The sequence below is a fragment of the Ranitomeya variabilis genome, chromosome 5, assembly GCF_051348905.1.
Source record: "Ranitomeya variabilis isolate aRanVar5 chromosome 5, aRanVar5.hap1, whole genome shotgun sequence".
NCBI classification, from domain to species: domain Eukaryota; kingdom Metazoa; phylum Chordata; class Amphibia; order Anura; family Dendrobatidae; genus Ranitomeya; species Ranitomeya variabilis.
In genome coordinates, this window is record NC_135236.1 from 134,603,564 (window position 1) to 134,747,742 (window position 144,179).

Here is a 144,179-nt window from a genome sequence, read left to right on the forward strand (position 1 = left end):
GTGTCATGTTGCAAGGCTCGTTAAATTGTCATTGTCATATAAGCTAGTTACCTGCGAGATCATTTCTTTCGCTTTTTGAGAGACCTCATTTTACACCCATAAAAATATAAATCGGAAAGCTGAGAGATCAAATTCAAATGATGGTCTCCCCGATTTAATAATTTGGGGTAATGAAGTGACTGCTCCTCTTTAAAAACAGAAGTTTTATCTTTTGCAGTAACAGACAGGTATCTCATCAGTGATGTTTCTTAAAAATGATACGGTAGCCATGTGTTGTCTTCTAGTTTTTAATATACATTAATATTTGTACAAAAAGGTTTAACGTAGTTACAAAACATCCTGTCCGTAAAAGAAACAATGGTGCATGATGTACTAGATGGCAGCGAGGCTCTGGGAATATCCTACGCGCTCCGGTCATATCCACCTGGATAGAATTCCTCCGCACCAGAAGTTTAGTGCACAAACATGGCCCTGGTCCAAGTGTTACCGTCTCCCACAAGACGAGAGAAAACTATGAGAAACAGCTGGATACAGCCGCACATTGCGCTACCCTGGGATCCCGCCGACCTCCTTGCCGAAAGTGCAGCGCTATCGTCACCAGGAGCTGCAGGTCTCCCACACATGACGAGGTCGGAGTGAGGGCTGCTCACGTTTCTTGGGACGATGTTACTCTATTGCACAAAATAAGGCAATGTGCTGTAATATACATGCAGTACATTTACACATGGCAAATCCAGTCTCTCCGATGTACAGACTTGCAATCCAGCTCAGCTAGTGCAAAGAATAAATTACCGTCTTCAAAGCAGATCTGTCACTAGATTTAATGCATTCATTACTACATAGAAGTCTTAGACCTGATGAGACTGGTGTAATAACTTTGAAAACACAGAGAATGGCTGTTAAACGGGTAGTATCTGTGTGACTGCAGACTTATGAATTCCCCCAGGACATGCACTGCGGGGATTAGCCGGTGACCACGCTCCATACACTTGCACTAGACGGGGCGTGACCACGCTCCATACACTTGCACTAGACGGGGTGCGGCCACGATCCATACACTTGCACTAGACGGGGTGCGGCCACGATCCATACACTTGCACTAGAAGGGGCGCAGCCATGTTCCATACAAGTGTATGAAGCGATGCCGCGCCTACTGGCTGGGGGTATGGTCTTGGCTTAGAAACCAGCGAATCCCCGCAGCGTACAATGTGCCCAATGGGGAGATTCATAAGTCTGCAGTCACACAGAGTGACTGCAGACTTATCAATTTGGACCAACAACACCTTTAAATCCTGTTTGAAAGATTTGCTGCCTAACATCAGGATAAGTGCACAGTCTTTTTTTCAAGCCGATTTAGGCCACAATCACCTTGAAAAAGCGCCACAGAAGCTTCCTCTAAAAGGACCATAATGCACAGCTATGTGAAAACGACATTGCTGTGCACATGTTCCGTCTTACATCCCTTCTTTTAACCGCTTCAGGGTTCGGAAACTGCCCGTTGTCTACACTCCACAATATAGAGTAGAAGATGCCGGATCAGGCTGGGTTCACATTACGTTTACAGCAGCCCGTTCAACACATACGTTAACGGGCTGCTGTAAACGTAAGTGCCGGTATGGCAGCGTGCTAGCGCAGGTAGAGCTAGCAGATGCTCTATCTGCGCTAGCAGTGACGGACCCGGAAACGCTGCAGCCCGCGTCCCAAGGTCCGTCACTCAATGACGGCACATTCCCTAGCGCACGCCCATTGTGGGTGGGCGCTAGTGATTCGTCCGACATTGGAGTCAATGGCGGCATTAACGGACTACGTTACACCGCGTTATGCCGCTGTGTAACGTAGTCCGTCTAACGGACGCCCATAACGTAGTGTGAACCCAGCCTAACTGCACAACCAGCAGAAATGTGGATTCAGCAAAACTTTTATCCTAGCTTCTGTCTGCTAAATGGCCACTGTGTGAACGTGCACCTACACACTGCCCTTATGCCAACATGTGTTCCAGGTCATTTCTTTGGTTTTGTTTCAGTAAAACGGCCGCTGGGCTTTCCCTGAAATGGCTTCACCTGGGAAAACTTGGCAGCTTCATCTGTGTCTGAAAACTGCCATGTGCACATAATCAAGGGGTTGCATTATAAAGCCATTCTGACTAGGAATTCCAAAGTAAGTACACCAGCCTCATCAGACCTTAAAGATCTTATTTATTAATGTTCGAAGTTCTTTTGTGAAATCAGGTGACAGATCTGCCTTAAGTCTACAAGACAGCATTAGTAAAGGCCATTGCAGTAAAGGCAAATTGTCCTAAAACTACTGAGACTTAGACTATACCTGTCAGCCAATGATCGAGTGCTTTTCTTTCTACCGGAGATACAAGCGTCTCATGTCCAGGTCGGTATAGAGGACATTTTAGTGTCATCACTAAAAATAGCTGAGATGGTGAAATCTTTGGATGCTCTAATATCTGCAGCCACAGAGTGGTTTGACCACAACTCTTCCCTATGAACGGCCCTTGTTCTGTGCTTCATTCCCAGCAGGGCCAGGACACGTCCCTTGCATGCACCCCACGATCGGCAGGACATTTCGTTACCATGCTTCCTCTCTCCACAATGCACAGACTTCATTGAATATATCCTGATGAACGCTGGGAAGCTGCAGTGGGGCGCAAGGATTGTGGGCAAAACAGAGTCTAATTTTTTGGTTCTGCTACCTCCTCTTCCTCATGCAGGTCTCCAGTCTCCTCAGTTCATCAGCTGAGTGATAGAAAATGTCAAACTCTGCCGCCCCCCATCCCCTCCAGACAGACAGGATCCAGCCGAGAGCGTCACTCTGCAGGCAACAAACGACCGAGTCCCTGGATACAGCGGCGGCCTCCACACAGACCCTGAGAAGAGAACAACAGATGGATTACTGTGCAAAGTAACTAGCAAGGCTGCAAATCCATCAGCGCACTGCAGACCAGAGATAGTCAAGATGGAGATATTCCACCGCAAAAGTATAGCAAATTCCACAGCAAAGTCTGCATGCGATACACTCATCCTACAGCTACACTGGAAAATCCATGGAAAACATCTGCAACAAAACGAGCACAATGCAAACACGAAGAACCACCAGATGACACATTTTCCCATGGAAAAAGTGGGAGAAGTTTGTAAAAATCTCATCCATTTGCCTGCTACCATAGCGCATGTTATCTGAGTAAATCAGCAGCTATTCTGGTCCTTGTGGCATAACCCACAAAGGTTTTTGCGACCTAATCTGAAAGCAGCATAATATAGAGACAGAGATCCTGATTCCGGCGATGTGTCACTTACTGGGCTGCTTGCTGTAGTTTTAATAAAATCACTGTTTTATCAGCGGGAGATTATCACTAGAGAACTAGTAAACCTGCTGCCATGTAGTACTCCATATTCATGAGCTCTGTGTAACCCCTCCTCCACCACTAATTGGTAGCTTTCTGCCTATGCACAGTGTACATAGAAAGCTGCCTATCAGTGGTGTGAGTGGGGTTATACAAAGCTCAACATTCTGATAACTGGTAGCTCTGTAGCAGAGAACAGTAGCAAGCATTGCAGTAAATAATACATTGTTGGTATAAGGGACTCTGCCCCTACATCATGTTGCTCTCAGATGGGATAGCAAAAGCCTGGTAGCAAATTTCCTTTAAGGAAGTAGACTCATGAAAACTATGGTACTGAATTACAATGAATCATATCCATGAAAGCATATAATAAAATAAATCATCTATCAAAGCAGAAGAATACTCCCACATAGTGAGATGGTACTTCCCTTCAGGCCATGTGCACACGTTCAGTATTTTTCGCGTTTTTTCGCTATAAAAACGTGATAAAAACGCGAAAAAAAACGCTAACATATGCCTCCTATTATTTACAGTGTATTCTGCATTTTTTGTGCAAATGTTGCATTTTTTTCCGCAAAAAAATCGCATTGCGGAAAAAAAAGCAACATGTTCATTAAAAATGCGGAATTGCGGGGATTCCGCACACCTAGGAGTGCATTGATCTGCTTACTTCCCGCACGGGGCTGTGCACACCATGCGGGAAGTAAGCAGATTATATGCGGTTGGTACCCAGGGTGGAGGAGAGGAGACTCTCCTCCACGGACTGGGCACCATATAATTGGTAAAAAAAAAAAAGAATTAAAATAAAAAATAGTCATATACTCACCTTCGATGGCCCCCGGAGTGTTCCCGCCTCTCACCGCTGCATGCTGCCGCTTCGGTTCCTATACATGGTGTGGTTCAGGACCTGCGATGACATCACTGTCTTGTGATTGGTCGCGAGACCGGTCATGTGACCGCTCACGTGACCGCGACGTCATCGAAGGTCCTGAACCACACCATCTAGGAACGGACGCCGCTGAGGACATCGGCTGTCTGCAGGTGAGTATAACCATTTTTTTATTTTTTTTATTATTTTTAAACATTCTATCTTTTACTATAGATGCTGCATAAGCAGCATCTATAGTAAAAAGTTGGTCACACTTGTCAAACACTATGTTTGACAAGTGTGACCAACCTGTCAGTCAGTTTTCCAAGCGATGCTACAGATCGCTTGGAAAACTTAAGCATTCTGCAAGCTAATTACGCTTGCAAAATGCTAAAAAAGACGCGAAAAAACGGGAAAATAACGCAAAAAAAAAAAATGCGGATTTCTTGCAGAAAATTTCTGGTTTTCTTCAGGAAACTTCTGCAAGAAATCCTGACGTGTGCACATACCCTTAATTTGCCATTATTCCAACATGTTTCCTCCCTGGAATTGTTAAGGTTCATCTGTGGATTGTGAAGGTTGCACTCTCTCATACTGTTAAGAGTTGTGACGGAGCACAATGTTGCTGACTCCGTCACTTACCCCAGCAGGCCACAGGTATCATTAGAAATATTGGTCTTGCAGAAAATCTTCCTTTCCTCCATCCAGGGTAATAATAGTAATATATCCCATCTGGTTCATGGGGGTAGGGACAACATGGGGCTGTGTGATTTCAAATGCCAGGGCTGAATTTCAACCCCAGTCCGTACCTGCTGGCAACACACCAGTAGATTCCACTGGAGTAGTAGAACGGCGTGTGTAATTGATCTTTGAGCAATGAATTGGGACTGATTAACCTTATAGGAGTTTATAGCGCCTCACCTGATGATACAGTTACCTATCGGTTATGGGCAGTGTAAGGCTATGTGCACAGGTTGAATTTTCCGCACAAAATCCACATCTCCTGGCAGAAAACGCAGGTGCAGATTTGCAGCGGATTTTGTGCATTTTTTATGCAGATTTGATGCGGATTTTGTGCGTTTTTTACCCCTGCGGATTTCTATTATGGAAGGGGTCAGAAACACTGCAGTTCCGCACGAAAGAAGTAGCATGCTACTCCTTTTGATCCGCAGCAGATTTCATGCGGATTTTTCCGCACCATTAGCACAGCCTTTTTTTTTTTTTTCAATTGATTTACATTGTACTGTAAATCAAAGTGCGGAACAGCAGCGTTTCTGCACAGAAAAATCCGCTGCGGATCCGCACTAAATCTGCAGTGTGTGCACACAGCCTAGGGGCTCACTATTAGGCGTGCCCTGTGACATTTAGGACAGTAACACATCTTTTTCCATTTAGACTATAAATCGATCTGCATGCACCTTTCTAGGTCTTTGGTCACTAATTACCAGTCTTAGGACTCAATAGGGTTACCCATCGTTGAGTAGGGGAGCCACTCTCCGTGGACAGATAGTGATACACCTAGGATTCCCTAAGGACAGACAGATCTAGTGCCACCTATTATCCCTCTGAGTCCCTGTGGCTTTTTTATCTGATTCTTGCGTTTTGGTCTTAGTGCGGTTTTTAATGTATATCCAATAAGGTGATTTTTTTTTTAGTTTTTTTTTTATTCCTCTTTGTTTTGTACTCTATTCTTGATGACGAGTGAGCTTGAGCAAGATGCACCAAATTCTTCAAGAGTCTGGCGCATCACTGAGCTGCTGTACGATCTGCCGCTTTTGTGACACAAGTTACGATTAATTTGTTGGCTGCGGTCAGCCACGTCTTCTCCGGCCTATGATCCGCTCACTTCTCAAAAAGTTGTCAAAAAGTTTCTGCCAAAAACTGTTTGATGAATGACGGTCCTTGATCTTTTTGGAAGCCTACAAGATAGAGCTTTCTCTGTTCTTTGTAGATAAGGCAGCTAAGACTCTAAAAGAATCAATGATTACTTTTGTACCTGCGGGAAGTAAGAAAAAACTGGCTTATTTTAAAATGAACCCCTAATAATAGACCATCCGTCATGTCTGATTGTAATAATTTTAACTGTCAATCACTCTGACACCAAAAGTTCAAAATTAATTGGATCTTCATTATTGAATGTTTAGCCATTGAACTCTGTTTATCACGTTATCTGTCAAGTTAAAATGGAAATTAAAAGAAAAACTATAGGGATAAAGCTGATCCCCAGATCGAGCGTCAGGAAGCGGCCTTGAAAGCAAGTTACTACTTTTCTTTAAATGGGATACATCACTTAGATTTTTTTTTTTTTAATCCTTGATCGTAATCCTGCCTGTGATCAGATGACTGCCCTTCCAAGAAGGACATTTTTATACAACAGGAAATTTAAAAAGATTGGTTTACAAAAAAAACATTAAAAAAACCCAAGAAGTAAACCATGGGATCATTTTCTGCATACATGATAAGAAACGTACCCATCTTTTGTCAGTTCTCCAGATTGTAATACTGCGATGACGCGGCCTCTCTGTCCACCACACTCCTTCTCCAGTCCTATAATGATAATGTCGCCTCCAAGTCTGAAACAATGCAGAGCTAAACTTGTAGTAATTCTCTAAACTACCGTATATATATATACACACACACACACATATACACACAGTATATAGAACACATGATTACAAAAAGGCTCTTATCCCCAACACTAGAGAGACAGGTTCATATTTATAGGGAATCTGGCAGCGGGTTTTTACTATGTAATCTAAAGACCGCAGGAGATAGGGGTTAAAACACAGATTTCAGCCATCTCTCATCAAGCTCCCAATCATTGTTTTAGCACCAGGACCTTATTGTTGCTATAACTAGCTGGTGTGTGAGCCCTGGTCCTACACCCCCCCCTCCTGTGATAGGTAGCCTACTGTCTATAGACATTGTACATAGAGAGCACGGAGGAGGGCGGGGTTATCTTTCTCAGCTCTGCTTCATGCTAAAAGCTCTGATTGTGTGAGAACGGCTGCACCCAGTAATCTTAGAGATACATCGTTGGATTCAGTTTCTCTTTGGCTACATTATGCTGCTTTCAGATGAGGTAGCAAAAACCAGATGACGGATTCCCTTTAAGAGAGGCCATTCTGGTGATACTTTAGTTCTATAAACGAAAGATGTAGTAGACTGGACTGGATTTATACGCAGGCACAATAGGGGTAAGAGTAAAGGTAACCCTGGAGGAAATCAATTTGTTTGCACTTGCATGTCAAATATCAAAGCAACATGACTTAAGATGTAGCTTACTCTATGGGCCAAGTATAAGGTGGCAGACAATCCGTTCCTAGGTGAGGGGGCAAAGTCTAAAGAAGCAAAAGATCTGAGCCTCTGTGACAAGAGCTGAGGCGAAGGTGGCAGAAAATCCAAGTCTAAGTGATGGAAGCATTATGTCAGGTGGCAAAATATCCGTACCTATGTGAGGGAGCAGAATCTAAAGAGACAGAAAATTATCACCCAAGTGATGGGAGTCGAATCTGAGGCGCCAGACAATTCGTACCTTTAGGCTTCTAATTTATAAATCCAGGACTGATCAAAGACTTTTCAGAAACAGTTTGTTATTTTGATCAATCTACATTTGTGAATGCCCAAAAATGGTTGCAGTCATGAAGCTCTTGATTTTTTTCCTACCAACATACAGTACTCTTGAGCCACAGCAGGATGAGACACCCACTGAATCTGCAATCTCCTGTGCTAGACTCAAATTATGGCCATACATGGCAACTGGACTACATCATAAGGTTTCCCGTCCTTTAACGCTCTTTTTGGGTTATTGTTGGTCTGTGGTTTAGATTAGTCATACGGGTCAAGATGTGTCACGACCTTGTTATAGGATTTTCTGTTTATGTTGGGAGGATCTGCTAGTGTAAGTGTGCGTCTGGGTATATGAATGCGTAATTTAGATTCCATCAGACTGAATAAAAGTATTGATGCCGTTGTGAATATGGAAAAATTTGGCAGGAGAGATCGTACGAAAGCTGGTAATTGTCTTTATCATAACCTACAAAAATAAAACACAGTCAAGCAAATCTAGGTGCAGAAGTGTGCTAGTGGCGCCAACATTAAAAGCTGGTCAAATATCAAGACTTTCAAATGGACTGTTTCTGAATGACTTTCCATTGATGGTCAGACTTTGTCATTGACATTGTGGAAAAACCTTCAATCAGGACAAAGTGAGAAATAGATCTTTGCCACAATCTGCAGCCTCTTCTAGGCTTCCACTGATGAGATCCAGATCAGTCGTTTAGCATGAATTACTGATCAGCTACAGCTTCCAACAACGGACAAAAAATTCCAATAATGTGTTACACTCGTTGGTCGTTATGAAATCGTGCCGAAAAAGGGATAAAATTGATATAAATTGTTTTTTTTGGGCTGTCCAAATTCACTAGTGTAAGACAACTTTAATCTACACTTTCCGGAGGTCATTAATTTGCCAAGAAAAGACATGTTTTATTTCCAAATTGCTAGATAAAAGGCTAACCAATCACCCCATTCATATAAGAGGGCTCAGAGAAGCAGCTGAAGAGTCGTGCTTAAAGTTCATGGAGGGTACAAGCCCAACAGAGTAAAAGGCGCCACTTGGTCATGGTTCAGGGTCCTGGATCATAGATAGGGTTCCAAGGAGGGAGACCACCCTCTATGACGGTCTCAAATCTTTCAATTAATTCACTCGTATACATACTGTCACAAGTGTGTCATGTCAACCTGGGAGATTTAGGGGTAGAAGATCACTGCATATTGTGAATTGCAGATCTTCCATTTAGCCTGTGTACTTGGATCCCATATTAAATTAATTTGTATCCCATATTAAATTAATTTGGTTTCCTTTGGTGCTGGTCAGAAACATGCAGCTCCATTTCAGCTGCTTCTGATCTGCTCGTTAACTCTTAATATAAAACCTGGCCAGACCCTCCCTCTCCTGCTGGTGAAAGCTCTGCTTCGTTGCTCGTAGGAGACGCTGTGCTGAATGGGAGTTTGTTGTTGCTATTGGAGATTCGTCCTCCTGTGCTGTGAGCTAAAGCTAAGTAGTTGAAGTTTGTAGTTGTGGTGTTCTGTTGCGGTTGTACGTGTGTGTTTATCTCCTGGTCCCTTTTAGTTTATTCCTCCCTGTCCATATCCACCTCATTGTTAGTTAGTGCTTTTGTGTGATAGAGGCTTTCTGTTATCCGTTTTGTCTTTGTGTCTGGTTTACCTATCATTTCTGTCCCTTGCCTCATGGAGTGGGGGAGGGGAAAGATTAGGGTTTTTACAGGAGCATAGTAAGGTCGGAGACTCGGGCCTCTCTACCTTTAAGAGTACCCCGATGACAGGGATAGTTAGGGTCCCAGCTCCAGGGACAATTTGAAGCCCCTCTTCCTTACTTTAGACCGTCACAATATGACACATGCATACATACACAGTGGAATGTAAAAGTTAGAGATGACACATTTCCTTTGTATTTTAGGCAGAAAAAAATATATATGCTACATATATATTTTAATGTTTTACATTTAAAAAATCACAAAAAATGGTCCAATGCAAAATTTTGGGTACCCTGCATGGTTAATGCTTAGTAGCACCCCATTTTGCAAGTATCACAGCTTGAGTAAACCCTTTTTGTAGCCAGACAAGAGTCTTTCAATTCTTGTTTGAGAGATTTTCATCCATTCTTCCCTGGAAAATTCTTCCAGTTCTGTGAAATTTCTGTGTCGTGTTGAATGCACTGCTATCTTGAGGTCTAGAGACACATTTTCAATGATGATCAGATCAGGGGACTGTGAGGGCCATTGTAAAACCTTCAGCTTGCGCCTTTTCAGGTAATCTATTGTGTTTTGATCATTATCTATTTATAGAAGCCATCCTCTTTTCAACTTCAGCTTTTTACAGATGGTGTTAGGTTTGCATAAAGAATTTGTTGAAACTTCACTGAATCCATTCTTTCCTCTACCCGTGAAGTGTTCCCCGTGTCATTGGCTGCAACACAACTCTAAAGCATGATTGATACACCCCCATACTTAAGGGTTGGCAAGATTTTTTCTCCACACATACCTTTGATCATTGTGGCCAAAGAGTACTATTTTAACCTCATATCTCTTGTTTCCAAAATGCATAAGGCTTGTTTAAATGTTCTTTTGCATACTTCTGACTATGAATTTTATGATGAGGACGCAGGAGAGGTTTTCTTCTGATGACTCTTTCACGAAGGCCATATTTGTACAAGTGTCTCTGAACGGTAGAACAATGTACCACAACTCCAGAGTCTGCTAAATCTTTCTGAAGATCCTTTGCAGTCAAGCAGGGGCTCCAATTTGCCTCTCTAGCAATCCTACCAGAAGCTCGAACTGAAATGTTGCTTGGTGTTCCAGACCTTATCTTGACCTCCACTGTACCTGTTAACTGACATTTCTTAATTACATTTCGAACTGAGGAAAAACCAACTTGAAAACTTATCTTCTTACAGACTTCTCCTGCTTTGTGGACCTCCACCATTTTAATTTTCAGAGTGCTAGGCAGCTGCTTAGAAGAACCCATGGCTGTTGTTTTTTGGCACAAGGTTAGAGGGGGCTGGATTTTTATAAAGATGGGCAAAGTTGCATTATCTGGTCTTTCCTAACGATGATCGAGAACAAGCCGTATCCCTAACAGGCTAATTAAGGTCTGAAACCTTGGTCAATGTTATCTGAGCACACAAATCTCCACGGGTGCCCAAACTTTTGCATTGGCACATTTTCCCTTTTGTAATTTAAAAAAAAAAAAAAAAAAATGACAATACAAACAAAATGTGTCATCTTTAACTTTAGCCCTGTTAGAGATCATTTCATCTTCAACTTGCTTAGCTGTTCACAATAACAGTAATTTTGACCACCAAACCTTTACATGCCACTATAACACTAATCTAGGTACTAGGACATTTTTTGTGCCAATTATGATGACTTGCCCCCATGGTGAAATATTATTTAAGCTGGCTGTGCATTTTACTTGAAACGTATTCAATACCAGAATATCTCTAATCCTGAAAATTCTATAATCTAGTATTAGCCCAATTCTAAAATTATTGGATTAGACACATAACATATAGCAAGGTGTGATTGACGGACAATGTTATTAGCTGGAGATTTTACTAAATTACTTCAGCTGGTATGAAGCCAAATGATGGCTCGATACCCTGTGCGTTAATAGTAAAATAGCTGGGATCGCTAACAAGGTCTGTGGTAAGCTTCTCACTGGGTTAAAAAAATAAATAAAATGCAAGTTCAATTCCTTGACAACCTGTATTATATTCCAGATCAAAAATCATGGTACTGCTGAGTAACTGGAAACAGTCGACATGAGACACAATGACAGTATCTTGGCTGAATCCCTATTGTGCAGAGAATCAGTTTTTCCCACATCGGACTACTGAAAACAGCCTGGTATAAAGGCAACACGTCCCATATACTGCTCCAGCAGGGAGATTTCATCTCTGAAGCTTACAAAATAGTGAATACAGCTCTGGATTACTATGCAACGTATTTGCAACTATTTATGAAGATTTAAAGGGAATCTGTCAGTAGGATTAAGCCTCCTAAGCCGTCAACATGGGCTTGCAGGTCATAGAAAGTTGAATAAAATGATAGCTTATTCTACAGATATCCACTTTTTCTTAATATGTAAATTAACTATCGAGACATACATAACAGACACAGATCTCCATGAAAATCTGCCTCCAGAGATTATTTTAGATGAAAAGAGGCGTTACCTGTATGGAAGATTCTGATCCACAATGGAAGATCAGAATGCGGCATGCATGGAGTTTAACAGAATGGACACAAGGGGTCAGTGAAAAAAAACTGGTTTGAATAGTTGCATTAAATTGACTGATCAATATGAGCAATTTGATTCACCCTGCCCTAGTTTAGTGTCCAGTCGAATCCTCCATGGCACCCTGTCTTCACTTCTGCGCCTAACATATTCAGTCCGGTATCCTCGGTGCCTATGGTGCTTACCAAGCCCTGTGGCATCACAATGGTACATGAGGCTTCGCCAAAAGGATTCATGTGATGACTTGCGGTCTAGTAAGAAGAAAACCGACCTAGAATGTTGGGCCGTGGATGCCAGAGGAAGATTGGCTGTCAAGGAAGACCAGACTAGAAACTGAACCAGGGCAGCTTGAAATGATTTGCTTACCTCTAGTCACTGACAATACTGCTGTATAAATATACCCCAAGTCATAATTTCTATGAAATTCTATGAGGAGGACAGCAGCCCATGGTAAGCAATCAGGCTTTCATTTTCAATAATTTCTCTGAAAAACTAGAGCTTTATTCTGATGTAGAAGGCGAACTGCTCCACTTTTCGTTTGCACTACCCTTGATCTATCTGTTATACAGTAATTACACTGCAGTATGCCACCTCACCTTGGGATCCAAAGCAAGTCTTTAACGGCAAGGATCCGCACGGCCTGGAAGCGTAGTTTCTCCTCTTCGGATGGAGGGGCTTTGCTTCCCCAGCTCTCACTAGGCATCCTGGGCCTTTGTTCACGAGCCAGCTCGGATTCCTCACTGTCAGTGGAGAACAAGACACTATTGTAGCTGACCGGTGTACTGGGAAGGCTGGAGGAAGACTTTGCTGCTCCTTGAGGCACGGAGGAAGAAGAAACTGATGATACTGAGCAATAGTCTGTTAGAGAGTCCTGGTGATTGATGAGCTGTGTCCCCCTATCTTGGCAGTAGAGGATACCCATATTTGCCTGGCATTGACTGTCTCGATTCTCCCCTGGTAAGGAGATGGGGGCTAGCTCAGAATTCACCTTTACTGTGAACATATCTCTTAAAGGACTGCAGTCACCACAGAAGTATCGGGCACAGAACTGGTAACTAGCAGCATGATACATAACTAATGTGTTTGTCCTGTTGTCCAAACACCAAACCGTCTCCTCTCCATTGCAGTCTGAACTAGATACCATGGATATAACAGATGATGGAGCAGCGTAAGGTTCAAGCCGTTTAGTGATTTCCAACGACGTGCAATCCACTATCAGGATACCAGGCCCGTTGCTGTACCAGACCTCAGATCCTCCATTGGAGACCTCCATAGCTACTACTGGGTATGGATTCTGTCTGAGATCTTCATCTCCTATTTTGAACATGGTACGATTGGCTGTGCGAGAACAGATGTATGAGCAATCGGAGCTGGGAATGCCACCAGATACTGGAAATACGCAGATCAGGCTGTCTGCCAGGCCGGCAAATACTAAGGGGGAGCTCTGTCAAAGAAGAAAAAAAGATGTACAATAAACTGTGCTAAAACTGGCTACACGATGGATCGTTCAGATACATTCATGCTACAACCTGCCTGGTGTATTGTTCAGCCCATAGCTGTCTGTTTAGCCTTTGCTGGTTATTATTAGCATTTTTTGGGTGGTCCCCCATTTTAATAACCAGGAAAGGCTAAGTATACAGCTGTGAGCAGATATTATTAACCTGGGAATCTCCATGGGCATTACCCTCTTCCCACGCTATAAACATCAGCCCCCAGTCGTCGGCTGTCCCTCTGCTGGTTATGAAAATTACGCGGCAGCCCACGCCTTTTTTTTTTTTTTCAACAAAATAATCATTAATTACATACATGTACAGTAAGTTGCACACACTGTACTAATTATACATGTGACTGGCATCTTTCTATCTATTCTACGCGTATATATCTATTCTATTCTGACAGGTCACACTGATTTTACGGTATGTGTCAGATGAAATGCCGGGTTTTTCAAGGACATTGGTGTGTAAAAATCAGATGAAACTTGCATGGTCAGAGTGCTGTGTGATTTTTTTTCCCGCACCCATTGACTTGCATTGGTGAGTCTCATCCGATATACGAGGACAATTATACTCTGCAATATTTTTCTCAGTCCAAATTCAGTTGAGAAAAAAAAAAAAGAAAATCGCAGATGAGATGGGACACAGATTAACATTGGTCAGAGTACAATCCAATTTTTTATCAGATTGAGCTCATCCATTTTTCTCGCAGATGAGTATGAGGCCTAATAATCCCACATGCGTCACCACCGTCAGGTATCACGGTGAAAGCCGAGTTCTGACAGTTTGGTTACAGCCTATGTAGGTTCATTCTGTGAATGCAACTGCATAGGCTGCTGATAACGTGGGACATCGCTTTCACCCTTGGATTACCCTCTGACCTGGGGTGAGTGTATTGGGTTAATTTAAATGATTAAAAAATGTGTCTGTTTTATTTCAAATAAAGCGTTTTATTGCTGTGTGTGTGTTTAACTCTTTACATATGGGTTTAGTAATGAGAGTGTCTGGCTGACACCTCTTCATTACTAAACCTAGGGCTTGGAGTCAGGGATAGCTGCTGACAACAACCCCTAATCTCAATACCATGATGTGAGTTCACCAGGGCCTGGGCTAAGCGCCAGAATTGGCATGTCAAATATGAAGAGCCATTTCTGGGGCAGCTGAGGGCTGATCATTTTTCTTGTTAGAACAAGGAAATTATACCACAAAACTTTTTTTTTCCGTTTTTCAAACATCTTTATTTTGCTCCTAAAAGTATTCATTGCACATACCCCAAGGCTAAAAGTGTTATTTTTGCAAAGATACTTATGGCACCGGACATTTATAGCATTTTCATAGGATAAGTCAAAAAGTTCTGGCAGGGGTTCCCACATTTGGGACCTTCACCTGTCGGGATTAAAGGGGTCCCCTTATCAGCTGCCATCAATTACACACGGAAATGTCACGGAAAGGTGGTTGTACAGGCTCTTGGATCTCTTTAGTCAAATCTCTAGGAGGTCAAGAAAACATCAATGGCAGGATCTCATATTCTCTCTATACATGGGGGATCTCCACCTAGAAAACACTTATGGCATATCCTGTGAACATTCTACCAATGCCTTTAATGTGCAAATGACCTTAGAGAAGACCCAGTTTCTTCCTCTGCACCTGTTCCTCTCCAGTCTTTTCTGTTTTGACATGGTAATCAATTTTATAACATGGTGCTAATATATTTGTTCAGGCACCTACTTTTACCACGGAAAGTGTCAGGAAGCAGGTCACAATCGCTGGGGTGTCAACTTCTTTCAAGGGAGCACTTAGAGGACACATGCCCTGCAGACTGTAAATTGATATTTTTTGGTCCTGCAAAATAATAAAATAAATAAATGGAAATTTTGAACATTTTCCAAGACTGGCAGCATAAAAATAGATTTGCTTGTTTTGTGGGAGTCAACAAAAACAAATTGATATTTCCTTTAGCTAATTCAAAATGGTTTTGCGTTTAATGAGACACTTTTTCAAAAAATTTGGGAACTGGTCATATGACATCTGCGTTGCTGAGCGAGTTTGCACTTTTTAGTTTTTTTCCCCCACCTCAGTAGAAATCCACAAAGTATTCTGGATTTTCAGCTGACTGCACATCCTCAGGCCGGGGCAGCTCAGCCCCCGAACTTCCACCTGACCCTTCCCAATATCAACGACGGTGTAGTTCCTGCAGAAAAGAGACAGTTTTGCGCCTTAATGAGAAATATCGAGAAGCAGCACAAGAATTATCGTATTAAAAGAACTGTAGCGTAGACGCTTGTAGCACAATGAAGCCTGATGCTTGGCCAAACTTTCTCATCTCCTATGATTTAAATTATTACCTATTTTCAGATCTCTGTTTGCTTAAGACAGAGGCTGCACAACAATCAGCAGGTGGTTGACTCACCAATCATGAATTTTTATGGTGTTTAGCCATGTAATCTGTAACCTTTGGTATTCTGTCCTTTTCCCTCTTTGTTTGCGGTCACAGAATAGAAAGAAACATTCTTCAGGGCATGTTCAGAGAGCGAAAATCTAGCCAACCAAGACCTAAAGTTGGCCAAACACTGTTGTCCGAAAGGTCTCTCTCCCAACATTCCCCCATACTCCGCTGAGAATGCCCGTGTTCTCGGTGAGAGAGAAATAGCCAGACTCCTCTTCAAATTCAACAAGCCGGATTTCTTCTTTCCTGGACAACATCTATCAGAAGAGAGTCAGGAGGCCCCAATACACATTAGACGGAAGGTGATCCTGCCCAACTCCCACATGTTCCTTGCTGGTACCTTCATGTGTAAGGACGCTCAACTAGACATCAAGCGAAGTCGGCTCCACTTTATTTTGGCCCATTGTGCACTGTAGAGGACCCCCAAAACACTCCAGTCCTCTACATGAATAGCGTTTTCAGTATCTTGCAACAATTTTGTATGTCAGGACTTGTTTTCTTTATATTATCAATATATTTTTTTATTTGATTTTCTTATATTTTTTGCTATGACAGAAAAATTATTGTAACTTGAGTGACCAATATGTAGTAATTAACGGTATATATATATATATATATATATATATATATATATATATATATATATATATATATATATATATATATATATATATATATATATATATACAGTGGGGCAAAAAAGTATTTAGTCATTCAGCAATAGTGCAAGTTCCACCACTTAAAAAGATGAGAGGCGCCTCAACTATGGGAGACAAACTGAGAAAAAAAAAATCCAGAAAATCACATTGTCTGTTTTTTTATCATTTTATTTGCATATTATGGTGGAAAATAAGTATTTGGTCAGAAACAAAATTTCATCTCAATACTTTGTAATATATCCTTTGTTGTCAATGACAGAGGTCAAACGTTTTCTGTAAGTCTTCACAAGGTTGCCACACACTGTTGTTGGTATGTTGGCCCATTCCTCCATGCAGATCTCCTCTAGAGCAGTGATGTTTTTGGCTTTTCGCTTGGCAACACGGACTTTCAACTCCCTCCAAAGGTTTTCTATAGGGTTGAGATCTGGAGACTGGCTAGGCCACTCCAGGACCTTGAAATGCTTCTTACGAAGCCACTCCTTCGTTGCCCTGGCGGTGTGCTTTGGATCATTGTCATGTTGAAAGACCCAGCCACGTTTCATCTTCAATGCCCTTGCTGATGGAAGGAGGTTTGCACTCAAAATCTCACGATACATGGCCCCATTCATTCTTTCATGTACCCGGATCAGTCGTCCTGGCCCCTTTGCAGAGAAACAGCCCCAAAGCATGATGTTTCCACCACCATGCTTTACAGTAGGTATGGTGTTTGATGGATGCAACTCAGTATTCTTTTTCCTCCAAACACGAAAAGTTGTGTTTCTACCAAACAGTTCCAGTTTGGTTTCATCAGACCATAGGACATTCTCCCAAAACTCCTCTGGATCATCCAAATGCTCTCTAGCAAACTTCAGACGGGCCCGGACATGTACTGGCTTAAGCAGTGGGACACGTCTGGCACTGCAGGATCTGAGTCCATGGTGGCGTAGTGTGTTACTTATGGTAGGCCTTGTTACATTGGTCCCAGCTCTCTGCAGTTCATTCACTAGGTCCCCCCGCGTGGTTCTGGGATTTTTGCTCACCGTTCTTGTGATCATTCTGACCCCACGGGGTGGGATTTTGCGTGGAGCCCCAGATCGAGGGAGATTATCAGTGGTCTTGAATGTCTTCCATTTTCTAATTATTGCTCCCACTGTTGATTTCTTCACTCCAAGCTGGTTGGCTATTGCAGATTCAGTCTTCCCAGCCTGGTGCAGGGCTACAATTTTGTTTCTGGTGTCCTGTGACAGCTCTTTGGTCTTCACCATAGTGGAGTTTGGAGTCAGACTGTTTGAGGGTGTGCACAGGTGTCTTTTTATACTGATAACAAGTTTAAACAGGTGCCATTACTACAGGTAATGAGTGGAGGAAAGAGGAGACTCTTAAAGAAGAAGTTACAGGTCTGTGAGAGCCAGAAATCTTGATTGTTTGTTTCTGACCAAATACTTATTTTCCACCATAATATGCAAATAAAATGATAAAAAAACAGACAATGTGATTTTCTGGATTTTTATTTCTCAGTTTGTCTCCCATAGTTGAGGTCTACCTATGATGTAAATTACAGACGCCTCTCATCTTTTTAAGTGGTGGAACTTGCACTATTGCTGAATGACTAAATACTTTTTTGCCCCACTGTATATATATATATATATATATATATATATATATATATATATATATATATATATATATAATATATATATATTTATTATATTGTATTATTTTTGTGTTTTGCTTGTTTCACATTAAATTTGCAACACCAAGAAGGAAAGGTTTAGAAAACTGCCATTATTTTTATCTTTTGCATACCATCAACATGTCTGAAGATCTATCATGTGATTAGCATACATTTCACAACTTCTTCTTGGTGTTGCAATCTGAATGTTGAGAAGTGTGAGGTGATGTGGTATGATGTATATGCACACACACACGCGTGCATGTTGCATATACATATGCACACATGCATATAATGGATACACATATACACACATATTCCCTCAGCTCATTCAAGCTTTGAAGAGTAAGAATGGAAGTATTTTAGGAGCTGCAGCCTTGTCTGTGTGTGGTACCTGGCTTGCCCGCTTCCTGCCCACAACACGATGGTATTGTCTTGCTCTCTGGATGCACAGAACGTCTCCTGCATTCCACACAACACATGATACTTGAACACTGAGAAACTCGGATCATTCATTCGTCGCACCACTGATGCAGCAAGAGGACGCTAGAAACAGGAAACATCCAGGTCAGGTATAGAATCATTGGTAAATATAAAAAAACCTAGTTAGGTCTGGGCGTGAGATTAGCATTAAACTGTGCAGGATTAGAAGAAGACTATAGACATAGAAATCATTAAACTAGCTACACATGTGGCATATAAATGCTGAAAATAGATGTGCAAAAAAATGACACAGCCAAACTTCAGTTGTGGTCGCTTGGTCCTTTCTTTTTTTTTTTACATATTGTCAATGGTCAACATGTTAGTTTGCCTGGTGACTTATACTGTTCTTATAAAGTACAGATGAAATTACCAAAGGCTTGAAGGTGCCCACACACCTTATACAAGGGTCAGCCAAACACTTGTGCAGCTGGCATACATCTCTTGTGGCCGGGTGTGGGTATGGTGGGCTAATCTCCAGCAGATGGTGACAACGCAAAGTGCAACAGTCAGTGACTACTAACATACTAGAAGCTGTGCTATGAGGACATCACACATTACAATCCTTTCTAGGCTCATTACCCCAGAATTCGGAAAATAAGGCTTACAATATTGTCACTACACACATCTTAGGGAAGAGATCAACCTCAGCTTCTGTTAACCTCCCCTGATGTATAAGCTTACCTACACCAGCTACATTTATTTCCCAGAATTAGGTTTTTAAAGGAGCATTTGCACTGCCACGTCTGATACCGGCATTCAGATATACAAATGACACTTCCTCTCCGTCCCAGCAGATGTGGACTCACCTTCTCTGGTTTTGTGTCCCAGCACTCCATCATCAGCTCTTGCAGCCTAGAGAACTGAACTTCCTCTGGGCGCCCCAAGACAGGACGGATGCCCTTAGACAACTTTTTGGAAATCTGGAGTTGATGCTGACCCAAAGAAGGTCGCTGGCCAGAGAGCAGCTCATACAGAACCATCCCATAGGAGAACATGTCCACCTTAACATAAGAATAAAAGTGAAAAAATAATATATGCACCATATATAAAACACTAAAAATACAGCATTCAGTAATCCACAATACAACCTATTAAAGGGAGTGTGCACATGACGTCTTTTAGATGCGGGGTTCTTGCATCGTTTTAGAAGCAGAAGACGTCAGGAGACCACTGGCGGTGGTTTTCCTGAAGCTTCCTTATGAACACCTTTATGGACATCTTTTGTGTTAATTTTTTTTTCTGTGTCACTTCAAACATAAAATAGTGGCGGCTTCTAAGTGGAAGTTGACAGAAGAATAGTCAGGTCAAGTCTTCTATCCGCTTCATGGCTTTCAAAGCCTAGAATGGTTACAAAAAACAGAACATATGAACAGCAAGTGGTGTGTACGTTGCTGTGGATATGTTCATTCTTTTTAGGGGTGTTTAGCGCTTTTTCAGTAGGGTTCCAGGCGGAATCAGCCTAAATAAGACGTTGTGTGCACATACCCTAAGGATGGGGTTTATAATCAGAAGATTGGTCTATCTGTGGCCCCAGCTCAGGTAGCATCAATTCTAACCAATATTCCATCATATCGTACACTTACTTCTTACAGAATGTTTAACTTTATCCAATAGGTAAAGCAATATATCGTCCTCCGGGGAGAAAGCAAATTATTAGTTTAACATTTATTCGTTCATTACAAATCCAAATCAGTAAAATCCTACAATTCTCACATTTACAAGACCACTAGGCTGGCGGATGTACAGAACACTATGCGTCTCCATTGCACAGGGACACTTGGCAATGCTTCCACTGGGGCATACCTTTTCCCAGGAGCATTGCCAAGCCTATAATTCTCCTTGTACCAGTTTGGCGGAGTCACACAAGTAGACACAGTGCCCTTTTAGATCTATGACCTTCAATTAAAGCTGAGGATAACCTAATTTGATGGATGAAGACCTTTTGGTGGACTGCGGGCACCCGAGTCTTACTTTTATATGATGAGGTTGTGCTGCAGAACTACCGCTCTAACGTGAAGACCTTTCGGTTTTCATGATCATCATTAACATTTAGACTGCTGCTTTCTGGCAACATATGCAAAAAAATAAATTGCATTAACCCATTTAAAAGGCTCCAAACTTCTGGACATGAGTGGTAATGTATAAATGCAGACAATCGTTTGTCGGCTATACAACTGCCTTTTTCAGACGACTGCATTTTTCTTGCAAGTGAAAAAAAAAATCTGATTTTTGGCCTGTGTGCTAGTTTTTACCATCAGTGTTTTAGAAACATGAACATACCGTATATAAAACATGGATGTCTGATTGAGGCCTTAGCCTGGGTTCAGACAAGCACATGAAAAATTGCATGATTTTCATAAAAAAAAAAAATATTTTAAATAGGCGACACTAGTGCATGCTGCGGTTTCTTCACATGGACAGTCGGCCTATGTGAATAACGGTCCTCTAATTCTTGTCTAGTAACATTGGTCAGTGTGCCATTTTAACATGGACAGCATATATATTGCTTGCTGGAACAAACCTATACACTGATACATTGTAACAATCATCAGCTGTGTGAGCCAGAATAGGTCAGAATGGCTTTATAGATTCTGAAGAAAAATAATGAGATTGTTATGGAAAGCAAGCAGCGATCTTGAAAACAGTAATTAAAACCTAAGGCATAATAAAGTTGCATGACTATACATATTATACAATATTTCTACACCTAGACTTGTGTTTCCGAAATGGACTAACATTCACTTTTGTGTTTGTATCCAGAGAACTTTGAAATCCAGACTTGATGACACCGAGATGACTATTACTACTAAAAATAATGATTATATAATGATGAAAAAATAGTTTTCTAAGTTTTTGTTCCATTCGTTAACAAACGAGCACACGTGAGTATTTAGTCCATTCAAACACAAAGGCAAATGTATTTTCCATAAGGGCAGCTATTTAGTAGATACAAAGTAACTACTGTTCACTGGTCAGGGTGCATTAAATAAGCAGGTCCTAAATGTCGCTATGTATTAAAGATCTACAAAGGGAAAGTGCTGACGTTGGAATTCCCTTACATCAAATGTCCCGGAATGGAATCTAATTGAACGTTATTGGAATGTTTGGTGCTGGAGGAAGACAAAGGGAGGTGCAAGTGTGATAAAGTGGGGTAGACGCCTCTAATGAGACAATTAGGGACACAAAGTGCCAGATTATTCATTACATTACAGCCATGTCATCAGTGTCCATCATCATATCTAACAGCCAAGAAAATGGTTTTGCTTAAAGAGTATTTTTGGTTTTAAAGTATAACTATGCTTTCAAAAAAGTTTTCACATATTCTCAGCACTGCATAGTACTGCTGATTGGTGGGGGGGTCCGGGTTCTGAGACCCCCACTTATTGATCAAAACACCGCTCTGAAGTGTGCAGTTCCTCCATGATCTGCCCACATACAGCTATGTACAGTACAGACCAAAAGTTTGGACACATCTTCTCATTTAAAGATTTTTCTGTATTTTCATGACTATGAAAATTGTACATTCATACTGAAGGCATCAAAACTATGAATTAACACATGTGGAATTATATACTTAACAAAAAAGTGTGAACTGAAATTATGTCTTATATTCTAGGTTCTTCAAAGTAGCCACCTTTTGCTTTGATGACTGCTCTGCACACTCTTGGCATTCTCTTGATGAGCTTCAAGCGGTAGTCACCGGGAATGGTTTTCACTTCACAGGTGTGCCCTGTCAGGTTTAATAAGTGGGATTTCTTGCCTTATAAATGGGGTTGGGACCATCAGTTGTGTTAAGCAGAAGTCTGGTGGATACATAGCTGACAGTCCTACTGAATAGACTGTTAGAATTTGTATTATGGAAAGAAAAAAGCAGCTAAGCAAAGAAAAAAGAGTGGCCATCATTACTTCAAGAAATGAAAGTCAGTCAGTCCGAAACATTGGGAAAACTTTGAAAGTGTCCCCAAGTGCAGTGGCAAAAACCATCAAGCGTTATAAAGAAACTGGCTCACAAGAGGACTGCCTCAGGAAAGGAAGACCAAGAGTCACCTCTGCTTCTGAGGATAAGTTTATCCGAGTCACCAGCCTCAGGTCAATGCCACACAGAGTTCTAGCAGCAGACACATCTCTACAACAACTGTTAAGAGGAGACTTTGTGCAGCAGGCCTTCATGGTAAAATAGCTGCTAGGAAACCACTGCTAAGGACAGGCAACAAGCAGAAGAGACTTGTTTGGGCTAAAGAACACAAGGAATGGACATTAGACCAGTGGAAATCTGTGCTTTGGTCTGATGAGTTCAAATTTGAGATCTTTGGTTCCAACCACCGTGTCTTTGTGCAACGCAGAAAAGGTGAACGGATGGACTCTACATGCCTGGTTCCCACCGTGAAGCATGGAGGAGGAGGTGTGATGGTGTGGGGGTGCTTTGCTGGTGACACTGTTGGGGATTTATTCAAAATTGAAGACATACTGAACCAGCATGGCTACCACAGCATCTTGCAGCGGCATGCTATTCCGACCGGTTTGTGTTTAGTTGGACCATCATTTATTTTTCAACAGGACATTGACCCCAAACACACCTCCAGACTGTGTAAGGGCTATTTGACCAAGAAGGAGAGTGATGGGGTGCTACGCCAGATGACCTGGCCTCCACAGTCACTAGGCTTGAACCCAATCGAGATGGTTTGGGGTGAGCTGGACCGCAGAGTGAGGGCAAAAGAGCCAACAAGTGCTATGCATCTCTGGGAACTCCTTCAAGATTGTTGGAAGACCATTCCCGGTGACTACCTCTTGAAGCTCATCAAGAGAATGCCAAGAGTGTGCAAAGCAGTCATCAAAGCAAAAGGTGGCTACTTTGAAGAACCTAGAATATAAGACAATTTCAGTTGTTTCACACTTTTTTGTTAAGTATATAATTCCACATGTGTTAATTCATAGTTTTGATGCCTTCAGTGTGAATGTACAATTTTCATAGTCATGAAAATACAGAAAAATCTTTCAATGAGAAGCTGTGTCCAAACTTTTGGTCTGTACTGTATGAGCTCAGGGAGACTGATTGCATAGAACCATAGACTTACTATGTGAGCTGCTCATGCAGAACAGAAACTGAGCACTTCAGATCAGTGTTTTGATTGATCAGTGGAGGTCCCAGGATCCTGGACCCCACCCAACCGATAAGAAACACTATGCAGCGCTGGTATTATATATAAACAATTACATTTTAAAAGGAATCTGTCACCAGGTTTTTTGTAGCCCATCTGAGATAATGTAGGGCCAGAGACCCTGATTTTAGCGATGTTTCACTTACTGAGCAGATTGCAGTCATTTTGATAAAATCACTGTTTTATCTGCCGGAGATTAGCAGTGCTCTGCATGCGGAGCCGTGTATAACCCCGCCCACACCACTGATTGGCAGCTTTCTGCCCACACACTGTGTATAAAGAAAGCTGCCAATCAGTGGGGGGCGGGGTTAGAAAGAGCTCATGCAGCAGGTTTACTTGCCATCTAGTGATAAAAATCACTGTTTTATCGGCAGAAGATTCTATAAACTACATTAAGCAGCCCAGTAAGTGACACATCGTTGGAATCAGGGTCTCTGTCTCTACATTATGGTGATACAAAAAGTGGGAGAAGCCAGTGCTGCTTATGGTCAGAACGCAATACATTACATTACGGTGCTCTCAGATTACGTGTAAAACAAATATGGTGACAGAGTCCATTTAAATTCCTAATGTTACTTACTGGATAAAATAAAAAGTTCTACAACATTGTAATAGATGTGAGGTTTCAATTCCCCACCATTTGCAAGATATTTATTTGTGGTCAATGAATGAGAATGTTCTGCTCAGCTGGGAAGTGGGTACAATGGTAAAGACAAGGCAATGCTCTGAACAGTAGCACTCCTGTGTTCCCCGTATCTACCATAACTGGTGCGCATTTACTCAATTTCTTCATGACTTACAACCAACACGGAACACAGTAAATATATTATTTCCAGAATGTGTCTTAGCCTTTTAAAAAAAGAGCATGTGAATTACGCATAGAATATATGTAAATTATGTGATTTAGCACAGTCATAGGACTGACCTTTTCATCATAGACGACCCGAGGGCGGATTTCAGGCGCTTGGTATCCCGGTGTGCCCTCTACACCTAGGGCCCCTTCGTGGAATGAGAGACGCGAGATGCCATAGTCTGACAGTTTTATGTTCACAGTTTCTCGGACATCCAGGGACCAGACGAGGATGTTGTCCGATTTGAGGTCACAGAAAATGACGTTTTTCCTGTGTAGGTAGGAGAGACCGGAAGCGATCTGGTAGGACATGCGCTGTGTGAGCATGTGACCTAAAGGCATGAATGATCCTGGAACAATAGAATAGATTTTATGCATTACATTTCCAATACGGCACAATAGCGCCAGTGCTCGGTGCTATGCATATTGCCATGCATGAATCTACTCTCATTCTGAGAACACAAGCCCGTGCAGAGACTGTGACTGTCGTGGAGAGCCGAACGTATAGGCTGAAATGAAATCTGCCAAATTTTAATAATAACATATTATTTATAATTATTTTAATATTAATTACATCACTTAATATTGAACAGAATTGAAGTAAGCGGACATCCCCCTATATACCTTATGAGCCCACACAGCCCCCTATATACTGTAAGAGCCAACGCATGCCCTCCTTTATAAACAGTATGGTAAACTCCTGTATACAGTGTGAGCACCTGCATGGCCTTTCTATGTACAGTATGAGCCCCCACATAGCCTACCTTATACACTACCCTCATATAGGCCCCTATATACAAAATGAGCCCCCACATAGCCTCCTACATACGTGCAAACACCCCATACACATATAGGAAAACAAAACAAAAAAAAAAAACCACGCAACACATACTCCCCTCGCTCCCGTTCCCCCATAGCTCTGCACCTGTCTCTGATGCACTGATTGTCCGCACAGAAGACACGATGAAGTGGCGTCATCATGTCTGCTGGCTCAGTCACATGTGCTGATGGAGGATGGAGCTCCTTCTTCCACCAATGTATTCACCTCGGTCCGCATACCGAGAATGCAGACAGCGGTCACAGTGGGCAGCGGAGAATGGATAGTGGGTGAGACCATGGTGCGGTCCGTGGGCCACTGTTTGTGCCCTTCAGCTGGGTCGGTCCATGGACCAAAACTGGAACAGCCAGAGGGCAGGATGTGTCCCGCATGCTGCATTTTGCCCAGCTCTGTTCCAGTACAATACAATATAATTATCGATACCCAAAGATCCAAGGAGAATCTACTGGATGTTTCTCCAGTATCTTTCACCTCCAAAAACCCCTCCAAATGACGTATAAAATTTGTTTTACCTTTTCCATCATAACTGGCAAATGCCTATAGCCAAATAATGCACGCACTTACTGAATGTAACCCTACACACAGGCCTATTTCATTGGGACAGGATGAAAATCTAATATATATGGGGACAATTCCTTTCCGGATAGCAGATGTCAAGGGGAGGACGAGCATGTCAGATTGTAATATATTTTATCCATGGATCTTACAGGAGGCTTATTCCTAAATCTCCATTCTCATCATGATAAATAGTTAAACGTGCTTGTAGAAACAACCAACTTTGCTATTTACTTGTTATAAAAAATCCTCTCCATTTCTCAAGAATGAAGGGAAATTTAATTTGATAGTTTTCCACTCCGTGCCCAGATTACATCTACTTGTGCAGTCTAACAAATGTAAGAAGGTGGATCCAGGCAACTACCGTCCGGTAAGCCTGACATCAGTAGTGTGCAAAGTTTTTGAGGGCATATGACCAGAAGATATATTGCAGAGAATAATAAAACTGACAACCAGTATAGATTCATGTAGAATAAGTCCTGTCTAACTAACATGTTGGGTTTCTATGAGGAGGGGAGTGCAAACCTGGATATTGGTAATGCGGCTGTAGGGACCTGGACTTTGCAAAGGCATTTGATACTGTTCCACAACAGGGACTGGGGGAAACTATATGCAGATGGGTAAGGAATTGAATGAATGGCATGGTCTCTAAATGGGATATAGTCAGCAGTGGGGACAGCAGGGATCTGGGATAGGATTGGTTTATTTAACCTCTGTCTTTATTAATGACCTTGTGGATGGGATTGAGAGTAAAGTGTCAGTCTTTGCTGACAACACTAAACTATGTAGGATAATAAAATCTGACCTTGACTGAATAAGATGATTGAATGGGCAAACACTTGGCAAATGAGGTTTAATGTCGATAAATGTTGAGTAATACACCAAGGATGGAGTAATCCTATTGCTGCATATACGTTAAATAGGGACTATAGAACAAGAGAGGGACTTGGGTCTTCTGGTTAAAAGTAAGCTGAGCAGCAGTACTCAGTGTCAAGCAGCAGCCGCAAAAGCAAACAAGATTTTAGGATGTATAAAAAGAGATAAAATCCTGCTATCCCAGTGTATTATTACCCCTTTATAAATCACTGGTGAAGCCACATCTAGAATATGGGATCCAGTTTTGGGTTCCACATTGAAAAAAGGATTTTCAGAAATTAGAGTCAGTTCAAAGGCGGGCAACTAGATTATTACAAGGGATTGAAGGCCTCTCATATGATGATAGGTTGGAAAAGTTGGGGTTTTTTAGCTTAGAAAAAAAGTTGTCTCAGAGGAGATCTCATTTATATCTATAAATATGTGTGGCCAGTACAAAACACTGGCACATGACTTATTCCTTCCAAAGACCATACTAAGGACCAGGGGGCACTCATTACAAGTGGAAGAAAGGTGATTCCGACAGCTAAATAGGAAAGGGTTCTTTACAGTTAGAGCAAACAGAATATGGATTTCCCTACCACAAGAGGTAGTAATGACAGACACTATAGCAGCTTTTATACAAGGGCTGGATGATTTCTTCAATACACATAACATTGTGGGTTAAATTAGTGACAAAATGTACAATTGGTGGAGACAGGTTGAACTTGATAGACCTAGGTCTTTTTTCAACCTATGTAACAGAAGTGGACAGTTTCCTATGCAAGTAACAGTGTTTATAAGAGCTTTCCAATAGAGCTTGTATGCGCTGCTCTGAAGCTGGTTGGATCACTGCATCTGGCCAACTTCAGTGCCCATGCACCCCTCTGATTTTGCAGAGGGAGACTGCAGAGTTTGGACTAATAGAGCAACGCTGCAGCTAGCCCAAACTGTCAGTCAAGCAGGAGTGCACCCCCGCAATCAGGAAGCCGGGGGGTAAAGGGGCACTGAGCTCCTGAAGAATGACATTGAGAAAACCTGTTTAAAGTAATCATGGCCTGCTGTGCATGGTTATGTAGAAGAGGACTAGCTGTCAGTCAACCTTTCTCTGGAAGAAAAAGACTTGCAGACCGATATGCATCACATACCCTGTAGTAAAGGTCAGTTACTAGAGCGAAGGCTTTTCTGATACAATAACCTTATATTTACACTACAGATGTGTTACAATTCTGATGGAAGCGTAAAGTGGGACATTACCTTGGCTATTTCCGGTTAGGACCGTGTTCAGACTGCCCAATGGAGCCAGCTCCAGGGCAAAGCACAGCGGGTGGATGCTGATGCCAATCAGGGACACTATGCAGGGGTGCTGCAGGGAGTGAAGCATGCTGGCCTCCTGACGAAATTCGGAGAAGTTTCTCATAGCGTCCATAGCCTGCAAGTGCTTGAACATTGTATCTGTGTAAGAAGGTACAGAAGGTGAGCTGAATGCTGACGACCACATCAGTTCCTCATATTAGGAAAACACCACAAACAAATGTAGCCAAACTTATACAAGACAATTTTCACTCCTAGAAAAGAGCAGATTTGGGGAATTGATGTTTTAGGTATTAAGGGTTTATCAGAGTGGATATTATGTACCTCTGATGACCTCAGCGGATGTCCGAAGCTTCTTAATCTGAAACACCTTCAATGCCACGGGCTTGTGTTTGTATACGGCTCTGTAAATAATGGTCCCGCTTCCCCCTTGTCCCAGAATATTCGTGTTGTCTTCTGAGTACTCCAGACCCCCAATATCAAGAAACAGCCTAAAGGAGCACACAAACAGCACAAGCGTAAATGGCAGATATGCAAACACCTGATACAAGAAGGCAAAAGCGGCCTATGACGCCATTCGTAGTCTATGTAATGATGCAAACTTACATTTTGAAATGTGCAGTTTTACCTGGATGGAAAATCTGTCATAAAAATCTCAGGGACAAGTTCCTGCAGGGGAGCAGGGTCCTCGGGGTGATTGGGGCACTCGAGATAGTCCTTGTCTACAGCAGCCAGCACGCAGTCCTCCATGTTGAAGTAATAAGGCTCTTTCACATCTTGTTCATCTTCTTGATGATGCGGTAGAGAAGCGCAGGAGTTGCAGGGAACATACTGCTCCATCAAAAGGCTCCCATCACTTTCTGTAGCAGTCAGGGCTAAAAAGCACAAGGGGGCTGTCAGCCGATGAAATATAAAACCGAGTCGCATGCCACCATATGTTGGAGGTTTCCATCTGAAATATACCTCCAAAAGACGCAAGAAAGACTAAAGGCAAACAAAACCCTCCTACATTTATACCATAAATGTACATTATAAATACATTTTTTCATTACTCAAAAAGAAAAAGTACCTGGAAACCACTGATCAATCAAGGAGTTGACATGGTCTGTGATGAAGGCCATAGCGGAGAAATCTCTGACTTCTGACTGGCAAATAATCTTTATGCCTCCGCTCTTCTTCTTCTTCCAGTTCACATCAGAAGATTCAACGCTAAAGAGAATGGAAAACAGATATAGGAGACTGCTGGCACTATTAAAACGATTTGTAATAACCTTTCATCAGTACTGCTGACGGGATAAGTAATGATGCCTTCATTGTAGTTGTGGTTGCCCCCTACCTCAAGTAGCCACCCTCAAAAGTGACCATCAGCCCCTCCTGCCAGTAGATGGTCTGGTTCCGCTTGACCCGGAAGGTGCTGCACCGGTTTCGCTGGGTGCCAGTGAAGCTGTACACTGCTGACTTCCGGTTGCGTGGCCTTATGTTTTTTTTGTTCTCAAACAGCTGGTAAAAGAAAAGTAAATGAAAATGTAAAGTATTAGGAGCCAATGAGATGACTGGACACAATCACACATTTTACTTCCATCTCTCTGAAGAGGACCTTTCACTCTATTTTTTTTTAAATTTAAGAACAGTACCTCCATTGCTGCTGCTTCGCTGATTTTGGAGCAGCTTTTTTTCTACTGCAGCCCTCAGTTTCAATAGGAAATTTTCCCTTCAACCAACTGGGTGTATACCATAGAACTTATCTGTGGGTGCGGCCATGTTTTGATTGGCCAGCATCAGATGAGAAAATGCAAAATCCCAGAGAAGTTCTATGGTATACACCCAGTTGGTTGAAAGGGACATTTGCACCATTATTACGAGGGGGCTGTAATTATGTAACGGAGGGAAAAAGCAGAAAAACAACAGCTCTTTCACAGTCAGTGGAACAGCAGTAATTGGAGGAGACCATCAGATAAAATAAAAATCCAGAGTAAGGTCCTCTTTACATATTCTTTTCTAGCTAGGATCCAGTTTCTCCAGCTCTTATTAGGAATTAATACACCAGTTAACAGTAAAGGTTGAAAGCAACAACTATCTAAAAGATAGGAATACGCACTAATCGTGGGTCCATCACTTAGCTCCTGGGTGTGGTAAAAGGCACATAGCAACTCCATAATGAACAATCTATACATTTGGAGTCAAGGATCAGATCAAATCCTTAGGGCAGCACGGTGGCTCAGTGGCTAGCACTGCAGCCTTGCAGCGCTGGGGTCCTGGGCTCAAATCTCAAGGACAACATCTGCAATGAGTCTATATTAGCGATGAGCGAGTGTACACGTTGCTCTAGATTTCCCGAGCACTCTCGGGGGGGTCTCCGAGTATTTTTTAGTGCTCGGAGATTTAGTTTTTGTTGACGCAGCTGAATGATTTACATCTGTAAGGCAGCATAAGTACATGTGGGGGTTGCCTAGTCGCTAGGGAACCCTCACATGTAATTAAGCTGGCTAACAGATGTAAATCATTCAGCTGCGGCAATGAAAACTAAATCTCTGAGCACTAAAAAATACTCGGAGAACACCCGAGCGTGCTCGGGTAATCTTGAGTAACGAGTATACTCGCTCATCACTAGTCTGTATGTGTTGCCCTTGTTTGCGTGGGTTTCCTCCGGGTGCTCCAGTTTCCTCCCACACTCCAAAGACATACTGATAGGGAATCTAGATTGTGAGCCCCAATGGGGACAGTGATTATAATGTATGTAAAGCGCTGTGGAATTAATGGCGCTATATAAGTGAGTAAAAAAAAAATCTTGTTCTGTTAGCTCCAAGAAGCTTTCACAAACCTTGCCTAAAAAAAGCTTTTCTGATCCTTTATGAGTAAGTTCGGGTTAACATGAGCATATTTTCAGTCTGTGTGCAAAACGCGTATCACATGGACTAATATTTGTGAATGGGCAGATTCAGCTGAGTGTTTCTGTACGAGGACCAAGTGTCTGTCTGAAAAATAGCACAGCTATCTAAAGGCCCACATACATGTTAGACAAAAGTGAGCCGAACCCACCAAAAACAGGTATAGAGGTCTTCAGACTCAGCCCCCTAACAGATGATGTCGGGGAAGAGAGGGATCCCGGTTGATCAGTCTGGACCAGAGTATGGCAGCAGCTCTCCTATAGAACACAGTAGCGCTCGGCCGAGCTGAGTGTCCTGAGTATGGCAGAGAGAAATAGCTGCTGGATGAATGATTTTTCATCCGACAGCTTTCTATTTCGTATGCAGGACTTAATGTGTGCAGCCAGTTTAGGACATTGGAAAGTTAACAAGTTGTGGCTACTTTTCTAAACAGATAGCCTTACTCTGCAATGTGAAATTACAGTTAGAACTATGTTCACATATCCAGTAGTGATCTGATAGAACGGATCCAGCAGCAATCCTTTGGATCCAGTAAGCAATACAAATGAAAGAAAGACGGATGGCTGATTAATGGACCCGTTTTACATAGACTTCAATGTTAAAAAAACAGATGCAGCAGAGATTGGTTATTAAAAACGGACTAAAAAGGTTGTGTCTGCACAACTTTTTTTGCCAACGGATTGGCTGCTGGATCCGTTCTAATGGATCACAACTGGACATGTGAACATGTCCTAAGAAATGTCTGGTTGTTCATGGACTTTAGAAGACTGTATTCTTACCTGAAGATCCATCTCAGACAAACTGATCAACATTCGAGCAATGAATCTTTGCCAAAATCCTACGGGAACAAAACTCATCTTGAACACCCTCTGAACTGTGTTACCAGAGGGCTGCTGTAACGAATGGATGTCCAGGCCTGGCTTGGCCGGCAGGAGGTGAGGTAAGAGGTAACTGTAGGATACAAAAAACTCAGACTAGAACATACATACACATGTTCATCTAGAACGGATAGGTCGCAAGACAATCCTTAGGGAGAGTAAGTTACCAACAACTACTACTTGGATTAAGGAAATCATTTTATAAGTGCAGCCTGGTTTGTTCCAGTAAACCTAAGATTAGGTTCAGATGGCTTTATTTCCCGCTTCATATACAGACTGCAATGGCTGAACTGACCACAAGTCTTTTGACCTGAACTTACAGCCTCATACGTGTCTATGATGTTGCAAGTTCTGGTCAGGAGACCCACGGTCAGGCTCAGGCCGGGTATTGTAATACTTATATGGAGAACCCAGCAAGAGTACAGTGGGTATAACCGGCCTCTATTCCTTCCAGCAAGTACAATAGATTTCAACAATGTAAGGAATTAAATAAAATATACCTTTCAATTAGTACAATAAAAAAGGTAAGGCCAACATATATACATATAACAACCAAGACAATACGTAAAGTGCTAGTGCTCAAGGTAACCAGTGCTCGTATAGAAATTTGGTTTGATCTCACCAATGCAGCTTTCTTTCTGTGCTAGGTGCACAATACAGGAGCAGGGGAGTAACAGTGATAGCAGGGGGGAGGTTGAAGCTACTCCTTTCACCTAAAACTCCTTGTCGTGCTCCTGCATTGCTCCCACCCTTGCAAGGGCACTAGTCAATTATAGCCGGTTCACAAGTTGCCCATAGAGATTATGTAGCCACCCAACGCATTTCCCCCTCCGTTCGGGGGGTTCACAAGGGGGGGTTTAGTATATGTGGATTCAAATTGGACTCTTGCAGTGGCAACTAGTACCAAACATGAGTCTGACAAGTTGTGTCAGTGCCCCTACATGAGATTCAGTCCACTTACTCATCATGGCCATTGTTATATTTATATGCTCAATGAATCCACCTCCCACTACAGCGGCGTCTAATGCATTTCCGGACTATGTTACGCAAGTCCACCTGCCTGTAATGCACGCCACGATGGTAGTGTGGTTTCCGGACCGTGGGCGATCATGTGACCGCGAACGCTGTCCCTTCTGGTCTTCGACTCTTATGTTGAGACGCATACAGTTTTTTGCAGCGTCACTTTCGGTTTAAAGGTGGACCACATGACTGCGATAACTCCTCCACATCTACTTGATGTTTGCCATTCGGGAGGTACCTCAGACTTCCACGGGAGTTTCACCCTTTGAGCTACTGTATGGCAGGCATCCTCAGGGTCTGCTGGAAGTAGCCAAAGAGACGTGGGAGCAGGAACCTACACCCCATAAGAGTGTCAATGAGCATGTGGCCAACATGCAGGACCGAATTGCCGCAGTCACACCTATAGTAAAGGAGCATTTGGTGGATGCGCTTACACAGTGCAGGGAAGCGGACGCCGGGGGACGCGACAGACACTGGAATGTAAGTATGTAGTGTTTGTTTTTTTTTACATTTACACTGGTAACCAGGGTAAACATCGGGTTACTAAGCGCGGCCCTGCGCTTAGTAACCCGATGTTTACCCTGGTTACCCGGGGACTTCGGCATCGTTGGTCGCTGGAGAGCCGTCTGTGTGACAGCTCTCCAGCGACCACACAACGACGAAACGGCGACGTTGCAGCGATCGGCATCGTTGTCTATATCGCTGCAGCGTCGCTTAATGTGACGGTACCTTTAGACCCATAGTGACAAAATAAAATAGTCCCCTTTAAGTGGGATGATATCCAGGCCAACAATAACAAGTGATAGTGGCTTCTTCTGGAGGAGACCCAATGTGCATACTACTCCCAGAAGGCATTACCTGTAATATTTCCTGGATCGATTTCCGAGAGAACCCGTATCTTTCAAGAGTATAAACAGCAAAGTACAAATAAACAGCGAGAAGCCATTCTTAACCAGGAATCATTTTAATAAAGTCGTTCCTTAAGAACCTGTGAAGTTGTGAAATGTGACATGTGTCCTTTGTTATCATCTCCACTCTTTTCCAAATTCAATAAAAGTTACAGGCAACATCACAAAATGCAGTTGCTTTGAGACAGGGATTTATCTTTTCCAGAACATGAAATTTCCACTGTCCTTAAATGTCACTAATTTCAGTTGTAAATGAGTTCCAGACTCCATGATAAAAGCTGCAACCTGCATTTCATCCAGAAGTAAAAACATACAAATGATAGACTGCATTTAGAATAAGGGCAAATACCTCCTGCTGGACTCATCCTATTGTCTTCGCCCTTATAACCAGACGTCCTGCACAGATTTTCTTGTGGCAACTGATGATCGAGTTATATAAATTAAATAGGTCACCATGAAGTCGCCCAGTTTGTTTGCACTGCCCTTAAAATATGAGTGTAATATTCTCCATGTTACTAATGCTATGGGTTCAGGACGTCTTGTAAGCAAGTGTCCATAGCGCTAGAGCTGTATAAAAAGACATTTGTGACACCTTCATGGATACTAAGGACTCATATGGTGATACTGAAACCATACGAGTAACATATGGCAGTAACAGCTAATCTCTTTAGACCCGACATAAGAAGATCACAAAACCTAAATTTCATCTTTGCTGACAAGAAAAGTAATAGGTGTAGGATTTAGGGTCTTATCAAAAGTGGTGATGCTCGAGATTAAGTTCTAACCATGAACTGGAGATTGGCGTCTCTGACAATCTTCTTGCTATTAGGTCTTTAATTCCTTTTTTTGCCATAGGAAAAGGATATCATGTTGTGCACTGCCTGCCATAAAATCGCGTGACGATATATATGTAACGTATGCCACAATCACACAACTACAGGTCACAGTCTGAGCATGGACTGGCTGCAGGCCTCCTGTTCAAAACTTAGCCTCATAGACATATATGGGTCTGTCAAGTTTGGGGCCAGGTTATACATTTGTCAATTTCCGGACCCCCACAGCTTCTAAAATACAGCGTGAGAGTTTAATTGTGTATCCAGGGGAACGAAGTGTCCTGTTGAATCTTCGTTCAATCCCTTCACCGTTTGTTGAGGTGTACAGATAATTCATCATCTATTGTCTGCACCAAACCTCACAGCAGTGCCGAAAAACGGTGCATGGGCAAGTGTCTGCTCTCGTATGGCTAAAGTAATATTACAATATGTCGACTTCCCTATGTAACTGGCTTTATCATGCAAAAAAAAAAAAAAGAAGTCAGTGTGTTAAATAAAAAAATATTACTGTTATTTTGCTCCTCCAGCTCCTGTGCAGACGAGCAAAATGTACATTACTAAGAAGAAAAAAGTGTGACTTCCAAATCAGACTACACAGGTTGTTTGTAGTCTGTTACCATGGAGATACATAGATTTGTAAGAACTGCATACTCAGAATGTTAGGAGATCTTTAATCCAGACCATTGCAAAAGGTGCTTCATCTAAAATATAAGATGTATTGGGATAAGAAATCTGTGGTTGTGAACATATACATAGCCTTTACGGGTGAGCACCATAATGTCAGAAAAGAAAACTAACTATAATAATTACAATTTCACAGATGTCCTGGTTATTACTTTTTCACTTGCATGCAGAGTGCTCTAAAAAGACTATTTAGTCAATACAACAAAATTACCTATTGTTAGCTACTGGAAGGGCGATCTCAAACTTTGCCAGGAACTGGAAGTACTGTTCTTCTGACTGCTTGGTGAAGCCAGTGCCAACCAGCAGCATTCGCAGGTCCTCGGCTTTGATGACCCCATTTCTTGCCACAGATTTGGAACTTTTAATGTTGATGATCCTCTCCAGACATTCCGAGAGCCAGACAGGATCCAGAAAATACAGGTTCCGTAGCCCGTGGCTCGTGTCTGGAAAGTGAAGCAAGGTGCCAGTCTCTATAAGAAATCCGATTGCTGTAAGGAAAAGATGAAATGTGAGGCAGACGGCATAAAGTCCTTCCAGATCGTGATACCACTGAAATGTCTTACCTGCTTGCATGTCCTCATAGTCTCTGATGTCATTCCCAGGACTCTGCTCCATGATCTGCTCGATCTGCTCATCCGTCAGATACTGAACCTCATCCTCATGGACTCTTATCTGCTGTTCCCTCAACACTGCTTCCTGCAGGTTCAGGTAGCTTTTGGGAATCTACGGTGAGAAAATAAAAAACAAAAAGAAATTTTAGGTGATATACAGAGCACACAACCACGAGGATCATTCTACAATAATGTAACGTCCTAAACCGCTTCCCTGAGGCCAAATTCAGGGTTCTGTTTTTAATGTAGGAAGCTTATCAGTGTTTTTCATCAATAGACTATAGCGGATCTGTATGGTGTTCTATGGGGCTATTCCCTCATCCATGCTCTCTGTGGACAGAGTGTCTTCAACAATATAAACGAAAACGTCCATTTTATATCTATACAACGGATCAAACTCAGGTGCTAATACGGATTCCCCAACTTACCAGCCTCCCAACCAGTTTCTGGGACCCAATAGTGCTGCCCACGTCTTTCATATTGCAGGCAGCACAGAAAATAAGATGTCGTAAGCTTTCTAGGCCTTCCAGTGTCTTACAGGAAAGTTCCCTGGAAAAAAAAGAAAGAAAAGTTACAAAACATTAAATGCAGTGATCAGAGAGAACAATATAACCGATAAAACATATAATGGGGCCAGAAGCTTTTTTCTATATATAGATAACCATATTAATAAAATATACATCACACAAGAACATTGTGTGATGAACATTTACCTATAGGGATGATCCAATATTAGAAGCTCAGAAGAAGAAAATGCATTTTATGGGGTTTTGCAAGGTCAATCAGGAAAATGTCTACTAATACCAATTCATGAATATTTTATTCAGCCCTGTAAGCCTAAACTAATAAACTATTAAAGCAGTGCGGTCAATTATAGTCCCATCGGCTAAAAGATATAGATTAGAATCTAAACGAGCGGAGATCGAATTAGCAGGGTCCACCAAGGACACAGAACAAGAAGTAATGCTCACTGCAAGTGCTTGATGGTAATATCTGGGAATCCCGTGGCTCGAGACCCAGAAGGAGAGCGGCAAAGAGCCAAAACATAGGCGCGAAGAGTGGCGATTCTCTCTAAACGGAACTTGGTTTCAATGAAGTCCAAATGTGTCCCAACTACTAGAACGACAGCATTTGGGGCTTTCGCCTAAAGGAAAAAAAAGAAAACAGTATAATTTTATTCTCTTGCATGGATATGTGATTAAAATTAATAATATCCATCATAAAGTACAAAGATGGGCTGTAGTAGAACTACCATCATCCTACCCTTTACAATACTTACTCCTCACCTCAATGTTTAGCAACCAGAACTGAAGATTAGATACGGCTTCCTCCCCCAGAGCCAGGTTCCACACCACAATGTACAAGGCCTTGTCAGTAAAGAAGCATTGGTTCACTGCGGACATTGTAGAAGAACCTCCCATGTCCCAGACATGAAAGTGCACAGAATCAACCTACTTAAACAAGAAAAAGCCATAAAAGAAGGAATAAAGTAAATAGTACATCGCACCAGACTCTCCATCTGACACGTCATGAGAACTAGGTCAAACAACATATTCTTGGTCTAAAAACGTGGATATACAGGAATTCCCATTGATACATTTGTCAGCTATGTATATATTATGCGATAAATGGCTGATCGCTGGGATTACGATTGCTAGTGAAGTGGTAGTGTGCATGACTGAGGGAGCAATTATTGTCAGTCCCATAGAAGTGAATGCACTACAGCTCCATTAACACAGGAGACTTCTGGACTGTTGTTCACGGCACCGAATCCGAAGGGTGATTGATCATCTATACCGTGGACCAATGAGACATTTCCATAAATTCTATGACCCCCTGACGAAGGCAAAAAGCCAAAACGTGCATTGGGCAGGACGCCATCCAGTAGCCAGGGATCTACAGTCTCATTGTGAGTGACTTATCTTACTGCTACTATTATTATATGGTCACAGATCCTATCTGGTTGCACTCCTTCACTTATCCTAGGCAGGTATTTTTACTTTAAAGCACTTTTTAACTTGTATTCCAACATGTTTTTCACTTTAGCACAATGGCCAGTTTACTTGTCTTACTTGCAATGATATGTTTTTATTGAGTAATTACATTTTCTCACACTTCATACTCACGTTGATTATTTCAGTAGCATAACTTTCCATCTATGGATTTATGATCCCTATAGTTGTTATACTACTCTATACACTGCTGTGCTTTACTCGGTCTGATTTATATTATATTGCTCTCCTGAGTGTGCATCCTTGTTTTCTATATACAATTGGATTTGTACCATTTGGATTCTGGCATTGTGGCCTATAATTTTTTTACCTGTATTTATTTTCCCGCTTCATACTTTTTTATAGTAATTATATATTTGTAAAATAAAAAATATTTCATATTGGACTGCTTGGTCGGTTTGTGGTGCTTTTTTTCTGTTTATGGTTTAATTTCCGACTGTCCTTGCATTCTTATACCGCTCCGGATTCTTGGTAGTAGACACCATATATATTTATTTACTTAATATTCATTTGGTACTATTATTCCCTCACTACCACGTTAAGCACTCCTTGTTTTTATTATTGATCAAGAATTATAGTACAAAGATTTGGCAGATGTATGAAGAGGCTTGTGCAGCTGGTTTGAAGGATATTTCTTAGCGAGACCAAGGTAGAAATGACGGTGTTACATATACATCTGCTCCTCAAGATGAGCAGAACAGGTCGCACGAATTGTTTTAGGAATTCAAGAATCCTCATTAAAGAGTAATGACATGCAGCACTCTGTGCCGCCACAAAATGCTTTACTAGGGTCATAGACCCCCTTTTATCTGCACCTCCCTTTATACCAGTGTTACCCAAACTCCAGTCCTTACTCGCCCCCCAACAGATCATGTTTTCAGGATTTCTTAGCATTGCACAGGTGATAGAACCTATGGGAATTTCCGAGGCCGAGATAATTCCATCGCCTGTACAATACTAAGGAAATCCTGAGAACATGATCTGTTGAGGGGCCATGAGGACTGGAGTTGGGAAACACACCTTGATACCATCAATGGCACTTTTATTATACTGGATAAAGCCCCTCATACACAATAAGCAACAGGCTGGCTGACCACCATCTCTTCAGACTCCACAATACAGAGGGACGCTTCTGATGGACGCTCAGATGTTCCTCCATGATTGAACGAGAGGAGTCTGGCAACAGCTTAGTTCCAGTCAGGACAAAGAATGTACTAGATCCATCTCTCCCACATCATCATCAGTTAGGGGGAGAGTCTGGATGCCCCCTTACATACCAGACTATGGGCCAATCCAATGGATGGCTACAGGTTTGACCGGCCTTAAGAATAAGATAGTATTGGCCTATATGCCTCACTTTTCTTAACTTCTTTTGTCTTATATCAGCAATGAGAACAGGACAGTCATGAAAACCACCAGACAGGCAGAGATCCCACTGAGTAATGGATGTGGAATAGTAAAAACCAGACAGGAAAGTCTATAGGATTCATCATGAAAGTATGGAATTTCCCAAAGGGATGCCTAAGTTGTTATCCTGAAATTGTTATCATTAGCCGATGTGTAGACAGGATGGAAAATAGTACAGCAAAGCCAAAACAAGAGACAACAGCGGAGGTCAAGACAGGCACCAAAGAGATGTGATGTCAGGCAGGCTAAGCAGAAGAAAACATGTATTTACAGAAATGGGACCCAAAGGAACCATTCAGAGACAGGAAAGGGCCTATATAGACAGGAAAGCCCAGCCTCAGATCCAGCGATGTATGAAATCTCTGGGTCTCTCCTCTTAAGAAAAATGGTTACCTTTGCCTTAGTCCCCACAGGTTTCTGTAGCTCCCATCGGGTAGTACGTATAGTACTTTCTCCTTGCATCTGCTGGGACACTTTTCCAGTTTGTAGGACCTCAAAAAGGGTAGACTTTCCTTGGCGTGGTGGTCCAACAATGATCATCTTGACAAGGGGGCACCTCTCCGCTTTCCTCAGCTGAGCACGCAGATATGCCAAGATGGTCACCGGTCCTTCAAATAAACAAGATGTGTAAGCAGACATACAGCCATGCATTGATATGGGGGTTACTAGTGGGTAATAAGCCATTTACCCTCTTTCCTGATCTCTGCGGGTAGGTTTGTGATGTTCAGGTCTTCAAGGTCCAGCTGCCATAAAGATGCCAGCTGGCCAAGTTCTGGAGGAAGCTCCCGTATTCCCGGATTACTATATAACAAAATAATGAGCCATTGTGATGGAGAGATATAATCTTTGGAAACAACTACGGAAGTATTGCCCAGCAGCTAGTCACTTTGGTCATAGCACTAAGGCTGGATCACTCGGGGTGCTACACCTCCTCCATCACTTACTTCCCCAGGTAGAGTTCTGTAAGGCTCCTCAGATGGCACACCGATACTGGGAAGGCATCTAGTTGATTATCGTTGAGGTACAACACTTCTAGAGACTCTCTCAGACATGAAGGAAACTCCACAGAAAAACCTGGAGCGCAAGAGCTCAACATCAGCACTTAGCGTATTTTACATATCACTTTGATCTTACGATTATGTGTATACCTGAATCAGTCCCTGTTCGCGTTCTAGATCTGGTCGAGAAAAATGGCATCCGCCTTGTCCTGATCCCTTCCTCATTTCTGCAGAACCAGGGAATAAAGTTTCATATTACAAATATTACTGGCTATATAAAGTAGATTAGTGGCGTTAACGAGAGAAGCCATACAATGACATAAATACTGTATCAGAACAATTCAGACCCGACCAACCTTCCCAACTGATTCTTGGATAAATCCAGACACTTCAGATGCCTGCAGGTCCAGCTGTCAGGAGGTGGCAATGAACATAGTTGGTTTCCAGACAGCTTCAAGCACTGTAAAGCCTGGGGAATCAACCAGCAGAAACGCAGATAAACCTTTATGCAGGTTATAACTACTGTACAATTAGATAACCCCATCAGTTCTTTTTCAAAAGACATACATAATGAAAAGACCCTGCATAAATCAGGCTTTAAAGAGTAACCCTCGTTTGAGATTTTTGATAATGACTGATCAATTCTGGCAGAGAAAGAAGCGGACCTCTCTGATAAGATATATTGCAAAGTTGCTTATTTTCATGTGTACTATCGATTAATTAAAAAAAGATATGTAATCACGGTTACTCGAAGTTTCTTTTCCCAAACTATTGGCAAACTACATACTTAGATCACCCCCTTGTGGTCATAACAGTGTACTACAAATGAAAAAAAAAAACGACTACTGCATTATTATTACTGCATATTTTTCCTGAACTGCATTCTGATGAGCAATTCAGTAGCATAGATAGAATAGGCAGACATACTGGTGCTCAGTATTTAAGATAATTTAGAGCAAAATCTCAGTATTATGTGAAAAAACAATAGTGACCAAATTTTTACATGTAGTTTTAACAGAAAAAAAAAAATCTTTGATAAACTGCCACTAAATATTTTATGAATAGCTTCTGAAGCAACTACCATTTTACTCATGGTGCCCAATGAAATGCGCAATTTACCATTTGTCGATTGTTAAATAAGAAATTTGAATTTAATCAGTGGAAGGGGATCGGTTTACTATGGCATCAGGTGTAACTAATATCGCTTATTTGGAACTTGAGTCTTAGGGTATGTGTCCACGTTCAGGATTGCATCATGATTTGGTCAGGATTTTTCATCAATATTTGTAAGCCAAAACCAGGAGTGGGTGATAAATGCAAAAGTGGTGCATATGTTTCTATTATACTTTTCCTCTAATTGTTCCACTCCTGGTTTTGGCTTACAAATACTGATGAAAAATCCTGACCAAATCCTGATGCAATCCTGAACGTGGACACATACCCTTATTGTTTTAGCTTGCAATTGGTTTTGAAACTAGAGGGAAAGGTTTTCCATCTTTATTGTACCCTAGTCCTCATTGATTCTCTGCTTTGTCTATTTTGTTTGTTAAAATCTGATTATTTTGTGCTTATTTTCATTGTTTAAAATGTATAAAACTTAATAAAAATTACAGTTATAAAAGAAATTCACAATTTAAAGGTTCAACCCTACTAAGCTGTAGGGTTTATATGTAAATGAGCTGTTCAGATCTATGGGCCGAACACTGATCTGCATGAGAATCTGCTTTCAGGGCTTAACTTAAATAAATTGAAGAGTTACCAGTGTGAGACATGTAACTAACAGAACAGAAGAACTGAACTATTTCCTGCAGCTCTCACAGCTCTGCTGTGACCCTGGCTGCCTGCGAGATAGAAGCTGAGAGGAATCTGCAGATGTGTCAGGTATAATCACACACAGCTCTGCAGTGAGATCAGGAGAGCGGCCATCGCACAGCACACTGGTAAAAATCCTTATTTTTAAAATAATCTCTGGAGGCAGATTCTCAGGGAGATCAGTGTCCGGCCCATGGTCTTGAGCAGCTTATTTACAAATAAGAAAAACGTAGATTTCTCTGGAATAAGATATCGGATCATAGGTATCAAAGTATCATATTATTCAGCTTCCTCTGACCTTCATGCCCATATACATGACTTAGAGGGTTGATCCTACCAACAGATTCCCTTTAATAAATCCATATTAATTCACTTTTTGTATTATTAATTTTTTTTTTTACAACTGTAACAAACCGGTGTCAAAACAAATGGCATGACGTGTTACCTCCACCTGGAACAGGTCCTTGGGTACATCCCTCAGGGAATTGTCTGAAAAGTCTACTTCTAGTAAGTGATTCCTCCAAAAGATAGTCAGGTTCTCTGGGATCAGTTCAATACAATTTCTAGAAGCTTTACAATATTTCTGAAAGACAGAAGAATATGGAAAAGGAGATTTTTGTGTACTCACCGTAAAAATCTCTTTCTCTTAGCCTCTAATTGGGGGACACAGGACCATGGGTGTTATGCTGCTGTCCACTAGGAGGCGACACTATGCATAATCTGAAAAAGATTAACTGTGGCTCCTCCTATGCAGTATACACCCCTGGACGGCATCAGCCTTCTCCAGTTTTGTGCAAAAGCAGTAGGAGGAACGTAACATGAATAACATAATTATGCCTGTAAGAAGGCAACTATGTACGAGCTCAAGAAAACAATATGAAAACTCAGTTACAACGGCCCGGAAAGGGCAACAGGGTGGGAGCTGTGTCCCCCAATTAGAGGCTAAGAGAAAGAGATTTTACGGTGAGTACACAAAAATCTCCTTTACTCTGTCGCCTCATTGGGGGACACAGGACCATGGGGGGAAGCAATGGACGAATATTGTGCAGACATGCTCCTATACTTAGGGCACCGCCGCCTGCAGGACACATCTACCCAGGCTCGCGTCCGCTGAGGACTGGGTATGAACCCTGTAGTGTTTAGTAAACGTGTGTAAGCTAGTCCAAGTGGCCGCCTTACACACTTGTTGTGCCGAAGCCTGGTGCCGAATGGCCCAGGAGGCCCCTACCGCCCGTGTAGAGTGTGCCGTAATACCGGCTGGAAGGAGAATTCTTAAGGCGGTAGGCCTCTTGTATGGTGGATTTGATCCACCTGGCAAGGGTAGCTTTGGAAGCTGGCAGACCCTTGTGGCCGCCTTCCGGAAGGAGGAAAAGAGAATCAGACCTCCGGAAGGACGCAGTCCTAGACACGTATATATGCAATGCCCTGACAGGGTCAAGCGTATGCAGAGCCTTCTCCACTCTATGAACCGGAACCGGACAAAGGGATGGTAGTGAAATTTCCTCATTGACGTGGAAGTCGGACACAACCTTCGGAAGGAAGGATGGGACCGTACGAAGAACTACCTTGTCCTGGTGAAAAGCCAGGAAGGGCCATCTGCAGGGGAGTGCTGTCAGTTCAGACACCCTGCGTAGCGAGGTGATTGCCACCAGGAAAACCACCTTCTGGGAAAGAAGGGGGAGCGGGACCTCCTTAAGGGGTTCGAAGGGTGGTTCCTGCAATGCTGTCAGGACCAGGTTGAGGTCCCACGTTTCTAGTGGTCGTCTGTAGGGGGGAACCAATCGGGAAACCCCCTGAAGGAAAGTCCTTACTTGCGGCTTGGTAGCAATGCACCTTTGAAAAAGCACTGAGAGGGCTGACTCCTGGCTCTTAAGCGAGCCCAATGACAGCCTGGCCTCCAGACCCGATTGGAGAAAACCAAGTACTTTGGGTAGGGAATAAGGGAGTGGGATCTGGCCACGAGATTCGCACCAGGTAAAGAAAGCTTTCCAGGTACGGTAATAAATCTTGGCAGAGGCTGGTTTCCGTGCTCTGATCATGGTTCCAATGACGTCCGTCGAGAGCCCTGCCTGGGTTAGAACCCAGGTCTCAAGGGCCACGCCGTCAAATTGAGAGCCCCTGAGTTCTTGTGGTAGAACGGGCCTTGTGATAGAAGATCGTGGCGGTCGGGGAGACGTCAGGGGGCGTCTGCTGTGAGTTGTACGATGTCGGCGTACCATGTGCGTCTGGGCCAGTCCGGTGCAATTAGGATGGTTGGAAGTGAAGTCTATTTTGTATCCAGAAGACACTAGTTCCATGACCCACCTGTCTTCTGTAATAGGCAGCCAGACTTGATGAAAGAGCAAAAGTCGGCCGCCTACTGGTGTGGTGTCTTCCGGAGTCCGTGAGTCATGATGAGGAGAAAGTCTGAGATTTTCCTCCTCTGGGCTTAGGCTGGCCTGCTTTTGACTGCCAGGTCTTGTCCGACCTTTGCGTCGATCGTGAGTTGTCCCTGCGTGGGGAACGGTTACAATTTTGTGCTGGACGCGAGAAGGACCAGCCGGAGGAATTCCGAAAGGATCGGAATCGAGTTTGGTTACGCTTCTTGTAAGTGCGTTTAGGTTTCAGTTGGGGAAGAGAAGTACTCTTACCCCCGGTGGCGTTGGATATCATAGTGTCCAACTGTTCACCGAAAAGTCTCCCACTGAGGTAGGGGAGGTGCGTGAGGGACTTCTTTGAGGCTGCGTCCGCTTTCCATTCCCGCAGCCAGAGGATACGCCGAATCGTGATAGCGTTTGATGCTATCCCCGCTACTCCCCTTGCTGAATCCAGAGCTGCATGGAGCATGTAGTCTGCTACAACTGCTATTTGAACCGCTTGGTCCGACAGCTCAGGAGCGGATGCTTGGAGAGCTTGTAAATTCTTTGCCCAGGCCAGAATGGCCTTGGCAGCCCAAACTGAGGCGAACGCGGGAGCCAGGGATGCCCCTGCTGCCTCGAAAATTGAACGAGCCATGCGTTTTACCTGCCGGTCTGCTGCGTCCCTGAGGGTTGAGCTATCTGGCAGTGAAAGGAGGGTCGGTGCTGCTAGCCTAGAGACTGGGGGGTCCACTTCAGGTGGATCTGTCCATTCCTTGGTGTCCTTCTGTGGGAAGGGGTACCTCGCCTCCAGATATTTGCGATTAGCGAATTTTTTCTCAGGCTGTGAGAGCTGCTTTTTAAGGATCGCTTTAAACTCTGGGTGGTTAGAGAAAACCTTAGGCGGCTTCAGAGGTCCTTCAAAGGAAATCTTATGTTCTGGGGCCTCTGGTGGCGGATCAGAAGTGTCCAGCACCCGATGGATGGATGAAATTATGTCCTCAACTAGCGCTGTATTGCTAGGAGGGATTGGGATCAGGGACCCCTCCGTTTCTCTGTCTGAGTCAGAGTCGCAGATGCCTTCCGAATCCTGTGTATCACTGAGGCGTCCCCTGCTGAGTGGGCCGGGGAGGAGGCCTTCTCTGGTCGGGGATTGCGGAGATCTGCATTGTCTGTCCCGGGAATGGGACGGTCTAGATGACCTGGAGCTACGGTGTCTATCCCTAGAGGGGGATAACCGTGTGCTATGGGATGACGCAGATGGACTTGATCTATGGGTCCGCTTGCGTCCTGACCTAGACGTGGATGTGCCAGGGTCATCTTGTTCCTGAGTCAAGCTCTCCCTTTGCTGGGTAACGGTCATAGCCGGGGCATGACCCTGCAGAGCCTGAAGCAATGTGGAGGAGGTTAGGTTATCTATAGACTGCGTCATAGATTGCGATATCTGAGTAGCCCATTCCGGCGTGGCATTAGACACCGAGGCATTGGCAGGGGCTTCTTGGGGCTCTGACACATTAGTTTGTATACAGTTCTGACAATGCGGGTACGTGCTACTACTGGGGAGAGCGGTCCCGCAGGCTGTGCAGAATGCATAATAGCAGTTCTGCCTGGTTCTCTTGGACCTTGAGCCCGGCATAGTGCACTGAGTGCAGAAGTGCTGCCAGCAGAGGACCTTACAGGGGTAGAGAAACCTATAGAGGAGCCTTATAGGTAATATGGATTCACAGCTGAGTAAAAAACCCAGCTGTGATCTTACCCCACCAGTGTGCCCCTAGGTCCAGCGCCGAAGATCCACAGTCCTGTGCCCCCCGGAGACTGGCTGCCTGGTCCTGCAGACCGGGAGATGCAGGGTTAATCTGCAGCCGAAAATGGCTGCTGAGACAGAGAGGAAAGGAGGAGAAGGGGGCAGAGAGCTGGAAAAAGGCGGCAAGGCTGTGTAAAAACGAGCCCATTCTGTCTTGATCCACCCACTGTATGACACTGTAGAGTGTCATATTTGTCATCCGGGGGGCGGGCCGGGGGGCGGAGAGGAGGCGGCAGCTTCAGCTAGGCCGAAGCCGGGGCCTAAATTAGATGCCTGAGGCCCAGAAGGGCTCCAGGCCGGCGCGAAAGTCCGGGAGGGGGTCGGATCTGAACCGGACCCCTCCGGATTTAAAGGCAGGATGGCGGTGGGGCTATAAGCGGAAGGGGGAGCCCGGTAGGGGTTTCGCTGAGGCAGTATAGAGCTGTGTGCTGCCGCAGAGACAGGGGCACAGGGAGCCCTGTGTCTGTATGTGCCATGCCTGCCTGCACTTCCCCCGGCCCCAACAGGAGCCCACAGCTGGGCTGGGGTCCCTGGATGCAGGCGCAGTGTGCTGGCCCATTGCTGGGAGCTGTAGAGTGCTGCCTGTATAGGCCCTACCTGAGGTGTCTCAACCTAATACCCCCAGAGGGGGATAGGGAGGGTGCTGTTGTCACCTTCAGGGGCCTTTATCCTCACCTCGACCTCAACCCAGAAACCAAAAGGAATTGGGGAAGGAGGTGGGGTCTCGACTTCGAACCAGCACCCGAGGGACTGACTGGGGAAGGAGCAACATGGGGAATAGCCATCTCTACTTCAACTGGGCACCCCATAATAGGGGGCCGAGGAAGGAGCCATGCCGGGAGTCTCACAGGAGACCCTCTTTTCTTCATCTGTAATCCCGTCGGAAAAAACGGAGTAAAAATCTTTTAGGTGTGCCTCCTATGCGACACTAAGCAAAAACTGGAGAAGGCTGATGCCGTCCAGGGGTATATACTGCACAGGAGGAGCCACAGTTAATCTTTTTCAGATTATGCATAGTGTCGCCTCCTAGTGGACAGCAGCATAACACCCATGGTCCTGTGTCCCCCAATGAGGCGACAGAGTAAGTGATTATATACAGAAATGATTATTATTCCGCAGAGAGATAACAGAGGGTCTCCCCAGTAATACATATTATAACATATATATCATGTACTGGCTTCTGGTCTCACTTACAAGAGGACAGGCCCAGGGCTCCGGGAAGATTTTGAGCTTATTACCAGAAACATTTAGACTCTTCAAAGACTTGAAGCAGTGTAGGACGGAGGAAGGGAGCTCCGACAGCACGTTGTCAGACACATCGAGATCATGTAGCCTCCGCAGACCAATCCAGTTGATTCCTGCAGTTGAAATATTACCCATAAACAATCCACGCACCGTAACACACAAAAATATTATATATATATATATATATTGCGATAAAGGTATAGATAGTGAGCCCGTACCATCATCTCTAAAGAGAGTCGCCAAGAAGTTCTTGGATGCACAGAGCTTCTGAAGACGAATCAGATGAAGAAACCCCGGGGGCAGACATGTCAGCTTGTTATTAGAGACATCAACTTCAAGCAACCTAGAGACAACAGGGACATATAGATAAGTCCCCAAACCAATCACTAGATGTGCCATGTCCAGAATGTACCGGCATACACACCCTGAGCAGATGATTTCCTCCGAGCTTTGGACATTGGGGAGCTCACATAACTGGTTGTCACTTAGATCCAACTTCTGTAAGTTGAGAAGCCCCCAAGGAACGACCGATGGGAGGGAAGCCAAGCAATTAGAGGAGATATCCAGCTCTCGTATCTGGCAGGAAATGTCGATAAACCAATCAAGATCTACCCAGGGCAAGCGAAGACTGGACCACTTCACACAGACGCTCTGCAGAAAGACAACAGAGCACGTCTCCGTTACTCGCATATGGACAAGAGAAGAGCTATCAAACATTGCCTGCTTTATATTTAGCACGGTTTTGAAAACTTATACAGGCAAACCTGTTCATGGACCCCTTAGGACCTCCTCTACAAGCTGGAAAGGGGAGCCACTCACAAAAAACGGCTCTCACAGGCTCAGAGCATCCATGTATTGCATGGTCAGGCAATCATTTCAAAAGAACCTGACACATGATGCCAAAGTCGTGGGCAGCATGCATCGGCACTAGCTGTACGATCTCACCCATGTATGTGTTACTCTAAAACGCGTCAGCATATCAGAGAGAAACATGCTTGAACGAGAACTCTGGACCGAGACCACAATGTAGGCTAGACGGGTCCTTGGCTTCCCGCCGCCCACTGCCAATGATTGACAAGTCTCAGCCTATACATATAAGTAAGCAGAAACCTGTCAATCAAGGGCACCGGCCAAGGAGATACCACTGGGGACCCGACTAGTCTACAGTGCAGTCTCGATCCCCAGTGGCCATAATATATCTATCGTATACCTTCTGCCATTACAATTCTTTAGGTAGAACGTGCAGAAATCTAGACAGGTTGATTCAGACATCCAGGCCTACGGTTCTCAGCATAGAAGCCCTTTCTATACCTGTTGGGGAGCTTCAGACCATGTTCACATGTGGCTGCAATTTTTAATGCAGATTCTGCACCAAAAATCCATAATGCCTTACAATACAATGCAGACAATAGGGTTTACATAAGCTCATTCACAGAGAGCACAATTTATGGAAAGCTGCACCCTTGCAGAGAATTCTACAGGGTGTAACGTGCCCTTTATTTCCTGTAAATATCAGATATACATATATACATACACATAAGGGGCTGCAGCTGTATCATACAGCAGATCTCTTTGTGCAGATATACAGTGACAATAGGGATATTGATGGCGCCGATAATGGACACCAGGGCCTTTATTTCTGTTTATAATGAGGTCCATTATTACTGCCTGCGGGTCTCCATTTTTGTTCTTTGTAACAGACACACATTGCTACAACCTGGGGAATTTTTACACCGTCTGGTGAAAAGGCAAATATTCACTGCAGTAAATGTGAACTGATGGTAACCATTAAGGAAGTGAACTGACCACACTGCCTGGGACTTTCCTTATTTCAGTGTAAAATTTCAGTTTTGACAGACTCAATTGTATTTTAGGTATTAGTTCTGTGAGGCCTCCGATAAAAGAGCTATGTATATAAAAGGTCCACTAACACTTAAAGATTATTGATATGCCCCCAGAATATTCTCTTTTGTGTTTTTAAAATCAGCCGTAAGGTTCCCAATATGGGCTTTTTTATCTACATCTAATTTTTATGGCCTTTTCCAAGAGGGGTTGGCACACAGGATCCTCTGGGGCGTGTCTTTAGGCCAATCTGCATTACCGCCCCCTTGGTAAAGAACATAAGTTTACAGTAAATAAAAAGCATTAAGCTACTTACGGTAGCGGCATTTCTCGGAGGCCCATGACAGCACGACGACGACGAGAGAGGGGATCCGCCCATTAGGAACAGGAAACCTACAGATACAAAAGGGCGGCACCTCTCCCCTGCATCAGTTGTATTTCAGAGCCTTGAGAGGACTACCGCGGTTAGTGGCACACAAAAATATACATTATATACAGTTTATATACAATATTATAACCCATATATTGGAACTGGGTATCATACGTGAGATATATACATTATAGGAGGTGCAACCCCCACGTGAATAGGGAGGGAACTAAGGGTGCTGTCATGGGCCTCCGAGAAATGCCGCTACCGTAAGTAGCTTAATGCTTTACTCGGACTCCCATGACAGCACGACGAGAGAATTACAGAGATGTAACACTACCTTAGGGAGGGACTATAGCTTGCAGCACCCTTAACCCGAAGGTGAGATCAGAGGAGGCCCCTAAATCCAACCTATAGTGCTTAAAGAAGGTGGACGGGGATGACCATGTGGCCGCCTTACATATCTGGTCGATTGATACTCCAGATTTTTCCGCCCAGGATGTAGCCATGGCTCTGGTGGAATGCGCCCTCAGATTCTGCGGAGTCGGACCCCCACCTGCAGTATAAGCCAAAGAGATAGCCTCCCTAATCCACTTCGCTAGTGTGTACTTTGATACTCTGAGTCCCTTTCTAGGGTTTTGGAAAGATAAAAATAACGCATTATCTTTTTTCCATGTATCAGTGACAGAGATGTATTCTAACAGGCATCTTCTAACGTCTAGTGTATGGAGTAGCTCTTCTTTAGGGTTGGAGGGATTGGGAAGAAAGGATGGTAAAACTATCTCCTGTGACCTGTGAAACCGTGATGACACTTTTGGTAAATAGGCTGGGTCCGGTCTGAGGACTACCCTATCTGGCAGAAACTCTGTGTAAGGGGAAATTCTGGAGAGAGCTTGTATGTCCCCTACCCTACGGGCAGATGTTATCGCTACCAGAAATGCTGTTTTAAGGGATAGGGCCTTGATTGAAGCTGATTGTAATGGTTCAAACGGCTCTCTAGTCAATGCTGACAGGACTAGATTAAGATCCCACGGCATAGATCTATCCTTATGTATGGGTCTAGCCCTGCTAGAAGCTTTAATGAACCTTGAGATCCAATAATTATTGGCGATGTTACAGGAAAACAAGGCCCCTAGGGCCGAGACTTGCACCTTTAAGGTACTAGTGGATAGATCTAGCTCTAAGCCCCTTTGCAGGAATTCTAAGATCTGTTTTATAGGAATTCCCTCTTCTAAATTAAAGTCAGAAGAGGCTAGGAATTTCCGCCAGGTTCTAGCATAGATTGTTGTTGTAATCTGCTTCCTACTTTTCATAAGGGTTTCAATCAAATTTGGGGAGAACCCTTTGTCTCTCAGTAACGCCCTCTCAAACTCCATGCCGTTAAATGGAGATTCTTTACTTGAGGATGGCTGATCGGACCCTGGTGGAGCAAATCTGGGATGTCCGGAAGCACCCAGGGGTCCTCCACTGACATGATCCTGAGCCAGGTGAACCAGGCCCTTCTGGGCCAAAATGGGGCAATCAAAATAACTCTTGCCCGATCCTCTCTTATCTTCCTGATTACCAGAGGTATCAAGGCCAGCGGGGGGAACGCATAAGCCAGCCGAAAGTTCCAACTGATCAGAAGGGCGTCTACCGCTAGAGGATTCTCCCTGGGATTTAGGGAACAGAATTTTACTGTCTTTCGATTTTCCCTGGTGGCAAATAAATCCACTTCTGGATGTCCCCATTTGTGGACAATCTGGTCGAACACAAGACTGTTTAGAGACCACTCCCCTTGTCTCAGGGTGTTGCGGCTTAGAAAGTCCGCTTTTACATTTTCTCTTCCTCTTATGTGCAGTGCGGTTAAAGATAGAAAATGGTCTTCCGCAGTCTGGAATAGACGATCTGTCACCCTCATCAATGATTCGGAACGAGTTCCACCCTGGTGATTTATGTACGCGACCGCCACCTGGTTGTCCGAGAGGATCTTGACGTGGTGACCCTGCAGATATGAGAGTAATTCTTTAACTGACAGTTCCACCGCCATTAATTCTTTTTGGTTGGAGGAGGCTGATGTTAAGGGGTCCCATAGACCCTGAACTATCATGTCGTTCATGTGTGCTCCCCAACCTGAAGGGCTAGCGTCTGTCGTTACAATACGTGTCGCCTGTGTCACCCAGGGAACTCCTGCCGATAAATTGTCAGTGACTAGCCACCATCTAAGAGATGTCAGTGCTTCTGGACCCAAAGTAACCTGACTTTGCAAGGAGCCTTGCAAGATTCTGTCATTAACCAGTACCTCGGATTGTAAGGGTCTGGTGTGAAATTGGGCCCACCGGACAGCAGGAATGCACGAGGTTAGAGATCCTAACAGTGACATAGCCTGTCTAAGTGTCATGGATGGATTATCAGTTGCTCTAGACACCTGTTGTTGGATGTGTAATAACTTGTCGGGCGGAAGACAACACTGTTGGGTTTCTGAATTTAACAACAGTCCTAAGAATCTCTGTATTTTCTGGGGCTGTAATCGAGATTTTTCATAATTCACAATCCACCCCAGATGCTCAAGCTTGGTTGTGGTTGTCTGTAGCTGAGAGAGGCAATGGTCTGCTGAATTCCCAACTATAAGGAAATCATCCAAATAGGGGACAATTAAGATGTCAGACTCTCGTAAGTGCGCCATGACTTCGGCCACTATCTTGGTAAACACCCTAGGAGCCGCTGATAAGCCAAAGGGAAGAGCTCTAAACTGGAAATGACGAATTTGTCCCCCCATTGACACAGCTACCCTCAGGAATCTCTGAAAGTCTTCATGTATTGGGACATGATAGTACGCGTCCTTTAGATCTACAACTACCATGAAGCAGTGTTTAAACAACATCTTTATTGCTGAACCAATTGATTCCATCTTGAACGATTCATTGGTCAGAAAATTATTAAGGCCTTTAAGATTTATGATCGTTCTAAATGATCCGTCTGGCTTCTTGATCAGAAAGAGAGGAGAGTAAAATCCTCTCCCTCTTTCTGATACTGGAATTTCAACCAAAACATTCTTGAAGCATAAGTTGGTGACCTCTGCTTCCAAGGCTGCTTGCTCAAGGGGGGAGGAACGTAAAGGGGTTAAATTAAATTTATCTCGAGGCCAGTGATCAAAGTCAAGTCTTAGACCTTTCGCTATGATGCCTCGGACCCATTTACTGTTTGTAATGTCAAACCAAGCTGATGAGAATGCTGACAGTCTACCCCCCACGGGGACCGCTAGTCATTGGTCCGGTTTTTTCTGTTCTTTCGAGGAACGGCGAAACATATAGCCCGTACCTCTTCCGCGTCTGTCCTCCCATCTAAAACTCTCTCTAGAGGGTGAGGATCCGCGTCTTTTCCCGCGACCAAATCTCCTTTTAATAAAGGGTCTGCGGTAGGATGCTGAAGATGGATTGGGAAATTTCTTCTTATCATCCCCCGCTTTCTCCAGCAACTCATCCAGAGTTGGTCCAAAGAGATATTCTCCTTTACACGGAATGGCGCAGAGTTTAGTTCTGGATTGAATGTCGCCAGACCAGCACTTCAACCATAAAGCTCTACGAGCCGCGTTGGAGAGTCCTGCCGCTCTAGCCGCCATCCTGACTGAGTCCACAGATGCGTCTGACAGAAAGGCCGCAGCATTCTGCATTGTTGGTAAAGCCTTCAGAATGGAATCTCTGGAAGCGCCGTCCTTGAGCTGGGACTCTAACTGATCCAGCCAGACCATTAAAGACCTGGCTGTACAAGTCGCGGCAACTGCTGGTCTTAGAGATCCTGCCGCCGTCTCCCAGGTTCCTTTAAGAAAAGCATCTGCCTTTCTGTCAAGGGGGTCTTTGAGGGTCCCCATATCCTCAAATGGCAATGAGGCCTTCTTCGACGCTTTTGCCACCGCCGCATCCAGCTTAGGGGCTTTATCCCATGTTTCCACAACCGGATCGTCGAAAGGGTACCTGCGTTTTAACGCTGGCGGTAAGGAACCCTTTTTCTCGGGTTTCTTCCATTCTCGGAGAATCAGGTCTTGGATCTTTTCGTTCACCGGGAAAGATCTATGTTTCTTACGATCCAATCCGCTGAACATCATATCCTGCTTTGAGGGCTGCGGTTTGGGCTCTTCTATCCCCATTGTGCCTCTAACAGACTTGACGACTTTGTCAATTCTATCCAGGGGTAGACAGAATCGTCCAGACTCCTCATCTGATGAAGAGGAGGAAGGACTTGAGTGATAGGCACCCTCTTCTTTTTCTTCCTCCGAAGAATTAGAGTCCAGGGGGGTCCTATGTTTGGAACCTCCCGCTTGGGACAGGGACCGTAAGGATTCCCTTACTTCCAAACGGATCATTTCTTTCAGGTTAGCCGCACTCACAGATTCTTCCGCTACCTAGGGGAGGACAATATAGGTGATAACTACTATCTGACCTAATGTCACTTCCACCCAACCACTCCTGTAGACCTCACCGTCTGTTGTATACAGGGGGCACATAATTTTTTGGGGCAAGAATCAGGTAAGGGGACCCCACAGAGGGCACATTCCTTATGCCTTGACTTGTTCTTGCTTTTCTTCCCCTAGAATGATAAAGTATAGGGGGCCTGCGTCACAGAGTGAACTTTCACGTAGATCACTTACCCGTGCGCCAAAGTAAATACCGGAATACGAGGGGGTTCTTTCCTAGTCGAAGCTCTGGATCCTTTTGCGGACGAGCTTCTTCGACTGGACTGGTCGCTTCTGTCTTTGGGCTTCTGACGCACCTCATCCAGCTGCTGCTGCTGCTGCTGCTGCTGCTTACCACCACTCTCCATGATGATTTGCGACCAAAAGCAGGGCTCTGTAGTTGTCACCTGCTTAAATCCCCCTTGGATCCGGTCAGCAGATAGGTCAGACGCTGCCCCATTGGCTCAGGATACCGCAGGGAGGCAGGAACCATGTGGGAGAAAACCGGCATCAGGATGCTATGGGCGCCGCCATCTTGGATCGACTGCGCATGCGCAGACACCCGGCGACCCGGAAGCGGCTGCTAACTCCGCCCCCTCACGTCACTGCACCCGGAAACGCTCCAGCACACGCTGAGAGCGGTGCAGGACGCCGGGAACGGACCGCAGCGCTCCGGGAGTTCACCCAGACAACCCTGACGCCGGCACCCCACATTCACCGCACCGCTGCACCACCAATGGGTATACTTACCGGCGCCGACGCTGATGGAGGCAGGAAATCCTCCGGACTCCGCTCCCTGCTGCGAACGCCACCGCGTGCAGTCCAGCCAGGACCACCGTGGCGTCTCCAGGGCTCTCCGCACCGGCCGAGGTAGGAGACCCCCCGCTACCAGATTCGGTCCGGCCGGCCTGGGCTCCTTTAGTTAATCTGTAGGCACCTGTCCCTTTAGGAACAGGAAACCAACTGATGCAGGGGAGAGGTGCCGCCCTTTTGTATCTGTAGGTTTCCTGTTCCTAATGGGCGGATCCCCTCTCTCGTCGTCGTCGTGCTGTCATGGGAGTCCGAGTAAAGGCCCATATCTCTGGAACCAAATGGCAGATTTAATAATAATAAAAAAAAAATAATAGTCACTGGAGCAGTGGGAATAAAGTAAGAGCAAACACAGAACACTTGACCTAGGGACAGGTCCTATGTGAAGCCCAACTAACCAGGCAGGTTTCAGCCTATGAGCGATTACCTACACATAAGTCGATCAAAGCTCAGACTGTATTGCGCAGACTGAGCTGTAAGATGTCTGTTCAATCCCCATGCATGGCGTCGCCAGCACTTCCCCTATTTTACATAGAGCAATGTGCTGCCAACCCCCTTGCTTTTTATGTCTGATCAGTTGAACAAGCAATTTGCTCATTCTTGGGCCAATTGGCTTTATGTCTACAGGGGCAGATGGACGCTTCGTCACCTCTTAACAGGTTCATTCACTTTTCCTCTTGCATTTCACCTTAGCGATATGTCAGCAGTGAGTTCTGACAGAAGCCACTATAATCTGCCATGGCATAGCATTAAGTGACATACGTCAGCCATTCCCTCCCAATGTTAAAAAAAAACGTACTGTGTCCCCTTGAAGAGTATGCGTTCCTTTACAGAGGAAATTGTATGCAAATCATATGGCCCAGGGTGTGCCAAAAATACTTTTTTTAGCATATGGTGGGTGCGTGGGAGTCTGGGGAGGTTTTCAGATCCAAACGAAAAAAAAAATTAAACCAAATATGAAATGTATAAATGTATCTCAATTCGGGGCTGTGACGTTACTGTGTACAGAACAAAGATCTAGGGTTTCAATGCAACATCTGCACAGCTTTCCATGTTCTCCGTGTTTTGGCCATTTTTACAAGAAATGCTTCTTCCACTGTCACCTCCATAGAATAAAATAAAACTGCCCTAGCAATAGATTGAGAGTGAATAATTGCATTATATGCGAGTGGTGATGATATGTTGGCGCTAACAGGAGATAAATGAATACGCATAAGGAATTTAGGAAGGGATCTGTCACATATTAGATACTCATGAGGTACGGGGCATAAAACACAGAAAAAGTATCACACAAAGCTTTCCACAGACACAGATAATGTGTCCAACTTAAAAGGAACCTCTTAATCTGCAGGTTAATAGTGTTCTGACACTGTGCCGCTTTGGCACCGAGAGCCCCGCTGCCGGGAGGAAATTAACTTTATCCCCAGTCAGTGTTAGGCTACCAGTCACAGAGGAAGTGCCGGCAATGTTTTAGTCACCGCTGTGTATACAGAGAGCAGCGGCAGTAACCTCGGCCCCCGCACTGACTGACAACAAGTCCAAATGATGAGCAAAGGTTCCGTCACTGCTCTGTAGGCGCTGCCCCAACACTGACTGACAGCTGACAACCGGCTCGGATGCTGAGCAACGTGTCAGTCAGTACCAGGGCAGTTACAGCCGCTGCTCTCTATACACAGAGCGGTGACAGACTGCACCCCTATGACTGTATGCTAAACACTGCTGGGGGTAATACAGTTAATTTCCTCCTGGCAGCGGGGCTTTCAGAGCCGGCGCCACACAGTGCCCGAACACTACTGACCTGCAGATTAACCCTATATCTATAAGCTAATAGCATTATATTACATGACAGGTTCCCTTTAAGTGATGATCTACGTACAGTACCTAATGTGAGAAATAATGGCAGACAATCAGGTTTTGGGGGGGGGCTGTGAACACTATTTTAGTAACGGCATCCATATCCAGATTACAGTACAATACTAAGCAGTTAAATATGAAAACCCATCTTCTGAAACCACAAAAACTCACTGATGCTGCCTGGTTGTCGAGCACAGAGGGGTCGCTATGGCTTCTCTTCCTCAGAAGTTTTTGGGTCAGTTCAGGGTTGTCCATCAATATGTACGAACAGAAACCAGCTCCGTTCTGAAGTAAGAACTCAGCAATGTCTTCATGGCCTGGAACAGTCACCAAAATAAGAAAGCGATTACTGACAAGTCTTCCATCACACCGGTGGGCAGAGGCAAAAAGGGAAGAGTCGTTTCTTCCCACAGACCTGCAGGAAGCGGGCTGTGCACGGCTCCTCATATATTTCCTCTGCCGATGATTAATACAGGTGCAAAGTGCAGATGGAAATGTCTACCACTGCCTCGTATAAACCTGCTCAGCCCAGAGATCACTATGAGGCCGTCCACCTTTTCATGAATAGAAATACCCTATATAAACTCTATAATAGGCACTAAATAATGATTGTCAATGATTTTGGGAGAAACCCCCATCTGGTGGACCACTTTGTAATGTCGGATTCTCTGTAATCTCTAAAATAAGTGCTGCAAAATATTGTGGCAAATTAAAGGGAACCTGTCAGCAGTTTTGGCCGATAGGAGATACGGCCATCACTTTTCAGGGCTTATATACAGCATTCTATAATGCTGTATATCTGACCTCAACCCCACCTGTAAGAGAAGAAAAATAACTTTTATTATACTCACCTGCGGGGTGTCCGGTCCGAGGGGTTTTGCTGGTCTTGGTCCGGTGCCTCCCATCTTCTTATTATCGCCGCCCTCCTGCTTGCATCGCGCTCCTGCACAGGCGTACCTACCTGCCCTGTTGAGGGCAGAGCAAAGTACTGCAGTGCACAGGTGCCAGGGCTCTTTGACCTTTTCCGGCACCTGCACACTGGAGTACTTTGCTCTGCCCTTAACAAGGCAGATAAGTACGCCTGCGCAGGGGAACGAGGCCAGGGAGCCTGTGTGGATGACGTAGGGAAGCACCATTCACACGAAGCAAGCAGGAGGACGGGGATCATAAGCAGATGGGAGGCACCAGACCAAGACCAGCGAAACCCATCGGACCGGACCGCCCCCAGGTGAGTATAATAAAACTTATTTTTCATTTCTTCCAGGTTGGGTTGGGGGCTTATATAACGCATTATAGAATGCTGTATATCAGCCCTGAAAGATGATGGCCGTATCTTATATCGGCCAAAACTGCTGACAGGTTCACTTTAAACCAGATCTATAGGGAGGCATGTAAAAAGGCCTTTGAACAAGGTTTTTGGAGTAATAAAGTAGTACATTTTACCATTACACCATTTTTGTGATTTTGTCAAATTTTACTAAGCTTTTGGCAGTTTAACCTCTTAATGACTGCCGATACGCCTTTTAACAGAAGCAGCTAAGGGGCCCTATGCCTCAGGCCCGCTTTTTTTAACGGTGCTGAGAAATAAGTGTAAAGCACCCCCCAGCGTCGGAATATCTCTGGGGTATTCGCTACTAGGGGTAGCTGAGACCCCGAAAACATGATTTGGGACTATTTTTTACCGTCGCCTGTCACGTGATCGCTGCTATTCACTGAATAACGGCGATCACACACAAAAAAAGAAGTCCAACTTTCCATTCATTTCTCTCTCCTCTGATATGATCTAAGATACCAGAGGAGAGATAAATGGTGTCCCTCGAGCCACCCTCCTGCTCTGCCCCCTGGCCCTCCACGTCACCTTCCTGGAAGAAAATGACGGTGCATGAGCAGTGTGCCCACCGAGATCTACCGGCAGGTACCTGGCAACCATAGGAGCATTTTCCTATTGGTTCATTTTGATTAATGTGATAGGGTCTAGCACAGTGACCAAAATAAAAAAAAATAGTAAATCAAACCCCCCTTTGTCACCACCTTAGTTAGATAAAAATAATAAAATAAAATATAATTTTTTTCCATTCTTTGCAGCTAGGGTTCAGGTTGGGGTTGGGATTAGGGCTGTGTTGGGGTTAGGGTTATGGTTATAAGCAGAGGTGTCAAACTGCATTCCTCGAAGGCCGCAAACAGGTCATGTTTTCAGGATTTCCTTATATTGCACAGGTGATAATTTAATCATCTGCACAGAATGATTCCAGCACCTTGTGGAATGCTAAGGAAATCCTGAAAACATGACCTGTTTGCGGCCCTCGAGGAATGCAGTTTGACACCTCTGGTTATAAGGATTAAGGATTAGGTTGGGTATACAGCTGTTTTAGGGTTGGAGTTAGAATTGGGGGAGTTTCCACTGTTTAGGCACATCAGGGGTCCTCAAACGCAACAAGGTGTCTGCCATAGATTCCAGCCATTTTTGCGTTCAAAAAGTCAAACAGTGCTCCTTCCCTTCTGAGCCCTGCCATGCGCCCAAAGTGGATTTCCCGCACATATGGGGTATCTGTGTACTCAGGACAAATAGGACAACAAATTTTGTAATCCATTTTCTCTTGATACCCTTGGTAAAATAAAAAAGTTTGGGTCTAAATTTATTTTTTTGTGAAAAAAAAAAATAAATAAAGTAAAATGTTATTTTTTTCCCTTCCACATTGCTTTAGTTCTCATGAAGAACCTGAAGGGTTATTAAACTTCTTGAATGTGGGTTTGCGCACCTTGACGGGTGCAGTTTTTAGAATGGTGTCATTTTTGGGTATTTTCTGTTACATAGACCCCCCAAGCTCACTTCAAATGTGATGTGGTCCCTTAAAAAATGGCTTTGTAAATTTTATTGGAAAAATGAGAAATCGCTGGTCAACTTTTAACCCTTATAAACGTCCTAACAAAAAAAAAAAAATGTTTCTAAAATTGTGCTGATGTATAGTAAACATGTGGGAAATGTTATTTATTAACTATGTTGTGTGACATGACTCTGATTTAAGGGCACAAAAATAAAAAGTTTGAAAATTGCAAAATTTTTGCCAAATTTCTGGTATTTTTTATAAATAAACGCAAGTAATATCGAATAAATTTTACAACTAACATGAAGTACAATATGTCACGAGAAAAACAGTCTCAGAATCATCAGGATCCGTTGAAGCATTCCTGAGCTATAACCTCATAAAGCGACAGTGGTCAGAATTGGAAAAATTGGCTCTGTCACGAAGGGGTTAAAAAAAAAAGGGTGCGTGGTCAGGGATGCAAATAGGGGTTCAGCCAGATTTACTATTAGTGAATTTTATGGCTTATGAAAAATTGCAAACACACTCCAGTATAGAGATGGCATTACACTACAGTAATGTTTCTGAACACAAGAGTAATACCTTAATGTGCCAAATGTATCAATACATGGCAGGACTTTGATACATTTGGGGCAAAAAATGACAACACAATCACAAGGAAAAATGACTTTATAGGGAATGTGTCACCAGTATTTTGCCACCTAATTTGAGAGTAGCATAAAGTAGGGGCAGAGAGCCTGATTCCAGTGATGTGTTACTTACTGGGCTGCTTACTGTAGTTTTCATAAAATCACTCTTTCAACAGCAGGAGATCCAAGGGGTAACGTTTCTCCTTGCGGAGATTGACATGTCAAGCCTGACATGCCAAGGTGAGGACTTTTAAGCCGTAATACTCCTCTGGGAAATATGCAAATTGTCTCTTCAGTCTCTGCAAGGATAAACGTTACCCCTTGGAGCCCGGTCAGACGCCTTTCACCCAGCCAAACCAGATCTCACACTTTGCACTGATGAGGGGCAGTACCCTGAAACACAGTGTCTGCAAATTTAGATTTTGGCTTTTATGCCAAGTCATGTGACAAGGCTCATTACAGAGTCGATATTGACCATTAGGACTGCTACTTCCTATAGGTGGCACTGAAGTTCTAGTCCTCTTCCTCTCTGAAGAGGCAATTTGCACCAGCAGGAGATTAATACTAAAGTACTATTAAACTAGTTATCCATATTAATGAGCTCTGTATAGCCTCCGCCCACACCACTGACTGCCTATGCACAGTGTACACAGGAAGTTGCTAATCAGTGGTGTGGGCGGGTTATACAGAGCTCAGCACTCAGAACTGGTAGATCACTCGCAGAGAAAATGTTTGGCAATCCTGCAGCAAGTAGCCCAATAGCAGACACCTTGCTGGAGTCACGGTCTAAGCTGCTACATTATGCTGAGGTTAGGTGAGTAATAGAAACCTGGTGACAGATTGCCTTTTAAAAGTCCCTCGTAATAACTTCCTCCCACATTATCTACTCCATTCTTACTAGATAAACCGCTAATTTGTCATCTTTACACTATTGCAAAACTCTAAGGGCAGGTCACTCTTACACAGGATGGTTCTGGGGCAATCATATAACACAGCCATCATCAGACTAATCTTTATTAGTAGGTCCTGGTCAATCTTCTCATCCAGGATTCACCTAAAACTTCTTTACCCAACATTCAGGACCACCCATCTGTCATCTTTAATCCCTTCATCTGTGCTGACCACCTCCGAAATTTATACCAAAGTCTTCTCCTGTGTTGCACCTCGTCTTCGGAATGCTCTTCCCCAGACTTGACACCCATGTACAAATTTTTAGGAGGGCTGTAAAAATCCTCCTCTTCTCCATGAATCCCGTCACAATTCTTAGATAATAAACTACACAACCTTGTAGCTTTCTTACTTTTCTTCAGATGCCTCCACTTTCTATTTGATATTAGCTTTCTTACTTTAGTGAGATGTTAGGATAGGAAGAGAAATCTGGATTTATACATTACCTGCCATACAGGTGGCATAAAGAGGTAATTTGCGGAGAACTGGAAACTCGTTATTTCTTGTTGCATAGCAATCTGGGTCGGCATGATAGGTGAGGATTAGGAGTTTCACTAGGCTGAGATGACCCTGCTCACAGCAAGACACCAGAAGCCAGTTCAAGAGAGGCTTATGACTGCATGCATCTGAAAGGCAACATCAGGTTACATTACAAGGTCACCATGTAGTAGCACATAATTGACATTTGTGGATTATTTAAGTGAGCTTTATGGAAAGCAGCCATTTAAAAATGCCTACAGTTTCCTCAGTACAGTACCTCGGCAGACCTGTGCGTCTCCATGGTAGGAGACTACAAACCATGTAGTCCCATCCTGCATCCAGACTCCCTTCCACAAACCCTTTACTTCTTGCCAAGTTACTTAATGTAGGCAAGAAATATAGAAAAGTTGCAAGAGTGTACTAGGTTATGTTTCTACTTCTAGAAGCTACAAAATCATTCTGTTACCATTGCAACTCTATATAGGAGGTGTGATGCAGTGACCCCTGTTACAGCTAGGGGACGCTGCATGTGCTTCTCAGGATATGCATGGAGGCCTATCTGTAGTTGTAATGGTTGAAATAGCCACACACACCTCCCACCTATGGGAGTGGCTACAAGTATAAAATGTGACCATGTGGGTCACATGGGAAGAAAGATGGATGGACCTGAGTGGTCTGTGTGCCAGGTCCTGGAGGGTCTCTGTGTTGGGAGGTCCTGGGAGTAGGACTAGATCCCTGAAGAGCACATGGGGGAGGCCTTGGACCTGGGGGCTTGTGTGTTGGATGGTCCCAGATGGGGATTGATGTCCTGAATAGCGCACAGAGAGGACGCGTGTGCAGAGTCCGTGATGGCACTGCGTTTGGGGAAGCTACAGCCCGTCTGAGGATCTGGACTGTCAGGTGGCCTGGTGAGCAAGGCATTGCCCGGGACGGTGATCCCAGTTTGGCAGCTTCCCTGAGAGAGTACTGACAGGAGTCAGCGTATGGAGCAAGAGCTCCTGGAAGGTAACCCAGCATATGGGGAACCGTGCAGTCACCCATGGTAACTGGACGGAGTAAAGTCCAGCATGATTAGAGACTGCAATCGTAATGTCGTATGTTGGTGCCTATTGTACTCCATGGACATTAATGAACTGTGTGGGGTGCGGTCACCCACGATAACTGGACACAGAGGTTCGGCGTGTTTAGTGACCGCGTTTCAAAGCTGTATACTATGATGTGAAGATTGATGTAAAGACTGTTTGCTTGTCGTTCATATTTCTGTGGCTTATGACTCCATAATAAACCACATGGACTGTTAAAGTGAAAACCCGTGCCTGACTACGTTAATCCACTGCCAAATGAGTGTCCCCCAATACACTCAGTAAGTGCAATCTTACAGAGGATTTTACTATTTGGCCTTTTGTGAAGTATATTTATTTTTCATAGCCTCTAATATGGGATGAGAAATGTAGACACTGGTGGTGGGAATGCCTAATGTCTTATGTGAAGCCATATTACAGAAATATATGCCGCAGGCTGTGCCGAAAACATGTGATGATCTATTACAGATCACACCGAGAATCAGTGACTGAGCGCCCGTGGCCACACAGAATATCAGACATTGCATTAATACTACGACCTTATCAACGTAATGATGAGATAAAAACGATGATGGCATCAAATACCGCTAAGGCGGCGAACGCATAAGTGACACCGTATTGTTTCTTAGGTTAGAGATATACATACGTGGTCAAAATTGTTGGTCCCCCTTATTTAATGACAGAAAAAATCCACAATGGTCACAGAAATAATTTGAATCTGACAAAAGTAATAATAAATAAACAAAACATCTATGAAAATGAACACATGAAAGTCAAGACATTGCTTTTCAACCATGCTTCCACAGAATTAAAAAAAAAAAAAAAAAAACTCATGAAATAGGCCTGGACAGAAATGATGGTACCCCTAACTTAATATTTTGTTGCACAACCTTTTGAGGCGATCATTGCAATCAAACGATTCCTGTAACTGTCAATGAGACTTCTGTACCTCTCGACAGGTATTTTGGCCCACCCCCTCAGGAGCAAACTGCTCCAGTTGTCTCATGTTTGAAGGTTGCCTTTTCCAGACGGCATGTTTCAGCTCTTTCCAAAGATGCTCAATAGGATTTACACGGTGTGCAGAATTATTAGGCAAGTTATATTTTAGAGGATTATTTTTATTATTGATCAACAACTATGTTCTCAATCAAAGCAAAAGACTCAAATATCAAAGCTTAATATTTTTGGAAGTTGGAGTGGGGTTTTTTAAAAATTTGGCTATCTTAGGAGGATATCTTTGTGCAGGTAACTATTACTGTGCAGAATTATTAGGCAACTTAATAAAAACAAAATATATTCCCATCTCACTTGTTTATTTTCACCAGGTAAACCAATATAACTGCACAAAATTTGGAAATAAACATTTCTGACATGCAAAAATAAAAAATAAAACCCCCAAAAATTAGTGACAAATATATATTCACCTTTCTTTATGATTACACTCAACAGCCTTCCATCCATAGATTCTGTCAGTTGCTTGATCTGTTTACGATCAACATTCCGTGCAGCAACCACCACAGCCTCCCAGACACTGTTCCGAGAGGTGTACTGTTTTCCCTCCCTGTAGATCTCACATTTTATGAGGGACTACAGGTTCTCTATGGGGTTCAGATCAGGTGAACAAGGGGCCATGTCATTATTTTTTCTTCTTTGAGACCTTTACTGGCCAGCCACGCTGTGGAGTAGTTGGAGGCATGTGATGGAGCATTGTCCTGCATGAAAATCATGTTTTTCTTGAAGGATACCGACTTCTTCCTGTACCACTGCTTGAAGAAGTTGTCTTCCAGAAACTGGCAGTAGGTCTGGGAGTTGAGCTTCACTCCATCCTCAACCTGAAAAGGTCCCACAAGTTCATCTTTGATGATACCAGCCCATACCAGTACCCCACCTCCACCTTGCTGGCGTCTGAGTCAGAGTGGAGCTCTCTGCCCTTTACTAATCCAGCCTCTGGCCCATCAACAGTCACTCTCATTTCAGCAGTCCATAAAACCTTTGAAAAGTCAGTCTTAAGATATTTCTTGGCCCAGTCTTGACGTTTTATCTTATGTTTTTTGTTCAAAGGTGGTCGTTTTTCAGCCTTCCTTACCTTGGCCATGTCCCTGAGTATCGCACACCTTGTGCTTTTTGTTACTCCAGTAACGTTGCAGCTCTGAAATATGGCAAAACTGGTGGCAAATGGCATCTTGGCAGCTTCACGCTTGATTTTCCTCAATTCATGGGCAGTTACTTTGCGCCTTTTTCGCCCAACACGCTTCTTGCGACCCTGCTGACTATTTGCCACGAAACGCTTGATTGTTCGGTGATCACGCTTCAAAAGTTGGGCAATTTCAAGACTGATACATCCCTCTGCAAGACATCTCACAATTTTGGACTTTTCAGTGCCCGTCAAATCTCTCTTCTGACCCATTTTGCCAAAGGAAAGGAAGTTGCCTAATAATTAAGCACACCTTATATAAGGTTTTGATGTCATTAGACAACACCCCTCCTCATTACAGAGATGCACATCACCTGATTTACTTAATTGGTAGTTGGCTCTCAAGCCTGAACAGCTTGGAGTAGGACAACATGTATAAAAAGTATCATGTGATCAAAATACAACTTGCCTAATAATTCTGCACACAGTGTAGGTCAGGGCTCATAGAAGGACACTTCAGAATAGTCCAATGTTTTCCTCTTAGCCATTCTTGGGTGTTTTTAGCTGTGTGTTTTGGGTCATTATCCTGTTGCAAGACACATGACCTAGGACTGAGACCAAGCTTTCTGACACTGGGCAGCACTTTTCTCTCTAGAATCCCTTGATAGTCTTGAGATTTCATTGTACCCTGCACAGATTCTAGACACCCTGTGCCAGATGCAGCAAAGCAGCCCCAGAACATAACAGAGCCTCCTCCATGTTTCACAGTAGGGACAGTGTTAATTTCTTGATACCGTATATACTCGAGTATAAGCCGAGATTTTCAGCCCAAATTTTTGGCCTGAAAGTGCCCCTCGGCTTATACTCGAGTCACGGTCGGCGGGTGAGGGGGAGAGGGCGCTGAGGCATACTTACCTGCTTCCGGCGCTCCTGGCGCTCCCCCTGCCCGTCCCACGGTCTTCGGGTGCCGCAGCTCTTCCCCTGTTCAGCGGTCACGTGGGACCGCTCATTAGAGAAATGAATATGGACTCCACTCCCATAGGGGCGGAGCCGCCTATTCATTTCTCTAATCAGCGGTGCCGGTGACCGCTGACAGAGGAAGAGGCTGCGGCACCGAAGACCAGCTGTCCGGGGGAAGGAGCGGGACGCCGGGAGCAGGTAAGTATTACATATTCACCTGTCCGCGTTCCACACGCCGGGCGCCGCTCTGTCTTCGCGTCCTCTTGCTCTGACTGTGCAGGTCAGAGGGCGCGATGACGCATATAGTGTGCGCGCCGCCCTCTGCCTGATCAGTCAGTGCTGAGAGACGCCGGGACGGGACGCCGAGGAGCTGCAAGCAAGAGAGGTAAGTATGTGTTTTATTATTTTTATTGCAGCAGCAGCAGCACAGCTTTTCATGGCACATCTATGGGGCAATAAGGAACGGTGCAGAGCACTATATGGCACAGCTATGGGGCAATAATGAACGGTGCAGAGCACTATATGGCACATCTATGGGGCAGTAATGAACGGTGCAGAGCACTATATGGCACAGCTATGGGGCAATAATGAACGGTGCAGAGCACTATATGGCACAGCTATGGGGCAGTAATGAACGGTGCAGAGCACTATATGGCACATCTATGGGGCAATGAACGGTGCAGAGCACTATATGGCACATCTATGGGGCAGTAATGAACGGTGCAGAGCACTATATGGCACATCTATGGGGCAGTAATGAACGGTGCAGAGCACTATATGGCACAGCTATGGGGCAATAATGAACGGTGCAGAGCACTATATGGCACAGCTATGGGGCAGTAATGAACGGTGCAGAGCACTATATGGCACAGCTATGGGGCAATGAACGGTGCAGAGCACTATATGGCACATCTATGGGGCAGTAATGAACGGTGCAGAGCACTATATGGCACATCTATGGGGCAGTAATGAACGGTGCAGAGCACTATATGGCACATCTATGGGGCAGTAATGAACGGTGCAGAGCACTATATGGCACAGCTATGGGGCAATAAGGAACGGTGCAGAGCACTATATGGCACAGCTATGGGGCAATAATGAACGGTGCAGAGCACTATATGGCACAGCTATGGGGCAATAATGAATGGTGCAGAGCACTATATGGCACAGCTATGGGGCAATAATGAACGGTGCAGAGCACTATATGGCACAGCTATGGGGCAATAATGAACGGTGCAGAGCACTATATGGCACAGCTATGGGGCAATAATGAACGGTGCAGAGCACTATATGGCACAGCTATGGGGCAATTATGAACGGTGCAGAGCACTATGGGGCAATTATGAACGGTGCACAGCTTTCTATGGCACAGCTATGGGGCAATAAGGAACGGTGCAGAGCACTATATGGCACAGCTATGGGGCAATAATGAACGGTGCAGAGCACTATATGGCACATCTATGGGGCAGTAATGAACGGTGCAGAGCACTATATGGCACAGCTATGGGGCAATAATGAACGGTGCAGAGCACTATATGGCACAGCTATGGGGCAGTAATGAACGGTGCAGAGCACTATATGGCACATCTATGGGGCAATGAACGGTGCAGAGCACTATATGGCACATCTATGGGGCAGTAATGAACGGTGCAGAGCACTATATGGCACATCTATGGGGCAGTAATGAACGGTGCAGAGCACTATATGGCACAGCTATGGGGCAATAATGAACGGTGCAGAGCACTATATGGCACAGCTATGGGGCAATTATGAACGGTGCAGAGCACTATGGGGCAATTATGAACGGTGCACAGCTTTCTATGGCACAGCTATGGGGCAGTAATGAACGGTGCAGAGCACTATATGGCACAGCTATGGGGCAATGAACGGTGCAGAGCACTATATGGCACATCTATGGGGCAGTAATGAACGGTGCAGAGCACTATATGGCACATCTATGGGGCAGTAATGAACGGTGCAGAGCACTATATGGCACATCTATGGGGCAGTAATGAACGGTGCAGAGCACTATATGGCACAGCTATGGGGCAATAAGGAACGGTGCAGAGCACTATATGGCACAGCTATGGGGCAATAATGAACGGTGCAGAGCACTATATGGCACAGCTATGGGGCAATAATGAACGGTGCAGAGCACTATATGGCACGGCTATGGGGCAATAATGAACGGTGCAGAGCACTATATGGCACAGCTATGGGGCAATAATGAACGGTGCAGAGCACTATATGGCACAGCTATGGGGCAATAATGAACGGTGCAGAGCACTATATGGCACAGCTATGGGGCAATAATGAACGGTGCAGAGCACTATATGGCACAGCTATGGGGCAATTATGAACGGTGCAGAGCACTATGGGGCAATTATGAACGGTGCACAGCTTTCTATGGCACAGCTATGGGGCAATTATGAACGGTGTAGAGCACTATATGGCACAGCTATGGGGCAATAATGAACGGTGCAGAGCACTATATGGCACAGCTATGGGGCAATTATGAACGGTGCAGAGCACTATGGGGCAATTATGAACGGTGCACAGCTTTCTATGGCACAGCTATGGGGCAATTATGAACGGTGCAGAGCACTATATGGCACAGCTATGGGGCAATTATGAACGGTGCAGAGCACTATGGGGCAATTATGAACGGTGCACAGCTTTCTATGGCACAGCTATGGGGCAATTATGAACAGTGCAGAGCACTATATGGCACAGCTATGGGGCAATAATGAACGGTGCAGAGCACTATATGGCACAGCTATGGGGCCATAATGAACGGTATGGAGCATCTATTTTTATTTTTGAAATTCACCGGTAGCTGCTGTATTTTCCACCCTAGGCTTATACTTGAGTCAATAAGTTTTCCCAGTTTTTTGTGGCAAAATTAGGGGGGTCGGCTTATACTCGGGTCGGCTTATACTCGAGTATATACGGTATGTTTCATTTTTCCGTCTGTGAACATAGAGCTGATGTGCCTTGCCAAAAAGTTCCATTTTTTTCTCATCTGTCCATAGGACATTCTCCAAGAAGCTTTGTGGCTTGTCAACATGTAGTTTGGCAAATTCAAGTCTGGCTTTTTTATGATTTTTTTCAACAATGGTGTCCTCCTTGGTCGTCTCCCATGAAGTCCACTTTGGATCATACAACGACGGATGGTGTGATCTGACACTAATGTTCCTTGAGCTTGAAGTTCACCTTTAATCTGTTTAGAAGTTTTTCTGGGCTCTTTTGTTACCATTCGTATTTTCCGTCTCTTTGATTTGTCATCAATTTTCCTCCTGCAGCCACGTCCAGATAGGTTGGCTACACTCCCATGGATCTTAAATTTCTGAATAATATGTGCAACTGTAGTCACAGGAACATCAAGCTGCTTGGAGATGGTCTTATAACTTTTACTTTTAATTTGTTTGTCTATAATTTTATTTCTAATCTCCGGAGACAACTCTTTCCTTCACTTCCTCTGGTCCATGTTAAAGGCCCCGTCACACATAGCGATTTACCAACGATCACGACCAGCGATACGACCTGGCCGTGATCGTTGGTAAGTCGCTGTATGGTCGCTGGGGAGCTGTCACACAGACAGCTCTCTCCAGCGACCAACGATCAGGGGAACGACTTCGGCATCGTTGAAACTGTCTTCAACGATGCCGAAGTCCCCCTGCAGCACCCGGGTAACCAGGGTAAACATCGGGTTACTAAGCGCAGGGCCGCGCTTAGTAACCCGATGTTTACCCTAGTTACCAAAAAAAACAAACAGTACATACTCACCATCTGATGTCCGTCAGGTCCCTTGCCGTCTGCTTCCTGCTCGGACTGAGCCGCCGTACAGTGAGAGCAGAGCGCAGCGGTGACGTCACCGCTGTGCTGTACTTTCACTTTCACTTTGCGGCGCTCAGTCAGTGTGGGAAGCAGACGGCAAGGGACCTGACGGACATCAGATGGTGAGTATGTACTGTTTGTTTTTTTTTACATTTACGCTGGTAACCAGGGTAAACATCGGGTTACTAAGCGCGGCCCTGCGCTTAGTAACCCGATGCTTACCCTGGTTACCAGTGAAGACATCACTGGATCGGTGTCACACACACCGATTCAGCGATGTCAGCGGGACCTCAACGACCAAAAAACGGCCCAGGCCATTCCGACACGACCAGCGATCTCACAGCAGGGGCCTGGTCGCTGGTACGTGTCACACATAGCGAGATCGCTACTGAGGTCGCTGTTGCGTCACAAAACTTGTGACTCAGCAGCGATCTCGCTAGCGATCTCGCTATGTGTGACGGGGCATAGGTGTCATACACACCATGTCACCAAACAGCACAGTGAGTATCTGTAGCCCTATATAAAGGCCCACTCACTGATTCCAAGACACCTGTGATGCTGGTTAGTGGACACACCTTGATTTAACATGTCCCTTTTGTCACATTATTTTCAGGAGTATCATCATTTCTGTCCAGGCCTATTTCAGGAGTTTTTTGTTTTTTTTTAATTCTGTGGAATCATGGTTGAAAAGCAATGTCTGACTTTCATTTGTTCATTTTCATAGATCTTTTATTTATTATTATGGCAGGGACTTATCACATGCACTGCTGGATCCCAGCACAGGTCCAACAGCTGATCAATTACTATAGTTCTGAAGATTTGTGATACAGCAGTGTGAAGAAAGCCGTTAGACAGCAATAGTAACAGCTTTGTGGGATGTCGAGCTTTCACTTCCTGAACATCTGCTCAACCACCATTTTTCATTCATTCCCCCCCCCCCCCCCCCAACAAAAATCTAACAATTTGTAAATTGCATTAAATAATTCATTAAATTAAATAATAAATAATTCATTCAGCATTCTGTGGTTGGAATAATAAAACAGTCCTTAAATAATAATAATAATGTACTTGTACCTGGCAAGGAATCAAGTAATAGTATAACAGCTTCTCCGTGACCGTAGTGAGCCGCCATAACAACTGGATTGTCGTCGCTGGGGTCAGTTGGTAAAACCACTTTGGCCTCATGGATCAGATACCGTACGGAGGGCACATCCCCATAAGCGGCTGCGATTCGTAGGAGCTGGAGCTGTGCAAGAAGAGAAAAATATTCACATTTAGAGGGGTTATCCCACAAGGTTTATTTTAAAAAGAAGCAGTCCCATCAAAGCTTTTATTCTCTTAATACATTGCAGTCATCATATTATATAGCACTAGCACTGTGTACCTACAATTGCTAATTTTCCCTTCTCCCAAGTTAATTTTTCGGTTTTCCATAAGGTCAATGACCTCACATGATTGACAACTGACTAGCTGAATACTTCCAAGCTCTTTGTAGAAACAGGAGAACCATTTTCCCTGTACAAGTCATGAGTCATCACTGCAAACGTCCTGGATGGGAGGAGGGAGAACCTGGATCAAGAGTTCAAGAGGGGAATGATTTCTGCAGGAAAAAGAGACTTCTTGTTCCTACATAGGAGTAGAGAAAAGAGAAGCATTACCTGGGTAGAAAGGCAAAATTAGCAATTGCACGTACACAGTGCTTCAGTATATAATATGAGGATTAGGAGGGCTTCATTAATCAATACGTTTTGACATAAAAGATATGTTCCACAATTGGATGACTTAAAAAAATGTTCCTGTGCTGAAATAATCTTATAAATGTGCCTCTGCTTGTGTAACGGCCCTGTCTGACCGTACAAGAACATGGTTTGATCATAACACAGCTCCTGGGCAGGGGAGGAAACAAAAAAAATGACTGCAAACATTGTAGACCAGAAATCCTTCTAAGTGACATTGTATACATCTTATTAGGTGTCAGAGCTCATGTGCATAGGGAGGTCAGAGGCCTCATTCTGGTATTGAATTTTGGTAGCTAGTTTCCCATCATTTAGTGACTGCAGACCTCTTTGTCTCTACTCCTGAGGGGCAGCACAGTGGCTCAGTGGTTAGCACTGCAGCCTTGCAGCGCTGGGGTCCTGGCTTCTAATCCCACCTTGGACAACATCTGCAAGGAGTTTGTATGCTCTCCCTGTGTTTGCGTGGGTTTCCTCTGGGTTCTCCGGTTTCCTCCCACATTCCAAAGACATACTGATAGGGAATTTAGATTGTGAGCCCCAATGAGAACAGTGATGATAATGTGTGCAAACTGTAAAGCGCTGCAGAATATGTTAGCGCTATATAAAAATAAAGATTATTATTATTATAGGTCATACTCCTTTCTATTGGTACAAGAGTTTGCTCAATACAAAAGTTGTAAATTTCAGTTTTTAACTTTCATTTTTTGGAGCTTAAATTTTACATTTCCTACTTTAATGGCCCTTCATTTTTTTTTTTTTCTTACAAATCATTTTTAATTTTCCAAAAATAAAAGTGCATTTCCACAGTTTTTCTTCACATGGATTGGATTTTGGCACGCATCCCATGCGTTGCATTTGAAATATACCTACCATGATTGCCTCGCTAGGGAAGAAATGGTTTAAAAAAAAAAAAAAAAAAAATGGAGCTAGCTTCATTTGTTTACACCTCTGGATGCCATGTTTGATATAAACTGCAACAACTAAGGGGGTAATCAACCAGGAGTGTTCTTTATGCCAATTATATAACTTATAGGGGTTGTCTCATCATAACATATTCCTGAACTACCTATAGGACTATTCATCATTATTAAGATCGGTGGTGGGTCCAACACCCGGCATCCCCCCAATCAACTGCTATTTGCTGCATTGCCACCGAATGTAATCACTTTGAATGGATTTGCGACGTGCGGCTCAATTCAATGTGTCACACCACTCACCTGCCAAGTCCAGCACCGCCACACTAGTAGGCCCGACTAGTCTCAGTTTGTTTTGCTACATTGATCACGTGCCAAACAAACATTCCCGTGACCAATATGGCCAATCACTGGCCTCAGAGGTGATGCCCATTTGAATGGCACAAAACCACTGAGACCAGTGATTGGTGGCAGCAGTCTCAATGATGTCCAGCAAATGATCACTGTAGTTAACTAAACAAAGACCAGCTAAGTTGCAGCACTGGAAAGGAAAAGTGTTTTATTTTTCTTTTATTACTTTTAGGAAATAAACATTTTATACCCTGGACACCAGCTTTCATTTTCAATGCAACGTTCACAAATACCGGTGACAATTTATACCTTTTCGGGCCGTGGAAGGTTTTCCTCACAGGCAGCTTTTACTAGGTCCTGTGCTTTGTCACTCTCCCCTTCAGAGTAAGCAGCCTGGATCTCCGCGATCACTGGGCTCTGGGTCACCACTAGCTCCCCGGGAATGGACTGCTTGTTTCCCATACCTGTGGAGCCTGAGGAGAAAATAAAAATGTATCTAAATGGTTCAGTACCATGAAGGCTCAGCACGTGTTAACTCCTATTATAGTGTAATGTCCTAAGATTAGGACAAACATAGAGCTGTCCATCATCCACAATACAAGTCATTATACACTAGATGTGGCCTGCAGAGGTATCACCTTGTCTGCTGGCCCCATAGGGAGATGAAAACTATAGAACTTGGACCATTACATCTAAACAACCTGGTCAGGGATACAGAACATGGACTTTTATATGCACACAACCTGGTCAAGGTGCATATGCTGGAACATTTTATCTACAGAATGCAGTTAGATCATTGCCGGACCATTCTATTTACAGGATCAGTCAACATGAAGATGTGGACTCTGGACCAATATCCACTCCTCAACATTTTCCGAGAAGGAAAAGTCATGGAATTATGGAAATCACAGGATGGATAGACAAGAGGATGATATGGAAAGGATGGAAAAGTGGAAACAAACGTTCAAAGCACCATGATTTACTCAGCATCAAGTACGAGAGCCACAAGTAGCAATCCCAGCACTTACACGCCTTGGCTACCATCTGCACGGATTTTAATTGTTCTCCGAGTAATGTGCAGGCACACTGAATGCACTTGTACGCTCAGATCATCAAGATCTGCTGCTGGCAGCTCCTTTTACAGTTGCTGACCAATAGTGTCCCAGATATGCTCGACGGGAGTCAAGTCTGAGGATGCACCAGGAAGAGACATAAGGGAATATGACAATGTCCTAAAAGCCGTTTTTAAACATGACAACCCCAGGCTGCATAGTGCTCATACTATTGTGAGCAGCTTTCGCGTCCTAAACGTGGTACCATGGCCTGCAGTGTCTTTGGACTTGTCTCCCATTGCTTGGCAATTGCAAAAGACGCTTCCAGCAGTGGATCTTGATGGTTTGCTTGCCCATTTTTCAAACAACCATTAATAACCTCATTAACAGCATGCCAAGGCACACGAGTGCGTATATTTCCGTGTATGGTGCTCATACTTAATACATCAACATTTTTTTTTTTCATCATTTGCATTTCACCAACATGTTTTTCGCTCCTGTGAGATCCATAACTCCATGGCTTTTTCTTCGTGTTGTCAGGATACTGACACCAGACGATTATATGTACAGAACCCGGTCAAGATACGGACACTAGGCCATTATCTGTACAGAACTCGGTCAGGATACTGACACTAGGCTATTAAATGTACAGAACCCAGTCAGGATACTGACATTAGGACACTATATGTACAGAATGCAGTCAAGATATGGACACTAGGCCATTATATGTACAGCATACAGACACCATTTTGTACACGGAACCCGGACAATAGACCATTATATTTTTCCAAACCCGGTCAGGGTACGGACACTAGGCCACTGTATGCACAGAACCCGGTCAGGGTACGGACACTAGCCCTTTATGTGTACAGGACCCGGTTAGGATACGGACAGTAGGCCATTATGTGTACAGAACCTAGTCAGGATATGAACAGACCAATATACGTACAGAACCTGGTCAGGATACGGACACTAGACCATTATGTGTATAGAACCTAGCCTGGATACAGACATTAAGCCGTTGTATGTATAGAACCCGGTCAGGATACGAACAGACCATTATATGTACAGAAACTGGTCAGGATGCATATGCCGGTCAAGATGCAGAAGAAGGATATCTATATGTAAAAAATGTGGTTAGGATGAGGATGCTGGACATTTGTCAGGTCATAATAAACTGATCATGTTTTTAATTTACAATTATTAATAATTATAAAAATTATCAGGTAATATCGGACAGTACACACACAGTTGGTTACCAGCACTTTTCATTATTGACAGCGTGCATATAAGTGCATATAAAAGGCATTTTTGCCTTTCAGCTAATCTGTGATATGGCCATTAGTATATTTGCACACCGCCTACTGGGATCATCTGTGTGTTTTGGTAACTGATCTTTGCCATCTGAGGGCATCACAGAATAGAAGGGCAGGAGTTAAGGTACCTTCACACGAAGCGACGCTGCAGCGATAGCGACAACGATGTCGATCGCTGCAGCGTCGCTGTTTGGTCGCTGGAGAGCTGTCACACAGACCGCTCTCCAGCGATCAACTATGCCGAGGTCCCCTGGTAACCAGGGTAAACATCGGGTAACTAAGCGCAGGGCCGCGCTTAGTAACCCGATGTTTACCCTGGTTACCAGCGTAAAATCTAAAAAAAACAAACAGCACATACTTACATTCACGTCCCCCTGCGTCCACTTCCTGACTGACTGAGCGCCGTACAGTGAGAGCAGAGCGGTGACGTCACCGCTGTGCTGCTTTCACTTTCACTTTGCGGCGCTGAGTCAGAGGAGGAAGCAGACTGCAGGGGACGCAATGTGAGTATGTGCTGTTTGTTTTTTTTACATTTTACGCTAGTAACCAGGGTAAACATCGGGTAACTAAGCGCGGCCCTGCGCTTAGTAACCCGATGTTTACCCTGGTTACCAGTGTAAAATATCGCTGGTATCGTTGCTTTTGCTTTCAAACACAACGATACACAGCGATCGGACGACCAAATAAAGTTCTGGACTTTATTCAGCGACCAGCGACATCACAGCAGTATCCTGATCGCTGCTGCGTGTCAAACGAAACGATATCGCTAGCGAGGACGCTGCAACGTCACGGATTGCTAGCGATATCGTTATAATGTCGTTTCGTGTGAAGGTACCAAGGTACCTTCACACGAAACGACATTATAACGATATCGCTAGCAATCCGTGACGTTGCAGCGTCCTCGCTAGCGATATCGTTTCGTTTGACACGCAGCAGCGATCAGGATCCTGCTGTGATGTCGCTGGTCGCTGAATAAAGTCCAGAACTTTATTTGGTCGTCCGATCGCTGTGTATCGTTGTGTTTGAAAGCAAAAGCAACGATACCAGCGATATTTTACACTGGTAACCAGGGTAAACATCGGGTTACTAAGCGCAGGGCCGCGCTTAGTTACCCGATGTTTACCCTGGTTACTAGCGTAAAATGTAAAAAAAACAAACAGCACATACTCACATTGCGTCCCCTGCAGTCTGCTTCCTCCTCTGACTCAGCGCCGCAAAGTGAAAGTGAAAGCAGCACAGCGGTGACGTCACCGCTCTGCTCTCACTGTACGGCGCTCAGTCAGTCAGGAAGTGGACGCAGGGGGACGTGAATGTAAGTATGTGCTGTTTGTTTTTTTTAGATTTTACGCTGGTAACCAGGGTAAACATCGGGTTACTAAGCGCGGCCCTGCGCTTAGTTACCCGATGTTTACCCTGGTTACCAGGGGACCTCGGCATAGTTGATCGCTGGAGAGCGGTCTGTGTGACAGCTCTCCAGCGACCAAACAGCGACGCTGCAGCGATCGACATCGTTGTCGCTATCGCTGCAGCGTCGCTTCGTGTGAAGGTACCTTTAAGCTCTGCATATAGAACTTTATTATTTTGGGGTAGAAAGCCTTGTAATTGCTGCCTGGCCCTGTAGCATAAGCCCATCTCCCTCCAAGATGGCAGGCACTATGGTAAACCCACTTTATCTGTGGAGGTGCAGAGGGTCTCATCTGGCCCAGAGGAGACTTAAACACTTGTCCAACACATAGAAAGGCAGCAAATATCCCATTATGATAATGGGGTGACCTGAAGCAGATGTTGCCAAGCAGCTTGAGGCGCCTCCTGTGTGCAGAGCTCCACTTTTTGGTATGTTGCGCAGGCTGTGCGCACAAGACGTGGCAGCGATGTAAACAGATTTTGGAGAAAACAAGGTTTCTGACAGATGGAGTTTTCCTTACTGCTCGTTATACTAGATAAATATAGAAGCTAATAAGCCACAAGAATGTGAAACACGTCTTCTTATCGAAGACAAAGGACAACTGGAAAACACTGACAAGACAAATGAAAAAAAATTAAATTTGTTTCAGAAAGGATCATCCTTTAGAAGCTGCTGAACACTGAATTCATTAAAAGGGTCCCAGGACTTCAAGTTCTGGATGTGCGACGGCTGAAATGTCAGGGGAAAAAAAAAAAGCTTTCTTCTAATTCTCCGGTTTACATAATGCTGACAGATTCTGACTATTGCTGCTTGTTAATTATTCAGAAAATTTCGAGTCACCAAGACATCTGAGAGCACTCCTGAGGTTTACAGCAATAGCATGGCGGCTTCTTCTAGCTCAAGGACAAATTCATTCTTAACTCTTTTCACACCCAAGAACAAAAAATGTGGAAATTAGAAAAAGAAAAAAAAAGAAATTCTGCAAATATTAGAACAAATATTACTGAATAAATACAAATAAACAAGGTACTTTTTTACAGCCAGAAATAAACATAATTAAACCTTGAATATTAATGTAACTTGAATTCCCAGTGATTGCCCAAGCTGAAAGATCCAGAAAATATAAACCCAGCAAAAAACAAGTCCTACATACATTTGGTTCAGATTGAGCATTCCCTAAGCAACAAAATAAATGGCACCTACGGTTACCCGTATGTTACCAAGGCCTGTGGCCGAATTAACACATCCGTGCTTCAGTGTGAGTGCGGACCTCAATGCATGGATCCGCCGTCTTCTGACCCAGTCTCAACAACCTCATAGATAGAGTTGAGCGAATTTGCTCGGATTCGGTCTCTGAATCCGAATTTGCCATATTCGTGCCATATTGGTACCCTATTCGTGCCGAATTTATGTTTGATGATCGGTTCCGAACATATTCGGCAATTTCTACTCCCATTGACTCTAATGACGTTCAGCTGTGCTCGACGAATATTGCAAAAACAATATTCGATGCAGATCGCAATCGGAACCGAATTTTGAAAAATTTGCTCAACTCTACAATAGACAGCCTCAATTTATAGATATCCTCAATTTATCTTAGGTGACCAGTTTATGGATCGTGGTCCATACTTGGACCGTGAAGCACAGCTCTGTGAATCCGACCTTAACGCTAATTGAACGCCACATTTTTTATCCACTAAAGCTATGGATTAAATTGTATTGAAATACAAGCTGATCCACGATGAAACCAATGCAGCTTAAAGCAAGCATATCAGTCTGCACCCATAAAAGGGAAACAAAAAAAGCTTTCTTCAAGGATAAGAATCTCACTAAACACTATAACCTGGTAATAATTCATATAAAGAAAATAGATCCAAACAAGAAAATACGCACAATCACGCCAAGCGGAGACCAGTTTGCTGTGCGTTAGCATTTTTTATATCTGTGCAAAACAGACTGTTTTCTCTCATGTGTCATTGGTTTTACCTCCGTGATGCTTCCGTTTTTTTGCTCATTCGTTTTTAAAAACTGAAGGCGGTGGAGTCTCTGACTTTTTATTTATCAACCGACTCTTAATAATGGATCATTTAAAAATGAATAAACTTCAAATGGAACTATGAATTAAAAAGGACGGAGTTTGATTCTGATCCATTTTTAATGGCTCTCCATAGATTTTAATGGCAGAGTCCGATCCGCAAAAAGGAAGAGAACAGGACATGCTTCGAGTCTCATGGATCAGAGACACAAGGATCAGTTTTTATAACGAATGTGTGTTTAGGTCCATGAAACTATGGGTTGGCGTGCGAACTGTTAAAAAAAACCAAAAAATGGAACGCACAGCAGAGGGCACACGCACAGCGGACGGCACGTGCAGACTACAGCCAATGTGTGATTGTAACCTTCATACTAGTGTTTGGCATTTCATTTTTCTGTTCCATTGTAACAAAAATCTGAACTTCTGTAATAAACGTCAGTCCGAACACACAAACTGTGCCTGACGGGCACCATTAACTACACCGGGGATCTTTATGGTCTCCGTTTGGGCATCTGTCATTTTAATGGGGAAAAGGCTCAGCGTACTGCACTATTTCTTCCAGTAAAGATTGAGGAACTTGTGATGGAGGCTCTGAGGCGCGAGTCCACATACCCTTAGCCTTGTAACCATGGAGTCCCAGCAAGCGGTATAGTCAATAACAGGTAAAGAATAAAACAGATCTTGACCACAAGGATGGATTCCTGCACTAAACCGGTAAAAAAAAAAAAATACAGGAGACGGGAAGCTGCACATCGTAGACATCACATTTCATTTCTTGTACCACCTCCAGATCATCATACAGTCTAAGGATTATATACCCTCATCCCTCACCTTTAGGCTAAAAGAGAGAAGTCACGGCTATGGCACATACAAGGAAGATTACAAGGAGTGAAGTCAGGACACCTCCGCCGTCTCTGCGGCAATCCATGGGAAGAAGCCGAGTGCAGTTACACAGCGTTCATGCAGAAATCCTCTGCTTCTTCCACGAGAGCATGTGATGAATACCATGTAACACAGGTAGGACAGAAACAGAATAAAACAACTGACCTGTTCATCATTGGGAAGCATCAGCTGGATGCCATGAGCTGGCTACATGAAAACGAGCATCTTCCACAATGCACCAGCATATTCCCAGTATGGATGGAAATGACCTTCCTGCAATGAAAGCATCTCTGGATACAAGGACCTTGTGTGGAGGCTCGCTCACCTCAGACAGACGGAGATAACAGAGAGGGAGGAGGGAGAGACGGCTTCGTCTGAAACCTTCCTGGCAATTTTCAATTCCCTGTCCCATTAGCGTAGTGTAACATAAGCTTCCGACTCTTCAGAGAGGTTTTAGCAAGAATAGATGTAAGGATAGTGCTGCGGGTACTGCTGTAATGGCATCTGCCGAAATGTAAAGATCTGATCCACGTTCACGATTTGCTGCGATTTTGACGCTGCGTATTTATGCAGAGTCAGAACCGCTGCATCCAGATGTTACAGCACTGTGGATGGGAATTCAAGAAATCGCATGTCCACTGTGCGTCTATGTACCCCCGCAGATCACCCGTGGAAAATGACACACAACACATCTTTCAGGGCCACAGAATGTCAATTTCTCTTGTGGGTATGGATGCGACTTTTCCCCATAGATTTGTATTAATGAGGAAAATCCGCATGTGTAAAAAACGTAAATGCATGTCCGCTAACTTGAATAAAAGGCGCGGAAATTCTGCAGCATCAAAACCACAGCAGATCCTGAACGTGGGAACGTACCCTAAAACTGTACCCCAATCAGGGCTGTGGAGTCAGTGCCCATTTTGGTGGAGTCGGTATAAAAAGGACCGACTCCTAAAATATATAATGAATTGGGTACAGTAGTTCAATACAGTTTGTGGGGAATATTTTTTTCATAAGAATTTGGGAAAGTTATGAAATGTCCTATAAATGTCTGTCCTATCCCTGATCTAAGGTCTAGACTTTTAGCTGAGATGAATCTGTGCTGCAGTTTATGTTTATGATAAGTAGTGAAGCTCCTCCGCTACAGATAAGGGGAAAAAAATAAACACACAGGGAAGGAAAGCTTACATTCATCTCAGAATTTCTGGAGTGAACAGAAAAGCAGGATTAAAGAAGGTAAGTACTTCCTAAAGCATATCTAAAATAAACTGTGCATAAATCAATAGTCCAGTATACGGTAAGTTGTCTCTGTATGCTTAATGTTTTAGTTTGTTTTTCCTCTTAGCTCATGCTTGCAGAAATTAGCTGCTCTGCTGACTTATATACACTATACATAGAATATAAGGGGAAAAATGTTTCCTAACAGCTCAAGATCGGAAATACAGTAACAGGATCGATGAGGACATATATATTTGTGTGTGTGTGTGTGTGTGTGTGTTCTGGATTCAGCACAAACATGCTCCCTCCCTCCTCCCCTCTTCATAGACTGTGAAGAAATATTATGTGAAGCATTTAGTGAGCTGTACCCTGCTGAGTCAAGCCTTGACATTGAAAGTTCAGAGTAAAGATATTTTAAAGGGAACCTGTCACCCCCAAAACTAAAGATGAGCTAAGCCCACCATCATCAGGGGCTTATCTACAGCATTCTGTAATGCTGTAGATAAGCCCCCGATGTACCCTGAAAGATGAGCAAAAGAGGTTATATTATACTCACCCAGGGGCGGTCCCGCTGCGGTCCGGTCCGATGGGCGTTGCGGTTCGATCCAGCGCCTCCTATCTTCATAGGATGACGTCTTCTTCTTGTCTTCACGCTGCGGCTCCTATGCAGGTCAGAGAGGCCCGGCACCTGCACACTGCAGTACTTTGTCCTGCCCTCAACAGGGCAGACAAAGTACGCCTGCGCCGGAGACGCAGCGTGAAGACAAGAAGAGGACATCATTGTAAGAAGATGGGAGGCCCCGGACCGCGATGCCCATCTGATCGGACCGCCCCTGGGTGAGTATAATCTACCCTCTTTTTCTCATCTTTGAGGATACATCGGGGACTTATCTACAGCATTACAGAATGCTGTAGATAAGCCCCTGATGCCGATGGGCTTACCTCATATACGATTTTGGGGGTGGCAGGTTCCCTTTAACAACACATTTTACAAACTTTATCCTTATCTCTCCTATTGATTTATGCAAAGATTGTTTTATTTCTATCCCAAACTATACAGAGCATGATTCCCTATTCTTGCAAGAATTACAATATACTGTATTTTTTTTTACAGGACAAAATTATTTTGAGAGCGAACTTACAGAATTACCAAATGTCTAAGAAGCATCTTATGAAGTTAGCTGTATTTGAGCATTTCACAGTGACTCAAGATAATAAACATTTTGTGTGTCAGTGTATAAATGACCAAGATGTAAACAAATGCTGTGATGCCAAAATGATGCATACTCAGGCAGTGGTAAAAATGCTCCTTCAAGAGCTTCCAATCTAAAAAGACATTTACAACGCTGCCGCCCAGAAGTTTACAAAGCTGTGACTGAAAAAGATCACAGCAGCACCAAGAAACCAGAGACCAGCACTTCCCGTCAGGCAAAGGAGGAGGAAAGAGCGTCTCAAACATCAGTTACAAGATATTTTGTTAGTGACAATGTTACTGTAACAATGACAGCAGATGTGTTTAAAAGACAGCCCATCGAGCTTGTTGAGAAGGACAGTGTACCATTATCATTATTTGCACGATCAGTTTTTACAGCTCTTAATGGTGAAATAACTCGCAAATTTGGTGTTTCTCTGGAAAGAGAAAGTATTAGAAAATTAGTGATTGAAGAAGCCCTTAACCAAAAGGAAGATCTTAAAAAGACTCAAGAGATGCTCTGCATTTCTTAAAATGGATGCCTGCACATGTCACAGAGTGAACTACCGTATATAGTCGAGCATAAGCCGACCCGAGTATATATGCCGAGACCCCCAATTTTGCCACAAGAAACTGGGAAAACTTAATGACTCGAGTATAAGCCTAGGGTGGAAAATGCAGCAGCTACTGGTAAATTTCAGAAATAAAAATAGATACCAATAAAAGTAAAATTAATTGAGACATCAGTAGTTTAAGTGTTTTTGAATATCCATATTGAATCAGGAGCTCCATATAATGCTCCATACAGTTTATGATGGGCCCCATAAGATGCTCCATATTAAAATATGCCCCATATAATGCTGAACAAATGTTGATTATGACCCCATAAGATGCTCCATACAGACATTTGCCCTATATAATACTCTACAAATGCTGATTTTGGCCCCATAAGATGCTCCATAGAGATATTTGCCCCATATAATGCTGCACAAATGCTGATTATGGCCCCATAAGATGCTCCATAGAGATATCTGCCCCCATATAATGCTGCACACGGCCCCATAGAGATATTTGCCCCATATAATGCTGCACATGGCCCCATAAGATGCTCCATAGAGATATTTGCCCCATATAATGCTGCACATGGCCCCCTACAGATATTTGCCCCATATAATCCTGCACATGGCCCTATAAGATGCTCCATACAGATATTTGCCCCATATAACCCTGCACATGGCCCCATAGAGATATTTGCCCCATATAATGCTGCACATGGCCCCATACAGATATTTGCCCCATATAATGCTGCACATGGCCCCATAAGATGCTCCATAGAGACATTTGCCCCATATGCTGTTGCTGCGATTAAAAAAAAAGAATGACATACTCACCTCTGAGGCCCCCGGCACTTGCTATATTCACCGGTCCGCGTTCCACTGACGGCCGCCGCTGTGTGTTCTCACTCCTGTGCACTGACGCTCAGGCAGAGGGCGGCGCACACACTAATCGTGTCACCGCGCCCTCTGACCTGAGCGTCATTGCAGAGGACGGGGAAGTCGCAGCTGCGGCCGTCGGTGGAACGGGGAACAGGTGAATATCGCACACTGCATTATACTCAACTGCTCCTGGAACGGTGCAGTCCCTGGTTCTCCGGCAGCTTCTTCCTGTATTGAGCGGTCACATGGTACCGCTCATTACAGTAATGAATATGCGGCTCCACCCCTATGGGAGTGGAGTCGGGTCCATATTCATTACTGCAGGGACCGCACCAGGAGCAGGTGAGTATGATTAGACAGCTGCCGCTCTCCCTCCCCTGCCGACCCCTGGATATGACTCTAGTATAAGCCGAGAGGGGCAATTTCAGCCTAAAAAAATGGGCTGAAATTCTCGGCTTATACTCGAGTATATACGGTATTTTGCTATCAATGTTCGATATGCTTGTGACAACAAAACAATTGTTACTAAGACACTGGCAAAAGATACTAAAGCTCATCACAGCAGCCAGTTTCTCCAGAGCTTAGTGGAAAAATTTCTGCAAGATTATGAACTCAAAAAACAACAGTTTCTTGCTATTGTAACTGATAACGCTTCAAACAAGATAAGTACAATTGAACTGATGAATGAGAATAATGATAGTGAACAGCAGCTAGAAGAACATTTCACCTTCAGTATGTTGGCGATGGAAGGCCACAGTTCTGTTCCTATAACGGAGGAACAAACAGATATTACTACAGAAGAACAGCAAAATGATTCTTAGGCTACGTTCACATTTGCGGTCCTCGCCGCAGCGTCGGGCGCCGCAGCGGCGCCGCATGCATCATGCGCCCCTATATTTAACATGGGGGCGCATGTACATGCGGTGCACTTGCGTTTGGCGCCGCATGCGTCCCTGCGGCGCCCGCGTCGGGGCGCAGAGGACGCAGCAAGTTGCATTTTTGCTGCGTCCGAAATCAATGAAAAAAAGGACGCATGCGGCGCAAAACGCAGCGTTGTGCATGCGTTTTGCCGCGTTTTTGTTTGCGTTGTGCGCTGCGGCGCCGACGCTGCGGCGCACAACGCAAATGTGAACGTAGCCTAAGACGATCTTGTTGAAGCTGCTTCACACCGCTTTCCTATTCATCACATGCGCTGTGTTATGCACACGCTGCAGCTGGCAATAAGAGATAGTTTGCAAGAGTGACATGCTGGAACTCTGATTAGCAAAGTGGGAAAATTGGCTATTGCTGCCAGAACCCCTAAAATTTATTCCATCTTGAAGAAACGTGCTGGAAAAGGGGCAATAGTGGATCAAGCCACTTGGTGGGGCAGCACCTATTTAATGATTGAGCGATTGCTTGAGCTGAAACCCTACCTTGTAGATATGGCCACCCCTCAGATAACATTACATAAAGGTCAATGGACACAGGTGGCTGAATTGAAGGAATTGCTTCATCAACCATTTACAGTGACTAAAAAGTTACAAGATGAGGACTTACCTCCAGGCATTTTTATAAAGGAGTGGAAGAACTTGTTGTTTTGCCTATCCCAAAGAGAAGGTTTAATCGCAGATGGCATTGTTGCTTCAATGAAACGGAGAGAGACACTGCTATTAGAAAATAAACTTCTTCTGGCAGCTCTTTTTGTGGACCCGAGTCATCGTACATTGCTGGATGATCAACAGCTTACTAAAGGAAAAGAAGCTTTGATTGAGGTAGAAGTTAGGATGAGTGGGCTACAGGACGGCCAAGAGCAAGAGGACTCGGGTCCTACCAGTGCTGCTGCTGCTGTTCCTTCATCCTCATCAGATCAGGAGTTTGAATTCGACAAGTATTTGGATGACATGGAGTAGGCAAAGCATTGCCGCAGGGAAAAAGATTCCACTCCCATAGAAAACTGATTGACCATATTTCAGCAAAATTTTTTACTTGCTCGCAAAGAAGTAGAAGAGTTTAATCATTCATCAAAACTGACTGTGAACGAGGCAATTCCGTTATACCCTGAAATTGTTAGAGATGTTGCCCATATGGTTACTGCTTTGCCCCCAACCCAAGTTAGTGTAGAGAGGTTGTTCTCTAGCTTTAAAATAATTAGGTCAGATTTGTCCAGGGTTGCAGAGCGGCGTTGGAAGAAAACACACTCGCAAGATGACTTCACTGTATTCAAACAAGCAACACTCGCTTTTAAATCTGCTCTCACCTCTGCTAAACAGGCCTACTTCACAACCCTCGTATCTTCCCTATCCTTCAACCCCAAACAGTTATTCAAAACCTTTAACTCCCTCCTCCGTCCCCCACTGCCCCCTCCAACCTCCCTCATCTTTGCTGAGGACTTTGCCACACACTTTAAAAATAAGATCAACCAGACAAGGCAAATCTTCATAGTTCAACCACCACAACCCTTTTGTATACCAGACCAGTGCCCAAACCCCATTACCTCCCTATCCAACATCACTGAAGGGGGGCTTAATTGTCTCCTCTCCAAATCGCACCTCACCACCTGTGCGCTCGACCCCATAGATGAAAACCCATCTCTTCAGGAAAGCCTACAGCCTGCACTGACCCTGCTGCCTCCTCACCACGACCGGAGGTACCGCCTCACCAACACCGGAGCTCCTACAACCCCCAACCTATTGTCTCCTTCCCCACCATCCTGTAGAATGTAAGCCCGCAAGGGCAGGGTCCTCACCCCTCTGTATCAGTCTGTCATTGTTAGTTTGTTTACTGTAAGTGATATCTGTAACTTGTATGTAACCCATTCTCATGTACAGCACCATGGAATCAATGGTGCTATATAAATAAATAATAATAATAATAATAATAATAATAATTTGAGGTCATCTATAAAGGAGGATCTGATGGAGGCGATACTATTTCTCAGAACAAATTCAAAGACTGCACAAATGCTATTCAGTAGGTTTTTGTTGAAAACTGTTTTTTCCCCACTTACTGTAGAGTGTATAATAAATTGTAAATATGCAAAACATTTTTTGTTCTAAAGTTGTATTCCAGTAAATATATTTTATGTTCTATCTAAATGGCTTGATTATTGTATCATTATAAAGATTGAAAGCCTGATGTTACCATTTTACTACAGTAAATGTATCACTTAAACATGAGCCATGTATGAGGGAGTCGGAGTCGTAGAGTCGGAGTTGGTGTCATGGGAATTGAGGAGTCGGAGGTTTGGCTTACCGACTCCACAGCCCTGACACCAATGCTAGAGCCAGTCGGCAACAAGGGGCATTGATTATGGGTGGAGGTAAAGAGATTCCGGAAGCTAAATAGGAAAGGGTTCTTCACAGTTAGAGCAGTCAGACTGCAATGCCATCCCACAAGAAGTAGTCATGTAAAAACAGCTGGATGATTTCCCCAGTACACAACATGTTTGAGTATAAATGCCGTAATCTAGTGATACAAAATGTATAACTGGCGAGGAACGGTTGCACTTGATGGACCATATATGACTATGTAACTAGGTATGGCAAGAGGAGGCATCATTTATCTGCACAATTATTTTTCCCCCATCTTTTTCAATTAATACATACGTACGTAATGGATTACATACGTTCTTTCGCCATAATTTCACTGTTACTTATTTGCATAGGAGAATTAGGATTTTCCCTATATTTCTCATAAGAATAGAAGTCCTATGGATTTCTACAGATTTCAAATGTGCGCAAGACAAAGGCCCACATCAGCCGTGCATTAGTACAGGTATAATAGCGGTCTACTCAGTGATTGACAGTCTTCCAAGTATGAATGCACATGCAGCGACAGCTGTCAATCACTAGTAGTACCGCCCACTGGACTGCTATGCATACGAACACCCGATATAAGAAAAGATATACTGAATCTGTTCCCACAAACCTTTATCTCATGCTGCTCAGCCTCATCTTCTCTTTATACTGTGCTCTCCACAGATCAGACTGCATGTACAATGGGACAGGTTCCCTAGATTCATATAAAGCACTCAGGCTAGCCTCCGTAAACTCAATGGACAGCCAGGCCATCAGCCACATACAGGGACTATAAAAAGTCTTCAGAAATAGTTTTCCCATGATTCTTCTTTGTATGATTTGTTGATTTTTTTTTTTACATACTTACAAAGTGAGTGAGATCCTTGAAGTCCCAGACACACGCGGCTTATTTTGTCCTTGTAGATTTGCAGCAGAATCGAATCTGCAGCATTTCAATTCTTGAGTTTTTGTAGCAGATTTCACTCATACTAATGAATGGGAAAGATCCGCAACAAAAACGGATGCAAGCAATGCAGCAAAAATATGAATATTAATATTTTACGCAACATTTTTCCTTCCAACACATGAGAATTTGCGGAAGAATTTTCTGCTGTAAGTCCTGATCGTGTGCACATACCCCAGAGGTGTGTAGACATTTTCTATCCACTGTAGCCACTTACCTCCCAGAGCTGCCTATATAATGGACACAATGCCAATAAGCCCCCACGCCAGCTTCCAGGAACCAGATACAGGCCACGTAACACAAAGATGTGGTGCTCCGAGGCCAAAGAGCCAGTGAGCTCACAGACCTGTCTGTACAAGGCTGCCATGCATACAGGCCATTCAGTAACACTAAACACCTCAACTTTCTCATGTTTGCATACATAAGTAAAGAAACAAAGAAGAATGATTTCTGACGTCCTCAAGTGCTGGTCTACTGTCAGCTCTGCCATACACGAATAATCACGCCTATCAGTGACCCGCCGTACAGAACCTTCAACACAAAGTCTTTCATTCACCTTCTAAACAGTAAAACCAACAGAGAAACAAGTCTGTCAGTAATCACCTCCATGGAGCAGACCGCAAACTCCAGGACGGAGACAGAAGTCATTTCTCACTACTGCTGGCACAAACAAATGTTTTCCATGCCAGGATGTGTTTCTGTCTCCATGACAGAGCCCCTCATGCTGGGCAGCACTGCGCCATTTATCAATAAATGAGAAATAACGAGGTAAGTGATTGTATCCTGCATCACGCTCCATCCAGGGACATTTTATTCCCCTCGCTCTCCGTGTACATGAACACCATGATCCAAAGCATCATCCTCACAGCGGACCAAAATGTTTTACCAACAGAATCGCCGTATCACTGAAGGCGTTGTCCATCATAATACATTTTCTGATTATTGTTCAGAACTTTGACAATGTGCTGGGAAAAGCATCTGTACCTTCATATTGCAACCCTGTAAGACCCTCATCTAGATGCTGCAAAGTACAGTGCCTTGCGAAAGAATTCGGCCCCCTGGAACTTTTCAACCTTTTCCCACATTTCATGCTTCAAACAAAGATACCAAATGTAAATTTTTGGTGAAGAATCAACAAGTGGAACACAATTGTGAAGTTGAACAAAATTTATTGGTCATTTTAAATTTTTGTGGAAATTCAAAAACTGAAAAGTGGGGCGTGCAATATTATTCGTCCCCTTTAACTTAATACTTTGTTGCACCACCTTTTGCTGCGATTACAGCTGCAAGTCGCTTGGGGTATGTCTGTATCAGTTTTGTACATCGAGAGACTGAAATTCTTGCCCATTCTTCCTTGGCAAACAGCTCGAGCTCAGTGAGGTTTGATGGAGATCGTTTGTGAACAGAAGTTTTCAGCTTTTTCCACAGATTCTCGATTGGATTGAGGTCTGGACTTTGACTTGGCCATTCTAACACCTGGATACATTTATTTGTGAACCATTCCATTGTATATTTTGCTTTATGTTTGGGATTATTGTCTTGTTCGAAGTCAAATCTCCGTCCCAGTCTCAGGTCTTTTGCAGACTCCAACAGGTTTTCTTCAAGAATGGTCCGGTATTTGGCTCCATCCATCTTCCCATCAATTTTAACCATCTTCCCTGTCCCTGCTGAAGAAAAGCAGGCCCAAACCATGATGCTGCCACCACCATGTTTGACAGTGGGGATGGTGTGTTCAGAGTGATGAGCTGTGTTGCCTTTACGCCAAACATATCGTTTGGCATTGTTGCCAAAAAGTTCGATTTTGGTTTCATCTGACCAGAGCACCTTCTTCCACATGTTTGGTGTGTCTCCCAGGTGGCTTGTTCCAAACTTTAAACAACACTTTTCATGGATATCTTTGAGAAATGGCTTTCTTCTTGCCACTCTTCCATAAAGGCCAGATTTTTGCAGTGTACGACAGATTTTTGTCCTAAGGACAGACTGTCCCACCTCAGCTGTAGATCTCTGCAGTTCATCCAGAGTGATCATGGGACTCTTGGTGGCATCTCTGATCAGTCTTCTCCTTGTTTGAGATGAAAGTTTAGAGGGACGGCCTGGTCTTGGTAGATTTGCAGTGGTATGATACTCGTTCCATTTCAATATGATCGCTTGGACAGTGCTCCTTGGGAAGTTTAAAGCTTTGGAAATCATTTTGTACCCAAATCCGGCTTTAAATTTCTCCACAACAGTATCACGGACCTGCCTGTTGTGTTCCTTGGTCTTCATGATGCTCTCTGTGCTTCAAACAGAACCCTGAGACTATCACAGAGCAGGTTCATTTATACGGAGATTTGATTACATACAGGTGGATTATACTTATCATCATTAGGCATTTAGGACAACATTGGATCATTCAGAGATCCACAATGAACTTCTGGAGTGAGTTTGCTGCACTGAAAGTAAAGAGGCCAAATAATATTGCACGCCCCTCTTTTCAGTTTTTGAATTTCCACAAAAATTTAAAATAACCAATAAATTTCGTTCAACTACACAATTGTGTTCCACTCAGGGTGGATAAAAATCAATGTTTTTTTAAAAAAATAAAAAAAATCGGATTTTTTTGATTTAAATCGGATTTTTTTGATTTAAATCGGATTTTTTTCAATAAACTGCTTTTTGAGGAAAATATTTTACCATCCAAAGGTTCTTCCATCATGAGATAAAGCTGAGTTGTTTAACTCAGTAGAATAAAGGCTGTATATGTGTAACATTCACAATGCCATGCTCTTCCAGAGGTTTCTGTAGGATGCTGACTATCCAACAAGTTTGGGCATGTCAACTGAATGGAAAAAGAAACTAAACCAAAAGTGAAACCAAGCTAGAAGTGTGGAATTAAAGGGGCAGTATGAACAAAATGTGGAGGCTATTAATAGTTTATACAATTAAGACATGCTGCTTTTAAACACCTACCTATTGCCATATAGTAAAACAAAAAAGATTTTTACTTACTTTGGGGTCCCCCCCTCACCCTGGCGTTAGATCGTTGCCCCTAGTTTCGTCCGTGTAACTATGGGCGCACATGCGCACTGCTCTCACTTCTCATTTTAATCGTGATTTATATTTAAAAAACCTTTTGATTTAAATCAGTGATTTAAATCATGATTAAAATCATGATTTAAATCGATCCGATTTAAATAGAAAAAAATCTTTTGATTTAAATCGTGATTTAAATCATGATTTAAATCGGCGTGATTTAAATCAATCCACCCTGGTTCCACTTGTTGATTCTTCACCAAAAATTTACATTTGGTATCTTTATGTTTGAAGCATGATATGTGGGAAAAGGTTGAAAAGTTCTAGGGGGCAGAATACTTTCGCAAGGCACTGTATATGTCTCCTTCTGGAGGACTCCATATGTCTCTATCACACTCAGCCCAATGTCTCATTCATCCTGTGGGGGTGAAGGACGCTTTCACATTGCCACTTGTAAGACCCGGCCTGGAGGGAGTGAACTCCCCATTACCATCCTGTAGTTCACTCCAAAAACAAAAGCCAATGCCGAGTTTTCTTAAATCTGCCTTGGACAAATAGCTTGCCAAAGAGCAAACTTACTTTTATTTTGCACTGCAATCACAGCTATATCCGTGACTGCAATGCACTCCAGCAGTCTTAATACATTTCTATGCGCATCCTGGGGGACACAGTGACCCTCGCATATAACACCGGTCACTGCCTCACACTACTTTGTTAATGGTAAAATCACTTTTAGTTGCTCTTCTGACAAGTGAGAATTGTCTGACTCACTTGTTGGCCCGTGTAACTGCAATCACTATTAGTACATAGGGGGAGTGAAGCTTGGCTGGCATTGGAAACTTTTCTTTGTAAAGCCTTCTTCACATATCCATTTTTTTAAGGACTGCAAATACGGACAATGTAATAGGCGTAAGGTAAGAATAACTTTATTTTTTAATAAATGTGTCAAACAGGGTGTTTCGCATTATTTCAAATAAAGGACTTTATTCTGGATGTGTCTTTTTTACAATATGACTATGGGTTCTTATAGATGCCTCTCCATTACTAACCCCTGGGCTTGATGTCACCAGACAGTACAAAGGTGACATCAACCCCCCAACCCTATCGCCCCATTGCCACCGCCACAGGGTAAGTGGGAAGAGCAAGGCTGATCACCAGATTTGGCGCATCTTATGGATGCTTCCATTCTGGGGCAGCAAAGCACTTATGTTGGTAGTCTAGGGGGGGCAATATCTCTGACCCCTTCCCAGGCTATTAATATCAACCCACAGCTGTCGGTGTAGCCTTTGCTGGTGTGAATTTACAGGAAGACCCTAGGTCATTTTTTTCTTGTTTCCCCCGTAAATTCAACAGGAAAGGCTAAGCAAACAGCTGCAAGTTGTTGTTAATATCCTGGGAATCTTATGGGTATTGTCCCTTGTCTAAAATTATTAACATCAGCTCCAAGTCGTGGGCATTCCCTCTGCTGGTTATGAAAATTGTGCGGGAACCCACGCCATTTTTATTTTTTTTTTAAATTTAATTATTTATTCAACACAAGAGCGAAACAGCGGGTGCTGAATATAACTCCCATCATTGTCTCCTGGTCGCACTGATCTCAGCGTGAGCAGGAGACAATGATGAGAGCTGCTTTCATAAGGCAGCTCCTGGGATCAGCGTGAACTGTACCTCTTCTTCCCAGGCGCCGGTACACATCACACAGATGTGAAATACGGACATACAGACCACGGACAGCACACAGACATCACATATGTACACGGATGATGGATCTCACCAGTACTGGTTTTTCCTGTACAGGAATCACCAGGACGTGTGAAAGAGGCTTAAATGGCAGGCGGCACCAAAGAATATGTTCCTCAGGGTAAATATGTTCACGTAACAATATCCTGGAATTTAAACCAGCAGAATAAATATTCCTCGTATTGTTTTACAAGGTTGGTCTGTTTGTTCAGAAAACAAAACTTGACATTTTTCTGTCCCAGAGGATTATGGTAATGATGCCTTACAGCATCAAGTCCCCTGCATTCATATACAGTGGGGCAAAAAAGTATTTAGTCAGTCAGCAATAGTGCAAGTTCCACCACTTAAAAAGATGAGAGGCATCTGTAATTTACATCATAGGTAGACCTCAACTATGGGAGACAAACTGAGAAAAAAAATTCCAGAAAATCACATTGTCTGTTTTTTTATCATTTTATTTGCATATTATGGTGGAAAATAAGTATTTGGTCAGAAACAAAATTTCATCTCAATACTTTGTAAAATATCCTTTGTTGGCAATGATAGAGGTCAAACGTTTTCTGTAAGTCATCACAAGGTTGCCACACACTGTTGTTGGTATGTTGGCCCATTCCTCCATGCAGATCTCCTCTAGAGCAGTGATGTTTTTGGCTTTTCGCTTGGCAACACGGACTTTCAACTCCCTCCTAAGGTTTTCTATAGGGTTGAGATCTGGAGACTGGCTAGGCCACTCCAGGACCTTGAAATGCTTCTTACGAAGCCACTCCTTCGTTGCCCTGGCGGTGTGCTTTGGATCATTGTCATGTTGAAAGACCCAGCCACGTTTCATCTTCAATGCCCTTGCTGATGGAAGGAGGTTTGCACTCAAAATCTCACGATACATGGCCCCATTCATTCTTTCATGTACCCGGATCAGTCGTCCTGGCCCCTTGCCGAGAAACAGCCCCAAAGCATGATATTTCCACCACCATGCTTTACAGTAGGTATGGTGTTTGATGGATGCAACTCAGTATTCTTTTTCCTCCAAACACGACAAGTTGTGTTTCTACCAAACAGTTCCAGTTTGGTTTCATCAGACCATAGGACATTCTCCCAAAACTCCTCTGGATCATCCAAATGCTCTCTAGCAAACTTCAGACGGGCCCGGACATGTTCTGGCTTAAGCAGTGGGACACGTCTGGCACTGCAGGATCTGAGTCCATGGTGGCGTAGTGTGTTACTTATGGTAGGCCTTGTTACATTGGTCCCAGCTCTCTGCAGTTCATTCACTAGGTCCCCCCGCGTGGTTCTGGGATTTTTGCTCACCGTTCTTGTGATCATTCTGACCCAACGGGGTGGGATTTTGCGTGGAGCCCCAGATCGAGGGAGATTATCAGTGGTCTTGTATGTCTTCCATTTTCTAATTATTGCTCCCACTGTTGATTTCTTCACTCCAAGCTGGTTGGCTATTGCAGATTCAGTCTTCCCAGCCTGGTGCAGGGCTACAATTTTGTTTCTGGTGTCCTTTGACAGCTCTTTGGTCTTCACCATAGTGGAGTTTGGAGTCAGACTGTTTGAGGGTGTGCACAGGTGTCTTTTTATACTGATAACAAGTTTAAACAGGTGCCATTACTACAGGTAATGAGTGGAGGAAAGAGGAGACTCTTAAAGAAGAAGTTACAGGTCTGTGAGAGCCAGAAATCTTGATTGTTTGTTTCTGACCAAATACTTATTTTCCACCATAATATGCAAATAAAATGATAAAAAAACAGACAATGTGATTTTTTGGAATTTTTTTTCTCAGTATGTCTCCCATAGTTGAGGTCTACCTATGATGTAAATTACAGACGCCTCTCATCTTTTTAAATGGTGGAACTTGCACTATTGCTGACTGACTAAATACTTTTTTGCACCACTGTACATATATTACACACACACACACACGACTGAATACAATGCCTTTATAAACATGAGCAAAATACATTTATAAAAAAAGAAAATCAATTTTACAAATCAGAAGAAGAGCGCCCATAGCTACATCTCACAAGGGACCAAGTAACTGCCAGACACCAGACAATGAAATTCCTAATGTTTGATCTTTTTTACCCCTCTAAATGTACGTGCCCATTATCAGGAATTACTGCGGTTCTGACGAAACGTATTTATGCAGCGTCAAACACGCAGCGGGCAGATGTTACAGCAAAGCGCATGGGATTTCTAGAAATCCCATATCCACTATGTGTCCATGTGTGCCTGCGGATCACCCACGGATGCGGACATGCGGCGCGTCTTTCAGGACTGCAGTATGGGAATTTCTATTGCGGAGACGCCAGTTTATGCAACAGAAATTTAATCAATAGAATGTATTGGATGAAGTAAATCCGAACGGTTCAGTGACCACACATAGATTTACCTGCGTTCAACAGATAGCAGCATTTTGGACACAGCAAAAATATGCTGCGTTCAAATAGCTGTTCCTTCCTGATCGTGGGAACGTGGCCCAACATGACCTGTCAAGTTAAAGTCAGGAGGCCCCATACGCACTCATGATCGGTGGGTTGGCTGACTTTTCCCCGATGTGTATGAGGCATTTGCACCTTATGTAAGATACGGAAGATGGTTATATCCAACTAAATCTCTCCAGTATATAGCGTTTTAGAATAAAAAATAACTTTTAATGAAGCAAAATATAAAAACAATGTGGTACACGCGAAAAAATGCTTGTCTGAATAAATAAGACCTGGGGGACTCAGAATCCTCTCTCAAATATATGAAAATTACAATTGCTGGTATCCTCCAACAACAATGTCCTCAATTCGAGCATACAGAGGTCCACCTGCTTTACTCATCCAAGAAGGAAGGGAAATCCAGGGGAATCATGGGTTTAACCCACAATATGCACAAACAAAAGGACTGAAATCAATACAGCAAGTTAAGTAGGACAAGCACAAGAGGTGGCTTATCTTATGTCCGACCTAAATCACTGCATCAGTTAAACAAGTTTGCGCACTGAGTAGCATATCGCAGATATTGCCAATATGGCTCACTAGCTGTTTCCAGCCAGCTAACGCTCGGCACGCTCATTGCTATCTAATTAACGCTGCTAGTGATTAAACTAAAGTAAATAATGACAACATTTAATAGCGCTTACGCAGGTGGTAAATTAACTTAAAATGAAGTTAATAACAATAGTGTGGTGATGTGTTGGGGGCGGGATTATGTGTGGTGATGGGGTGGGGGGGCGGTATTATGTGTGGTGATGGGGTGGGGGGGCGGGCTTGTGTGTGGTGATGGGGTGGGGGGCGGGATTATGTGTGGTGATGGGGTGGGGGGCGGGATTATGTGTGGTGAGGTGGTGGGGGGCTGGATTATGTGTGGTAATGTCGTGGGGGGCGGGATTATGTGTGGTGATGTGGTAGGGGGGCGATATGTGTGGTGATGATTATGTGTGGTGATGGGGTGGGGAGGCGGGATTATGTGTGGTGATGGGGTGGGGAGGCGGGATTATGTGTGGTGATGGGGTGGGGAGGCGGGATTATGTGTGGTGATGTGGTGGGCGGGCGGGATTATTTGTGGTGATGTGGTGGGGAGGCGGGATTATCTGTAGTAATGTGGTGGGGGGGCGGGATTATGTGTGGTAATGTGGTGGGGCGGGATTATGCGTGGTAATGTGGTGGGGGGTGGGATTATCTGTGGTAATGTGGCGGGGGGGCGGGATTCTGTGTGGTAATGTGGTGGGGGGGTGGGATTATCTGTGGTAATGTGGTGGGGGGCGGGATTATCTGTGGTAATGTGGTGGGGGGCGGGATTATGTGTGGTAATGTGGTGGGGGGCGGTATTATGTGTGGTAATGTGGTGGGGGGCGGGATAATGTGTGGTAATGTGGTGGGGGGTGGGATTATGTGTGGTAATGTGGTGGGGGGGTGGGATTTTCTGTGGTAATGTGGTGGGGGTGGGATTGTGTGTGGTAATGTGGTGGGGGGCGGGATTATGTGTAGTAATGTGGGGTGGCGGGATTATGTGTGGTAATGTGGTGGGGGGCGGGATTATCTGTGGTAATGTGGGGGGGGCGGGATTATGTGTAGTAATGTGGGGGGGCGGGATTATGTGTGGTAATGTGGTGGGGGGCAGGATTATGTGTGGTGATGTGGGGGGGCGGGATTGTGTGTGGTGATGGGGGGCGGAGCTACTTTGCAGGGGGCGGGATTAGCGAGTAATCACGATGCCTCATATGTAGATGACGCACAGATCTTGTGCCGAAACACTCTGGACTGAGTAACAGCAGTTGATAGGTGATTTTTCCACATCACACACACATCAGTATTTCCCTCCCTTGTGATCCGGCCTGGTCTATCAATCCATAGCTGAGTTTCCATTGCACAATAAGGCTATGTTCACATGTTGCGTTTTTTTTTCCTGCAGGCAAAGCCTGCTCTCTTGGCAGTAAAGAAGCTGCTTACAAAAATTAGGTTTTGCGGAGTTTTTGCACTTACTCATTGGGTGAAAAAGCACTGCAAAAACACTTAAAAAGACGCTGAAAGAAGTGACATGTTGCAGTTTTCAAAAACACAGCAGCTTTCCAATTCAGCCAGGAAGAAGAAAAAAAAAAAAAAAAAACACAATGAGTGCGTGAGATTTCTGAAATCTAATAGGCTTTGGTGGTACTGTAGAAAATGCAGCTTAAAATTTGTATAAATAAAAACAAGCAAAAACGTAACTTATAAACATAGCCTTAGGACATGTGCAAACGCGGAGGATATTTGTGCAAGTGAAGCTGCATTTTGTACAGTTCAAGATATGATCATATTGTGTTCGGGCCACACGTCAGTGGCTCCGTCAGGGCTTCCATCTACAGTGCTGACAAACAGGATTCAGGTGGAAACCCCGATTGGGCCAATGACTTTAATGAAGCAGCTGGAGCCACTTTGCACTCTGACTGGCATACTTTCGGCAGTGTCTGAGGGGCACACATGCGAGATCAACTGCACTTCTGTGCCCGTCTCAAGAAGGCAGTCAACAGCCACAATGGCAGTCTCAACCAATTCACGTTTTTCAAGGCTTTAAAGCCCCAATAAAGCCACGGACATGTAGCCAAACACAATATGACCACAGTGTAAGGCTATGTGCACACGTTGCAGATTTGGGTGCAGAATTTTCTGCACAAAATCTGCATCTCCTGGCAGAAAACGTAGCTGCGTTTTTGATGCGTTTTTTGCGCGGTTTTGATGCGTTTTTTGCATGGATTTTCTGCAGATTTTACCACTGCAGATTTCTATTAATGGAGGGGTGCAGAAATGCTGCAGAAATGCACAAAAGAAGTGACATGCACTTCTTTGAAATCTGCAGCATTTCTGCGCGGATTTTTCTGCACCATGTGCATAGATTTTTTTTTTTTACATTGATTTACATTGTACTGTAAATCACAGTGCAGATCTGCAGCGTTTCTGCAGCAGAAAAAAACGCTGCAGATTGCACTAAATCTGCATCGTGTGCACACAGCTAAGTGTTCATGAACATGAGACTTTATTATTTTTAGAGCAGTTTGTTGTGACTCCACTATGCAGATTCTACAGGTGAAACATTTATTTTACAGTACAGACCAAAAGTTTGGACACACCTTCTCATTTAAAGATTTTTCTGTATTTTCATGACTATGAAAATTGTACATTCACACTGAAGGCATCAAAACTATGAATTAACACATGTGGAATTATATACCATATATAATTCGAGTATAAGCCGACCCCGCTAATTTTGCAACAAAAAAGGAGATTTTTGTGTACTCACCGTAAAATCTCTTTATCTTAGCCTCTAATTGGGGGACACAGGACCATGGGTGTTATGCTGCTGTCAACTAGGAGGTGACACTATGCATAATCTGAAAAAGATTAACCGTGGCTCCTCCTCTGCAGTATACACCCCTGGACGGCGTCAGCCTTCTCCAGTTTTGTGCAAAAGCAGTAGGAGGAACTTAACATGAATAACATAGACATGCCTATAAGAAGGCCACAATGTACGAGCTCAAAGAACAATATGAGAACTCAACAGTAACAACGGCCTGAAAAGGGCAACAGGGTGGGAGCTGTGTCCCCCAATTAGAGGCTAAGAGAAAGAGATTTTATGGTGAATACACAAAAATCTCCTTTACTCTGTCGTCTCATTGGGGGACACAGGACCATGGGATGTCCCAAAGCAGTCCCTGGGTGGGAAGCAATGGACGAATATTGTGCAGACAGGCCCCTATACTTGGGGCACTGCCGCCTGCAGAACACATCTACCCAGGCTCGCTTCCGCTGAGGACTGGGTATGAACCCTGTAGTGTTTAGTAAACGAGTGTGGGCTAGTCCAAGTGGCCGCCTTACACACTTGTTGTGCTGAAGCCTGGAGCCAAATGGCCCAGGAGGCCCCTACCGCCCGTGTAGAGTGTGCCGTAATACTGGCTGGAAGTGGAGAATTCTTAAGGCGGTAGGCCTCTTGTATGGTGGATGTGATCTACCTGGCAAGGGTAGCTTTGGAAGCTGGCAGACCCTTGCGGCCGCCTTCCGGAAGAAAGAAAAAGGATCAGACCTCCGGAAGGACGCAGTCCTAGACACATATATACGCAATGCCCTGACAAGGTCAAGCGCATGCAGAGCCTTCTCCGCTCTATGAACCGGGACCGGACAAAGGGAAGGCAGAGAAATATCGTCATTGAGGTGAAAGTTGGACACAACCTTCGGAAGGAAGGATGGGACCGTACGGAGAACTACCTTATCCTGGTGAAAAGCCAGGAAGAGCCGTCTGCATGAGAGTGCTGTCAGTTCAGACACCCTGCGTAGCGAGAAGATTGCCACCAGGAAAATAACACCTTCTGGGAGAAGAGGCGGAACGGGACCTCCTTAAGGGGTTCGAAGGGTGGTTCCTCCAATGCTGTCAGGACCAGGTTGAGGTCCCACATTTCTAGTGGTCGTCTGTAGGGGGAACCAATCGGGAAACCCCCTGAAGAAAAAGTCCTTACTCGAGGCTTCGTAGCAATGCGCCTTCGAAAAAAAAGCACAGAGAGCTGACACCTGACTCTTAGGCGAGCCCAGGGACAGCCTGGCCTCCAGACCCGATTGGAGAAAACCCAAGTACTTTGGGAAGGGAATAAGGGAGTGGGGTCTGGCCACGAGATTCGCACCAGGTAAAGAAAGCTTTCCAGGTACGGTAATAAATCTTGTCAGAGGCTGGCTTCCGTGCCCTGATCATGGTTCCAATTACGTCCATCGTGAGCCCTGCCTGGGTTAGAACCCAGGTTTCAAGGGCCACGCTGTCAAATTGAGAGCCCCTGAGTTCTGATGGTAGAACGGGCCTTGTGATAGAATATCCGGGCGGCCGGGGAGTCGCCAGGGGGCGTCTGCTGAAAGTTGTACGACGTCGGCGTACCATGTACGTCTGGGCCAGACCGGTGCGGTTAAGATGGTTGGAACTCCATCTTGCTTGATCTTCCTCACCACTCTGGATAACAGGGGGAGAGGCGGAAAAATGTACAGAAGCTGGAACTGGGTCCAGTCCTGAACCAGAGCGTCTGCTCCGAGCGACCGCGGATCGTGTGTTCTGGCCATGAAGTTGGAGACCTTGGCATTAAAGTGGGATGCCATTAGGTCCACATCTGGGGTCCCCCAGCGATGGCAGATCTGGCGAGAAAATTTTGGGATGGAGAGACCACTCTCCCGAATCTATTCCTTGTCGTCTGAGGAAGTCTGCTTCCCAGTTGTCCACACCCGGAATGTGGACCGCCGAGAGAACCGAGCCTGTGTCCTCCACCCAATGGAGGATGTGTGACACTTCTCGCATCGCCTGGGTACTGCGGGTCCCCCCTTGGTGATTCACATATGCCACAGTCGTGGCATTGTCCAATTGTATTCTGATGCGAGAGGCTGCCAGTAAGTGATGGAAGGCCCTCAATGCCAGGAGGATGGCATGAATTTCCAGGATGTTGATGGGCATGGTCGCTTCCACTGGGGACCACTTGCCCTGTGCCCTGGGGTGTAGGTACCCCAACCCGTCAGGCTCGCATCGGTGGTCAGAACCTTCCATTGACCTGTGAGAAAGGATTTCCCCTCTGCTAGCGAGGTTGGCTTAAGCAACCAGTGCAGGGACCTCCTGGTTGACGACATTAGCTGGAATTCCCTGTCGAGAGAAAAAAAGGATTCCTGTCCCAGGACTTGAGAATGGCTAGTTGGAGAGGCCTGAGGTGAAACTGGGCAAATGGGACCGCTTCTATTGCTGCCCCATCCTGCCGAGGACTCTCATGGCAAACCGGAGAGATCGAGGGGGTTTGCGGAGCAGGATGCGAACTCCTAGGCGGTGAGCCAGTGCCTTGTCCCTGGGAAAGAGCACTAGACCCCTGAAGGTGTTGTATAGCATTCCCAGGAAGGTCAGAGACTGACTCGGGGTTGGTGATGACCTTTGTAGGTTGACTAACCAGCCCATGTGACTCAGAGTGTCGGTTGTAATTGAGACGCTGAGCTCGCAGTCCTTGAAGGTAGGAGCCTTGATCGTCCAGTTATGGAACGACTACTATGCCTCTGGAGTGCAGGACGTCCATGGTGGCTGTCATGACGTTGGCAAACACTCTGGGAACCATGCGAATCCGAACGGGAGAGCCACGAACTGGTAGTGGTCCTGGTCGATTGCAAACCTGAGAAAACTCTAATGAGCAGGTGCAATCGGTATATGCAGGTATGCGTCTTGTATATCTATGAAGGCGAGATATTCTCCCTTCTTCATGGACGCAATGATGGACCGAAGGCACTCCAGCGGAAGTGACGAACCCATACGTATTTGTTGAGTTGGTTTAGGTCCAGTATGGGCCGTACTCTGCCTCCTTTCTTGGGGACTACTAATAGACTGGAGTGGAACCCTCGGAAGCGCCTGGCCACGGGAACTGGTACTATGACTCCTGCTTGAAGAAGCGAGGAAACAGCTTGGTGGAAGGCACGAGCCTTGGCTGGCGGTTTTGAGGGAAAAGAGAGGAAGAATCGGTTCAGTGGGTTGGAAGTTGAACTCTATCTTGTATCCAGAAGACACTAGTTCCCTGACCCACCTGTCTTCTGTAGTAGGCATCCAGACTTGCTGAAAGAGCAAAGTCGCCTACGGGTGGGATGTCTTCCGGGGTCCGTGAGTCATGAGGAGGAAAAAGTCTGAGGTTTTCCTCCTTTGGGCTTTGACTGGCGTGCTTTTAACTGCCAGGTCTTGTCCGACCTTTGCGACGACCTTGAGTTGTCCCTGTGGGGAACGTTACGATTTTGTGCTGGACGCGAGACGGACCAGCCCGATGAATTCCAAAAGGATCGGAATCGGGTTTGTTACACTTCTTGTAAGTGCTTATAGGTTTCAGTTGAGGGAGAGAGGTACTCTTACCCCCGGTGGCGTTGGATATCATTGTGTCCAACTTTTCACCGAAAAAAAATCACCCACTGAGATATGGGAGGTCCGTGAGGGACTTGTTTGAGGCTGCGTCCGCTTTCCATTCCGCAGCCAGAGGATACGCCGAATCATGATGGCGTTTGATGCTATCCCCGCTACGCCCCTTGCTGAATCCAGAGCTGCATGAAGCATGTAATCTGCTACAACTGCTATTTGAACCGCTTGGTCCAACAGCTCAGGAGCAGATGCTTGGGGGCCAGCTTGTAAATTTTTGGCCCAAGCCAGGATGGCCTTGGCAGCCCAAACTGAAGCAAACGCGGGAGCCAGGGAGGCCCCTGCCGCCTCAAAAATTGAACAAGCCATGCGTTCTACCTGCCGGTCTGCTGCGTCCCTGATGGTTGAGCTATCTGGCAGTGAAAAGAGGGTCTGTGCTGCTAGTCTAGAGACTGGGGGGTCCACTTCGGGTGGATCTGTCCGTTCCTTGTTGTCCTTCTGTGGGAAAAAAGGTACGTTGCCTCCAGATATTTGCGACTAGCGAATTTTTTCTCAGGCTGTGAGAGCTGCTTTTTTAAGGATCGCTTTAAACTCTGGGTGGTTAGAGAAAACCTTAGGCGGCTTCAGAGGTCCTTCAAAGGAAATCTTATGTTCTGGGGCCTCTGGTGGCAGATTAGAAATGTCCAGCACCCGATGGATGGAAGAGATTATGTCCTCGACTAGCGCTGTATTGCTAGGGGGGGATTGGGATCAGGGACCCCTCCGTATCCCTGTCTGAGTCGGAATCACAGATGCCTTCCGAATCCTGTGTATCACTGAGGCGTGCCCTGCTGGGTGAGCTGGGGAGGAGGCCTTCTCTGGTCGGGGACTGCTATCTGCATTGTCTGCCCCTGGAAGGGGATGGTCTAGATGACCTGGAACTACGGTGTCTCTTCCTAGAAGGGGATGACCGTGTGCTATGGGATGACGCCGATGGACTTGACCTATGGGTCCGCTTGCGTCCTGACCTAGACGTGGATGTGCCAGGTCGTTCTGTTCCTGAGTCAAGCTCTCCCTTTGCTGCGTAACGGTCATAGCCGAGGCATGACTCTGCAGAGCCTGAAGCAATGTGGAGGTTTGTTATCTATAGACTGCGTCATAGATTGCGACCTCTGAGTGACCCATTCCGGCATGGCATTAGACACCGAGGCAGTGGCAGGGGCTTCTTGGGGCTGACGCAGTAGTCTGGATGCAGTCCTGGCAGTGTGCCACTGGGGAGAGCGGTCCTGCAGGCTGTGCAGAATGCATAATAGCAGTCTTGCCTGGTTCTCCTGGACCTTGAGCACAGAGTGCAGAAGGGCTGACTATGCAGAGGACCTTACAGGGGTAGCTATGCAGAGGACCCTATAGGGGAGCCTTATAGGGACTATGGATTCACAGCCGAGTAAAACAACCCAGCTGTGATCTTACCCCACCAGTTTGCCCCTAGGTCCTGCGCCGAAGATCCACAGTCCTGTGCCCCCAGACTGGCTGGCCTGGTCCTGCTGACCGGGAGATGCAGGGTTAATCCTTGCTGCAGTAGAAATGGCCGCTGAGGAGAAGAGGCAGGGGGAGAAGGGGGCGGAGAGCTGAGAAAAAGGCGGCAAAGCTGTGTAAAAACGCACCCTTTCTGTCTCGATCCACCCCCTCTATGACACTGTAGAGTGTCATATTTGTCATCCGAGGGGCGGGCCGGGGGGCGACAGCTACAGCTAGGCCGAAGCCGGGGCCTAAATTAGATGCCTGATGCCCAGAAAGGCTCCAGGCCGGCGCGGAAGTCCGGGATGGGGTCGGATCTGAACCAGACCCCCTCGGATTTAAAGGCAGGATAGCGGTGGGGCTATAAGCGGAAGGGGGGGCCCGGTGAGGGGTCCCCCTGAGGCAGTATAGCTGGTGCTGCCGCAGAGACAGGGGCGCAGGGAGCCCTTGTTTCTATTGTTCCATGCCTGCCTGCACTCCCCCCAGCCCGACAGGAGCCCGCAGCTGGGCTGGGGTCCCTGGATGCAGGCGCAGTGTGCTGGCCCATTGCTGGGAGCTACAGAATGCTGCCTGTACAGGCCCTACCTGAGGCGTCTCAACCTAATGCCCGCAGAGGGGGATTAGGGAGGGTGCTGTTGTCACCTTCAGGGGACTTTATCCTCGCCTCGACCTCAACCCAGAAACCTAGAGGAATTGGGGATGGAGGGGGGGTCTCGACTTTGAACCAGCACCCGAGGGACTGGGGAAGAAGCGACATGGGGAATAGCCATCTCTACTTCAACCGGGCACCCCGTAATGGGGGTCGAGGAAGGAGCCATGCCGGGAGTCTCACAGGATACCCACTTTTCTTCATCTGTAATCCGTCGGAAAAAAAAACTAAAAAAATCTTAGGTGTGCCTCCTATGCGACACTAAGCAAAAACTAGAGAAGGCTGACGCCGTCCAGGGGTGTATACTGCAGAGGAGGAGCCACGGTTAATCTTTTTCAGATTATGCATAGTGTCGCCTCCTAGTGGACAGCAGCATAACACCCATGGTCCTGTGTCCCCCAATGAGGCGACAGAGTAAACTGGGAAAACTTATTGACTCGAGTATAAGCCTAGGGTGGAAAATGCAGCAGCTACCGGTAAATGTCAAAAATAAAAATAGATACCAATAAAAGTAAAATTAATTGAGGAGCCCCATATAATGCTCCATACAGTTCATGGTGGGCCCCATAAGAAGCTGCATACAAAATATGCCCCATATAATGCTCCATAAAATTTATGATGGGCCCCATAAGATGCTCCATATTAAAATATGCCCCATATAATGCTGCACAAATGCTGATTATGGCCCCACAACATGCTCCATATAACAATGTGCCACATGTAATGCTCCATATAACAATGTGCCACATGTAATGCTCCATACAGTTCATTATGGCCCCATAGATGCTCCATATAACAATGTGCCACATGTAATGCTCCATGCAGTTCATTATGGGCCCCATAAGATGCTCCATATAGCAATGTGCCATATATAATGCTGCTGCAATAAAAAAAAAAAAAATGACATACTCACCTCTCGTTGCTGCCCGCTGCTCCACAGCGTCTCGTCTCTCTGCAGTGACTGTTCAGGCAGAGGGCAGCGCGCACACTAATACGTCATCGCGCCCTCTGACCTGAACAGTCACTGCAGGGGACGCAGAAGACGGGGTGGCGGTGGAACGAGGGAAGGTGAATATGAAGTACTCACCTGCTCCCGGCGCAGTCCCGGCAGCTTCTCCCGGACACATGGTCTCCGGGCACAGCAGCTTCTTCCTCTGTTCGGTGGTCACTGGTACCGCTCATTACAGGAATGAATATGCGGCTCCACCCCTATGGGAGTGGATTCCATATTCATTACTTTAATTAGCGGTACCAGGTGACCGCTGAACAGGGGAAGAAGCTGCCAGCGCAGGAGACCATGGGACGTGCAGGGACCGCGTCAGGAGCGCCAGGAGCAGGTGAGTATGTGACAGTCGTCGCTCCCCCTCACCCGCCGACCCACCCGCCTTCCATGACTCGAGTATAAGCCGAGAGGGGCACTTTCAGCCCATTTTTTTGGGCTGAAAATTTCGGCTTATACTCCAGTATATACGGTACTTAACAAAAAAGTGTGAAACAACTGAAATTATGTCTTATACTCTAGGTTCTTCAAAGTAGCCACCTTTTGCTTTGATTACTGCTTTGCACACTCTTGGCATTCTCTTGATGAGCTTCAAGAGGTAGTCACCGTGAATGGTTTTCACTTCACAGGTGTGCCCTGTCAGGTTTAATAAGTGGGATTTCTTGCCTTATAAATGGGGTTGGGACCATCAGTTGTGTTGTGCAGAAGTCTGGTGGATACACAGCTGATAGTCCTACTGAATAGACTGTTAGAATTTGTATTATGGCAAGAAAAAAGCAGCTAAGTAAAGAAAAACGAGTGGCCATCATTACTTTAAAAAATTAAGGTCAGTCAGTTTGAAAAATTGGGAAAACTTTGAAAGTGTTCCCAAGTGCAGTGGCAAAACCATCAAGCGCTACAAAGAAACTGGCTCACATGAGGACCACCCCAGGAAAGGAAGACCAAGAGTCACTTCTGCTTCTGAGGATAAGTATATCCGAGTCACCAGCCTCAGAAATCGCAGGTTAACAGCAGCTCAGATTGGAGACCAGGTCAATGCCCATAGAGTTCCAGCAGCAGACACATCTCTACAACAACTGTTAGGCCGGTGTCACACTGGCGTTTTAAATGGCCGAGTGCAATACGATAAAAAAAATAAATAAATCGCATTGCACTCGGGACCAATGTTAAGCTATGGGGCAGCTCCCCCAGCCGACTTTTCGAAGATTGTCTCGGACTGAGGAAAACTCTCGGCTCACTTGCACCCATATAAGCCTATGGGTGCGAGTGAGACAACGCACATCACTTGGATATCATCTGAGTGATGTGCGTTATAAGCGGACCCCAGCAATGGAGGAGATGGAGAAATTCATTTCTCCGCCTCCTCCGCAGCTGTGCTCCGATCCTCCCTGGGCGAGAGAATCGGAGCACAGACGCATGACACTCGGCTCCTGCTCTGCTGCGAGCAGGAGCCGAGTGTCATTAGCATATCGCATCCGATGCGCTCGCATCGGATGCAATATGCCAGTGTGACGCTGGCCTTAAGAGGAGACTTTGTGCAGCAGGCCTTCATGGTAAAATAGCTGCTAGGAAACCACTGCTAAGGACAGGCAACAAGCAGAAGAGACTTGTTTGGGCTAAAGAACACAAGGAATGGACATTAGACCAGTGGAAATATGTGCTTTGGTCTGATGAGTCCAAATTTGAGATCTTTGGTTCCAACCACCGTGTCTTTGTGCGAGGCAGAAAAGGTTAACAGATGGACTCTACATGCGTGGTTCCCACCGTGAAGCATGGAGGAGGAGGTGTGATGGTGTGGGGGTGCTTTGCTGGTGACACTGTTGGGGATTTATTCAAAATTGAAGGCATACTGAACCAGCATGGCTACCACACCATCTTGCAGTGGCATGCTATTCCATCCGGTTTGAGTTTAGTTGGACCATAATTTATTTTTCACCAGGACAATGACCCCAAACACACCTCCAGGCTGTGTAAGGGCTATTTGATCAAGGGGGAGAGTGATGGGTTGCTAAGCCAGATAACCTGGCCTCCACAGTCACCAGACCTGAACCCAATCGAGATGGTTTGGGGTGAGCTGGACCGCATAGTGAAGGCAAAAGGGTCAACAAGTGCTAAGCATCTCTGGGAACTCCTTCAAGATTTTTGGAAGACCATTCCCGGTGACTACCTCTTGAAGCTCATCAAGAGAATGCCAAGAGTGTGCAAAGCAGTCATCAAAGCAAAAGGTGGCTACTTTGAAGAACCTAGAATATAAGACATATTTTCAGTTGTTTCACACTTTTTTTGTTAAGTATATAATTCCCCATGTGTTAATTCATAGTTTTGATGCCTTCAGTGTGAATGTACAATTTTCATAGTCATGAAAATACAGAAAAACCTTTAAAATGAGAAGCTGTGTCCAAACTTTTGGTCTGTACTGTACATGCATCACGTGTAACATAAGGGAAAAATCACATTCAGTTTTGTTGTGGTTCTTGATATGTTTTTGATCACAAAGTACTCTAAAAAAAGCTGCTCTGTCATTCGTCATCTCTTTTTACTGTTTGTCGGTCTCAAGTTTCACCTAAAAATGGGTAAAGCATTTAAAAAAAAAAAAAAAAAGAAAAAGGAGAGTGCAGTTACCATTGTGAGAATCCATGCTTCCACCTCGGCTTCCAGCACATGCCTCCGCACCCACACACCAGTACATCTTCAGTCACCAGCTTGTAGGCGCTGGAAGGCTTCAATTCCAAACCACTCAGAAGCTTTCTTGCTAAAAATGTCCATCTGTCAGAAAAGAAGAGAATTTCTGTTAATAATATGCCCAAATTTATAAAAGTGGCACGTGTCCTTCTAGTTACCGCAGCCACAAACAAGAGCTAAAAAGTCTCAAAGGATCAAAAAAAAAAACATGCAAAGATGGCAAAAAGTAAGACAAATGTAAGAGTAATGAATCATGGAGCAAATATGATGAGACATGTCTACTTCACAGGGAGGAACAGATCTAATTATTAGCAAGGAACGTGCCTAATGGCTATAGATTGCAGCTTCCAGGAGCACGCCAATCAATTATTCATGACCGTAGTTCTAGCTGGTTGGGAGCAGAGAAAAGCTGGTCACGTTCAAGGTTAAGTGCTCAATCACCTACATTTACCCTATTTAATAAGCAAACTCAGTCAATTCATATTTATCGCAAAATCATTAAAAGGGGCAACCCGTCTCCGTTCACTTCCGCAGCGGTACAGCAAGAAATGTCCTATTCTGATAAAATGGGACAGGTACACTTGCCGGCCGATATGAGGTCACTGACCCAGCTCACTTCTTCAAGTGCAAGTGAGCAGAAAAGGACTACCACTTTAATGCCAACCCCCCAAAAAGTGAACAGTACCTTCCATGAAAGGCTGTATGATAGACTGAGGCTTTGACACAAAAAGGGTCAGGGGCTTGACCCCTTCTTTGCACTGTCCTATACAGCAAAGTGCTGGATAGCGGTGGCAACGTCCTCAAATCAGGAGGACCCCAGTGAAAGTCCTGAAATGAAAACAGCTGAGCCATCGGATATAATGCTGCAGGCGACAAACCATTCTGTAATGGACGCCCACTGCACTGTTAATCGTCTGGTGATAAATACTTAAGACCCCCATGTATATTAGATTAAAGTCTACCAAAACTGTCTTTTTCAGTGCGATGGACGACCATCTAATGTGTGTTGGGCCTCGGGAAAGAAAAGGTTTGGACCCATTCAATTATTTTCATAAAAGATAAGTCCCCCCAGAGGGGTCTCATAGCAGCTTACTTCTCTCTTCCTACTGAAAACATGGCGCACATCCTGAATAAAACCATGCATATGTGTGTGGTTCGGGGTGATCGCCTATGCCCAAATACCAGCTGTCTGAAGTGTATGCGTACAATTACTCAGTTTTGAGTGTCCATGTACCCCATTACTTGTCAGATGCATACACACTCATTGAAGAAGGGGATAAGCCAGAACAAAGGTTCAGGCATGTTGAATACTAACATGTCCAATCCCTCACCCAACATGTGCTGCAGTTAGGACACCCTCACACCCATTAAATGGTCAGCTAATCGCAGCAATTATCAGTTGATGTTCATCTACAGGCGAGTTCACACACGCATGCTTTAGTTCTGTGTGCTGTCTGTGCGAGTCAGAACATCACAGAGACCAATGCAAGTCAAGGGCACAACTCAGATGAACAACTGTCCATACGGACGTGAGGTTTGTGTGGGATAAATGCAGAGTGCAAAAAAAAAAAAAAGAACAAAGGATATGGAGGACATGTGACATTTGTTTTTTTATGGACCCATTCTGAAAATAACACTGAGAAAATGGATATCAAGATATCAATCAGATGGCAAAAACAAAAATACAGACTACATGTGGCTATTTTCGGACATATGTAACACACTCACAAATGAACCCCTTTTTTGGGACCCAAAAAGTTTTTTTTTTTTTTTTTATATATGCTCCTCTGAACTTGGCCAGATATACTTACTCCCTCATACAAGCAAATGCACAGCTCAGAGGAGTCCGACTCCTTCAGTACTGCATATGTCTGCCGCACCCAAGCTGAGGCCAATTCTTTTCCCCACGCCAACATACACAAGTAGCTGTCTCGACATATTAGACTGTGGGCTGCTGAGGGTGTACGCTGTGCTTTCCTTTACTATTGTTAGTTGTGACAGAAGAGCACACATGGCGCCTCACCGCACACTCAGAAAGCAGCCATGCTTCCTCATACCTTGGTTTCAGATTCCACAATGAGGCAACGGAGGACGATTCTGCAGCGCGCAGCACAAGGACGGGGCCGTTTAGTGAAGCACCCTTAGAATAGTAACTTTACACGTTATTTTTCTAATGTTATTGCTGAGCCACTAAGAAGGTCGACCTGTCTATCTAGATCCGTCAGAATTTTAGACTTTGCTTTACAATGTATGAAACTCATGGTAGACATCTAGCACAAATACAAAAGGATTTATTTCACGGGGAATGGCAGCCGCTGCAGGGTTCTGCAGATCAGCTGCTATCGAAATTAATCTTGTATACCTGGCAGCGACAGCTACACACTGAATGAAGCAGCGCAGGGCAGCCCCACTCAACATTCACATCCGGACACTGGGAGAGCTAGTAACAGCCGATGGGTGGGGTTGCCAGGAGTAGGACCCCCACTGATCTGGTATTCATGACTTTAATTAAAGGCTAGGCCATCAATGTTATATGCCCTAATAACCCCCTTAAACAATATGCTCACAAGGGTCGTTGGACAGCAATATTTCAGAAATGACTAGTGATGAGCGAATATACTCGTTGCTCGGGTTTTCCTGAGCACGCTCTGGTGTCCTCCGAGTATTTTTTAGTGCTCGGAGATTTAGTTTTCTTCGCCACAGCTGGATGATTTACATCTCTTAGCCAGCTTGATTACATGTGGGGATTCCCTAGCAACCAGGCAACCCCCACATGTACTTATGCTGGCTCAAAGTTGTAAATCATTCAGCTGAGGCGATGAAATCGAAATCTCAGAGCACTAAAAAATACTCGGAGGACACCAGAGCGTGCTCAGGAAAACCCGAGCAACGAGTATATTCGCTCATCACTAGTAATGACATAACCTGTCATCTGAAAAATGCTTTTAACCTGCAGATATGGAGTTAACCTACAGGTTAAAGGAAACCTGTCAGGCTCCCTGTGCCCCCAGAACCATCAGCAGTTGGGTCCGTGTATATACCGTAATTCCCCTGCTAACAGTCCCTGTACTACATGGTAACACAAAACCCAAAGAATACATTAAATAAAAACACATCACACAATATTGTGGAAGAATAATGGCCGTGGTGTTTATTTAGGGTAACCAAATAGTCTTTATAATATTTTAATAAATTAATAGCCAACATAGCAATAAAGTAAACTTCAAATAATCCAATCCACCCAGAGACCTGGGCAATTTTCCCCTCAAATAAAACATGACAATAGGGAACAATAAATATTGGGGGAGGGAGGGTGGGATCTTTTTTTCTTAAGAGATGAATGGCATAACTGGCCAAAAACAGGGCTTTTATATATAAAATCTTTCCTTTTTTTTTATGAAGCAGCCAATCAAAATCCATAAAAATGCGCCAAAAGCAACTAGTTATAACTGGAATAAATCTGCTTGTGACTCCACAGCTTACTGTAATGACCTTTTGATGCAGTACAAACACAAACACCATGGCAAATTGTTTAATTAGGGTCTGTGTTGCCATGAGACCCCCATCTATATTTATTTTTGGGGGAGGGCTACCATTACACATAAACAGCTCTTTAGAAAGAGTATTTCCAAAGTCCATTTATGATATTAGTTAGTTGCCCCAGACTAGTCAGCCCACTTAGGCTACGTTCACATTAGAATTGTGCGACGCAGCGTCGGGCGCCGCTGCATGCGTCATGCACCCCTATATTTAACATGGGGGCGCATGGACATGCGTTGCATTTGCGTTTTGTGACGCATGCGTCGCACGCGTCAGGGCGCACAGGACGCAGCAAGTTGCATTTTTTGTGCGTCCAAAATCAAGCAAAAAAAGGACGCATGCGTCACAAAACGCTGCGTTGTGCATGCGTTCACATTTGGGTTGTGTGTTGCGTCGCCGACGCTGCGGCGCACAACGCAAATGTGAACGTAGCCTTAGATGTTATCACGCCCCTGTGGGTGTGATAACATAACAAGCGCTGGCATCATCGCAAGTGCCATACTTATCTCACACATGCGCACGGCTTCTTCCCCTCGAATCATTGATCATCTGAAGTCCGGCGTACGCATCGCGGCATCAGAGAGATGCACTGCGCATGATCACAAGTCTCCTGCACTGCCGATCATGTGCAGTGCGCCTCTATAAACCCGGGACACGTACACCCGTCCTCAGAGGATCAATAATGAGCGGTGAAGAAGCCTCGTGCATGCATGAGGTAAGTATAGTGCTTGCGATGACGCCGGCGCTTGTAAGTTATGTTATCACACCCACAGGGGCGTGATAACATCTAAGTGGGCCGACTAGTCTGGGGACACTAACGCCACATTGACTAGTCAAAGATCTGTTTGTGTGTAACATAACACAGGGACTGTCTGCAGGGAAATTAGATATGCAGACCCAACTGCTGGTGGTTCTGGGGGCACGGGGGACCAGACAGGTTCCCTTTATTAGCATTGTGAAAATGCCTGGTGCCAGCAGAGTTCCAGTTTCAGTCACCGCTCTGTGTATAGACTATGGCTGCTGTAACCGCGTCTCTGGCACTGACTGACTGCAGCTCAGACCCATTACTTTCAGACTCTCCCTTCACTGAGATAGGATATGGTGGCTACTGGTAAGATGCTGTGTATAAGGCTACTTTCTCACATCAGGTTTTTGCCGTCAGGCACAATCCGGCAAGTTTTGTAAAAAACAGATCCGTTTTTTTTTCCTGACGTTTTTTTTTTTTTCATAGAGTTGAATTAGCGCCAGATTGCGCCTGATGGCCACACGCTTCACCCGTTTTTTTGCCGGATCCCTCTAAAATTAGTTTTCCGGCAGCCGGAGAAAACGTTCTTTGGTATCGTTTTTTCATGTCCGGCGAAAAAACGCCAGTCAACGGTTCCAGCGATAAACGGATGAAACGGACATGTGAAATGATGAATCCGGCCTCCAAATCTCCATACAATCATGCACAATCTCTCTCTCTCATCCATCACATCAGTTTGTCACTATTTGCGACGGATCCGTTTTTTCAAAAATTTGCCGAATTATGCCTGAAAGTAGCCTAAGATGGAGGCGGAGGCAGCATCTGTCTCTAGCTGCTCCCATCCTACACAGAATCCTATCTGCAGCCGCTGCCATCTCCTCTCTCAGTGATGGGAAGGTCCTAACCGAATACAGATTTTACCTCAGAATTGAGAATAATGATAATGACTGATCAATTTTGGCAGAAAAAGAAGCGAATCTCTGATCAGATGTATTACAAGGTTGCTTATTTTTACGTGTACTATTGATTTAGAAGATAAAAATTAAAACAACGGTTACTCTTTAACCGATGGCGTGGTATCTCTAATGCATGTTCCCTTCCACCAGTATTATAGTTACCAGCTGCCGTCTTCAGCTCTTCCTGGTTCTGCGCCGATCCCAATCCGCCATCTTCTGGCAGCTCCCGACTGACCAGAAGTCAGAGGTAACGGTCACATGTCAGTGTCAGTCTATGGGACCCTCGTTCTGGCCTCATTCTAGCTCTCATAGACTTACACTGAGGAGAGACTTCCGGCTCATCCAGCAAACAATGGAGAGATCCAGCAGTGACTGACCGCGAAGAAAAGGAAAAAATGGTGGCTGGTATTTTACTACGTGTAGGGAACTTACATTAGTGATGCCAATCCAACGGTGAAATAAAAAAATTAAAGTAAAAAAGCAGGAGAGGTGCTTTAGAAAGAAAGATGCATGTAGTTAGGGCCAAAATCATTTTTGCAATTTGCTTTCATGATAAATCATGCACCATTAGCTTTCTGTAACCAATTTGTTGCACTCTTGCTGGCTGCAGAGTGAGCTGAGAATCCATCAGTAAGCCCCCTATGCCAGTCTGATGGGGATTTTGAGACTCTCTTATCTGTCTTTTTCGGAGCGCCTCTCATTTGATTTATAACCATAGACAATATCAAGGTTTACTGTACTACAATTCAAAGCAACTCCCCCTGAAAGTGATCTAAAATACAAAAACATCACAGAAAATAAAAAAAGTCAGATTTACCAACACCTCACACATTTTATAACGCTTCATCCCCTTTGTTGCACACTTTATGCCTTAATCATGGGGGCTGTGTTGTGAATTCTGCTTTTGGGCTCCCTCCGGTGGTTGTAGGTGGTAATGCAGTTGCCCCTGAGTTGCAGTCCTGGTCAGGTGTATCTGCTGATTGCAGTTCTGACTGGGGTATTTAGGCTTGCAGGATTCATTAGTCCTTGCCAGTTGTCAATTGTTGTTGGGAGGTGTAGGACCTCTGCCTGGTTCCTCCTGCCTTTCTGCCAAATCAGCAAAGATAAGTGTCTGGTTTTTTTTTCCTGTGGCACACATGTTGTGTGCTTCACAATTCAGTGCTATTCTTTGTGTTTTCTTGTCCAGCTTAGATTGTGTCAGTATTTTCTCAGTCTTGTTGGATTCTCTGGAGTGGCAGATATACATTCCATGTCTTTAGTTAAGATTGTGGAACTTTTTGTATTATCTGCTGTGGATATTTTTGGAAGGGTTTTAATACTGACCGCCTAGTAATCTGTCCTATCCTTTCCTATTTAGCTAGAGTGGCCTCTTTTGCTAAATCCTGTTTTCTACCTGCGTGTGTCTATTCTTCTCCTACTCACAGTCATTATTCGTGGGGGGCTGCCTATCCTTTGGGGGTCTGCTCTGAGGCAAGGTAGCATTCCTATTTCCATCTATAGGGGTTTTTAGTCCTCCGGCTGTGTCGAGGTGTCTAGGGTATGTTAGGCACACCCCACGGCTACTTCTAGTTGCGGTGTTAGTTCAGGATTTGCGGTCAGTACAGGTTCCACCGACTCCAGAGAAAGTTTCATGCGGCTCCAAGGTCACCAGATCATAACAGGGCTGCTGCATCCTGTAGTGCATTGGCACTGGTCTTAGTGCTGGCAAGTACACCTGGCACCAGGAGAAAAAAATACAGCTGACTGGGTCCCCATAAAACCAGTGGCCTGAAAATGAGCAGGAGTCTGTTCTGGACTGTGCCTCCTCTGTTCACCACCCACATACTCCGCTGTTTGTTACATTTACGCCTCACTGATGGAAACCATTTGCATGTTATACTGCAATAAGCTGCAACGCTTCGTAGTAAGAAAGTTGATGTAACCTCTGTTTTCTACGTTTTTCTTTGCCTGCTCGAATCGATATGATCATGTTGCTTCCCGATTCATTCCTTCATTAAGGAAACACATGAAAACATTATTGCACTTAAAAGACAAACGCCCTGAACCTAAAGTCCAGCAGGACGGTGAAAGCAGCAAAAAAGACCCCTGCTAAGCAGAACACAAAGCATAGCAAAGAAGCAGATTTAGTAATACTAAAGGTTTATTGCAAATTCTTATTTTATCCTTCAGGCCTCATTCAGACATCAGTGATTTTTCGTTGATGCAAAAAAAAAAAAAAAATTAATCAATATTCTTAATCAGATTTTCTTCGGTTTTTCCCATAATAGTGAAAGAATATTTATGCTTGCTTAAAAATTATCATTGCTGAGAAAGGACTGAAGTAAACGGATAAAAAATATAATCTAATCTTTATTGGAGCAATTATTGGAGAGTAAATGTCCAACATGACAAGAACAAAAGGGGTGGGTGAGTCAATGAGGATAAACTACCCCAAAAAGAACAAAACAACGCAAAACGACACCTGAGCAAAAAAATAAATAAATAAAATTATAAATATATATATATATATACTTACACCATGGTGATTGTTACAGAATAAATCAGTAGCAAGTAATGGATTGGTCCCAAAGTAAAGTGACAAATACAATAAAGGTGCAATCAAATAAAGACATGGTTATTGCAAATATGGGAAGAATAAAAAAGGTATAAACTAGTGGTCCAAACAATGGTCAAGTCACATACAATAAATGACATAGCGCAAATAATGCATATGATGATAATGACAAGTAGAGGCTCAGCCACCAAACACCCGACGCACGCTTAAACAATGCTTAGTCAGTGGCTCACCCACCCGTTCTGTATGTTCTTCAGTCATTGCACTTTTAGGGTATGTGCACACGTTGCGGATTCTGTGCTGATCCGCAGCGTTTTTTGAGGTGCAGAAACGCTGCAGATCCGCAATTGATTTACAGTACAATGTAAATCAATGAGAAAAAAAAAATGCTGTGCACACGTTGCGGAAAATCCGCTGCGGAAACGCTGCGGTTTAAAAGAAGTAGCATGTCACTTATTTTTTGTGACTCTGCAGCGTTTTTGTACCCATTCCATTATAGAAAACCGCAGGGGTAAAAAACGCAGCAAATCCGCAAGAAAACCGCAGCAAAAACGCACAAAAAAACGCAGGTGCGTTTTCTGCCAGGAGAGGCAGAATCCGCACCAGAAATTCCTAAGCCTGATCCGCAACGTGAGCACATAGCCTTATCTTGGTTCTACTAGAAATTACCAGTTTCACACTAGACAATTTCCACTTAATAAAGCATTTGTATAGGTCTTTGCGTGTGTTCAGGTTATGTACACTGTGTTCCAAATTATTATGCACAAAGAGTTTAGGAGTGATAAGGTTAGAATTTTTTTGTTTGTCATTTAAACTCATTGATGGTGATGTGTGTCAGGGCTCTTTATATCACTGAAAGCAATTGCAGATACCTGTGCAAATTAGTTTGGCAGGTGTGTCCAAATAAAGGCAAGACTACTTAAGAAGGCTGTTCCACATTATTAAGCAGCCTACATTTTTGGCCAAAATGGGAAAGAAAATGGATGTGTCGGCTGCTGAAAAGCAACAAATTGAGGAGTATTTAGGTCAAGGCATGACTACAATCAAGATTGCCAAGACACTTCATCGTGATCATCGCACAATCAAGAAGAATGTAGCTGATTCCCGGCACACACGTGTGCGTGCTGATAAGGAAAAATTGAGGACCCTTTCCAACAGGCAATTGTGTAAGGTTAAAAGAGCAGCTGCAAAAATGTCTGGTCATAGCAGCAGACAAGTTTTTGAAGCTGCTGGTGCCTCCAACGTCCCCAGAACAACAAGATGCAGGGTCCATCAGAGGTGTGTAAGCCATCCTGTCGACCACCTCTATCCACTGCACACAAGCAGAAACAGCCCCAGTGGGCCAAACGATACATGAAGACTGACTTCCAAACTGTTTTGTTCACCGATGAGTGCCGTGCAACGCTCGATGGTCCAGATGGATGGAGTGGAGGATGGCTGGTTGATGGACACCCCATGAAAACACGGCTAAGGCGCCAACAAGGAGAAGGTGGAGTAATGTTTTGGGTTGGAATCATGGGGAGAGAGATTGTCGGCCCCTTTATGATCCCTGAAGGGGTAAAGATGAACTCCATAATCTATGTGGAGTTTCTAAAAACACTTCCTGCCATGGTTCAAGAGGAAGAACCGTGCTTTCCGCAGCAAGATCATTTTCATGCATGATAATGCACCGTCTCATGCTGCAAAAAACACATCTGCATCTCTGGCTGCTATGGGCACAAAAGAGGACAAACTTATGGTGCGGCCACCATCTTCCCCTGACCTCAACCCCATTGAGAACCTCTGGAGCATCATCAAAAGGAGTGTCTATGATGGCAGGAGGCAGTTCACATCTAAGCAACAGCTCTGGGAGGGGATTCTGTCCACATGCAAAACAATTGAAGCAGAAACCATCCAAAAACTGACAAATTCAATGGACGAGAGAGTTCAGAAGCTTCTTTCGAACAAGGGGTCCTATGTGAAAATGTAGCATCACCTAGAATAAAGTTTTCACTTGAAAACTGTTTGATTTCATTTTGTAATAAGCTGATAATGCTTATAACTTCACAATTGACCATTTTTTTGTTCAAAATAAAATAAAAAAGGTTGAAAACTCTGCTGTGCATAATAATTTGGAACATTCATTTTGAGTGTTTATTTTTTTTTAAAAGATACTGTTTTCATAGGCAGTTTGTTCCAAAACATTGCAATTATACTAGAATAGTAGATGACTGGAAAATAACAATGACTGCAATTCAGATAGGTAATTTAGAGAAAATATGAGGAAATATTATTTGCATAATAATTTGGAACACAGTGTATATTTTTTTTCATGTTTTAGCATGATAACCTAAAGCATTCCTGCTATAAAGTGTTTCCTAAATCTTCGTGGGATCGTGGTATATTAGTGGTTGTATTATAATTACCGTATGTTATCAACTGTGCACGTATCTCTTGAATTTACTTCATCTTGTATAGCTCCCCAAAAGAAAAAGTCCATCTAGGTAAGGTCTAGTACAGGTGCTTTTCACAAAATTAGATCAAAAAGTTAAATTTCAGTTCTTCAATACAAAAAGTGAAACTCATTATTAGAGTCATTACAAATAGAGTGATGTATTTCAAGTGTTTATTTCTGTTAATGTTGATGATTATGGCTTACAGCCAATGAAAACCCAAAAGTCATTATCTCAGTAAATTAGAAAACTTTATAACACCAGCTTGAAAAATTATTTTAAAATCTGAAATGTATGTTCAGTAAATTCACTCAGTGCTTTGTTGGGGCTCCTTTGGCATCAATTACTGCATCAATGCAGCGTGGCATGGAGGCGAACGGTCTGTGGCACTGCTGAGGTGTTATGGAAGCCCAGGTTTAGGCAGCCTTAGGCTGCCGTCACAGTAGCAGTCTTTGGTCAGTATTTGTAAGTAAAAACCAGGAGTGAGTGATAAATACAGAAGTGGTGCATATGTTTCTATTATACTTTTCCTCTAATTGTTCCACTCCTGGTTTTAGCTTACAAATACTGATGTAAAATACTGACCAAATACTGCTAGTGTGACGGCAGCCTTAGGCCATGTTCACACTTTGTGGTTTTTACCGCGGAACCGCGGCGATTTTGATGCTGCGGGTCCGCAGCAGTTTCCATAGCGTTTCCATTTACATGTAAACCCTATGGAAACCGCAAACCGCTGTGCACATGCTGCGGGAAAAACCGCGCAGAAACGCAGCGGTTTAAAACCCGCAGCATGTCACTTCTTTGTGCAGAATCGCTGCGATTCTGCACCCATAGGAATGCTTTGAACCGCTTACTTCCCGCATGGGGCTGTGCCCACGTTGCGGGAAGTAAGCGGCTAATGTGCGGGTGGTACCCGGGGTGGAGGAGAGGAGACTCTCCTCCAGGCCCTGGGAACCATATTTGGGGTAAAAAAAAAGAATAAAAATAAAAAATCATGTTATACTCACCTCAGCACTGCACGCGGCCGGTCAGAGTTGCTGTGCGAACAGGACCTGCGGTGACGTCGCGGTCACATGACCGTGATGACGCCCGGGTCACATGACCGTGACGTCACGAAGGTCCTTCTCGGCACAGCATCTTTGGAACCGGAGCGCCGCGTGCAGCGCCGAGGAGATCCGGACATCAGAGGGTGAGTATAACCAATTTTTATTATTTTTAACATTACTATTGATGCTGCATATTGCTGCATATGCAGCATCAATAGTATAGGAGTAATCCTGCAGCGGAAACCGCGGAACAAACCGCGATAAATCTGCAGGGATAACCGCAGCGGTTTTGCCCTGCAGATTTATCAATTCCGCTGTGGGAGAACCCGCAGAGGGACGCCGCAAAGTGTGAACGCGGCCTTAGAGTTATGCAGGGGGCAGTGCACTGGCATAAAAGGAGAGGGAGGGGCAGTGCACTGGCATAAAAAAAGGGGGGGGGGGGGGGGGGGAAGTGCACCGGCATAAAAGGAGGGGGGTAGTGCACCGGCATAAAAAGAGGGGGGGCAATGCACCCGCATAAAAGGAGGGTGGGCAGTGCACCCGCATAAAAGGAGGGGGGAGCGCACCCGCATAAAAGGAGGAGCAGCGCACCCGCATAAAAGGAGGAGCAGCGCACCCGCATAAAAGGAGGAGCAGCGCACCCGCATAAAAGGAGGAGCAGCGCACCCGCATAAAAGGAGGGGCAGCGCACCCGCATAAAAGGAGGGGCAGCGCATCCGCATAAAAGGAGGGTGAGGGGCAGTGCACTGACATAATGGAAGGGGGAGTGAGGTGAATGCGCTGGCTTGTGGAGGTGGCAGTATGCTGGCATGTGGAGGTGGGAGTGAGGGGGGCAGTGCACTGGCATGTGGAGGTGAGAGTGGGGGGGCAGTACACAAGCATAAAGGTGGGGAGCAGTGCACTGGCATGCGGAGGTGAGAGTGGGTGGGACAGTGCACTGGCATGCAGAGGTGAGTGGGGGCAGTGAACTGGCATGCAGAGGTGAGTGGGGGCAGTGCACTGGCATGCAGAGGTGAGTGGGGGGGCAGTGCACTGGCATGCAGAGGTGAGAGTAGAGGGGCAGTGCACTGGAATGCAGAGGTGAGAGTGGGGGGGCAGTGCATTGGCATGCGGAGGTGAGAGTGGGGGGCAGTGCACTGGCATGCAGAGGTGAGAGTGGGGGGGCAGTGCACTGGCATGCCGAGGTGAGAGTGGAGGGGCAGTGCACTCGCATGCAGAGGTGAGAGTGGGGGGGCAGTGCACTGGAATGCAGAGGTGAGAGTGGGGGGGCAGTGCATTGGCATGCGGAGGTGAGAGTGGGGGGGCAGTGCACTGGCATGCGGAGGTGAGAGTGGGGGGGGCAGTGCACTGGCATGCAGAGGTGAGAGTGGGGGGGCAGTGCACTGGCATGCAGAGGTGAGAGTGGGGGGGCAGTGCACTGGCATGCAGAGGTGAGAGTGGGGGGGCAGTGCACTGGCATGCAGAGGTGAGAGTGGGGGGGCAGTGCACTGGCATGCGGAGGTGAGAGTGGGGGGCAGTGCACTGGCATGCAGAGGTGAGAGTGGAGGGGCAGAGCACTGGCATGCAGAGGTGAGAGTGGAGGGGCAGAGCACTCGCATGCGGAGGTGAGAGTGGAGGGGCAGTGCACTGGAATGCAGAGGTGAGAGTGGGGGGGCAGTGCACTCGCATGCGGAGGTGAGAGTGGAGGGGCAGTGCACTGGAATGCAGAGGTGAGAGTGGGGGGGCAGTGCATTGGCATGCGGAGGTGAGAGTGGGGGGCAGTGCACTGGCATGCAGAGGTGAGAGTGGGGGGGCAGTGCACTGGCATGCGGAGGTGAGAGTGGGGGGCAGAGCATTGGCATGCGGAGGTGAGAGTGGGGGGCAGTGCACTGGCATGCAGAGGTGAGAGTGGAGGGGCAGTGCACTGACGTAGAGGCGAGAGTGGGGGGGCAGTGCACTGGCATGCAGAGGTGAGTGGGGGCTGTGCACTGCCATAAAGGAGGGGAGGGGGTCAGTGTGCTAGAATAAAGGATGGGGGGGTAAAAGGGAGAGGGAGTGTGCCAACATAAAAAATGGGAGAGAGGGGGCACAGTCTTCTTTATGAGCCACTGTGTTCTCGGAAGTTCCCGGAGCCATAGTCCGGCACAGTCCATGCGCCCTGCATCTGCCGGAGGGTCTCACCCCGTGTGACCCCAGAAGAGGCTGTGACCTGTCTGTGACCCGTGCACTGTGTCTCCCGGGCACTGACCTGCCATTGCTGCACCGCTCCGGCCTCTCGTCCTCCCCTGCAGCCGGTCGGGCACTCACTATGAGCGGCTATGTGGCCCCATTATCGCTGGGCACAGCTTCTTCTTACTTCCTTAATCCTTCTGGGAGGAGCGAGTGTCGCGATTTCCTAGAGATGAGGAGGCGGGAGCCGGAGAGTCGCTCCCTGCCGGCCGCCGGGGCTACACATCATGGAAATCGCGACACTCGTGACAGCTGTGTCATGTACCAGGACAGCAGGCGACACATGACGATCAGAGCAGACATACAGAGTAGCTCGGAGGATTTAAATCTGCATCTGCAGATTTGATGCAGTTTCTGCGCAGATTCTATGCAGTTTCTGTGCAGTTTCTATGCAGTTTCTATGCAGATTCTATGCAGATTCTATGCAGTTTCTGCGCAGTTTCTATGCAGTTTCTATGCAGTTTCTGTGCAGTTTCTGTGCAGTACAATGTAAATCAATGGGGAAAAAAAAAAGCTATGCACATGGTGCAGAAAAATCTGCAGCAGAAACGCTGCAGAACTGCACAAAAGAAGCGACGTGCACTTCTTTGAAATCTGCAGCGTTTCTGCGCAGATTTTTCTGCACCATGTGCACAGCTTTTTTTTTTCCCATTGATTTACATTGTACTGTAAATCACAGTGCAGTTCTGCAGCGTTTCTGCAACAGAAAAATCTGCTGCAGTTCTGCACCAATTCTGCACTAAATCTGCATCGTGTGCACATACCCTAATGGTGCAGTGTTCATGTGCACACGTAGGAAATGTGGTGCAGAATTTTCTGCACTATAATGTGTGCGGCCAATAGTCACTTAGCTTAATATTCATTTAGGATAAGATGCATTTTTTCTGCATGAATGACGCAGACAACTTCTATGTTCATATGAAGCTTTTTTTCTGCATGAAAACCATAAGCTAAACTACACTCACTGGCCACTTTATTAGGTACACCTGTCCAACTTCTTGTTAACACTTAATTTCTAATCAGCCAATCACATGGCGGCAACTCAGTGCATTTAGGCATGTAGACATGGTCAAGACAATCTCCTGCAGTTCAAACCGAGCATCAGTATGGGGAAGAAAGGTGATTTGAGTGCCTTTGAACGTGGCATGGTTGTTGGTGCCAGAAGGGCTGGTCTGAGTATTTCAGAAACTGCTGATCTACTGGGATTTTCACGCACAACCATCTCTAGGGTTTACAGAGAATGGCCCGAAAAAGAAAAAAAATCCAGTGAGCGGCAGTTCTGTGGGCGGAAATGCCTTGTTGATGCCAGAGGTCAGAGGAGAATGGGCAGACTGGTTCGAGCTGATAGAAAGGCAACAGTGACTCAAATCGCCACCCGTTACAACCAAGGTAGGCCTAAGAGCATCTCTGAACGCACAGTGCGTCGAACTTTGAGGCAGATGGGCTACAGCAGCAGAAGACCACACCGGGTACCACTCCTTTCAGCTAAGAACAGGAAACTGAGGCTACAATTTGCACAAGCTCATCGAAATTGGACAGTAGAAGATTGGAAAAACGTTGCTTGGTCTGATGAGTCTCGATTTCTGCTGCGACATTCGGATGGTAGGGTCAGAATTTGGCGTAAACAACATGAAAGCATGGATCCATCCTGCCTTGTATGGAGCATCTTTGGGATGTGCAGCCGACAAATCTGCGGCAACTGTGTGATGCCATCATGTCAATATGGACCAAAATCTCTGAGGAATGCTTCCAGCACCTTGTTGAATCTATGCCACGAAGAATTGAGGCAGTTCTGAAGGCAAAAGGGGTCCAACCCGTTACTAGCATGGTGTACCTAATAAAGTGGCCGGTGAGTGTATAGCCAGAAAGCTGCAGCTGACATCATTCATGTTTCAGGCAGTTTTTGCTGCCTATTCGTTTCGATATCAATGTGGTAAAAGTGCTAAAAAATGACTGCACCAGAGGAAAAAAAAAAGTGTGACTAAGATTTTAGAAATCTGTTACTGTAATGCTTTTTATGCAAAATGGAAAGCGATGAGATTTTAGAAATCTTATGCATACAGTTTGTATTTTCCAAGGGTATGTTCCCACAATCAGTATAGGGCTCATACTTATTTGCAAGAAAAATGGACGAGTGCATTCCGATTAAAAATCGGGTCTTATTCAGTGATTCCCTACTCATCATTTTTCTTCCGCTCAGATCAGACTAAGAAAAAAAATCGCAGCCTGCTGTGATTGTCATCGTATATCGGACGATACTCACCAATGCAAGTGAATGGGCACAAGAAAGTTCTCATGCTAGCGGTGACGTCATTGAGGTGAGCGGAGTTCCCAGCCAATGAACTCCGCTCACCTTTCTCATGATACTGCGAGGTTCTGATGCTGCTGTGATGTGCAGCGCAGTCTCTGCTGGCTGCCAGGCTAAACACTTGCATTATGCCAGCGTTTAGACGGGTAACTAGATGTAGCAGAGCTAGACTCATCAAGGAACAAATGGATTTTTTTTCCCGCGGAAGAGGTGAGAGATATTGTTGTTTTTTTGGGGGGGGGTTTTACTCTTTTACAAGGAACATGGGCATTGGAGGATTATCTTCTCATCGGACAGGGGGAGGGATATGGCTGTTTATTACTTTAATTCTTTTATAGAGGACATGGGCTGCAGTGGATTAGGTGGTGAATATGAGGCCGGCCTCACACTAGCGAGTTTTATGGACGTATGAGCGCATAAACTACGTCCGTAAAATACGCATTACACACGGCCCAATGATTCTCTATGGCCCAGCTCCTATCTGCCGTATACTACGCATCCATAATATACAGTATTGTACGGCCGTAGAAAATCGCAGCATGCTGCGTTTGTAACCGTATTGCGCAAAAAAATCACCAATGAAAGTCTATGGGGACGAGAAAAATACAGATTCCACACGGACCAGCAGTGTGACTTGTGAGAAATACGCAGCGGTGTTAGTGAAAAGCCGGTAATTCAATTACCGGCTTTTCATTTCTCCTTCCCAAACCCGACAGGACATGAGACATGGTTTACATACAGTAAACCATCTCATATCCCTTTTTTTTTTTGCATATTCCACACCACTAAAGTTAGTAGTGTGTATGTGCAAAATTTGGGCGCTGTAGCTTGTAAAATAAAGGGTTAAATCGCGGAAAAAATTGGCGTGGGCTCCCGTGCAATTTTATCCGCCAGAGTGGTAAAGCCAGTACCATGTGACCTCTCACACAGGAAGAAGCTTCGGCACCGGCAGTCGGGACAGAGGTGCAGGAGGAAGAGTCCGTTCAGCGCGCTGTGAGGAGGGTGAGTATCACGCGTACAAGGATGGGAGGAGGGGAGGAACGGAGCCACGCATACAAGGATGGGAGGAGGGGAGGAACAGAGCCACGCGTACAAGAATGGGAGGGGGGGGACGGAGCCACGCATACAAGGATGGGAGGAGGGGGGGAACGGAGCCACGCATACAAGGATGGGAGGAGGGGGGGAACGGAGCCACGCATACAAGGATGGGAGGAGGGGGGAGCAGAGCCACGCATACAAGGATGGGAGGAGGGGGGTAACGGAGCCACGCATACAAGGAGGAAAGGAGGGAGGGGAACAGAGCCACGCATACAAGGAGGGGGGGAAGGGAGCCACGCATACAAGGATGGGAGGAGGGGGAGCATAGCCACGCATACAAAGATGGAAAGAGGGGGGAGCAGAGCCATGCATACAAAGATGGGAGGAGGGGAACGGAGCCACACATGCAAACATGGGAGGAGGGGGAGCAGAGCCACGCATACAAAGATGAGCGGAGGGGGAGCAGAGCCACACATACAAAGATGGGAGGAGGGGAGCGGAGCCATGCATGCAAAGATGGGAGGAGGGGGGAGCAGAGCCATGCATACAAAGATGGGAGGAGGAGAGCAGAGCCACGCATACAAAGATGGGAGGGGGGAGCCATGCATACAAGGAAGGAAGGAGGGGGGAGCAGAGCCATGCATACAAAGAAGGGAGGAGGGGGAAGCAGAGCCACGCATACAAAGATGGGAGGGGAGTGCCATGCATACAAGGATGGGAGGAGGCGGAGCAGAGCCACGCATACAAAGATGGGAGGGGGGAGCCATGCATACAAGGAAGGGAGGAGGGGGGAGCAGAGCCATGCATACAGGATGGGAGGCGGGGAGCCATGCATACAAGGATGGGACAATGGAGCCATGCATACAACAGGGGGAGCCACACAGAGCAGAACAGGATGGGTGGAACCACACATACCAGGATAGGAATGAGGGGACAATGCATACCTGGCTTATACTCGAGTCAATAAGCTTACCCAGTGGAGCTGAAGACACCGAAGATTAAGTGCACGGGGATGGGGGATTTATTATGTGTGGAGAATTTGAGTGGGGATGGGGTGAGATTTGAGGACACAAAATGAATAGCAAAGGGGGAGATGGGGAAACAGTACAGGGGAACGGGGGGCATGTATGATGAAACAGTACTGGGGAATGGGGGGCATGTATGAGGAAATAGTACTGGGGAATGGGGGGCATGTATGAGGAAACAGTACTGGGGAATGGGGGGCATGTATGAGGAAACAGTACTGGGGAATGGGGGCATGTATGAGGAAACAGTACTGGGGAATGGGGGGCATGTATGAGGAAACAGTACTGGGGAATGGGGGGCATGTATGAGGAAACAGTACTGGGGAATGGGGGGCATGTATGAGGAAACAGTACTGGGGAATGGGGGGCATGTATGAGGAAACAGTACTGGGGGAATGAGGGGCATGTATGAGGAAACAGTATGGGGGATGGGTGCAGACATGGGGAGCGACGGGAATGAATGTGGACACAGTATGAGTAGTGATGTGAAAAATGTATGTGGACAGTGTACAGGGAGTAAGGGTGATGGGATGTGTGCAGACACAGTATGGGGAGTCAGGTGAGCAGGCAGTATAGAAAAAAGTGAGGAGGTAAATATGTGAGGAGACAGTATGGTGAACAGGGGGATGTGAGAGGAGACAGTATGAGGAGGGAGGAGAATAGTGTGAGGAGACAGTATGGGGGGAGAAAAGTGAGTGGGCACAGAATAGAAACTGAGTAGTGAGGGCGTAGCAAGGAGGGACAGTGTAAGGGCACAGCCAGGAGGGGACAGTATACCAAGGAGGGGGAGTGTGATGAGAGAGTACAGTATAAATACTGGGCCCTATAGGGGGGCATTGTGAGGGGACAACGTGAAGAGGGGGCCGGTATGGAAAGGAGAGGTCAGTGTGAAGAGCATGTACCATAAGAGGGACAGTGTGGGGGTCATATTTTGTGCAAACAATATAGTTAGGGGCAATTTTTTATTCAGGAGCATTATAATGACACTTGTATCTTTAAGGGCGTCATGTGGAGATATTCTGCAAAAGAATGGAGAAGATAGAAGTCGAAAGCTTGCAATTTGTTACCATCTTTTCAGTTAGCCATTAAAAGGTATCAACCACTGAGGACTCTCAATTCTAAATATTCATGCTTTTGTTAGTGAGCAAAAGCTTACAAAATCAGCAAGGGATGAAATACTTGCTTCCCCTACTATATATATACTAGCTATTGAACCCGTTCTACGCCCGGGTGGCGAGCATTTATATTGGTATATGGTCTCCATCCTGGTATGTGCTGCTCCCATCTTGCTCTCCCATCCTGTCATGTGCTGCTCCATCCTGCGCCCCCATCCTATCATGTGCTGCTCCATCCTGCGCCCCCATCAGTGCGGGCGGCTGTGCTGAGTGCGGGCGGCTGTGCTGAGTGCGGGCGGCTGTATGTGGCTGTGCTGTGCGTGGGCGGCTGCGCGTGGCTGTGCTGGGTTTGGGCGGCTGGGCGTGGCTGTGCTGGGTTTGGGCGGCTGGGCGTGGCTGTGCTGGGTTCGGGCGGCTGTGCTGGGTGCGGGTGGCTGTGCGTGGCGGTACTGAGTGCAGGCGGCTGTGCGTGGCTGCGGGCGGCTGTGCGTGGCTGTGCTGGGTGCGGCGGCTCTGCGTGGCTGTGCTAGGTGCGGTGGCTGTGCTGGGTGCGGCGGCTGTGCGTGGCTGTGCTGGGTGCGGTGGCTGTGCTGGGTGCGGTGGCTGTGCTGCTCCATCCTGCGCCCCCATCCTGTCATGTGCTGCTCCACCCTATCATGTGCTGCTCCATCCTGCGCCCCCATTAGTGTGGGCGGCTGTGCTAAGTGCGGGCGGCTGTGCTGAGTGCGGGCGGATGTATGTGGCTGTGCTGTGCGTGGGCGGCTGTGCGTGGCGGTGCTGAGTGTGGGCAGCTGTGCGTGGCGGTGCTGAGTGCAGGCGGCTGTGCGTTGCTGTGGGCGGCTGTGCTGGGTGTGGACGGCTGTGCGTGGCTGTGCTGAGTGCAGGCGGCTGTGCTGGGTGCGGGCAGCTGTGCGTGGATGTGCTGAGTGCGGGCGGCTGTGCATGGCGGTGCTGAGTGCAGGCGGCTGTGCGTGGCTGTGCTGGGTGCGGCGGCTGTGCTGGGTGCGGCAGCTGTGCGTGGCGGTGCTGGGTGCGGTGGCTGTGCGTGGCTATGCTGGGTGCGGCGGCTGTATATGGCTGTGCTGTGCGTGGCGGTGCTGAGTGCGGGCGGCTGTGCATGGCGGTGCTAAGTGCAGGCGGCTGTGCGTGGCTGTGCTGGGTGCGGTGGCTGTGCTGGGTGCGGTGGCTGTGCTGCTCCATCCTGCGCCCCCATCCTGTCATGTGCTGCTCCACCCTATCATGTGCTGCTCCATCCTGCGCCCCCATTAGTGTGGGCGGCTGTGCTAAGTGCGGGCGGCTGTGCTGAGTGCGGGCGGATGTATGTGGCTGTGCTGTGCGTGGGCGGCTGTGCGTGGCGGTGCTGAGTGTGGGCAGCTGTGCGTGGCGGTGCTGAGTGCAGGCGGCTGTGCGTGGCTGTGCTGGGTGCGGCGGCTGTGCTGGGTGCGGCAGCTGTGCGTGGCGGTGCTGGGTGCGGTGGCTGTGCGTGGCTATGCTGGGTGCGGCGGCTGTATATGGCTGTGCTGTGCGTGGCGGTGCTGAGTGCGGGCGGCTGTGCATGGCGGTGCTAAGTGCAGGCGGCTGTGCGTGGCTTTGGGCGGCTGTGCTGGGTGTGGGCGGCTGTGCGTGGCGGTGCTGAGTGCAGGCGGCTGTGGGTGGGTGTGCGTGGCTGTGCTGGGTGCGGTGGCTGTGCTGGGTGCGGCGGCTGTGTGTGGCTGTGCTGGGCGCGGTGGCTGTGCTGGGTGCGGTGGCTCTGCTGGGTGCGGTGGCTCAGGCTGTGCTGGGTGCGGGCGGCTGTGCTGGGTGTGGTGGTTGTGCTGCTCCATCCTGCGCCCCCATCCTGTCATGTGCTGCTCCACCCTATCATGTGCTGCTCCATCCTGCGCCCCCATCAGTGCGGGCGGCTGTGCTAAGTGCGGGCGGCTGTGCTGAGTGCGGGCGGATGTATGTGGCTGTGCTGTGCGTGGGCGGCTGTGCGTGGCGGTGCTGAGTGTGGGCAGCTGTGCGTGGCGGTGCTGAGTGCAGGCGGCTGTGCGTGGCTGTGGGCGGCTGCGCATGGCTGTGCTGAGTGCAGGCGGCTGTGCTGGGTGCGGGCGGCTGTGCGTGGCTGTGCTGGGTGTGGGCGGCTGTGCGTGGCCGTGCTGGGTGCGGCGGCTGTGCGTGGCGGTGCGTGGCTATGCTGGGTGCGGCGGCTGTATGTGGCTGTGCTGTGCGTGGGCGGCTGTGCGTGGCGGTGCTGAGTGCGGGCGGCTGTGCATGGCGGTGCTGAGTGCGGGCGGCTGTGCGTGGCTGTGCTGAGTGCAGGCGGCTGTGCTGGGTGCGGGCGGCTGTGCGTGGGTGTGCGTGGCTGTGCTGGGTGCGGTGGCTGTGCTGGGTGCGGCGGCTGTGCGTGGCTGTGCTGGGTGCGGTGGCTCAGGCTGTGCTGGGTGCGGGCGGCTGTGCTGGGTGCGGTGGCTGTGCTGGGTGCGGTGGCTGTGCTGGGTGCGGTGGCTGTGCTTGGTGCGGTGGCTGTGCTGCTCCATCCTGCGCCCCCATCCTGTCATGTGCTGCTCCACCCTGTCATGTGCTGCTCCATCCTGCGCCCCCCATCCTGTCATGTGCTGCTCCACCCTATCATGTGCTGCTCCATCCTGCGCCCCCATCAGTGCGGGCGGCTGTGCTAAGTGCAGGCGGCTGTGCTGAGTGCGGGTATGTATGTGGCTGTGCTGTGCGTGCAGCTGTGCGTGGCGGTGCTGAGTGCAGGCGGCTGTGCGTGGCTGTGCTGGGTGCGGGCGGCTGTGCGTGGCTGTGCTGAGTGCAGGCGGCTGTGCGTGGCTGTGCTGGGTGCGGGCGGCTGTGCGTGGCTGTGCTGAGTGCAGGCGGCTGTGCGTGGCTGTGCTGGGTGCGGTGGCTCAGGCTGTCCTGGGTGCGGTGGCTCAGGCTGTCCTGGGTGCGGTGGCTCAGGCTGTCCTGGGTGCGGTGGCTCAGGCTGTCCTGGGTGCGGTGGCTCAGGCTGTGCTGGCTGCCGTGGCTCAGGCTGTGCTGGCTGCCGTGGCTCAGGCTGTGCTGGCTGCCGTGGCTCAGGCTGTGCTGGCTGCCGTGGCTCAGGCTGTGCTGGCTGCCGTGGCTCAGGCTGTGCTGGCTGCCGTGGCTCAGGCTGTGCTGGCTGCCGTGGCTCAGGCTGTGCTGGCTGCCGTGGCTCAGGCTGTGCTGGCTGCCGTGGCTCAGGCTGTGCTGGCTGCCGTGGCTCAGGCTGTGCTGGCTGCGGTGGCTGTGCGCGGCGGTGCTGGGGGCCTGAGCAGGCGGGGACACCGGCGCACTGTGGGGGTCAGGTGCCGGAGTCGCCGCTAGCTCAGGCCCCCGGCACTTGCTATAGTTACCTGGGCCTGATCCAGCGCTGCGCTCCGGTCTGTCTTTCCGGGTCCTCTGGCTGTGACTGTTCAGTCAGAGGGCGGCGCGGCATTAAGCGCGTCATCGCGCCCTCTGAACTGTGAACGTCACAGGCAGAGGATGTGGACCGGAGGACGGAGGAGCAGCGCGCAACGGAGGAACGGGACAGGTAAATATATCATACTTACCCTCCTGGTGGTCCCTGCTTCTCCGTTGGAGATCGCGGTGTGCGTTCAGTGTTTACGCATACCGCGATCTCCTGGGAGCGTCGCTCTGTGGGGTCTAGACTGCGCCGGCGCGTGCGCTTGCGCAGTCTATAGAGGCTTCGGACAGAGTGACGCTCCCAGCGTTATATTATAGATATATACACTAGCTGAAGAGCCCGGCGTTGCCCGGGCACAGCAACTGTGTTTAGTTACAACAAATTATAATGATTATCCTCCATCCCATAGTCCCGTGCCCATGTACCAATCATACATAACCTCCATTCCATAGTCCCGTGCCAATATACCCATCATACAAATCCTCCATCCCATAGTCCCATGCCCTTATACCAATCATACACATCCTCCATCCCATAGTCCCGTGCCCATATTCCCATCTATCTATATAATCGTCTAAGGGGTACTTCCGTCTGTTTGACTGTAACGGAAATCCCTCGTTGCTGATTGGTCACAGCCAGCAGGCCGCGACCAATCAGCGACAGGCTTAGTCCGGCCGCGAATTGGCCCCTCCCTACTCTCAAGTCTGTGCCCCCTCCCTACTCCCCTCCAGTCAGTGACAGTGTGTCGCCCCTTCCTGGACCAACTTTTTACTATTGATGCTGCCTATGCAGCATCAGTAGTAAAAAGATATAATGTTAAAAATAATTAAAAAAATAAAAAATTGTGCTATTCTCACCTTCCGACGTCCACCGATGCGCGCAATGCTGCCGCCAGCTTCCGTTCTCAGTGATGCATTGCGAAATTAACCAGATAACTTAGCGGTCTCGAGAGACTGCTAAGTCATCTGGGTAATTTCGCAATGCATCACTGGGAATGGAAGCTGGCGGCGTAGCCTTGCGCGAGTCGGGACAGCTTAATTGGACGCCGGAGGGTGAGCATATAACTATTTTTTTTTTTTTTTTTTTTTTAACAGGGATATGGTGCCCACACTGCTATATACTACATGGGCTGTGTTATATACTGCGTGGGCTGTGTTATATACTGCGTGGGCTGTGTTATATACTACGTGGGCTGTGCTATATATTACGTGGGCTGTGTTATATACTGCCTGGCTACTATATACTACGTGGGCAGTGTTATATACTGCCTGGCTGCTATATACTACGTGGGCAGTGTTATATACTGCGTGGGCTGTGTTATATACTACGTGGCCTGTGTTATATACTGCACGGGCTGTGCTATATACTGCGTGGGCTGTATTATATACTGCGTGGGCTGTGTTATATACTACGTGGCTGCTATATACTACATGGCTGCTATATACTACGTAGCTGTGCTATATACTATGGCTGCTATATACTACATGGCTGTCCTACATACTACGTGGCTGTGCTATATACTACGTGCCTGTGCTATATATTCCATGGCTGTCTGTGTTACATACTACATGGCTGTGTTATATACTGCATGGCTGTGCTATATACTACGTGGCTGTGCTATATACTATGTGGCTGTGCTAAGCGCGACGTACATACATACATATTCTAGAATACCCGAAGCGTTAGAATCGGGCCTCCATCTAGTCATACATATCCTCCATCCCATAGTCCCGTGCCCAAATACCCATCACAAATCCTCCATCCCATAGTTCTGTGCCGATATTCCCATTATGACATCATCTTTTCCATGGCAACCATTCTGACATCGTCGCCATGGCAACCTATTATGACATCATCGTCACCATTGGCAACCACTATGAAATAACCATCACCATTACAACCTATTATGACATCATTGTTGCCATGGCAACCATTATGACATAACTGTCACCATTGCAACCTATTATGACATCATCTTCTCCATGGCAACCTTTATGATATCATCATTGCTATGGCAACCATTATGACATCATCATCGATACACACACACACACACACACACACACACACACATACACTTGTTTTTATATATATATTTTAGGGATACACCTAAATAAAATTGGAATGTTAGTCCTCCCCCGTCCATAATAAAGAATTATAGGGGGGGTCTCATGGACACACAGGAACTGAATAGTGGTGGTTTTCACCTCATGACAGGGTTTATGAGGTAAATTAATAAATTGAGGTTAGCTATGGCAAAAGGGCCATGAGCAATTTTAACCGGTTTTTCCAGCTGTTTTTGCGCCCTTATTTAACATTTCTTATTGGTGGGCTGTAGTTGCCGGGCTGTTGCTGGGCTAGAAATAGCCCTGTCTGAGTGGATTTACCTCATTCACCGGTTACCTGAAGAAACCGAAGATCCCCTGACAAGAATGGAGAGCCTGTTACAGCAGATTCTGGCCAGGGCAGGCCGTGAAGATGGGGCAGAATGGCTTAAGCATTGCCTCACTATTAATCCCATACCTGCAGCTTCGGTCGCTGCCTCCTCTAGTCAGGCGCCGGGGCCTGCGGTCCGGTCGGCGAGTCAGGAGGCTGACGCAGCAGTGAACCTTTCCAGCTGGGGTAGGAAGAAGACACCACGGAGGGCGTACTCGCCGCCATCTCAGCCGGCGAGATCCTGCAGCCGCGCACCGGATGTGCGCAAGAGGTCTCGCCGCCCTTCTCCCATGCAGTACGGCAGCCCGGCGCGAGGTCCTCGGCGCGGCCACCAGGTGGCGCCATCGGAGCCTGAGTACAGGTTGCCTGCCGCTTGCGGCCGTAAAAGCGCTGCGGCGGCGGCAGCGACCTGTCAGGCCGAAGTTGCCGCCTCACCCCTGGTTCCCAGCGGCCAGAAGCGATCATCAGCAGCTGTCCCTCAGGATGAAGATTCGGACGTCGGGCCAAGCTCTCCGCCGCAGAATATCCCACAGCTGTACTCGCCCTCCCCTCAGGGCTTGAGTACTGGCTGCCCAGATGACCGGACCTCCGGAGGACACTCTTCAGGAAGGGGTGAGATTTTTAATGTGCCCCTGTCAGTGCCTCATCACCAACTAAAAGATATTATTAGAAGTGTTTTATCTGAATCTTTAGGGGAATTAGTTACCCCTACTCCATCCCCCTGTATTAGTCCTTTAGCAGTATGCGAGCCCCCTCAAAACCCCTTTAAGGAAGCTTTAACTTGCGATCTGTCGCCCCTGGGCTTCCACTTGAGCTCAGTCATTAAGGAGCACATTTGGAATAACAATTATATTGATTTATTTTCACTTCTCCCCCGTAAGGACTACATGAGTAAACCAGAAAAGAAAGATGACAAATCTGATGTGGATGATTCTAGAAGAGGTTCTCTTAAAACATTTAACAATTGGTTGCAGGCTTTTTCGATTTACTCTGCAGTCTTGGGTGAGAAGTCCCCTAATTTATGCAGTAAATTATTTCAACACATTGATATCATCTTGGAGGCCTACCATAACTTTGGTGGCCTAGCCTGGCTTCATTATGATGAGGCCTTTAGACAGAAATTGGCGGTCCACCCTGACGTTCATTGGGGGGCTAAGGATGTGGGGCTATGGATCAACCTCATGTTGCCGCAGAGGCATTACACGAGTAGACAACCAGCTCCAATTCAGACAAAAAAGGGATTATGCTTTGCATTCAATGAGTCGGTATGCAAATGGGGTAACTCATGCAGATTTCGCCACGAATGCTCCTGCTGCGGTAACCTTCACCCAATGTCAAAATGCTTCCGTAAGCAAGCCTCTCAGCCAACAACCAGAGAGCTTGCTTCAAAGGGCTCGGACCCCAGTGAGAATAACAGAGATGCTTTGGTGGCTAAGCATATATCCAAAGCAAGAGAGCAGTAAGCTCTTACTTAATGGCTTTTCTGTTGGTTTTGAAATCCCTCATTTTAAAGGCCCTGGTTGCGTCCGAGTTAAAAATTTGGCTTCACTAAATTATCACATGGAAGTGGCTAGAAAGAAAATAAACGAGGAGCTGCAAACCGTCAGGATAGCAGGCCCTTTTTCTTCTCCCCCCTTTTTAAATTTCCGTATTTCCCCATTGGGTATTGTTCCAAAGAAAGAGCCCGGTAGCTTCCGTATGATTCACCATTTATCTTATCCCTTTGGCTCCTCCCTCAATGATGAGGTTGACAAGTCCCTATGTTCAGTTACTTATGCTTCCTTTGATATAGCTGTAGATCTCCTCCGTACCTTTGGCAGAAACGCATTGATGGCGAAATCTGACATCAAGTCGGCATTCAGACTCCTACCTGTTAATCCATCAGGTTTTAACTCTTTAGGCTTCCATTTTGAGAATCAATTTTACTTTGACAAATGTTTACCCATGGGGTTTGCTTTATCTTGCTTTTATTTCGAAACCTTTTCGTCCTTTCTACACTGGGTTTTAGAGTACAGCGTTCAGGGTGCAGGTGTGTTACATTACCTGGACGACTTCCTTTTCATCGGCCCCCCCTCTTCGGGTGATTGTCTCAAATCACTTAATAGCTTCATTGCGATGTGCGACACTTTTGGCGTACCGCTAGCGCATGAGAAAACCTGCTTCCCCACAGAAGTCATCGATTTTTTTGGGCATTACTTTAGATTCCATCAAAATGGAATGTAGATTACCCGAGTAAAAAATTTTTAAATTACGTGAATCTTTGGAAAAATTTTTATCAAAAAAGAAAGTGACCTTGAAGGAGATGCAGTCTCTTCTCGGTCTTTTAAATTTTGCCTTACGTGTCATCCCCATGGGTAGGGTTTTTTCAAGACGGCTCTACGATGCCACAATCGGTTTTTCTTCACCCGAGTCTCACATTAGGGTATCGTCGGATTTGAGAGAAGATGTGAAAACCTGGTTATCTTTCTTATCGGGTTTCAATGGCAAATCCTGTTTGCAGTCCTCTTTTGTCTCTGCTGATGAATTGAATTTTGCTTTTTCAGCCATTGGTGATTGCGGCTGTGGAGTTCTGTTTTCTTCACACTGGTTTTCTCACCCATGGCCTGAAGCTTGGAGGTCCGAACTGTTGGCATTAAACCCGATGGTTTTGGAGATTTTTGCTATTCTCATAGGCCTACAGCTATGGGGTCATCTTATGCAGAATGCCAGGTTAATGATTTTTTCGGTTAATAAAGGGGTTGTCTTTTCCATCAACACCCTGCCTTCCAAGAATCCTAGGGCGGCGAAGATTTTGAGGAAGGTAGTTCTGACTTGCCTGAATTTTAACATATGGCTAAAAGCCAGACTCGGCTCTAGTAGATTGACGTCGATTACGGACCTTCTGTGTTGTCAACAATGGGAAATGTTTCGCCAACAGGTGCCCAACGCAGACGTGGACGCGACGCCCTGCCCTCAGGAAATTTGGGACATGATTTTGACCTGATACCTCACTGTATTGAAAATTCCCTGTCTGCACGAACTTGGGCTGACTACTCAGCCGCTTGGCAACAGTGGATCGCCTTTTGTAATGCGAATAATTTTGATTTTAATTTATCTAGCCCGATTGCTGGTTTGAGATTTGTCGAGTTTTTATGTCACAAGGGTCTTTCCTATTCGGCAGTGGCCAAGTCACTTGCCGGAGTTTCTTTCTTTTTAAAGTTGTTTGGCAAGACCCCTTTGATGGGTTTATTCCCGATTAAACAATTTTTAAAGGGGTTTAAAAGATCCAGTTTCAAACTGGATTCTAGACGCCCTGTGTCGCTTCCCCTTTTGAAAGACTTATGCTTATCTCTGCAGTCGGTTTGTAACAATTCCTTCGAGACTCTTTTGTTTTTATCCGCGTTTTCATTAGCCTTTTTTGGAGCACTGAGGGTGGGTGAACTAGTTTCCTTAAAAAAATCGGATCCATCAGGCCTTATGGCATCGGATGTGTCCATCTGCGATTCCCATTTATTTTTATTCATCAGACGATCAAAAACTGATCAGCTAGGCAGAGGTATTAGACTAAAAATCAACGCCATGCCTGATCAAAACTTTTGTCCAGTGCTCAATACCAAGAATTGGTTATGCAGAAGACCGTGTGTCCCCGGTCCGCTATTTGTACATGAGGATGGCTCCCATGCAACGGTCTTTCAATTCAATTCGGTTTTCAAAAAGTGTCTGCAATTGCTAGGTAAAGGGCATTTAAGGTTTACCTCTCATTCTTTTAGAATAGGAGCAGCAACCGAGGCAGCAAGGTCTGGCCTTCATGATTCGGAAATAATGAAATTGGGCCGCTGGGACTCGGGAAGATTTAAGCTTTATGTCCGTCATGATTTATATGAGCATTAACTGTCGAATTTACTTTCAGGTCCCAGAGTGGTTTGGATTTTAGGACATTCCTTTATATTCTGGGCACAGAAGAGAGCCTTTCATCGTTCCTATTCTGAAAATCTTTCATTCAGCCAGGAGTCAGTGCAAATTTTTTGGCATAGCGTTCGCGGCATGTCCTGGAACAGGCTAGTGGCGGAATTTAACAAGTGTTATGCTAAACTTCCTCACCCGAACTTAGTCATCATACATTTAGCCGGCAACGATCTCGGAAAAGTCAAAACACTAGATTTACTAGCTACCTTGAGAGCTGATATTATTTTTCTGAAGCAAAGTTTTCCTTTCACGTCTTTTGCCTTTTCAGAGATCGTTCCTAGATTGCTTTGGAATAGAAGAACTCTTTCCTTTTTGGAGAAGATAAGGAAGAGAGTAAACAGAGAGATGTCTAAGTTCTTTCCTATGATTAATGGTTTCTCTTATAGGCATGAAGATCTAGAGGGTTTTTTACCCGGTCTTTACAGGAATGATTTAATTCATCTTTCTGATATGGGCCTGGATATATTTAATTTGAATCTCCAGACAATGGTGGAAGATTGGCTGTGGCGCGGTGGGGTGGCCAGGTCTCTCTGAGCCCTGGCGTTTGGGAAATCGCCCTTGCTGGGTGGATTGGTCATTTTACGGTGGTTAAAATCTGGTGGTTAACTTAAAGAGTTAAGTTTAAGTTAAACTGTTTGGAGTTTGGTTTTTCAAGTAACTCAAAAATAAATGACACGGCCATTTACTTCCAAACATTGTCTGGAGTCTTTATTTATTTTGTATGAATGGGCCTTGTGTGGCCATGTTAGTCCTCCCCCGTCCATAATAAAGAATTATAGGGGGGGTCTCATGGACACACAGGAACTGAATAGTGGTGGTTTTCACCTCATGACAGGGTTTATGAGGTAAATTAATAAATTGAGGTTAGCTATGGCAAAAGGGCCATGAGCAATTTAAGGGTACGTTCACACAGGACTTTTTTGCTGCTTTTTTTTGCTGCTTTTTTTTATGCTAATTTAGGTGCGTTTTTTTGGTGCGTTTTTGGTGCGTTTTTTGGGTATGTTCACACAGGACTTTTTTGCTGCAGATTTTTGCTGCAGATTTTTGCTGCTTTTTTTTATGCCAATTTTCAGCTGCTAGGACACCTCATAATGGCTCTTTACACCTTACTACCAGGAACTCCCTCACAATAGATCACAATCAGGACACCTCACAATGGCTCTTCACACCTCACAATGGCTCACAATGGCTCTTCACACCTCACTACCAGGAACTCCCTCACAATAGATCACAATCAGGACACCTCACAATGGCTCTTCACACCTGACAATGGCTCACAATGGCTCTTCACACCTCACTACCAGGAACTCCCTCACAATAGATCACAATCAGGACACCTCACAATGGCTCTTCACACCTCACAATGGCTCACAATGGCTCTTCACACCTCACTAACCACACCCCTAAGCTCTTGGCTGTGAGATCCCTTCCTGCTGGCCATGATTTTCTGCACAAAAAAAGCAGCAAATAATGCTACATGCGTTTTTTCAGCGTTTTTGCAGCGTTTTTTTCATCACCCATTCAAGTCAATGGGTGAAAAAACGCTGCAAAAACGCTGCAAAAACGCTGAAAGAAGTGACATGCCCTATGTCCAAAAAAAGCAGCAAAGCAGAAAAAACTGATCAAACAAAAAACCAACGTGTGTGCATGAGATTTCTGAAATCTCATAGGCTTTACTGGTACTGTAAAAAGCAGCTGAAAATTAGCATAAAAAAAAGCAGCAAAAAAAAGCAGCAAAAAAGTCCTGTGTGAACGTACCCTTAACCGGTTTTTCCAGCTGTTTTTGCGCCCTTATTTAACATTTCTTATTGGTGGGCTGTAGTTGCCGGGCTGTTGCTGGGCTATAAATAGCCCTGTCTGAGTGGATTTACCTCATTCACCGGTTACCTGAAGAAACCGAAGATCCCACCCTCCCTCCCTTAATTTATGTATTCCCTGTCGTGCTCATTTATTTTGTGGGGAAATCGCCCTTGCTGGGTGGATTGGTCATTTTACGGTGGTTAAAATCTGGTGGTTAACTTAAAGAGTTAAGTTTAAGTTAAACTGTTTGGAGTTTGGTTTTTCAAGTAACTCAAAAATAAATGACACGGCCATTTACTTCCAAACATTGTCTGGAGTCTTTATTTATTTTGTATGAATGGGCCTTGTGTGGCCATGGTTGGTGATATTAACTTCCTGTTTGTGGCATATTAGTATGTGGGAGGGGGAAAACTTTTCAAGATTGGTGGTGACTAGTGTTGAGCGATACTTTCCGATATCGGAAAGTATCGGTATCGGAAAGTATCGGCCGATACCGTCAAAATATCGGATCTAATCCGATACCGATACCCGATCCCAATGCAAGTCAATGGGACGAAAATATCGGAATTAAAATAAACCCTTTATAAACTTGTAGGTTCATTCTACATGAAGGAAAACAACTAAGAATAATGTAGGATGTATTGGGGGACGTGGCGGAGACATTAAAGGCACAGAGGTTTAGCCCAATGTAATAGAATAGCAGGATTTTGTTTTTTTTTATGACGTTCGGCGGTAGAAAGATTTTGACTATGTTAATTTTTTTTTAATTTTGTCAGATATTGATGTTTCACTACTTCCACGCCCTTCACCTTCTTTTTTACTTCTCCCACACTTTCTTCTTCATTATCCTCATCATCAGCTTCTTTGACATCAACTTCTTCACCTTATTCATCTTCTTCATCTTCTACCCATTATTTTTTTGGTTACATTGTTCATATTCTTTTTATTTTACTATTATCTTCATCATATTCTACTTCTTCATCATATTCTTATTTGTGACAGGCATTCCCGTAGTTGTTATCTATAAAAGTTTGAAGATTACACCTTCCGTTCTGCCTGTCACAAAAGAGTTACATTTGTCCGCGTTCAGTTTGGCCTGCAGCATCAGGCTTTATCCAGGTGCACCACGAGGAGGAACGGACTCACCCCCATACACTGCTTAGTCTTCTTCTGCTTATAATTTAGATAATATTTTTTGCTCTGATATTTAGTGTTATGCTTAATGTTCTTCTGCTCTTTGTTCTGCAGCCTCTTGTTCTTCTGCTTCTCGGTCTTCCAGGTCGTCGTCGTCTCCAGGGTCGTCGTCTCCGGGGTCGTCGTCGTCGGGGTGGTCTTCAGGGTCATCGTCTCCAGGGTCGTCGTCATCACGGTGGTTGTCGTCTCTGGTGTCGTCGTCATCTTAGGGGTGGTCTTCCGGGTCATCGTGTTTAGTCTCTTGAACTTGGAAATGTAGCAGAAGGTACAAGAAGGCTGAGAAAATGCCGAGAACCAGCTGATGGAACTGGAACTCGGATGGCTACCCGAAGGTCCAAGAGCCAATGGAACTACCGAGGACCAGCTGACGTTACTGGAACCCGGTTACTAAGCAGGAGGTACCCGTACCTGAAAGCACTACCAAGGACCACCTGACGTTGGTGGAACTCGGATACCCAGAGGGAGGCACCTAAGCCAAAGGCTCTGCCCGGAACCAGCTGACGGTACTGGAACCAGGATGGGGAGCAGAAGGTACAAGAGCAAAAGACACTGCCGAGAACCAGCTGACGGTGCTGGAACCCGGATGGGTAGCCGAAGGTCCAAGAGCCAATGGAACTACCGAGGACCAGCTGACGTTACTGGAACCCGGTTACTAAGCAGGAGGTACCCGTGCCTGAAAGCACTACCAAGGACCACCTGACGTTGGTGGAACTCGGATACCCAGAGGGAGGCACCTAAGCCAAAGGCTCTGCCCGGAACCAGCTGACGGTACTGGAACCAGGATGGGGAGCAGAAGGTACAAGAGCAAGTGTCTGCGTGGCTTTTGCAGGACACGATGCCGGCTGCACAGCAGGGGAACAGCTGGCGGTGCTGAACCCCACTGACACATTGGCTGGTGTTTTTCTCTGTGCAGCTAGCAGTACCGGGCCCCAACTGGCGGTGTTAGAGCCCGGGGTCAGCAGGAGGAGGAGAGTGTAGGCCGAAGCCTGCACTGGCGGCAGCTTTGGGTCTGTTGTGCCTGCGTGGCAGTTGCAGGACACGTTGCCGGCTGCACAGCAGGGGAACAGCTGGCGGTGCTGAACCCCACTGACACATTGGCTGGTGTTTGGCTCTGTGCAGCTAGCAGTACCGGGCCCCAACTGGCGGTGTTGGAGCCCGGGCTCTGCAGGGGGAGCAGAGTGTAGGCCGAAGCCTACTTGAACCAATTTCAAAGGTAACCTTTAACCCCCCCTCAGGGATTACAAAGTAGAAGAGCCACAGCTTATGCAGCAGTAGTGCTGCACAAGTCAAAGGTTGCTCTTTTAATTTTGCTCCTTGCACACGCTGAATGAAACACGTATAACATTTAGCCCTTTATACAGTCAAACTGTGTTGGAGGCGCGAGTTCCCTTTGTAATGAGACGCAGCACAGATGTCAAGAATCCCACCTTGGTGCTGGGTGCAGCCTCCTGAGCGTTGTTTTTTGCTGTACAGGAGTCTGCGCTGTCGTGTTATCCCCCGGCCTAGCGCTGTTGGCGCTGCCCATCTTCTGACCTCATTTAATGTCGGCCAGTGCGGTTCGCGATGACCATGAATCCCAGCCCCGCAGTGTCTTAACATTGTTAAAACACTGCGGGGCTGGGATTCATGGCCTGGCGCAGCACATATGTTCGCCTCTCGCACTCGGGTCCTTACACCCGCTTCAGACTGTGCGGCGTCAGCTGATCCCTTATCGCATGCCGCGGCCATGAAGCCGCACAGTCTGAAGAAGGCGGAAGGAGATGAGGGACAGGCGAACTGATGCACTGATCATGCCCATCAATCACACCCTCGCAGTCCCAATAAATAAGACACCGAGGGGCGTTGTGTGGGTCAGGGCGGCCGCAGAGGCGCAGGCAGCCAAACAATGATGCCAGAAGACGGGCAGCGCTACCAAGGGGGTTGCAGCGTGTCATTACAAAGGAAAGTCACACCACCGGGACGGTTAAATGGTCACACAGAGGACACATTTTAGACGTGTTTTCAGTTCCACATGTGCGAGGAGAATACGTTTATGAGCCACCTTGCACACATGCAGCATTACCGCTGTACAAGGTGGCCTTAAAAACGTACAAACGCCTGGGGGAGGGGGGACAGGTTCCCTTCAATTTCAGTTCTTGTGTCTGCGTGGCTTTTGCAGGACACGATGCCGGCTGCACAGCAGGGGAACAGCTGGCGGTGCTGAACCCCACTGACACATTGGCTGGTGTTTTTCTCTGTGCAGCTAGCAGTACCGGGCCCCAACTGGCAGTGTTAGAGCCCGGGGTCAGCAGGAGGAGGAGAGGGAGCAGAGTGTAGGCCGAAGCCTGCACTGGAGCAAGTTGAAAGGGAAACTTTAACCCCCCCCCCCCCAGGCGTTTGTAGCTGAAAGAGCCATCGTGTACAGCACTAATGCTGGAAAAGGTAAACTTAGCTCTTTTAATTATGGTCCTTGCACATGCTGAACCTAACACTTATAAAAAGTGTCCCCTCCTACCGTGATACCGTCCGGTAGGTGGAACTTTCCTTTGTGATGTGACGCAGCACAGCCGTCATTCTTACCCCCTTGGCACCGTGCGCCGCCTCCTCAGCGTTGTTTGAATCAGTCCCGGAGCCTGCGCTGTTAGGTTAGCCCTTGGCCATGCACACATTTTGCGCTGCCCGTCTTCTGACATCATTTGGTGTCAGGCTGGCTGCGCCTGTGCGGCCGCGCTGGCCGAGAGCCCGCCTCGTACTGTCTTCTGATTTAATCCCACTGGGGGCCTGAGATCCATGGACATGCGCAGTGCATATCTGAACCTCCACCTCTCACTCATCTCCCTACGGCTTCTTCAGACTGTGCGGTGTCACGGCCGTGGCATGCTATTAGGGACCAGCTGACACCGAACAGTCTGAAGAAGCCATAGGGAGATGAGTGAGAGGTGGAGGTTCAGATATGCACTGCGCATGTCCATGGATCTCAGGCCCCCAGTGGGATTAAATCAGAAGACAGTACGAGGCGGGCTCTCGGCCAGCGCGGCCGCACAGGCGCAGCCAGCCTGACACCAAATGATGTCAGAAGACGGGCAGCGCAAAATGTGTGCATGGCCAAGGGCTAACCTAACAGCGCAGGCTCCGGGACTGATTCAAACAACGCTGAGGAGGCGGCGCACGGCTCCAAGGGGGTAAGAATGACGGCTGTGCTGCGTCACATCACAAAGGAAAGTTCCACCAACCGTACGGTATCACGGTAGGAGGGGGCACTTTTCATAAGTGTTAGGATCAGCATGTGCAAGGAGCACCACGAAAAGAGGCACTTTTTCCCTTTGCATCATTACTGCTGCACAAGGTGGCTCCTTCAGTAACAAACGTCTGGGGGGGGGGGGGCAGGTTCCCTTAAATTTAACTTGTTGTGCCTGCGTGGCGGTCGCAGTACACGTTGCCGGCTGCACAGCAGGGGAACAGCTGGCGGTGCTGAACCCCACTAACACATTGGCGAGGTGTTTGGCTCTGTGCGGACAGCACTTCTGGACGGCAACTAGCGGTGTTGGAGCCCAGGGACAGGTGGAGGAGGTGGAGGAGGTAGGAGGGATTGCCACACACACAGCAGGGGAACAGCTGACGTTACTGAACCCCAATAACAGAGGAGGGACTGTTGGGACTGTGCGTACAGCACTACCAGGCAACAACTAGCGGTGTTGGAGCCCAGGGACAGGTGGAGGAGGAGGAGGAGGTGGAGGAGGTAGGAGGGATTGCCACACACACAGCAGGGGAACAGCTGACATTACTGAACCCCAATAACAGAGGAGGGACTGTTGGGACTGTGCGTACAGCACTACCAGGCAACAACTAGCGGTGTTGGAGCCCAGGGACAGGTGGAGGAGGAGGAGGAGGTGGAGGAGGTAGGAGGGATTGCCACACACACAGCAGGGGAACAGCTGACGTTACTGAACCCCAATAACAGAGGAGGGACTGTTGGGACTGTGCGTACAGCACTACCAGGCAACAACTAGCGGTGTTGGAGCCCAGGGACAGGTGGAGGAGGTGGAGGAGGTAGGAGGGATTGCCACACACACAGCAGGGGAACAGCTGACGTTACTGAACCCCAATAACAGAGGAGCGACTGTTGGGACTAGGGTTGAGCGAAACGGGTCGATCATTTTCAAAAGTCGCCGACTTTTGGCTAAGTCGGCGTCTCATGAAACCCGATCCGACCCCTGTGCTTGTCGGCCATGCGGTACGCGACTTTCGTGCCAAAGTCGCGTTTCAATGACGCGAAAAGCGCCATTTCTCAGCCAATGAAGGTGAACGCAGAGTGTGGGCAGCGTGATGACATAGATCCTGGTCCCCACCATCTTAGAGAAGGGCATTGCAGTGATTGGCTTGCTGTCTGCGGCGTCACAGGGGCTATAAAGGGGCGTTCCCGCCGACCGCCATCTTACTGCTGCTGATCTGAGCTTAGGGAGAGGTTGCTGCCGCTTCGTCAGAAGCAGGGAGAGCGTTAGGCAGGGTCCACTAACCACCAAACCGCTTGTGCTGTAGCGATTTCCACTGTCCAACACCACCTTCGGTGTGCAGGAACAGTGGAAGCTATTTTTTTTTTTTTTTTCCTCAGCGCTGTAGCTCATTGGGCTGCCCTAGAAGGCTCCGTGATAGCTGTATTGCTGTGTGTACGCCACTGTGGAAACCAACTGCTTTTTTCAAAGCACATATCCTCTTGTTCCTTTCTGCACAGCTATCTTTTTTGTTTGTCCAC

General features: G+C 45.7%; 1 protein-coding gene across 2 annotated transcripts; it reads right to left on the reverse strand.

Moving 5' to 3' along the window:
* Positions 1–279: 279 nt before the first annotated feature.
* Positions 280–121,335, reverse strand: LRRK1 (leucine rich repeat kinase 1). 2 transcript variants are annotated; one of them, XM_077263353.1, is made up of 34 exons: positions 121,197–121,335; positions 107,637–107,780; positions 73,285–73,448; positions 71,049–71,220; positions 61,928–62,107; positions 57,251–57,396; positions 48,199–48,425; positions 47,993–48,117; positions 47,724–47,887; positions 42,835–42,972; positions 40,934–41,046; positions 40,728–40,804; positions 40,524–40,653; positions 40,268–40,380; positions 39,973–40,187; positions 37,447–37,611; positions 37,132–37,304; positions 36,589–36,709; positions 36,113–36,272; positions 35,761–36,037; positions 32,006–32,177; positions 29,675–29,838; positions 29,408–29,547; positions 28,967–29,213; positions 28,663–28,829; positions 28,282–28,479; positions 24,855–25,129; positions 19,577–19,771; positions 18,682–18,833; positions 15,605–15,722; positions 15,260–15,373; positions 12,635–13,482; positions 6,692–6,793; positions 280–2,875 (listed from the first exon to the last, which is right to left on the reverse strand). In XM_077263353.1, exons 2-34 carry the CDS (start codon positions 107,701–107,703, stop codon positions 2,698–2,700), a joined length of 5,997 nt encoding a protein of 1,998 aa, XP_077119468.1. In that variant the 5' UTR covers positions 107,704–107,780; positions 121,197–121,335; the 3' UTR covers positions 280–2,697. The 2 variants fall into 2 exon arrangements, with proteins under 2 accessions (XP_077119468.1, XP_077119469.1); XM_077263354.1 differs by lacking the exons at positions 107,637–107,780; positions 121,197–121,335 and adding an exon at positions 79,831–80,134.
* Positions 121,336–144,179: the final 22,844 nt, after the last annotated feature.

Bases quoted from the DNA above. Each gene is read 5' to 3' on its own strand.
- LRRK1 (XM_077263353.1), bottom strand. From the start codon at position 107,703: ATGTACTGGTGTGTGGGTGCGGAGGCATGTGCTGGAAGCCGAGGTGGA. The intron at 29,214-29,407 runs GTACTTTTTCTT...TGTGCTTTTTAG, and splicing joins GATTGATCAGTGGTTTCCAG to CCCTGACTGCTACAGAAAGT. The intron at 28,480-28,662 runs GTACATAATATC...CTTCTTACACAG, and splicing joins ATCCGCTGAGGTCATCAGAG to ATACAATGTTCAAGCACTTG.